At 49.5% G+C, this 142631-nt stretch overlaps 2 protein-coding genes across 10 annotated transcripts; one reads left to right on the top strand and one right to left on the bottom strand.

Moving 5' to 3' along the window:
- Window positions 1-29549: 29549 nt before the first annotated feature.
- LOC134145476 (relaxin receptor 1-like) lies at window positions 29550-47739 on the top strand. The gene is made up of 18 exons (XM_062585023.1): window positions 29550-29598; window positions 38355-38501; window positions 39239-39328; window positions 39440-39545; window positions 40051-40122; window positions 40499-40570; window positions 40974-41045; window positions 41788-41859; window positions 42519-42593; window positions 42706-42777; window positions 43107-43178; window positions 43299-43370; window positions 43519-43590; window positions 43713-43784; window positions 45131-45360; window positions 45880-46290; window positions 46967-47182; window positions 47552-47739. Exons 1-18 carry the CDS (start codon window positions 29550-29552, stop codon window positions 47737-47739), a joined length of 2160 nt encoding a protein of 719 aa, XP_062441007.1.
- Window positions 47740-48801: 1062 nt separating this feature from the next.
- On the bottom strand, window positions 48802-139450 carry STARD8 (StAR related lipid transfer domain containing 8). 9 transcript variants are annotated; one of them, XM_062585078.1, is made up of 15 exons: window positions 139305-139450; window positions 131388-131421; window positions 72097-72168; window positions 68267-68348; window positions 62571-62634; window positions 58070-59442; window positions 56513-56686; window positions 55843-56002; window positions 54657-54855; window positions 54143-54353; window positions 53753-53867; window positions 52978-53193; window positions 52264-52481; window positions 51733-51909; window positions 48802-51040 (listed from the first exon to the last, which is right to left on the bottom strand). In XM_062585078.1, the coding sequence occupies exons 1-15, from the start codon at window positions 139347-139349 to the stop codon at window positions 50923-50925; spliced, it is 3258 nt and encodes a 1085-aa protein (XP_062441062.1). In that variant the 5' UTR covers window positions 139350-139450; the 3' UTR covers window positions 48802-50922. The 9 variants fall into 9 exon arrangements, with proteins under 9 accessions (XP_062441062.1, XP_062441068.1, XP_062441067.1 ...); XM_062585084.1 differs by lacking the exons at window positions 131388-131421; window positions 139305-139450 and adding an exon at window positions 123653-123675; XM_062585083.1 differs by lacking the exons at window positions 131388-131421; window positions 139305-139450 and adding an exon at window positions 111462-111576.
- Between the last annotated feature and the right edge of the window lie 3181 nt (window positions 139451-142631).

Below are 142631 nucleotides of genomic sequence, written 5' to 3'. Positions count from 1 at the left end.
AGAACTCGTTAGGCAATTTTGATACTTTGAAATCAGCTCGTTTTAATGAAATTCACCCTCAGGTGTGGAAGCAGTTTCAGTATTCTTGGTAGTTCTCCTTGAGGGCCTGCCGGAGATGAGGCGAGATTAAAGAGGGCTGTAGAAAGGCAAAATCTCGCAGGTGGGGAATGAGGAGTCAGGCGAGTGTGCGCCAGCCAGCTTAACTCTGATTGCTGGAAAAACGCTGGAACAAATTCTCCAAACAGCTTGTAAGCAGTTAGGAGATAAGGCGATGAAAGCGGTCAACGTGGATTTTGCAAGAACAAGTCAAACCAATCTAATGTTTCTTTCTATGACAGAGCAACACCCTTGTGGATGGAGAGAAGCGGGAGCTGTGCTACATTTTGTTTTCAGTCCTTTTTGATGTTGTCTGTCACAGCTCAGTCATGAGCAAGTGAGAGAAATTGGGTGCTCCCCACCTGAAACCTGTGCTAATGGAGAGGTTACCACCGTTCGCTGGCAGTGTGCGCAGAGCTGCATTCTGGAGGGGTGGCTCTGGGCTCATGCATTTGTTAATGGTGTGCTCGACAGAATAGAGAGCATGCCTGTTTATTTTGCATATGTGATAGAGCAAGAAGGACACAGGAAAAAGATTAGAAATCGAGATGATCTTGAGAAATAGGAGAAATGGTCTTGGGGAAAAATGAAACGCAGTTCAACAGGAATAGATGCAGAGTTCCACCCTTAGGAATAATCAAATGCACAAAAACGGAATAGGAAATGACTGGCAAGACAGCATATTAGAATTACCGTGGATCTCAGACTGAACTTGAGTTCACAATGCCGTACTGCAAGAGAGAGTCAAATACTGTCTGGGGTGCATAGACAGCCGCAGCATTTCTGAGACACAAGGAGTGCTGGCTCTGTTCCACTTTGCCCTGGAGGGGTGCCAGGTCAAGAGCAGTTTAGGGCATGGCAATTCAAGAAAGATGTGGGAAAAGGCCAGAGAAGAGAATGATCAGAAGGAAAGGCTGAACTAATGAAGGTAATTTATTCAAAAGAGAAGACAGGAGCGGGGACATACCAGTCTGTAAAGACATAAAGTTTGGGGCTCATACCAACCTGACATCAGTCCACCTCTTACTTAACTTAAGCTACTTTGCAGGTGTAAGAGAGATGAGTCCCGTGCACATTGAGAATGGCCGTCTGGAGGCCGCCAGACCTGGCCTTAGCTGAGCCTGGACCTCTGCAGACAGTTACACTCCTTCCCTGCCTCTCACTCCAAGGAGCTTGTGAGCAACAGAGCCCCATTATCATGTGCCGAGTCAAGATGCTGGCACTCTACCAGGATGCCGGCAGCCAAGGGAGAGGTTTGAATGCCGGGATCCCCAGGGGACCCTTGTGCAAGGCTCTCAGCTGGCACAGACAGTGAATGAAGATTAAATAGCCATGTAAAGTTTCTGTGCCTCTTATCAAAGAGCTGTTACTCTTTCCCTCTACTTGCAATGACTCATGCTCTGCTAAAACACTTTCTCCAGCCTCATCTGGGATATATTATTGGCTTGGACCTCACTCCGTTTCCTTACAGATGTGGATCTTCTTGGAATGTCTGCCTCTCCCCCTCTCTTCTAGTTTTGCTCCTTAAGTGTCCCCCCACCACAGTTAACAAAATGCATTTGCCTAAGCAGAGCCCCCTTTACTTGCACCCAGCTCTCAGAAACCTGTTAACACATGTTCTGGAGCTAATGCTGACTCTCCTAATCCTTACTGAGCAGGTTGTGGGTACAGAGTCCTATCAGAGACCCTGAACGTATGGCCCTGGCGTATTTCTATGGGGGAGCTGTGAAACTGTTGGCATGAAGTTGCGCATCACAAGAGACAGCTTTGGAAAAATCATCTGGGCAAACTGGGCCTGCACAGGTGACAGCAATGCCAGGAGCATCTCTCCTGGTCTACACATGTAGAAAGGGATGCTGAGAAACCACGGTCCCATCCAAGCCCTCTGCTGAGCTCCTAGGCCTCTCCTTGATCAGTGTGGTGGCCTAAGTCACCAGGAGGGCTCTTCCCTCCACAGTGCCCTGGCTTGTTCTGCCCTGATAGATGTTAATTGGAAGACCTTGTGGCCAACCTCAGCTGGGGTGCCATGGGCTGGATGGGCCATGCAGAGTATGGAAGGAGATGCTCTAACTGGAACAGTGTATGTGAACAGATGGCCTCATCTCTGCCCTTACAGGTGTGCTGGTACTGGGAGCTCCATCCTGAAATGTTCCTAGAAATCTAGATGAGCACACCAGGCAAACTGGCACCCTGCCATGGGAAAAGGTGGATGGGCAGCAGGATGCACCATGCTGGCAGCCCTTCCAAGGCAAGCAGGAGAGAAGTTGTGACTATAATTAGAAGAGGATGTTCATCCCATGAGCAACAGAGCTAGAGTGGAAAATTCAAACAGTCCTGGCAACAGTGAGAAGCAGCCAGGAAACAGTCTGGGATGTGACAAGCCTCAGTCATCATAAGCACAAAAGGAGAGAGAATTTTTGCCACGAAGTATGACACTGGGATAAATCAGATGAGGGATTATCTTCAGTCCCATCTGGAGGTGGCTTGGTCTGAGGTTTCCCCAGCAGGCAGCTATAAAAGATAGCCCATCCCTGCAGAGAAGTGGTCATCCAATGCAGTAATTTTTGCCTTGACAAAGCGGTCCAACCTTTTGGAAAGAGGATGCTCCCCCAAGCCACCTCCTTTAGATGCCAAAGTCTGGGAATGCAAAGAGGAGCATACATACTTGTATACTGGCCTGCATGTCTGCTTGTGTGGGGCTTGCTGCAGATTCCAGAACCATCATGCTCTCCAGGGGCCAGTTCAATTCTGACCTATATAGGGGAGCAAGAAAGACATTCACAGTCAAGATAGTAAGCAAAGATTCATTAGATCTTCACTATAACCTGCCAGCTGACATTTCAGAGGGGATGATAGTGGTACCCTTCCTTTTGGTAAGGTTTAATTTAAGTGCCTCAGAAGCCTATACATCTTTCAGTGCCTGGGACAGTGGTGACTCTAGGAGGCAGCAGAGCTAAATCAAGTGCCAGACACTGATTCCTCTGCACATCCCCAGGGACTGACAACTAGAGTTACTCTCACCATCTGTCTTCCCACGTGCAGCCCCTGGAGAAGGTGCACTAACTCCAACTAACAGTGAAGACAGCAAAAGGACAAATGCTTTATTTTCCAAGTGCATGGTTTTGTGTTCGGGAATTTCTGGAATGCACTGCATTAGGGGAATGTGTTCCTCCCTGTAACAGGACATAGCTGTTGCACTTTTGTTGTAACAGGTGTTAAGCTATGCCCATGGCTTACTGGATGTCACTGATGGATTGAAAGACTCCTCCACATTCCTTACCGAGGACATCTCTTTGAGGAGGTGTATTTGTGCTTTGAGATCCTCCAAGAAAAATGTTACTGAAGTGCAGAAGATTGTATTTATTGTTCCTTATGGTCTTGCAATTACATCAAGCAAACTTAGAGGCCAAATGGGTTGGACAGAGACCAGGAACATAAGATGAAAGCATTTTGTTTTAGATAGGACACATCTTCATGGAAATGAGTTTGGTATTAAACCATAACCTGTCAGCCAAGTTTATTGTGTTAACTCAAAAGCCAGGAAGTTGTGAATCACCAGGACTCTGAGACTCGAGGGAGTCAGTCCGGGACCCGCTTAGAAAAGTACTAGATTGGACCAAAACATGGAACTCAACCATTTGTTTTAAAGGTTGAAACTATTTAATAGTTGATATTCTTCACATTAGTTTTCCTTTTACACTTCCAAGAAAACAACAGGGAAAACCCCAAGTACCACAGAAACCATCTTAGTCCAGTTGCATAACTGGTCCTTCTGTCTCCTTGAGGAATCTCAGCACAGGCTGAAGAGACCCAGCAGCACAATGGGTTCTAAGTGCTCATGGCCTGATCTGTGTTCCCACAAGCAAAGCGTCCTCCCAGTCCTCAAAAAGCAGCATCGTTGTCCCTGTTCTGAAGTGAACTGGCCCAAATTTTCTGCAACTGGAGTTATTTATGATTCATGCTGCTCTGCCAGAAGTCTTTGGTACTGACTAGGGAAGGTGATTTGTGACCTCTGCTGTCCTGTTGACTTCTTCTGGCCTGATCTTGGAAACGAGAGCGGGGAGGCTGGAGCTGGGGCTGAGGTCAGGCTGTGTCCAGGTGCCATGTGAGTATATATAGGAGCTGGAGGTGAGCTGCCAGGCTATTCCGATGAGGTCAAAGTGGGCTCAGAGCTGCAGCTGGGCCCCAGAAGAAGCAGAATTACAGCAAGGATGGAGAATTTTTTTATGAGGCCTCCAACGAGCATGGTTCTGCTGGCATACATGAGGCCATGTCACATCTAGTGACCCCAATTAATCGGGGTGCTGGAATCCTTTAATGTCCAGTCATCACTTGTTTCTTGCATGCAGATATCTGCAGGTCAGAGCAAAACCAGACAGGTTTTGTGCCCCAGCTGTCAGATGGGATTAATTCACCCTTCCCAGCCATGTTGGTGACATCTTCCTTGCCAGAGCCGCCTGGCTTTCACATCTTGTTGATGCCAGGGTGACATTTGAATCAGAGAGGAATTTACACGGAGAGAGGGAGCTTTGGTGGGAAATCCATTCTCTGTAGCTTTGCATATTCATTTATTATGATTAACAAACTAATCCATTACCCCTCCTTCCCCTCTGACAACCTCAATACTCATCTGCACTTCAAATTATCTTTTTTCCTGCAAAATCTGTCTGTCAAGACCACCCACAGCATTGCCAAAAACTCCTTCCTCCCGCCCTGCTCCTTCTCTCTCCCCAGAGAGCTCTCCTCCCATCCCACATTGACCTGGGGTGCCAAATTTGACTGGAGCTAAATCCCAGCTCCAAGCACTCCTGTGCTTTGGGAGAGCTCGTATCCAAATCCAGACAACTCGGCTTAGCCTTTTCTCTGCTTTTATGGCTTCACACAATTCTGCCCCTCTACACTCTGGATCTAAGCTCATGTTTTTTTCCCACATTCCACCCAAAACTAATTTTCTGGCAGGATGTCCTCATCTTCCTCATTCGATTACTCTGACTTCTCTTCCTCAGCACCCCTCAGATGTGCAAGTCTTTCCATTCACGGCATCTATGTACAACAAGGTGGCACAGTGTTGCTAGCCCTCACAGGAGGAGAATGCCACCTTGCAGAGCTTGTCACATCCGGCTGCAAAACGTTCTTCCCTTCCTCCCTAAAGATGAGTTTCTTTCTTGCAGTGCTGCACTGACATCAAAGTCCTGCTCTTCCCCCATAGCAGAGTGAACTGAGGGTTACTGACCTTCTCCTGAACCGGTTCCCTATGATTCTGCTTGGTCTGCCAGCCTTTCCACAAGCTCTAAAATATGAGCTGCTTGACTCCTTTTAAACAGCAGCTTGACCTCCCCCAGCAGACCTGCATTTATCCACACTGGTACAGACCTGAATAAAGGATCATTTTCCCTCAGCTGGCCACATACATACACACACATACATACCCACTTACTTAGTTGTGAGGTCAAAATTGCAGCCACTAATCACATAGGCAACACCCAAATTCACCAAAAGTACGCAGTCATGAGCATCCCAATGGTTTGGTTTAAAGTTCACACAGAGGTATAGCCTCCTGCTTTGTGTTTGCTTCAGAGATGCTCTCTGGGAGCTGTTAATCGCAGAGCAATGGAAGTTAATCCAGCTTCTTGTGGATGAGCAGTTGAAGAACCAGGAGAAAGAGTATATAAGCTCTTCCAAGTTGTGGAACATAGCAAACCAACTGGATCAATTATTTAAAATGCACCATTCTGACCAACAATGTTTTATTCCAAGCTAATTTGCAAGTCTTTGCATTCAAGAATGATATTGAAATTACTCTAGTTTAAAACAACAGTAAAACCAGAGTTTATGCAGACCTGCACAAAGCTCATCTACTTTCCTGCCAGCTTGACTCCCATGGCATTTCTCAGAAAAACAGAGAACAATTCTGCAACAATGAACTAAAAGGGGCATAGTCTCCCTCCTTTGTTTTCGCTTCCATCAGTTGAAATCTTTTTCTCTAATTCCTGAAAGACTCTCATTGTAATTAACTTTACCAGGAACATGTGAGCAACATGATGCTCTAAGTTCCTCGGCAGTGGAGGCAGCCAAGCAGATAAATTTGCAGGAAGCCAAGATTGTGTTTTAGTACTAATCATCCTCATGGCTCCCATTTGTCTTGTGCATTTCATCACAACAGTGTTTCAGCGCTTTACAGGAGCGTATCTGTGGCAGCAGTGTGCAGAGCCTCTGGAGTCAGCCAATACAGCTGCTCAACAGCACAGAGTGATGTGGCAGGGTGGCGGGAAGGAGCGGAGGCATTGGGTATGGCTGAGGGGACATTGAGGGCAGAACACTCCCCTCAGAGCTGCAGGCTCTGGTGCAAGCTACTTGGATGCCCGTGCCAAATGAGGCGCCGATTCATCCAGTCGATGTTTTTCTGAGTGGTCCACTGAGTGGACACCGAGACCTTTTACTAGGTTGATGTCACCCCTACAGAGCTTGGCCAGGATCTATGACCAAGGTTACCAACATACTGAGCTCTCCAGATTAGAGGGGAGAAGAGCCTCAATTCCCCTTCCAGGCAGAAGGAACAATCCATGGGAGCGTCTGCCAGCAGACCTCAGGCTGGCACTGATTCCCCAACATTGCCTGCCAGCCACTGCCCCAGACCCCCAAACAGGAGCGACAGAGCCCCACAGATCCCAGCCCACCCACCTCCTCCTGGAGGGGCAGCAGGGTAAATCGTCACCATCCCCAGCTGCTGCAGCCGTCCAGCCCGCATGCTAAGAGCGAAGGCACAGCGTGGGGCGCGGGCTGCCTCCATGGCTGGCAGCTCCCCCACCCGCAGAGCCCTGCCCGAACATTTAAGACTCCCAGCAGCCTGGCCACAGCTCGCAGCTGCACCAGGGCTACTGTCGTTCTTCCAGGTCCTCTCTCTCTCTCCCCATCCTCCACGGTATTGTTAATTGCCTGTATATTTTTTATTGGATTTTGTTAAATTAAACATATGATTCTGTATTATCTGACCCAAGGTCTGAAATCTCCCAGGCACAAGTAAGCTCTGCTGTCTCAGCTCTCCATTTATATGTTTATTTACTGCCTTTCAGATCACTGGGTTTGCACTGTGCAGCCTCTGATGAATAAATAACCAGTGCCCTTGTAGGCCAGATTGATTAAATGTATTTAATTAATGAGCCCAGCTTCCCTTGAGGACTTTCCCAACTCAAATACTGAAACCAGCCTTTTCTATATGACACCACAAGGACCCATTGATTTGAAACAATATGAAAGAGGAATAATTTAGTAACTTCATTGATTCCATAACAAGTATATCCCAGAAGGACCAGGAAAAGCTGCAGATGGGCTGGGTCCCAGGCCATTTACACGTGGCTTGCTCCCCCGCACCACTCAGCTATGCATTTCCTGCAAACAAGTTTGTTTCTAGTGAATGGTGGCTCTCATCTTCTCCTTTCACTCTTTCCCACCGTACCTGCACAGATGGAAGGAACAGACACTGGAGCATCACCACTTTCTGCTTGCTCCTAAAGGGCTTCCAGTGGATGCACGTATGTATTGAAAACAATGAGGAGAGAGGAATTGTCCTCGAAAGGAAAAAATAATCTGCTAGAGTTCAGAAACTGTTTATTCTTTCACTTAATCCACAGATCAATAAATGGTGATTCAGAGGAGCAGACAGTAGAGGAATACTTTATAAAAGGTATACAGAGAAATTGCTCCAAGTTGTGGGAGATGTGCTAGAGGAAGACTCACAGTCCATCTAAGGATCATGGGACAAAGTCTAGAGCACTGTGGCCACAGCTGTAGCAGAAAACCCAGACTGGAGATGAGCACTACACAGAGTTGTAATTCAGGCTAAAACAGTAATAGTTTCAAGGACAGTGGGGTTTAAGGACACTGCTTTGTCTGCAGTCTGAGTGATGAAGCAGCCTGCGTGCAGGGCCCACAGGCACAGAGGAGAGGGAGGCTAGCAGCAGGTAGCCGGCAGGATGAGGAAAGGGGTGCAGAGAGGGTTTCTGGCCCTGCTCTTTCTCACTGACAAATGCCTGACCTGCAAAGGCTTGTGAGCAGCCTTTCTAAAAGCAGCCCACAAGAATCTTCTGCCCTAATTCTCCATGAGCAAATGCAATGACAGGCAGATGTTAAGAGCTCCCCTGGGCCACTCCTCACCGTGCAGGTTGCTGAGACATCACGATCCAGGGCTCAAAAGTGGCTCTGAGCAACTCTGAGCACAGACCCGCAGCGATTTATACCCAGGCTCACAGAGTTGTTGCTCCCAAGGGAAGCAGCGCAGAGCTGACTGGAGTTATGGGGCTGTGGTGAGCTGTGGGGCAGGGGCTGGGCTTCGGGGCAGCTCGGGAACTGCCGAAACACTGTGGTGAGGGCAGAGAGGCTTTCTTGGCATGCATGAGGTTACCCTGAGTGGACCTGGGCTCCCCAAGTACCCTTCAGGTTTCCCTGGGGGTGCTCCTCATCAAGGTGAAACCCAGGGCTTTTTAGGATGAGGGAAGCTGTAGAGCAGGACTAAGGAGTCCCCGTAGTGCTGATGTAGAGGAAACTGTACAGGGCCGATCTAAAGCAGCCTTGCTCTGAAGATCACTTAGCTAAAGGCATCTGCTCGCAGACATGCAGTCAAGATGTCAAAGCAAGCTGCCTCCCTACTTCCAGCTTTTGCTGTTCAAAGGAAGGATGATGGCAGATCCTCTCAGTGCCTTCACTGCACTCCCTCACTCAGCCTCAGACCTTGCCCAGACTTAGCAGTGTCCTAGAGAAGTTGCCTCATGGGTTTATTAATTAATTCATTAAATTATTGCTGAAGCTAATTGAGACCCGCATGTTCCTCTTCAGCTCCCTCCCCACTGGCCTGCAGCTCAGGCAGGAAAACACAGCATTACAAAGGATCACTAGCATGCAGCTAATTAGCTGCCGTTCAATGCCCATGGGAGCATCCAACGCCAAACTTGCCGTGTGTCCTCCTTGCCGTCTGACACAGACGTCTGCCAGGCTCATCTCAGTGACGATCATCAGGTTTTAATTAGTCTCAAGCATGCTTCCTGTCACAAACACTCTGCTGGGGGTTGTTTGTTTTAATTTGATCAGGGACGCACAAAGAAAGGGGGAGAAAGAAGATAATTAAATTTGACTAAAAATCTTGGAATACTATTAAAGCTAGTGTCCTGATTTGCATAACCCTCTACCTGCAGCACACAAAACTTCCAGCGTTTTTTAAGTGTGTTCATGTACGTGTGCCTTTGCGTGCGCGGAGCCCAGGAGAGCGGCTTTTCCGCGTGCCCCTAGGTGGCACTGCGGGCCCGGGAAGCGCTGCGCGCCCCTGCGCGCTCCCCGTGCTCCCCATCCGCAGGCGGGTGTCCTCGGCGGTGGCGGGGCTGGAGCTGCCCTCCGGCTTTGCGCGGAGGTCCTGCAGCAGAAGAGGTGAGACCTTGGGGTGGTGACTGGCTCTGCAGAGCTGGAGCTGCAGAAAGAGCCTGTCTGGCCAGTAAGTGCAGGTGGCCCCTGGCTCGGGATATGAAGGGGCGATAGTGCTAGAGGAGGTGGTTCAGTGGTGTAGAGCAAGTGCTTCTCACTGTTTCAAGCTTTTTTGCATAGCTTAATGTGTGGGAACCAAGAAACACTGTTGCCAGCAGCACTCTCAAGCCCTGCAGATGGAAGGGTGCCGCTTAGGCGCAGCAATCCCCTTACAGTAGGAAAAGAAGGAGTTGGGAACTCGAGGGAATACAGTTTCTGGAGGTTCTAGGCAGTGTGTCTCTGCTGATTTTTATACCAGGAAGGAGGAAAAAAAAAAGGGGAGGTCCTTGCTTGCTTTTAGCAAGTTCAGGCTTGTCTTGTGTCATGACTCAGGGCTGTGGTTGAGCTCCGCATAGCCAGAGCTGTGGAAGCAGGACATGCTGCAGTTGGGCCATGTATCAAAAAAAGATCTCCTTTCCCTAATTTCCTAGTCACATCTTTTCTCATGCTGCCCTTTCCTCTGAATGCTGACTCTGTTTTCGAAGCACTGCTGCGTAGACACGTGGTGGAATGCTGCTGTGGGAAGGGCCTGTCATAGCCCCTGTCACTGCAATTTGTAAATGTTTGACTATGTAAGCATTAGACTATGTCTGAATGTCTTTGTAAGCATTAGACTATGTCTGAAAGAGTGACAGAGACCCTGTAGGACCAAATTCATGCAACCATTAAACTAGGAGGAGAGGTTTTTAAAATGCTTTTTTTAAGTCCTTGCCTGCTGAGCATAGGAAGCAACAAGGGTGGTTTGTTTTTAAAGAATGCTCCAGGAGACAAATCAATGTCAAATTATCCCTGGGAACATTGATGATAAGAGGGGTGATATCCCAGGAAAGTCACTTAGGGATGGTTGCAGAGATGTTCTGCCTTAGCCCTGGAACTTGAACAATGAACAAGTATTCACCTCATACTGTGAATTTTTACTGGAGCTAAGTGCACCAGAAATCTCTCAAGTGCTTGCAAAAAGCCTGGCAGAAATGCCAGAGCCCCGGCAAACGGGCATGGGGAGCAGAGTGATGCCAGTTCGTATAGTGGGCAAGACACCAGAACAAGAGTCAAAGAGACAAGCCAGAGTTGTTGGCTGTGAATCCAGATTCCAAACGTCAGGAAAGGCCCAGTCTAGTTAGAGCCGGGATTTTGGTTCCCAAGCAAGTGATAGGTCAGCATGGGATCACACTGGGGGTTTCTACACCCAGCCCTCCTGTAGTGTGGCCGTAAACAAGTCTCTCTGGCTCTTGGTGCTTCTGTTTTCCTGCTGTTGTTTCCCTTTTTAACCTGGAGAAAATACTATTCCTAATTTCTCTGCTGGGCTGTCCATATAGCAATTATCTGCTAATTATTTCTGCTTATTGGCAAGATAGTTCTAATGATATTTGCTAAACATTTGATTATTACTGCAAGCACCACTTTTGAATTTGCAGTCAGAGCCATAATTGCTAAAGAGAGTTTCTGGAAGAGCTAGTCATTACAGACAATTGGGAGGTTTTTGTTTCAGGCGCTTTTTTTTTTTTTTTTTTTTTTTTTTTTTTTTTTTTTGAGATATCACAGTCAGGGCTAGAATTTGTGATGCTTTTAGGTCTTTTGTTTATTTAGGTAAATAATTAGGGTGATATCCTTGATGATTTATGGAATTAATAGAAATCCTGGGCAGTGTGAGGGGAAACATGGGGAGAGAAACAGGAAAAGGGGAAGCATGGTGTTGGAGAAAAGGGAAGGTGGGTTCTTGCCTCTCTATCCCTGCGATACACATTTGCAGCTAAAGAAAATCCTGTGGCAGTTTAGAGAGGAATACCTGCTACTACCCATTCCCCAAAATCCATCAGCCTGAAGCAAAGGAAACTTCTTCAAGTCATATTGAAGGAAGACATTTAATTTAGAAAAAGTGGATTTATTATCCAAATGTTACCTCAAAGCAAGGAACTAAGTGAGTCACAGAAAAGGCAGTGAGCATCAGGCAGATGAATGCAATTTGTCTCCTAGCAAACAACAGGTGAACTTTCTCCTAGCAAACAACAGGTAAAAAAGAAGATTTGTATAGAAATCAAAGCTCTTAAAAGCCACGGTCCATTGAGCAGCATGAAAAGGGCCTCCACTGCAAGCATGAGGCAGGTTTCCTAGGCTGGCAGCACACTCAGCACCCCAGGTGAGAGGAGCCCTAGTTCTGTTCACAGCCAATAAGGGTTACAGACCTGCAAACTGGGCCTGATGCTGGAGAAAACAGCCTCATTTCCAAATCTGCCATTAAAACGGTAGAATGGGAAGTGATGGGAATAGCCTATGGCCCTCCCCTGTTGCAGCTGGGCTGTGCGTAAGTCTCGGTGTGAGATGTCTGCTGAGGATGTGCCTGGACAGTGCCTTTGGAGCGAGCCCTCTGTGAACACCCCCGTGCACTTGGAGGGCTCCTGCTAGCCTAGCCATCTGGAAGTGCCCCCAGCAGCATAAATGCCACCACCGTGGCCTGGAAGGGGAGACTGTCACAGGACATACGAAAGAGCTGGAACTCCAGCTAGCCCAGCCAAGCCACAAGGCCCTCATATTAAACAGCTCAGAATGATCCTTGCTGCCTAAGCCTGCAATTTTGGACATTTCTTGGAACAGATTGATTCACCTCCCAGCACAGAGATCTTTTTTCAAGGCCTGGCTTTGCCTGGAGACCATTGTGCAAAGCTTATGAAATTCTATTAAGGCCTTTCTGGATGATTTTCTGTAATCAGTGACTTACACCAGGAGCCATCAGAAGAGGAGAGGAATCATCCTTAAGCCAACCAGTGCTTTTCCACAGGGGTTTTGCCCATTGCTGATAGCTGTTTAAAGGAACACAAGCTTTTCTCACATTTCTGCCTCTTACTGTATAAGCACTGATGGCAAGAAGAACCCAGGAGACATTGCAGGTTGGGTTAGAGTGCTAAATATCCAGACAGCTGCTGAGAATAACACAGAGAAGACTGAAGATATGCCTCACTCCAGCCTCCAGATGAGCTATAGGGGGAGGAGAAAACATCCACAGACACGTAGCTACCCAAATGGCATTGGCTCTTGCTTGCCTGGAAGATAGAGTCCACCTTAGCACTATTTGGCATTGCACCTTCCCCACAGGCTTACTGGGAGTAAAATTTCAGAATGAAAGAGGGAGGCAAATAGTGCAAAGAGATGGAGTTCTAACCACCTTGGGAAAACCAAGGATTATTAGAATATCCATTTGGGGGCATAGTTAGGCAGAAAAGGCCCTTAGAATACAAAAACACCATGTAAAAAAACAGGACGGTGGTGAGAGACAGAGCGATGTAAAGAAGTTAAACTATTTCAGAGTCACTGGGGAGAGAGAAAGAAAATGATCTGTACAGAATGTAGGAGACTTCTAGCGGTGGACGGCAGTCTGAATGAGTCTGTACTGCCAGCAGAGGTGGTAAAGGGATATGATGCAGGGGCATCATGGTTGCACTTTGCAGGATGTGCAAGAATATAAGAAAGCTAAAACCATGCTCTGAGCTGGTCTCCACCGGCAGCAGACACCTCTGGGTAGAGCACTCAAGGAAGAATAACCCCCTTCAGTGGCACTGTGGAAACAACACGATAAAGCTGCCCGTGCCAGAGATGAAAGACCAGACTCACATCCAGCAATACATTAGGATCTTGTTGTTTGACAGTTCTTAGGACAGCGCATATTACCTTTATGAGGTGATACGGTGGTGGTCCTTTTTTAAAAAAGTAATAGATTGCATTTATCGTGGGCTTCAACAAAAAATAGAATATCATAAGAATAAATTGCATTTGAGAGCTGGGCAACATCTGTCATTGCTATTGATGTGCCTCTGGAACTTTCTTGGAAACAGTGTCAGTGTGGCTTCAGCAGTCACGCGCACTGATTGGGGATCAGCCAAAGGTACTGAGAGGATATGATCCTCTTTTATGCCTCTGCAAAGATATTGTAGAATCTGCAAGGCTTTGTCTTCCTATCTCAGAAAACAAGCAACTAATGACACATTGGCTGTCACTAAGAGAAGAGCTAAAACGTCCTCAGAGCACCTCTGAAATACCTCTCTGCAGCTCGTGTGCTATATCTTGCTTTCTCTACTGCCATATACCTGAAGCATTAAATATTTGTCACATGGCTGGAGAAGCATTTGCATCATCCAAAAGAAGCTGCTGTTGCTATTTCCTCTTTTTCCGCAGTATTCAGCCTCTATTCCGTGTTGTTTAACTTCTTCCTTGCATCTTGCAACCTTCCTTTGATGGTGCAGTTAGAGGGGGCTCCTCAAGTGCATTCCCTGCCCTGCTGCTGTGGGATTTTCCCAGAGCAAGCCACCTAGGCATATGCACCTTCTTAAAGTGCTGTTAAACAGGCATAATGCACACAGGATTGCAGCTCAGTAGTCCATACTCTCCCTGCTTTCAGGTCCTCTCCAGGCCTTCTCCTCCTGCAAATTTCACATTTCATGATCCTTCTTTGCATATTCAAAATCCAAGAGTTTCAGGCTACGCAGAGCAGCCAAGGGGCAGATGTCCAAGGATGCTCTTTAATGGTATTCATCAGAACCAGAGAAATTTAAGAGAAATCCTCATATCACAAGGAAAGTCCAGGTCTGCAAGGGTAAAGCTATCAAGGATAAGGAAGGATATTTTTTTTAATTGCAATAGGGAACAGTCTCTTAAAAGTCATGCATAACACTTAACAAATGGCTGGTTCCCCCCGAGTAAAGCCCAGAACTATCTGAGTTCTGCACATCTGGTGACGTTTGGGGAGCCATTTATTCTCCAGACCTGAAAATCAGGGTGTCCCTGCTGGAATATCTCCCAAAAATCCTCCTACATGGTATTTAGCAAGCTATATCTTTCAAGATGCTTTAAGCAATAGAGGATGTGAACCCTAAAAAGCAGCACAGCTCGGTATTTGTGTCTAGATATCCAACATTAGAATAAGGCATTCTTGTCAAACTTCTTGTCTGCTTTAAGGTTGGCAATTTCACACAATTTCAGCATGACTGCTAAAAAGCGAAGGCCTTGATAGCTCAAATATTTTCATGTGATTTATTCTGCAATGATCTGCAGAAGTAAGAAGCATCAAAGTTTGCAGAATATGGAAGAAACTGCAGAGTGTGCCAATTTAAATAGCTTTAGCAATTCGTTCCACTTCTTCCCAATAGTTGCGTAGCCCGGATCAGTTATAGGCTGTACCAACTCTGCCCTGGTTAGGCACTGGGGAAACAATTCCTGTTTCTCTGACAGAGTTTAAAACACAAATGAGTGGGCTAATTATTTTACTTCAATATTTATGGCTTTAATGCCTGCAACCATATTCCTGTTCAGTTCTCAAAACTGAGGAAGCTATTGCATCTTCCCTTTCTTTTCTGGTCTGAGCACTTGTGCATGGTAACACTGCAGAAGCTCGTGTAAGGTCGGGGTCAGAGCTGCTTTGTTATGTGCATGCTAACTCAGGTCAGGCTTCTCTTTAGCCTTAGTCATGCATTTCCCTTTCAGAATTCTTATGCCTTCCTGGAGTCCAGTTTTTGCAATGTTTTTGTTTCCTCTTTACCAGTTTCCTCTCAGTTTTTGTCCTACTAAGGTAACATTATGCTTTCGTGGGAACTGCCCACATGGCAAAGGCAATCTCTGTGACAGCAAAGATTAACTTCACCAAAGGGCTTGAGTTTCATAACAAAGATCTTGAACTGTATGCCATGTTCACTGGTAGACTCTCTGCTCGGAGCAATCCAGCAGATGAACAGCGGGGAATTTGCTGCATCCTAATCAGGTGTGTGCATGTGTGTAGGCATCCTTGTGTGATATCCAGTATAATAATCAGGCCTGCAGGTACACAGTTGCAGCAGTTGCTGGGGACAGCTTGGGACCTCACAGGAGGTTTCACATCTTTACTTCAACTCCCATGCTAACACAGGCTACCCTGTCTGTAAAATCTGTCTGTTTATTTGTTCCAGGACCCCCAAAACAGAGGAAATGACTGCCCTTGTTTCTGCACGAGGGCTTCTAAAGCCTTGTCTGTCACAGACGGCGCTACCCCTGCTGGTGAGTGAGCCATTTTAGCAGGTGATGAGAACGCAAAGGGGGTGGGATGCAAGCTCCAGGCAGGTCACATAAAGCGGAATCAGTTCCTAGCATGTCGTGGTCATCTAGTACAGTTTGGTTTTCTGAATATTCGTGGCCTGTAAGAGATAACCTTGTAGGTCTGCATTGGAATCAGTTCTTCCTCTTGGTTAACTAGAGTACGTATTTTGATTTTAAACATACTGAATGAGAGAGGTTTTCTCACTGCTCCACAGGCAGTTCCAGTTGTTAATTAGCCTTACTATTGAAAACATTAACTTTATTTCGAGCCTGATGTGGCCTCACTTCCCCTCCAACCACTGTATTTTCTTCTTGCTCGTCTGCCAAATTAATGCAGCTACTTTCCTCCCCACTCACTTTCCTCCTTGCTCACTTTCCCATGGCAGAGCACAGGACTTGGAGTTGCCTAGAACAGAAATGCCCAGAAGGGAGGTGGGAGTAGTGTGGAGGGAGAGTGAATGGAGCAAAGGCATCAACTGCAAATAATTGCAGAAAACATTTGTAATTTTTGCCAGCTGTAGCCTAACAAACTATTGGTATCTGAGACTAGCTTGATAGGTGAGAGCAAGCCAGAAGGGTCCTGTTTCATCCCTGGGCTAAAGGGTGAAACTGTTCCTACTGGCAGATCTGGCTGGAATAGTTTGAATCACTGCTGTGTTGCTCCTGCATTTGTGCATTGCCAGCATGAGAGCAGGCCCTTGCTCTCTGGTTTCAAGAATTAAAGGGTGGCTTTTCTGTCCTGCACCTATCCCCCTGCCCACTCTCCAGCAGCCTCCCAAGTTGCAACTCCAACAAGCGCAGCTGAGCCCCAGGGAAGTCAGACTGTTTCTAACTAATGCCAGTGCAACTGCTGGAAATGGGGTTTGGGAATTTCCATGGAGCTTTTTCTTTCCAGGTTTCAGCAGTGCAGGCAGCAGATGCTGCCCTGGCACAGGGTGCAGGGATGGTGTGTCAGCATTCATTAAAATGAGAGCAATGTGGTAAGAAGCATATTGATTCTTAACGCAGGCCTACCATGCGTTAGCATTTATCATATTTCACAGCGCATACGCAGACAACAGCCTTTGTTCAGCAAGGAAATGTTCTTTGGTCCTAATTTGTAGTGGTAATGGCTAAAATTTCCATCAGAGTCGGGGGGTTTCAGTTTCAAAATGCTTAGCAGTCCACAGAATGAAATTATGAGCAATGAGACAGCCACTTGCAGAGCACAGCACAGCAACCATGCAAGTGAAGGAGCATTTAGCTGTGCCTGCAAAGGAAAATATGCAGGCAGAGCATTTCTCCCGGCTGGAACTGACACCAGAACTAAGCTCCTTACCTCACCAAGGTTGAAGTTTATTAAAGATCACGAATCAGCCAGACTTGAGAGTCTCATTAAACAAGACAGCGCTAACATACCCTTGTTCCCAAAGAATGACTTTGTCTCCTTTTAAATGCCTTTACTTCTTCCAATTCCCTGGTCTTTCCCCTTCAAACAGGGACCTGTCTGACTTCACTTAGCTCTAGTTTTTGGGTGGATTTATGCAATTTCCTTTCCCAGCATGATAAAAAGTGATAATGTGCAGGAGAAGTGCCGAACAATGTAAAATTCCAACGGGATTCACACATGGAGCACGAGGCTACCACTGGCTCTGCCGCGTCGGAGCAGCACGGGGGCTGTTGCTCTGCGGTGGCACTGCGAGAGTGGCAGGGCAGGACAGGGTGTGCCGGGATCTGGCTTGGTGCTGCTTGGGGCACTTTTGTTCAGTGCGGACGATTTCTCTAGAAACGCGGCAGTTTTGGTGTACCCCTCATGGTGTTTGCTAGGGGAAAATGTTTGTCCCTTGCCCATGAAATAGTTTGCTTGGGAGAAGCACTTCTGGTGTGGAAACCCTGGCCCTCGTGCTGTCGGTGAGCTACGCCGAGGCCTCCGTGATGCTCCAGCAGCCAGCAGGCTGCGCCTGGCACCACAAGTGTGCTGGGAAATGGCCGTGGATCTCTGCAGCAACACGACCTCAGAGGGAAAATCCCTGGGGTCCCATGGGAGCCGAAGGCCAGGCTGCAGCAGCAGCAGATTCAGCACTGTGGGTGGTGTGTGGGGAGGAGGCAGCATGTCCAGTGATGGTGGGATCTGGATGGTGGGGACTGAGCACCCAGGGGAGAGATGTCTTGCACCAGCGGCAGCTGTGCAGGCACAGCCGAGCTGGCAGCGTGGGGTGGTAGCACCCAGGCTTGCAGTTTGCCCAGCTCTGTGCTGTGGCAGTGAGATCCCCAATGCCTCCTTCTACGGGATTCAGGCTCCCTGCCTGGTGAATGTGCAATAGTAATTGCTTCTTACCTAGCAGTAGAAGCATGAGGTTTAAATGAGTCTTTGTTACTGCTCTTCAGTCCCCCACTAGAAAGGGCTGCAAATGAGAAACGTATTATTCCAAGTCATCCAGCAGCAAACAAAATTTCAGGGCTCTACATTTATGGAGTGCTCCCTGACAGGGGCTCAATTCTCAGTCACTCTAGCAAGGACGGGCAGAAATTGTCTTCCCATTTATCCGGGGAGAAACCACCACCACCACCACCCAGCATATGCCTACACCTCCCTCAACACTTCCAGTAGAATTATCCGTTATGCATAACATGCTTCATCAAGAAAAGGAGCAGATCTGAATAGGTGCGAGGTGTCCAAACACCCTCAGGAATGTATGCCAGAGGCGTGCAAGCAGCGCGCTCAGAAGAACAGCAGCAGGTGAGAGGCAGCAGTGACCGAGTTCGTTTTTCCTGTAGCTTCCTGAAGCAGCGGTGGGTACAAAAGTGCTGCTGCTCAGTGCAGAGAGGATTTGGCAGAGCTGAGATGCGGCTACTGTGGGAGCCCACACTGGTGGGCTGCATGAGGTCCCCCTTTGCTCCAGGCAGTGCTGGCGAGGCAGGGAAAGATAGCATTACATCTCCATGTATTGCACTGCCACTCCACTCCTGTTTATCATCTGTGCTTTCAAAGAATGTGAAGAAAATTAAAAAAAAAAAAAAAACTAATTAGCACCACAGAAAAAGCTTTCAACTCACTGTGATATTTTTCCTTTTATTACATGTTTTTGAGAACAGGGCAGCATGCAAGCCCGGGGAATAGATTCTAACACCAGCAGTGGCTGGATGGGATAAACCCAGACATCCTGCTAAAGGGCATGCCATGAAACAAAAAGGAAGTTCAGATGTGCTGTGCTGTTTAGAGCTGGAGGGAGTGGGAGTTAGCTACAGGTGAAATGGAGCAACTGCAGATTGCAGTATTTCATCATAGGCTGACTCCAGATGAAATAGCCTAGTCCAACCAGAACAGAGATTGCAAAACCACATGGGAAGCGGGATTGCAGGGCAGGAGTTGGTGGGAACTCGGCTCCGTGGTGCGGTGGCTCCCCAGGGCTGAGGTGCTCCTCTGCTCACAGTTACTCGCGTTGCGCTGCGATGCTCTGCAGAGAAAGCAGTGATGCTTTCCCTCCTCGCCCTGTGCCCCAAAGGGTGTTCAGACTCTGCCTCTCCTTCTTCTTTAGCAGTTTCACATGAACTCATTAATTTCCACTTAACCAACATAAAGTTGTTACTGGGAGCTGTTAACTGGGCCATATTAGAGAAGCAGATAAAGTGATTTGCGTGTAGATGGACTCTCTGGGGGGAAGATACTGTACAAATGTGTGGTTTGTTAATTATTACTATGCTTTTCTTGCAGTTCAGTGGGGAATTGTTTCTCTTGCCCATTCACTTGTAACTTGGCAGCCTCTCAAACCTGTGACCTTTCTCCCTGTCCTCTCCTGCTAGTTAATGAATGAATTTTTTGGAGGAAGGTATTTTCAAGTTCATTGCCTGACTCCTTTTCATTTTTAATACAGCTGATAATGGGACTGAACTTTGCCCAGTTAAAGTTTTCTTCTCCCAGTTGCCCTCTTTTCCATCTCCTTTCTGGTTGGAAGGTTAGATGTGAGGATGGAAGAGGAGCACTGGGGTTTTGCTGGATCAGTGAAGGGTCCAGTTTAGGAAGAAGTATTGAGAAACTACAAGTCTGGGTAGACAGAGGCGGGCAGAGAGCAGGGCTGGTCAGGGGCTGAGATTTCCCTGCACACGTTAAAGCAGGTGCTGGCTTCCTCCATGAAACTGCAAATGTCAGACCACAGCTGAGGTGCAGGAAGTGCTGAATGAGATGTCTCATGGACTCACCTCACCAATGGCAGCTGTGGATGGACCATCTGTGTGTTCAAATGGGCTGCTGGCCCCAGAGCCCTGTGGGGGCGTCTTGCCATCTGGCCTCATAGCAAATGCCTCTTGAGGCTCTGCCCCGTGTGGACTGCACTCACCGTGGATGAGGCAGCTGCACCCAGTGGCACAGGCTTCTCTCAGAGAATTGCAAAGGGGAGTGTGATTTAATCAGAACTGGAATGGATGCTTTTAACATCTTTTCTGGCTGCAAACGTCATCCTGGTCTGGTTTACCTCTTTCATGTCTCATGAGCACTGCCTCATTCCCATACATTTTTTGGTCCATCTAAAATCGAGTGCAAAGAAAGGCTAGCAACACAGCCTTCCCGCCCTTGAGAATTAATCCCCCACCTCCTCTGAAGACAGAAATTGAGTCTGTACCTGTCCTCAGCTGATGAAGCGTTTATAGCAAAGGGAAAGAGGGGGATGCTAGGGAACACCAGAGACTGTAGACCCACATTTATCATTGCTTGAAGTTAATTAACAACACCGCAGTTAGACTGGTGTGCCTGAGACTGCAGAAGGTAAATGGCTTCAGGAACCAGCCTTCTGAAGGGAATCCGGCACTTGCTGAAAAGAGATAAAATGATGTATAAGAATATGACCATTTCTCCTGAACCCTGTAAAAGTCACCTAAGTTAGTCCTGCATGTGGGGATGTCTGCAGGGATATCTGTGCTGAGTCTCAGCTGGGGCTGTCAATGGAGAGCTCAAGTACTGTGAGTGTCTCCCCAGAAAAGGTATGGAACTGACTGTGGAGCCTTTCCCAGGAGATGCTTCAAAGGCTAGTCTGAATTTAGCTCTACCTGGAAGCACCTACACCGAGCTTCTGGCACAGATGCACTCAGGTGAGTGAGGGGGAACATGCCTTCTCGTTTGGTGGGAAGGGGCGAATGATTGGATGGGAGGGACAAGGCTGCTGATATGGGAAGCCAGATCAGCTTAGCATCTGCCTCCCGTGCCTCAGGCCTGCCCTCACCCAGCAGTTTCTCCAGGTGAAGAGCATATTTCTGTATTACAATATTGCACTGTGAGTGCACTGCTGAGCTTGGTATTTAATTTCACAGGCTTAAGAGCATGGCAGCAGCCTGTGTGCCTGTTGCTAGCTGAAGAAACCCAGTAATGACCCAGACTAACCATTACTTCCAAGTGGTCAAGTCCTGCAGGAGCCAGATACTCTGTCTCAACCAAAGCAGGAGCTCCCCGCAACTGTCCATGCTCCCTAACCCCCTGTCCCTATTGCAGGGCGGGCTGACTGGTGATGTTTCAGGAGCAGCATGCTAGGTGCCATGGTGGGACTCCGCTCTCCTGGCAGGGAGCCCTGCGCACTGCGCCCCTCCCCGACACACGTGGGTCCTGGCTCTCCCCAACTATCCAAGCTGGGCACCAGCCTCCTCAGTTAATCATGTTGGTGCTTAAAGCACCCAGAGGCAGTTTAGTACCAAAATGTGTGGAAAGACCTTATAGAAAGGTGCTTTTAAGTACAAATGCTTCCACCGGCATTTTCAAGTGTTGCAGTCAGCAGATTTACTCTGAAACCTGGTTATGTTCCCACTCAGTCACCAAATAAAACGGCAGTTTTTCTGTACGTATATGCACATATATAAACCACGTGCCCTTTCATTGCCTTTGTACTCTAGCTTAATTCATTCCACTAATTAGTTCATCACTGGTGTTCCCTAAGACATAGTACTATAATAAGGCCCCCCTTTCTTCCCCTGGAGTGTAGTATAGCTTTTGCCAGTGCCTAACATGCGAAGAGAAAATCCAATTACAGCAGCCAATTACATGTGGGGAGCGTGGCCAGGCTGGAATTCACAGAAGGTGAATTTCAGAAGATGTAATTTTCCTCTGTAAATTTGAAATAAGATAAAATAACTTGTTGGTGGTTGGCCTGTGGTTTCTCCAGTACTCAGTCTTTCTGTTCTCAGCTGCTTATTCATTCTTTGGGCGAGGAAATTCACCAAGAAAAGTGATTTATGGACTTTCTGCTTGGTAAGGAGAATTCTTCTTCCAGGCCACTGAAGAATTTACCATCAGTCTGAAGGAGAGAGAGGATTTTAAGAGTCTGGTTACAGATAATATGTAAGTGACGGAAGGAAGCAGCAGGGAGGACTAGTCATGGATACGCAACATTTCCTCTGCCAATTAACCTAAATTGCTGACCAGAATTGTGATGGCTGGAAAAATCAGTGAGTGAGTGGGGGAAACCTGTAGGAACATGAGAAAAGACTGAAATCAGCGGAAGAGTTCAAAAGCCAGGGTAGCCTTTCCCCTCACCTCTCTTGCCTTTAAGCCACTCTGCACAAAAGATCTGAAAAGGGGGGACAAAAGCTAGAAGAAGGGAATCTCCACCAAGGGATTAATTGGCAGATAAATTATAAACAGCAAAAGTGACCTTTACCAAGAATTAGCTGCTGTCTGTTTCCCCACACCCCACCTACGTATCTGCTAAGAACAGAGAAATAGGAAGATCAAAACAGAGTTTCAATGTGTCAAGTCTCTGTGTAGCAAGAACTATAGCGTTTGCATGCTGGTCTTCAACTCCACTTTATTATGTCTCATAAAGCTCTATTCCATGAACAATGCCCTATGGAAGCAAAGATACAAGTAATAGTCATTGCAATATTATCATGTGTTGTCCATAGCCCGTAACAGGATGCCGTGTGACACCCAGCAGGTGAGTGGCTGTGGCTGGACTGGTAAAACACTAGCATGAGAGGGCTGCAGCCTCCTGAGCACGAGGGGCAGTGCCAGGCAGCAGAGATGCCAATCCCCCAGCACTACCTCTGCAGGGACTTCCTGGGTCCATGCCAGACATCTTTGGAGACTACCTAAGGCAGAGTAGGAACGTGTTTCTGGGCACTCTAGGGTCATGGACTCAGACCAGTTCCACTTTGAAAGCCTCTGTCCATCGTCTTCTCTGTAACTTATGTTCCCTTATAGAAGAAACTCGTGGAAAGCTGTGGGTTCAGCTCTCCGTATGTTAGTGGATACCTTGCTAAGCTCCTTATAGCAAGAGTAGGATGTAGGTTAGCATTGTCACCTCTTGAATGGCCACCTAAGCAAAGTGTCGTGGTGGAGCTCAGAAGTGTACAGTCCCACTGCTGCTGAAAACTCTCTGCTACTAAGGTTGTCCTAAGGTTCTGCCTTGCCCTTCTGCTGGTGGCCATACCCTCACAAGCAGAGCCGCAGCTTGGCAGAGCAGACTGTAGCTGGTAGCTTAAAGCTAGCTGGAGTCAAGTTGCCAGCGTGGAGCAGCTCCCTGAGAAAAGAGCTGTTAAACACTACACGGGGAGATATAACATGTCATCGTACTTCTCAGTGTTGGAGACAGAGCAAAGGGCCTCCAGCAGAGATGGAAGATGCTGAGGCAGGAAGATGGCGAGTGCTAGCAGAGAGCCAGCCATTCTGAGTCCTGCTATGAACTGATGCTGATGCTGCAGCACCAGGGCTGGAGGGATGAGTAAAGCTCGGGTGGTTGCATAGCAGAGCCTGCAAGTTTTTGCTGTCTTTGCTTCAGGAACTGAGGCCAGGGGCTGCTGCTGAAAGACTGTATCAGGATCACAGGATAGCCACACATTTGCAGCCTACTTTCCAAACCCTTCGCCAAGGTTGCATTAAGCCAAGACCAGTGTTGTTGTCTTTCAACCGCCTCTGAGAGCCACAGTAGGAGAGGCCACTAGCCCCCAGAGCTCACACTTTGCACCAGGTAAAGGCAAGTGTTCTCACTTGTCCTGGCCCACTGCCCCAGGACACACACGGTAATATTTTTATTTTACTCATAAAAAATACAACATACCATATCTTTCCCAAACTTTTTCTTTATCAGAAACATTTTTTTCTTTCTGCTCTGATGCAGTTGGGCAGGGATATGACTTAACTCTATCTTTTTAAGTCTCTCATCTGCTGGTTCATTTGCCACCCCTTTCTGCCTAGGAATATTATCTAGCTATTCTAGTTATTCACCGAATTATCTTACATTCCTTCTAGGGGGAATACATGCCAAGTGGTAATAGGGATGGCTATTAATTGTAATCAAGGATTTAGACTTGACATTTAGTTGAACTTTGATTGCCATTTTCTGTTACTTTAAAACAAACTTTAAATAGGTCAAAATTTGGAACTGAAGTACTCAGATATGTTCCTTTAAGAACATAGGGCCTTCAGGAGCTGATGGAAGTCCCAAAGCAATCTGCAGGACACTCCTCCTGGTCCTTGGCTGCACTTTAAGTGATGTGCTGATCCCACCTTCAACATGAAGTCCACATTTGCATTGCTACAATACAGATTTTGGCAACAAATCAAGCAGTGACTCAGTTACCCAGTAATTTCAAACACATAAACATCTGCTCCAGAGGAGAATAATTAATAACTTTCTGGTTCATCCACCAAGCAGAAAAGTTTGGGCTTGCAGCTCCAAGTGTAGACTTTTTAAACGACTTCCCATCAGAAGTGTTTAGCTTCTTTTAATTACTATGTGATTGACAAGTGTTTTAGCTAGCACAGAAAGCACATAACCGGCTCCGGAAACACTGAGAAAACACAGACAAGAGCACGGAAAGCCACCAAATGTTGTTGCTGGCGTATGTTCTTCAGGAAGCTCAAGGTAGAGCCCTAATCAGCTTCCAAACATGATTACATGAGCATGAAAGAAAGTTACAGTTTGGACAGCACATTGATTATATAATGTTTAAACATTGGTGTCATTATAGCAGCACATGAAGCCTTCATTCAAAAACTTCACTACATTTTTCCTTAGGCAAATTGTCCAATGTATTTTTGACCTGTTGAAAGACTCTATCTCCATTGGGTTCACACTCAGCAGCCCTCAGCCGTAGAGAGAGGCTGACTGGCTAAACATCAGCAGACTAGGCTGTCCAGTTCATGGTGAAGTATTCCAGGATTTCCTAAACTCCAAGACCTCGTGGAATCCATAGGGAAGCTGTTGTCTTGCACCTACTTACTTAAGAGCTAACTATTTGAAGGGAAAATGCCTTACTTCAATGCTCCAAAATCTTCCCAAACTTCATCTTATACTAAAGTTAAGTGGAGAGGGAGGGAGGATATGTTTGCTCAGCTTATCTCAGGAACACCTAAAGATGTCATTCCAGTGATCTCAGCTCCATATCTCACTACTTTCTGTGTAAAAAGCAAGGGTATAAAACTTACACAAGAGAGTTCGGGGAAAAAAAAGAAAAAGTATATTTCTTTTGGATGAAACTTTAAAGTAAGGTCTACTCAACCCATCTCTTGTGACCTAATCACATAGCATTTGTAGAGACCACATCACAACCTCTAAATCTTGTTTTCCCAGACAAGATCACATGTGTGTGGAATGTCTTCCCACTTCATTAATGTTTTGCTACTTGAGAGCACTCTTATATGAGAGGGAGAAATCTGGTGGATTGCTCCACCAAAATCAAGTCATCAATATGGAGATGAACCCAAACAGAATTAGTGGAAATGCAAGATCTTACCTTTTCCTGATTCTGTTGTATGAAGTCACACAATATAACCGAGTTGCTGGAGTATAACCTTTCAATGGAGGCTTACAGCAACGATGTGAAAAGCCAGAGAAACCCTGCAGGATTGCAGGGGTTGCAGGTCCTGATATGAGAACACCAAGTATGCCAGCTGGCTTCTACAGTGATGGGAAGGACACTCAGGGAGTCCTTCCTGAAAGCCCTGTAGCGACACACATGCCATCCATTTGGGTTTTCATCTGCTGCACCTTTTCTTGTTACATCTACCAACCTGCTTATTTTGGAGTACTCAAGATACTGCATCCTATTTGCATTCCGATTCCCTTGTCACCTCTTGGGAAATGCAATGAGGCTGGGGTCTGCCCAAGCATCGCTGAGGGCAGAACTTGGTGCACGGAGTCATTTCACATGCTGTTGATATCAATCATCAACTCAAAGCCCATAGGAGAGGGGAATCAGTCCATGATGTTGTACAGTTCATGACCTCAGAAGTAGACAGAGACTTATCTCAAATGAAGCGGGGGGGGGGGGGGGAGGAGGGAACATGGGAGAAGTCAGAACTGAGCAAGAACTAAGGGATTTAGCATGAGAAATTATCTCAGTGGAAAACAAAGTAAAAGGGAAGAGCTGGCTTGATTTGTTCAAAAGTAACATTATCCAGGGAGATGACAAAGAAAACTCCTAACAGGAAAATCTCTCTTTTGCATGATTGTGCTGGAATGAAGGCCTCCAGGAAAACGACTGTGAAGCTCTGTGAAGAGGTTATGCTTTTAAAATCCTGGATATAAGTTTGTGCCATGCAATTGCACAAGTCCTCTCTTAACCACTTGGGGCTCTGTATCATAATGTATTGCTAGGCTTTACAGCCCAGAGATTTAATGCATATGGTTAAGTGTCCAATGCCCATACATCATTTTGGTAGTTAGTGGGAGGTTCGTCCCCAAGAGTTGGATGAAGATGGCTGCCAAAGGGTATGAGGTGAAATTTTTTGCCCGTTAACAAAGCTTACATTAAGAAATACAAACTTGGTATAAAGATGCTGACAGCCTGGGGGAACACTGGAGAAGAAAGCTGAAAAATATTGCTATAGGAGAAGAGTTCTAGGAAAAAAAGGCAAAAACATGGCATGTAAGAGGCACTGCAGTCTGCAGCTATTCAAGGGTCAGAAAAAAAGAATGGGACTTTGAGTTGCCCGGGAAAGGTGCAAGAACATTAAACTCCGTGGAGTAAAGAACAGTGAAATTTGGGGCACGTAAAAGAGAAGACAGGTGCCCCTTGACTCCTTTTCTGAGGGAAAAAAGCTCAACTTTTTGTGATTTCAAATTACCCTGTTGGGAGCACTAGTGAATGCAAGGCAGGATTTGTTTCTGCACATCTGCACATGGGTGGAACCTAACAAGGTAGGTTCCTCTTCTGTGTTTCCAATTCCATATATCCAGCCAGATCTGGCTTCAGAGTGAAGTCCTGACACTGCATCTTTAAGTTTTTGCAAAATGTTACCATCTAGATCTCCTAGTTTTGCCTGCAACTGAACAAAAAATCCTGTTCCGGACATCTGTGTCATGAAGAGATGCCTGAAGTTAGATTTCTCAGCTGGGGTCCATCATTTCATGTCATGTTGTAGTAACTTTCAGGAAGTTGTTCTTTCTTGATGCATATATACAACTTCATACAGGGACCTGAAAGAGCTACTCCTGAAGAGTCTGCAGAAGAAACTGTTTGCCACAATTTTTCCAAATTATGACTTTTTTTTACCTTTGCCTGATTTCCCTGGCTATTACTTTCTCGAATTCAGAAGATCCCCCTCTGTTTTGATCCCTTCAATACATAGGAGGACAGCCTTCACTCCAACCTATAGTCAGCCAAGCTAAAGCATGGAGGAATTTTGACAGTTCTTGAAACATATTTTAATTTTAAAGCTTTAGTTTTGTTTTGTTTTGTTTTCCTGGCTGCAGGTTTGAAGATTTTGCAATCAGTACCGTCTGTCCTCTCAGCATCCAGGAACAAATGCCAAAGTCCAAGAACTATGGCTGAAAAGTGGGCTTGTCTTATGATACCAAGTTTCCTTCTGTCTTTCAAGACCAAAGTCAATGCTTTAAACTTTAGCAGTGGTATTGCAAAGTCTCTGCAGAGAGTCTAAGATTTGCACACACAAAAACTATTTTCCATCTTATTTCCATCTTTGAAAAAAATGAATTATTTTGCTCCTCTTTGATTCTCTCTTCCCTACCACCCTCACCCTATCTGGCTTTTAGCTTCAAAGTACCCTTAGATCTTGAATAAATTTGATTTAGAACCAAAGATATTTCATGCATTTTCTTTTGAAAGCTGTTCTCTGCTTCGTTGTGCAACTGCCATAGAAACCAGCCAAGTCATAACTGGAAGGAAGATGATGATGAGAGGGAAGGCTGTTTTTCTGGGATCCCATTTCCTTAAAAATCCTTAAAATTGAAGGAAATGTATCTTAGTCACAACAACAATCAACAGTGAGGTGGACTACCTTGGAAAGAGACTGGGATACTGGTATCTCAGCCAGGCCTTTTTTCCTGTAACTAGTGACCTGTAAAGCAGGAAAATATAACCTGTGCTTTGACCACATGGCAGCAGCAGGGAAAAAAAAGTGTCAGAACAATGTAATTTGATAGTTATTTCTCTTTTTGAGCTGATCTTGACTGGAGTAGGCACAATAACTCACAAGGCTACTGCAATACTGTGTATTTTCCTCTTTCTCCTAGTATGGCTGTTTCTTGGAAGTTTGGTACAGCAGGGTCAAAGTAATGTCTTTTACCTATATTTGCCATATATTAGTTTTGATAGGAATATTTGTTGGATCATTTAAAATGTATTAATAGGAACTTTTATAAGTTTATTGATAATTTTAAGATGTGTTAATAGGGATGTTCAAGCAAAAGGGGGAATATGTATATCATTTAATCACACACACTTATGTCGTGAGGTTGAGGAGAGTAGGTCTTGTGTTCTGAGTAAAATTTACTTTCCAGTGGGATCCCAGTAAATTTGTATTGATCTTGTGACTCATAACAAACATTTAAAAATGATGGAGAAAGAAGATGCCCAGAAGACCTTTATTAACAATGCAGATGGTCCAGGAACTTAACTTAGCAATCAAAGCCAGGTGGGAGTTTGCTCTTTAATTGGAACCACCCTATTTCCCTGCAGTTAACCCATCTGGGAAATTCTGAGGACATCCCTCTTAGAAATCTTTGCAAATTTGAGTCTCTTTGTCTCTGTGCAGTGCACTGGGATTCTGAAACAGAGGATTCAAACTTTATTAAATTATAAACTCCATTAATACTAGCTTAGCAATTAGAAATATTAAAATAAAGGTGCTAATTGGTCAAACTGGACTTCTTAAAGCTGCCCCTGCATAGAAGAGCTGCTCAGAGACGCTGTGGGTGCTGGGCCCTGGTCCCAGAGGAGCTCGAGGCAGGCGGTGACACCTCTGCAGCCCGGTGATAAACCCCCCTCAGAGCATCCCTGGTGGGGTGGATGCTTGAGCAGCAGCAGCAGCCGGTGCATTTGCCTGTTGAAAGGCCTCTGCCCGTTGTGCAGTGACCCGAAACGGGCCACGCGGGAGCCAAAGCTGCGCCCCGCACCGCGTGGGCCGTTAAGCGCTCGGGGCCGGGGCTCGGCGCTGCGTGCGGAGCCGCCGCCGCTTCGCTCCGGGCCGAGCAGCTTCACCTGCGCGCTGCCCCGCCCGCTCCAGCGCCGACCGCGCTCGCGCGTTTCGCGCGGGCAATTAGGCGGGCAATTAGCAGCTCGCTGAGCCGCGGGGCCGGGCAGCACCTGGGCTGCAGCCGGCAGCCTGCGGAGGGGCAGAGCGGCGGCGCCCGTCTCCCACCGCCGCGCAGCCCTCGGCGGGCGCGGCCGGGCTCCCTTGCGGCTGGGTGCCGGGGCAGCCGCGGCCGGACCCCGGCGTGATCCTGGGGCTGCCGCTGCCAGGGTTTCTCCCGCCTCGGCTCGGCCCGGCCCGGCCTGGCCGCGGCCCTGCGCTCCCCGGCCCGCCCGGGCGCACCCGCCTCCGGGAGAAGCCGGTGCCTGTTAGCAGCAGCAGATCAGCAGCATCTTCAGATCCCCCTTTCCCTCCTCCCCTCTCTGCTTACAGTAGCCCAGAAAGTTTCTAAACCTTCCTACCCGGGACTGCAGTGACAAAGGCTCCTGACATGAAGCTGCTCCTGAGCCTCCTGCCATCCCTCTTCTATGCTGCTACAAGTAAGTGGGTGTCTGTGCATGCAAAAGGGGAGAAAATCAATCATTTGGTTGTGCTGCTGGGAGTGGGGGGTTTAATTAGGATTTTGGTCAAAATCTTGATCTGTAGGATCTGTAATCCTAGCACATGCCACTAGCGATGCTGGTTGCTTGAAAACAGTCTTGCTGCATCCCAACAAAACTTTATCGTTTAAGGAGAGTTTGTCTGTGTGCCTGTTGACGCTGCTCTCTCTGTACTGTGCTTTTTCTGGGCTTTCACGTTACCTGTAAACTGAGACAGAATTGCAAATTGCAATTCTGTGTTTTATTCATTACTTTATTATGTTAACTGTAAATGGAGGGAGAACTGCAAATTACGATTCTGTAGTTTATTCAAGAGAACAGAAACAGAGCTTGAGAGCAGAGTGTGAGCAGATGCAGAAGCTGTCCTAATGTTATGATCTGAAAGGGAAAGAGGGTTGTGCACAAAAAACAGATAGAAAAGAGAAACTGTTCTGCTGGAGGTTAGAAAAGGCTGCAGGGAGAAGCCAGCAGCTCTGTCCTGTTTCCGTTGCTGTGAGATTTGTCCCGTTTTGCTTTTGTCAACGACAGCTCAAACCCTGTCCCTGCCGCCCTGGGGGAGCGAGGGGCTGTGTGGTGTCGGAGCCTGCCGCGGAATGGGGGGATAAAACTTTCTTTCAAACTGAGTAGGTCTTTATTCAAGTTTCCTTTGAAGTGTTTTGCTTTGGGGACAGCTCGTCACATCTCCCTGGAAGAAACTTAACGGGAGGTTTGTAGGTAGGACGTTGTGCGAAGGGGGTTTGCAGCCCTGGGCCGGGGACACTTTGCTGCGCTGGAAAGCTGGGGTGGGAGGAGCGTCGCCTCCGCGCCGTGGCCTGCAGCTCCAGGGCTTTGCTAGCAGAAAGATGTTTTCTTTGCGAGATCGTGTGGAATTAAGGGATGTTTTGTTAAGCATGCTAGACAATTCATTTTCTGGAAGTGAGCTTATTGAACTGACTTGTAAAATTAGCCTAGTGCACAAGAAAAGCAGATTTCTCTCTTGGTCCCTCAAGAGAGGCCTTTCTAACAGAAAAAAGACGTGCCTCAAAGACGAGGTCTCACCTATGTCATTTTGAGTCTTCCTCACGTTCCTTCTGAAGCCTGGGGAAAACTAGACAGAGGATCCACAGAGCATGATCGCAAATCCAGGACGGCAACGCTTCAGGGTCCGCCAGGCGTGCTTTGCGAGGACGAGCCTTCGGGGCGGCTGCCCGCAGCAGGGCCGGCGGGCTGCTCCGCTCTCCCCACCGCCCCAGGCCGAAGCACTTTCTGCCCATTGGTTTTGGGTTTCGTTGGTGGCCACAGATGTTTTACTGGAGATGTGTGGGTTTCGTTTATAATCTTGGGTGGTCCTCATGAAAAGTCAGCAGATGCTGAACTCTAATTCAGGCTAAACTTGGCCACCTTTTTTTGTTGTTGTTGTTGGCACAAGCCCAGAGCACGGTGTGAGATGCCTTTCTCTCCTTCAGCTCGACGCTGCCAGCCTGCCAGTGCCACTCCAGCCAGCGCAGCTGGCGAGCACCCACAACACCCTCCTGGGAGGGAGCAGAAATGTGCAATTCTGCAAATTAACTGAATCTCCAGAAAACCAGTCTCTGTCTTCAGAGGTCTTAGGGGAGGTCACTTTTTCTAAAAACCTACATAATCCAAAAACCAGCTCTGTTCTGGGCGTTTTGCCTTACCCGAAACATATACTTTCCCTCTAGGTTTTTTATCTCACCTGCTCCTTTAGCATTTCTCCTGCCCTTCTCCAGCCTATTTTAAGAGGTTCCCCATTTGGAAGGTTTGCACTGAGAGTCTCTTATTTGCGCTGTGTCCATGTTCCGACTCCCGTGTTCGCTGCCTGACGTGCCGGGGTCCTGCGGAGCTGTGCCGGGGGGCAGCCCACAGCGATCACAAGTAGCGGCAGCACCGTCACGGGTGTGCTCAGAAACGCATGTGTGTGAAAGCACCTTGAATGAGTGAGTAAATGTGTTTCCTAGCGCCTTGGCTCGATGCCGGGGTGCAGCCCACCGTGCGGGCTGTCACCGGAGGTGCCGGGGAGTCGCTGCGCCCAGCGTGGCTCTCTGCCGCGGGCCCGTGTTGCGCAGGGTGGCCAACGTCGGAGCCGCGCGGCAGCCGTGTTGGAGGCGCCGGCAGAGCTTTAGCTGAGGAAGAGCATCCGGCTGCTCCCAGGTGCTTTGCAATGATATACAGCATAAACTTGGAGTGTTGTGACAGAAGCGTCATTTTATTTAGTTCTTTTTTTGCACACTTCTTACTGTTGGGTGTGATCTGCCAGCATAAAGTATTTTTAAGAAACGTGATAAAACTCTTTTATTGAAATGTTAACACTCAACAGCTCTGCTGGAAACAAACTTATACTTCAGCTTGGCTTAAGTTTTTATTGTATTCACTGCCTCAGAGAAGCAGGTGCTTAGGAAAATCAAAGGAACCGGTTGCACGTTACAACTTTGCATTTGTCTGTCTTGTAACACATTAATTTGTTAAAGCAATTGCTTGCACCTGCCCTATATGAGAGATATATAAACCAGAGCTTTTTGCTGGTTTTTATTTGCTTCTTGAAGGGAAGTCTTGGTTCTGCTGTTGATTCACATCTGTCTCAAGCCCCCAGTGACTGAGTTTTGATCTACTGATGGAAGAAACTTTATTGGTACCAGCCCTGCTCCTTTTAAAGGCTTTTTGTACGCTGCCATGGTGCTGTTGTGAATGTTCAAAGTAAAATCCTGCATGTCGTTCCTCATTCCTCACATCTGTGTGCTCAAGTGCCACTTCCAGCTCGATTACAATGAATAGGTACAAGTGGAAAATGGATTTTCCTTCCCCCCTTCCCCCAAATACTCTTTTGGCAGCAGCCCAGCCTTCCCATAGTATAAAGACTTAAATTCGACCCGCTTGCGCAAGTAGCATCTGCGAATGGGGGAGTGAGTCACGTCACTAACAGAGATGATGCCTCCGTGCAAGGTGTTCTCCCAGGCAAGGTCTCCGTTCTGCATGATCAGCTCAGGCTTATAGCAACGTTTCTGCTGCTTCCCAGCAGGTAGTAAGTTGGCACCTAAAAAAACCTATCGATTTTGCAAGAAGGGAACGGCATTTACAGAAGAGCGTGCCAGTCTGTAGGGAGAACTGCATGCGGCTGAGCTCGGCGCCGCTCCAGGACCCCCGTCCTGCCGGCCGGCCCCTTCCAGGGGCATCACGTGCCCTCTTCATGTCATATATATGTGACTCACCCCATTCCCAATCCGTGTGATCCTGCACACAGCAGTTCTCGCTGCACCCCCACGGAGCTTCAGGTCTAGCAAAACTTGCCCTGTGCTGAGGCGTGGAGCGACTTGTCTGTCCTCGAGCTGGAGATCGGCCCCCAGTCGGTTGTCCCGCTGTGCTGATGCAAATCTGTGGCCTCGTAAAGCAGAACCACATCCAGAAGTATTTGAAACTATTTGCACTAAAGAGAGCGCTTGGACTAAGCCTTATGGTAACAACCTCGTCCCGCTATGAATTCCCCTGCCGTATTTAAAGACAGGAAGCTTCACGAGGAAGCTGAATTTTAAACGTTACCAATTGCTGAATAGAGGAATGAGAGAGGGAGAGACTTCCCAGCTGCCTTTATAACTCACAGGAGAGACATGGCCATGTGGCAGCTTGGATCTTTGCTTCTTTTATATGTATTATATTTTTCATAGTATTTGCAGAGAGGAAAAAAGAGAAAGCCTTTAGCATGTGCAGCACCCCTCACCCACATCTCTGCAGATTTTACCATCGCAGTCTTGCCTTGTGTTTGTTGTATTATCAGAAGAAAGATGTTCTTGCCCCCAGCTAAAGGAGCAAAAGATCATGCATAAATAAAATTTCAATGATAAAATAATGCAACATTTAATAGAAGATTATATTTTTTAAAAAAGGTCCAGGCAAACAGTAATTCAATTTGATATTTGTTATGCATTTTAATGTTCTGTAGCTGAATGTGTAATACCACTGTACATTTAGATATGTATATTACAGAAAAATAGCCACAAGTATTTATAAAATTACTTTCTCCCTCTGCTTTTGACTAGCCCTTTTGCAGATTGAGGCACCTTCAAAGCAGTGATCTGTGGAAGCTCAATGTACTACACAAAAAAGGTGAATGGAGACATTTTGGTGAAAGATGTTGAACTTTGAGAAGTGTTGGGTGACTTCACATATCTGTAACTTTATTTTCCTGTCAGGGAGTTGTAATGGCAATATCTAGCTCTATTTGCAGAGCTCTTCACGTCTTAGCCCCACTGGCAGCTCTGCCCTGTGTAGTGCACAGGAGTCGGACCGCAGCGGCCCAGCGATGGCGAACGTCGCTGCCCTCCCGCGCTCTGCGGCCGCTCGGAAACCAGCGGGGCCGGAGCCGGCCCTGCGCACGCAGGGCGCTGGGGAGAGCGGGTGCAAATGCCTGTCACGTTTCCCAAACTTCTCGCTTCTCCCGGGTCCACTTCCCCATCTTCTGCATCGTTCTCCTCCTTCCTTATTTTGTGCAGCTGATGTTTATGGATGAGTCGCTGAGTGCGGGTGCCGAGCCTGCTTTCAACTCCTACATTGTGCACACGCATTTTTTGCACAAAAAAGGGTTCTGTCCCTCTGAGAAGGAATGTTTTGCAATGTGTAGCCAGGATAGCGCAGCCAGCAATGAAACTGATGTGCAGAAATGGAGAAGGAAAATGGTTTCTTGGTTAATGCTGCGCTGCTGGGAATTGCACTTCCCAGGGCTGCAACCAGCTTCCCCGGCTCCTGTCCAGGAAACTTCCTCAACTTCTCACGTTTGTGCTCCCAGGATGTTTCGGCCAGCTCTGAGAACAGGTAACGCTGGCACCCCGGTGCACGTGGCAGAGACAGCTACGTCCCTGGCACGCCGGGGCTCCCTGCTCCCCCTCGGCTGCGCGCAGGGCCCCGGGGAAATGTCGGCAGAGGAACGGCGCCCGCGCCTCTCGCCTTTTCTGGCACTTAAAGGCCTCGGTTCTTACAGCTTTTGCAGTCTCCCTGCTGGTGGAAAACTTCTGTCTCTCCTCCCCGTGCTGCAGTTCAGGTGCACACACAGCTGCGGAAAGGCGAGCGGGCTTGCAAACTCGGTGTGCTCCTGGCGTGGGAGAGGTCTGGCCGAGCTGGTCCACCAGGATTTCTGGCACCGGCCTTGTGCCTGTCCTTGGAGCGCTGCGCTCCATCAGCCTCGGTCTTGCTGCAGTGCGTTGGTCCTGCCGTTTTGTGGGGAAAATGTGGCTCCCTGTGATAAAAGCTGTGTCTAATTCTGGTGCCTCCTGCCAGGCTGGAGTAGCCGTGACTCTCGAGGAGCCTCTCTTCCTCGGCACTGGCATCAGGCAGGATCGCCCACCTTTCAGGGCCCATGGATACTAGACACTGTCGGTGCTCGCGTGCTGGCTGAGCTCTGGCAGCAGCCGGCCCTGAGGCTCCTGGCTTTGGGCATGAGCCTGTAGGATGTCTTGGAGCTCCCCAGTGCCTGATGGGCCTTTCCTCTGGACTGGAGGAGAACTGGAGTCAAGAGCCCTGAGTATTTGATGAACTAAGCTAGAAGATGTGAGTCTGAGCTAAGAGGCTTCTGGGGGCGCATCTTCAGGCTCATCTTCAGACAGAAGAAGAGCGGAGCATTTAATGGCACAAGCACGTGGGCCCATGACTTCAGGAGCATGTTGATTATAGCCATGAATTAAACAGCTTTTCGGTGGTGGTGTTATTAAGCTCCCTCTGTGCATACAGATTATTAAGCTGACAGCATGTTACGTGGTCTCCTGTGAGGCCCCAGAGTGTTAGGGAGCTTCATCCTCTGTATTTTAAATGTGAAGAAAACCTGGTAGGAAGGATAGAAGTAAGCTGCTTGCAGCTACCTCAGTCTACTGCCAGACTGAGGCCAGAACTCAGATTTTATATCTCGGCATAAGCTGCTGTTGTGAGCGGACAAGGCTCCTGCTTGTGGAGAAGGGGTTTCATGCCATGTGTTGTCCTGTTGCCCTCCAGGTTAGCAAAGTGCCAGCCCAATGCTGGGAGCTGACCAGTTTGGAGACCACGTGCTGGGAGGGAGTGCTCAGCCGTGACACCGTGCTCTGCAAGCTGAAGCTTGCTGGCTGAGGAAGAGGAAACAAGGGCAGAGCCCTGCCATGAGGAACCTCAGCCTTGAGCGGCCCATCATGGAGCAGGGGATAGCTTGGAGAATGGTGTATTTACCCAGGCTGTGGAGTCAAGGAGATGCTCAGGGTTCCAGACAGGCATTTCTTTGCATCTTTTTTAAAATACAGCTATTATTTTGATTTAGGAAAGATCAAAATATCCCTGGAGCCCACCAGTATGTGTCCTCCTCTGGACTCTGGTCAGCCCAAGCAGTTTAGTACTGCTGAACAGAGCCAGAGCAGAGCCTGGAGGTGGCCCCAGCCCAGCTGCCAGCGACACCCTCGCCTTAGCCCCAGCTAATCATCAGGCTCAGCCTTCAAAACGTTGCTCCTGGTTCTCCCTTCCTGCCGGTCACCCCTGGGCTGCAGCGTGCCTGGCATCGCGCTTGGAGGAGCTGCCCGGGGTCCCGGCCACTGTCGCAGATGGTAACTGAAGGCAGGGGAGAGGATGAGTGATGGTGCAGGGCTGTTGAGAACGTCACCTGTGTCTGTTTTATGGCTTAAAGTGGGTGTAGATCTCTTCCAAAGGGGTTTGGGATAGCTCCAGTTTTTAGGAAGAATTCATGGACTCTGCTCCAAATCTTAAACACTTTGAATCATGTTGATTAAATCCAGCCAGTTTTATGTGGATTTAGAGTCCTTATTTCCCCCAGAACAAACACCCCCAGATGCATCCGTAAATCTCTGGGAAGGCTGGTGGGTCTCCAAGGCCCATTCAGAAGACATATGGCCAGGGAATTGGCCAATGTGTGCTGTTTACTTCCAGCTCCAAACAGCCACCTCGGAAAGAGGGGATGTTTCTAGTCTAATGTGGAAAATCACTTCAGATGTGGACATAGCTGTGCAGCAGGGAAACGCTGTTCATGCAGCCATGGCCCCGGGCAGGCGGCGGTGGGGCAGCGAGACCAGCCGGGCACAGGGCACACCTCTGCTCCGGGGCGTCCCGCCTCGGGAATCGCGGCCCTTGGGGCTGCGGCCCGTCCTCAAGCACCAGGTTTGGAGTCAGAGGTGGCTTCTGGCAGCAGCCCAGAGACCAGCGCCCCACGTCCAGGGTAAGGTAGAGTTAACTCGGGTCAAAAATGCGTCGAGCTCCACTGGTTCCTTTGCTTTGTCCTTTGCAAGATTTTCCCTAGAAAAGGCTCTTAAGAGATGCCTTAAATCTCGCAGCAGGACCCTTCTGGTTTGAACTAGCATAGCTGTTCCTCCTCTGCCTTTCTCTAGCCACGGGGGATTTTGGCAAAAACTTTCCTTCTTAAGAGCTCAGTTGCTCCTCCTGCAAGTCGTTGCAGGGCGGTACGAACGAGTAGGAGAGACTCGTGTTTAACAACAGCTCAGAAAAAAGATCCCCTGGGTGTTCCCTGTGGCGTGACGGCGAGGCTGAGGGTACCGTGACTCGGGAGAGGGGAGGACCACGAGAGCCGCCCCATCCCGCATCCAGCTGCGCTCAACAGACTTCCAAGGCCGAAGCGTTTCCACCACGTCCCACCACCTCACTGCTCAAGCTGCCCGGCGAGGAAAGCCTGCGACTTCATCTCTGCTGCCCGAAATCCTTTGCTTCTCGCCGCGGGCCACGACCGCAGCTCTTCGCCCTGTTGCACCTGGGCACGAGGCCGTCTGAAGCATCCGTGTGACGTGGGCCGGCGGGCGGGCGAGTGACCGCAGGGCTCCCGGCCGCGGTCCGAGCTACGTTCGTCCCCCCGTTATGCCGCAGTGTTTCCACGCAGGCTGGTTAACGGTGTGTGTATGTAAGTGAGGCAAAGTGCTCTTAATTGCAACACGCACCATTAGCCCTTAATAGCCTGGCAGTTAAAGGAAATCCTGAGTGACAAGCTGGGCCCTCCGCACAGTCACGTTCCCGCCTCGTGGCTGATTGCCACCGCTGCCAGGGCCGTGACCGCAGGGGGACGTGACAGCGTTTAGCTGGATCTGAAGCGTGTGTTTGCCCTGGAAAATTGCAGGATATAAAAACGAACAGGGCCGGTAGCGGGGTATCTTTGATTGCCCTGACGTAAAGGGCTCGGCAGAAGGGGAGCGGGAGTTACCGAGGCAGTTTTGCACCCTGCGATTGAACCACGGCTCGGGGACGGTGGCAGCTTTGACGGGCTGGGCAGGGCCGTCCCGGCGCTCTGCTGTTTGCCTTGTGCTCTGTGCAAGGAGCTGCCTCTGCCCACGGCTCCCTGGCGGCGCTTTGCCAGCTAAAACTGTTCCCAAGGCGAGGGTTTTGGTTCCCAGCCCAGTCCCCCCTGCCCCCTTGGGGGGCAGGAGCAGGCTGGCTGCTCCCCCGGAGCCACCTCCGTCCCCAGAGCCACCTCCGTCCCTGCAGAGCCACCTCCACCCGGTCACAGAGGAGCCTCCCTCCCCGTCAGGGCTTCAGCTCAGCGGCTAGTTTTAATGAAGCAGCTGATGCCGGGGGCACCGTCCTGGGCACCGTCTTTGGTGTCTCGTTGGAGAACCTCGGTCAGGACTGCTGGAAGCGACCTGGGTGGACGGGGGACCGCGTGCTCGGCGGCAGCCCGGGGCGGGGGCGGGAGCGGGGACGCAGCGACACTGAGCATCTCCCTGTTCCCTCGGCAGAGCCGGCCCCGCTTCGCCCCCGGCCGGACGGGCGCGCGTGTCCCCTGGGACAGTTCCCCTGCGGCAACCTCTCCGCCTGCTTACCCCAGGCCCTGCACTGCAACGGCGTGGAGGACTGCGGCAACGGCGCTGACGAAGAAAACTGCGGTAATTACCCAGCCTCTAGCAAAGATCGGTGCCCTGGGAGCTAATAAGCCTCCCGGACCCAGAGGTGCCGGGATACAGCCCCGGGAAAGCTGCCGCCGCGGCGAGCGGTCCCGGCTCTGGCGCCAGCTGGCCGCGCTTGCCACACTCCTGCTCGCCAGCCGGGCAGGGGCTGCCGAGGGGCGTCCCAGGCTGGGGCGAAGGGAAACCGCCGCGTCCCGGAGCCGGGCTGCGGAGAAAGGCCGCGGCCGTCCCGCACCACCCCTCGGCGCCGGAGGGGGCGGCGGGTGGGAGGGAGCCGTGCGGGTCCCTTTTGCAGAGCGCTGCCGCAGGGGCTTTGCCCGGGGTGCTGCAGCGGCCAGGAGAATAAACGAGCGGGAGAGGGACGGGATGAACTCGTACCGCCGGGGAGCTGCTTAACTCGGCGGTTCGGACACCGCCTCTGTCTCAGGAGATCCTTAAACTGGGCTTAGCGGGACGGTAGAAACAGAGGGACGAAAGTGGCGTACTGGGAGCGCTGGAGAGGTGACGCCGGGCCGGAGGGCGCTCTGCTCCGCCCTGGTGCGGCTGCAGGGCCGGACCCGCGCTCGGGCGGCCGAGGCTCCGGGGCAGCGCGGCCTGTGCCCGGGGCTCTGCTCCTGGGCGCCGAGCAGCGGCAGCTTCCCCGCGGGGGACAAGGGCCGGGGGTGGCGCTGGGCCCCGTCCCGCCGGCGCTCACCTGTGCTCGCCGGGCCGCGCAGTGGACGACAGCGGCTGGCTGCAGATCCTGGGGGACATGCTGGCCGCGAGGAGCAGCAGAGCGACGGCGGACGCGGAGGCGGGCGCCTGCCGTAAGCCTGCGCTCCCGGGGCCGTCGCGTCCCTCCCTGGCCGGCCGCGGCCGAGCACCGCGGCGTTCCCGCGCCGGCCCCTTCCCCAGCACCTCCCCTGGCCTCTCCGCAGGGCTGGAGCTCGTCCCGGAGCGGTGCCGCTGCTGGGGAAGCACGGTGGACTGCACGGCGCGGGACCTCGGCGCCGTCCCACTGGCCTCCTCCAACGTGACGAAGATGTGAGTAGCGACGGGCAAACGCACCCTTCCCCCTGCCCCCCGAAAGGGGCAGCAGCGAGGAGCTGGCCGCGCCGCGCGGACGGCGGTGCCGGGTGCTCCGGCTGCACGAGTCGCCCCTGCACCCCCAGGGCTGAAGAGCCCCGTCGGCGTCGACGGCTCCTCTGCTGAGCCCGGCCGCGGCCCCCCGCAAACAGCCCGGGACTAGGGCCCGGGAGCCTCCCCAGGCCCCCAGCTGGGGGGTGGCAGGGCGGTGGGGCAGGGGCTGCAGCACCCATTCCCGGGGAAGGCAGAGCTGGGAAGGAGGGAGCGCGCGGACGGCTCCGCTGCGGCGCGCTGGGAGAGCGGCTCCTGGTGCCGCGAGCAGCAGCTGACCCGTGGGCCGAGCGGGAAGAGGACGGTTTGGGATTCAAGGTCGTCTTCTGTCGGAGGCCTCCTGAATTTCTTATGCTCTGTGTCCTGCTGTCACTGAGCTTGTGTTTTTTTTCTCCCCCTATCTTCCTGCTAGGGACCTGAAGAAAAATAAAATTTGCTTTCTGCGGGATAACCAGTTTTCCACATACAAGAGCCTGGAGAAACTGTGAGTATCGCCTTCCTCCACGTCGTGCTGCTTTCGGGCTTGCCCACGGCGAACGGGGCATGGGAGCCCCAGCAAGGTCTGAGGTTTGTCCCGGAGCCCGACCCGGCGCTCAGCAGCCGCCGTTTGCAAGCGTTGCTGGTTCTCAACGCGCCGCTGCGGCAGCCCCGGCTCGAAGGGAGCAGCTCGAAGCAGCTCCCTGATCCTCGAGCGTCTGCAGCGAGCGAGGCAGAGGAGGCAGAGCGACCTCCGCGGGGGCTGCAGCTCGGGGGCGGCCTCCCCCCACCGCGGCACCCGCCGCGGGAGGCGCTGCCCGTGCAGGAACCGTCCTGCAGAAACCACCCTCCCTTCTCTGTTTTCTGCTCTGTTTTCTAAACAGCTTTTTGCAGAACAACAAGATCCAGTCAATCTCACCCAAGGCCTTTGCTGGGCTTTTCCATCTTAAAATGCTGTAAGTAGGGGTTTCGGCGTTGCGCGGCCCCGGGGGAGAGCCTGGGGGCGGACGCGGCGCCCCGCTCCTCGGTGCAGGTGGCTCCTGACGCAGCTGCCCCGAGCCCGGTTTTGACGCCGTTCTCCTCCGCTTTTCCTTGCTTCTGCAAGAGCCGGTACCAAATGCCCTAAAAGGGGGGGCAGGCGCGTTTGGGGTGAAACGGGGCAGAGAAGAGACCGTCGCTCTCGCAGACGCGGCTGCTGCTCCCCTTCCCGCGTTTCTCGGCCCGAGCCGGGCTTCGCGCCGGGGCCGTCTCCGGGGGTGGTTCCCTTAGCCGCGAGATCGGGCAGGGGAGAGCAGCTCCTGCGCGGGCGGGGTAACCGGCGCCGCCCGAAGATCGCCGTGCTCCTCTGCCCCGGTTCAGGTTCCTCAGCCACAACAGGATCGCCCAGCTGAAGCCCCGGGTTTTTGAGGACCTCGGTCGCCTCGAGTGGCTGTGAGTTGCTTTGTCTGATCCAAGCAGCCTTAGGAAAGATGCGTCTGGCCCCGGCTCCCTGCTGGGGCCAGGGCTAGCGCGCGCTGGGCACCGGACTGCCCCGGGGTCCCGCTCCGGGTATCGGCTGGAGCCGCCCGCCAGCCCGCGGCGGCCGAGCGCTCGCTCTGCCCTGGTAGCAGCCGCTGGGTGCCCGGTGTCACGGCGCTGCTGGAGAGCAGCATCTCGCACGTGTGCGTGTGCACACTCACGAGTACGCACACACGCGTGTGCCACACGCCGCTGGGCTCAGCTCCAACGGGGGAAACGACAAGGAAGCTGCAGCATCCGTTCTCCCCATCCGCGGGCTGGGGGCGGCACGGGAACCGCAGCGGCCGCTTTACGGGGGGCTTCTCCGCGGGTCGGGAGGAGCGGCGTAGGCACCCGGGGCGGCGTGCCGCCCCTCGGCGTTTCCTCCTTGTTGCTCGCCCCGAGATCCTCTAACGAGCCCCTGAAGTCAACGAGGGCGACGAGCAGCTCGCAGGGGGTCTGCAGCGCAGAGGGGCTGGAGAGCTGCCGTGGAGCCGAGCGCGGCCCCGGGCTCCCCCGGCCCCCGTGGGCATTTGCCGTCGTCGCGTGGCAGCCCGCGAGCCGCGACCCCGCGGAGCCCCAGGGCGGAGGAGCCCGGGGGGGTGCAGCAGGGGTGCCGCGCCGTGCCGCCGGCTCAGCCCTGCTCGGCCCCTTCCCCTTCCCCCTCTCCCTGCAGGATGCTGGACAACAACCGGATCGCCCAGGTGGCCCCAGCCGCCTTCGCGGGGCTGCGATCGCTCTACTTCCTGTGAGTGCGGCGGGGGCCCGGCGGCGGCGCGGGGGCCCGGCGGCGGCGGTGCCATCCATGGGCGCTCGCTGGCTCTGCTCGCGCCCCACGGTCGGGACCGCTTCCGCCGCTCCGGCCACGGGCGAAGACGGGCGGCTCGCGGGGGTCTTGCCCACGCGACGCCCCGGTGCGCTTCCTCCCACGTGCCAGCGCTGAGCAGGGCTCGCGCGTTCCCGAAGCGCTGGCGCTTGTGCCGCAGCGTCTGCTCCGGGTGGGCTCCAGCCAAGGGCACTTTTGGGGTCCGGCCATTTCCGAGGCGGAAGCCTGGGGCAGAGACTTTGCTCCAACCACTGCAAAAACAACTTCACAGTTGCTGTATGATTTTAACAGCTTCTGCACTGTCCAGAACACAGGTGGGAAACTTTGGCAGCAGGCTGGATGCGGAGGAGAAGTTTTGGCCATTAGAGCAGAACAATCATGTGTGCGTGCATGAGGGCACACACACACGTGTGCACACCCATGTGTACCTGCACGCACACCGTCAGTGCCTGCTCAGCGCAGCCCCGGGCGGCTTTGCAGCCAGCGGTGCCTGAGGACCAGCCCGGAGTCACTTGTGTCCCGTGCAAGTGTGCCGTGCCGTGCCATGCCTTGCTCTCACCCGTGTCTTTGCTCCCCACCAGGTACATGCTGAACAACTCGCTGACAAGGATGCCGAGCGCCTCCCTGTGCGCGGAGGTGCCCAAGCTCAGCTGGCTGTGAGTACTGCCGTGCCGTGCCGTGCTGTGCCGCGCCGTGCTGTGCCGAGCCACCTGGGGCTGGCGCTCCAGCGCGGGCAGGAGGCCGCAGCCGTGACCGCCTCGTCCACAGGGAGCTGGAGGGCAACGGGATCCGGGCGGTGCGCAGGGCCGCGTTCCAGGAGTGCCGCCACTTCACGGTGCTGTGAGTACCGGGCGCCGGGCACGGCGGCTCTCGCGCCCGCAGCGCTCCGCCTCTCCGTCCTGGAGCGCCGCACCGGGGCTTGCGCCGGAGCAGTTCTCTCGGCTCCGGTCGTCTTTTGTGCGTCTGATGGGTCCTTCTCTGAGCCGGGGCGTTGCACGGGCCCAGCCTGTCTCGGGCAGCGGGTGCTGGCCCCAGTGGGCAGCACGGGGCCGGGATGGGGTTGCATCCCTCGCACGAGCCGCTGCGGTGCCCACGCCTCCTTCCTGGTGTGGCAGCACCAAGCCCTGCCGGGCCGCTTTCCCACGGCATCTTGCTCTCCTATCCCCCAGGATTCTGCGCAGGAACAAGATCAGGTGGATCCAGGACAGGACGTTCTCTAAGCTGAACAGGCTGGTGGAGCTGTAAGTTTCTGACTGTCATCTCCCCCAGCATGACCCTTGCTGCTGGGGACAGGCAGGATGGGGACCGCACCCAGCCCAGGGTCTCCCAGCCCCCCTCCAGCACCACTTTCCTCCATGCAGAGACCTCTCGGCCAACAGCCTGGGTGAGCTGCCACCATCCTTATTCCAGGGCCTGGTGGGCCTCCAGCAGCTGTGAGTACATGGGCAAAGCTGGCAGCCCTGCTCCAACCCATCCCAGAGCTAAGGCGAGAGCGGGAAGGTCATCCCTCTGCCCCCGCTTTCCACTGCTGTGGCAGCTTCTGGATGGGAAAAAAATACGAAAGCCGCATCTCTTTTTCAGGAATATTTCCTACAACCCCTTGAAACAGATCTTCCCCGGCCAGTTTGAAAGCCTGCCCCAGCTGCGGTCCCTGTGCGTGCCACCACGTCCGTCCCTCGCCCTAGGCTCTGCCCCGGCCGAGCTGCCTGCCGCATCCTCCTGCTCCGGGGCCTCCGGCGCGGTTCAGTCTCCAGCACGCTGGTCTCATTCTGCAGGAGCTTGGAAGGGCTGGAGATCCCCAACATCCACAACGTGACCTTGCAGAAGCTCACCAACCTCTCCCACATGTGAGTGCTGGCCCGGGTGCTGGCCGCTCTCCTGGGCGCTTCCTCCATGCCGGGCAATGTGGAGGGCAAGGGAGGGACATGGGCTCTGTCCATTCATACGTCTGTCCGTGATGCTTAAATCATTCCCTGGGAAAAGGTCCTTACTCAGCTAGGACTTGTTTAGAGCAATAAGAAACATTTAACCTATGCTAAGAGAAAAGTTTGCAGAGCCATAAACACTCCATCCAGATGCGTTTGTGCAGTAAAGAACGACCTGTGTTTTTGAACAGGGATGTTACATAGGTGATTTGGAAAAGGTAGATTGTTGCAGGCAAAGGCCTGCATAGGCACTAAGTGGAGTGCTGAAAGCCACGGTTAAGTAATCCCGTTAGAAGTCCTTTTGCTTGTGCTCGGAGACAACGACCTAAGAGCACTAGTGATGTGTAGAGAGACAGGCTGGACAGGCGTCACCGGCACGACGAAAATGCAGCCAGGGAGCCAGCTGCAAGTGCTTCGGCTTTTCTTTGCAATGGAGAAAAAAAATCACTAATTTTCTCCAGATGCACGTTTTAGAGTACCTGTAATGGAAGATGACTGTACATCTTCCCCTCTGTAATTGGTCTGTTTGGATTATAAATATGGTACATTTTCTACATGACTTGCTAATAAGTAATCATTTTCTCCCCTTTTATCTATAATTAAGCAGAAATGAGCCTTGCAATGCAGTTTTTTAGTCATTTTCTAATGTAGAGTTTTGCTAAGCTTATATGGGATTGCTTTTATGAGGCTTGAAAAGATTAATCTAAAGCAATGTGCAGGGAAAAAAATGTGAGTTCCTGCTAATGGAACTTGAAAGGTTTGAAAAAATGGATTGATTTTGAAATGTTTTTTGTGGTAATCACAGGTCAGAGGGAAACACCCTTGCATTTATTAGTTGAGAGCGCTGAACAGCGGCAGATCTAAGTGCATTGCTGTGCTGTACTTGACTGAAGAAAGCAGGCGTTGGGGTGCCTCCTGCCTGCTTTGCAATTGCTTCAGGGTGTTGCTGAATTGGTGTCTGAAACCAGTCGCTGTGTCCGGTGCAAAGCCCCCCCCGTCCTCGGGGACGTTACTGCAGACGGGGCTCGAGGGGCACGGGGCTGGGCTCTCCCCCGCGTCCTCCGCGCCCCGCGGGGTTCTCTGCGTTCCTGCTCCCTTTAACCTTCACGTCACCCCCAGGCTTTGCAAGGCACCAGGCTTTTGGCTAGTTCAGCTGGCCCTTCCCCACAGAGCTGTGGCGGCCCGGGGCTGTACCTGGGCCCAGCCACAGCCCTGGGTGCCCTCTCCTGGCTGCAGCCCTGCAGCAGTGAAACCTTCCTCCCTGGCAGCTACTTCAAGAAGTTCCAGTACTGCAGCTATGTGCCCCACGTGCGCAGCTGCAAGCCCAACACAGACGGCATCTCCTCGTTCGAGAACCTCCTCGCCAACATCATCCTGCGGGTCTTCGTCTGGGTCATCGCCTGCATAACTTGCTTCGGGAACCTCTTTGTCATCTGCATGCGGTCCTTCGTCATCACAGAGAACAGCCAGCACACCATGGCCATCAAGTCCCTGTGCTGTGAGTTGGGAGCTGGCGGGATGGGAACTGGCCAGAGGGACACACGCAGGAATGGGTGAAGATGTGCTGTCCAGCACACACCAGCCTGCCCCACTAGGCCACCCTTTTCCCAGGACAAGGACTGACATGGCTGGCTAGCTCATATCATTCCCTCCAAATCCATCTAGGGCCCCTTTGCTGTTTTTTTTTTTTTTCTTTTTTTGCTAAGGTCACGTGTGTTTATTGCTATTTGTATGTGCATGTGGGCGCCTGCCTTCAGGGCCATGCTTACAGATACCAGTGGCATCCGCAGCCAACGCTTTATAGATACATACATATGTATATATATATATATGTATGTATATATGTATATATATGTGTGTGTGTATGTATGTATATGTAAAGACAAAGGTTATCCATCTTCTCCCAACAGCTCTATGATGGCTTTATGGCCATGGCACTAACACAAAAGGTTGAATTTGGACACTGGTGCTTTTTCTTTTTTTTTTTTTTTCTTATTGTACCTTGCCTCCATCCCAGGTGCAGACTGCCTCATGGGCGTCTATCTTTTCGTCATTGGAGCCTTTGACCTCAAGTACTCGGGCGAATACAACAAGCACGCCCAGGTGTGGATGGCCAGCCTCCAGTGCCAGCTTGTGGGCAGCCTGGCCATGCTGTCCTCTGAGGTGTCAGTCTTGCTGCTGGCATATGTGACCCTGGAGAAATACTTCTCCATTGTTTTCCCGTTCAGCCACTACAGAGCTGGCAAGAAACAGACCATCTCTATGCTGGTAATGATCTGGCTCCTGGGCTTCTCCCTCAGCATCATCCCCTTGTGGTGCAAGGACTCCTTTGGAAACTACTATGGGAGGAATGGCGTGTGTTTCCCGCTGCAGTCTGACGCGAGCGAGAGGCCCAGCGCCAGGGGCTACTCCACCGGGATCTACCTGGGTAAGGCTGCCTCTGGACCTGGGACTCGGCAACTGGGGACAGTGACACTGTAGGGCAGAATGGGCTTCCCTGGTGGGAGCGGGGTTTCTCAGTCCTGCCAGTACCACCCCAGACAGTCTCACCATCCCCTTCCCTTCCAGCAACAAGAGTCAGTTTGTGTTACTGACTTTGAAGGTTCCTGCAGTCCTGCTGGGACCCCAGCACAGTCACGTGTCTGGGCCTCTGTCCTGCCGGCTCCCCTCTGCAGACTGAGGGTGCCAGCTCTGCCCTGCTTCCCAGGCCACGCTGATGGTGCCAACACAACAGGGCTCAGGCACCACTGTAGTGTGCGATGCACCGGGGCAGGAGATGGAGACACAGGGTGAGGAGGAGACACGCAAGACAACAGCCAGACATACTCCTTGTGCAAGGGGTGGCAGGCCAGTGAGGCTCCTCATGCCAGCCCAGGTGCTGTGTGTTGTCCCTCAGCCACCTGCCTGGCCACAGCACATGAGCATTGCTGCGTTGGGGCAGTACTGTGCCTGATTTCAGACCAGCTGCAGTAGCTGAGCTGTCTCTGCCCCCCTCTAGTGACAGAAAGTGGGAATAGCCCTGGATACTCCCAGGAACATAGCTGGTAAGAGCGTGCATGCTTTACACTTCAGACGTGCTCAGAACACGGCTTTTTCCTCGCCAGGTTTGAATCTCGTGGCATTCATCACCATAGTCTTTGCCTACACCAGCATGTTTTACTCCATCCACATCACTGCATCCAAAACTGCAGAAAGAAGTGTCTGCTCCCGGGAAGTTGCCATTGCAAAACGGTTCTTCTTCATTGTATTCACTGATGCTCTCTGCTGGATACCCATCTTTCTCCTCAAGCTGCTTTCCCTGCTGCAGGTGGAAATACCAGGTGACCCCCACACCAGGGAAGGCCTTGAAGTAGAGCCCAGTGCTTGGCTGGCTGCTGCCTGCCACAAGTCCCTGGGTTGGGAGCCAGGCCACTTGACATAAGTGCTACTGAATTTGGACCTCTACTCACACGTGGGCTCTGAGGGGTGACAGCGAGCGTTATCGGTTCCCTACGCCAAGCCCTGGGGCCCTGGCTCTCTCCATATAGCGGCGTTTGTGACTTCCCTTGAGTGGCCAGCCTCTGAGGCTGCAAGCCTCAGGAGAGCAGCCCCACTTCACTGCATCGGCTGTAAAGCAGCTGGGAGAGTTATTCCTGAGCAGGAGGCAGCCACCCACCGCGCTTCCTAACATCGCTTTCTTGTTGGAACAGGCACCATCACCTCTTGGGTGGTCATTTTCATCCTGCCCATCAACAGTGCCCTGAATCCCATCCTCTACACCATCACTACCACCTCCTTCCAGGAAAAGATAAAGGGACGTTTGCAGACAAAGCAGTTGGTGCTGCAGGAGTCCCGGAAGAGTTTTACCCTGGTGATGACACAGGCCAGCAGTGCCTGACCACCAGCAGCAAGCCAGCAACACAAGGATGTACAGGGCTCTCCAGACCACAACTGTCCCACCCCAGGGGCACGCTGACTGGCTTTACTTACCACCACTACTTTGGAAAGCAACAGCGTCTCTCCTTCAGCATCTCATCTTCATCTCAAACAGTCCTTTTCCAGGTGGGAGGCATCGAGCCGAGGTACAGCAGCAATGACTCATGAGGTAGTTACTGAAGAAGGTGTGCAGATAAGGGCTGTATTCCTTTCCCTCTTGCGTGGTTTCTGCAGCTCTTGGTGTCTTTAACCTAGCAACCTGGTGCATGGACAGCTGCTGCAATGGGCCTGGGAAGAACTGTGCGTCCCTTCAAGGGGAAGAGTTGTTGCAAGGGGTTGAGAGCCTCAGGAGAAAGTCCCTATTACCAGCAAGTATGGCAATTGGGAATATACTGAAGATATTTTTTCCCCCTCTCTTTGCTGAGGAGGAGGCAAAAACCTGAAGCAGGTTAGCTGTTGTCTGCCTCCTGCCTCCCTGCTTGCAGAGGACATTTGCAGTGTTGTAAAGCCACATGGAGCCACAGGTAAGGCCATGCTTGAGCTTCTTGTTAAGTCCCTCTGCTTGGTGGCTTCTGTTGTGCATACTGCTGAGCTGGGCAGTAAGTAAGAAAGAGAAGAGCCCAGTCCTGCCTCCATCCTGCATATGACTGGTGGAATAACGTGTGTGGGCAGACCTTCCGTACCCACAGGAGTCCCTGCTGGCTCCAGGGATGGCGGAAGATGTGTATTCCTACTGCTGGGCAGCACCAGGCAAGTGTCCCACCCACTTTCCAAGTCTGCTGCTGCTTGGATCCTTCTGGAAGGCACATCTCCTGTTTTGCATTATGCTTTATAGTTGCTGTCAAATTGCTTCCTTGGGCTTATTCTGCAACACTAAAGAAAGACATGTGGCCAGATGGCTTTAGCTAACCACCCTACAGCACCACAAAAAAGTACATTTACTCTATTCTGCAATGTTTCTGGGTTGGAAGGAATCAGACAGCAGCAGTCACTAACCATGAAGGTTGCCTCATCAGCCAGCAGATATCGTTAGTACTTTATTAATTACATGGATGGGAAGAGCAGCCCCATTCCAAGTCAATCTGTTGCAATTGCATATGATACAAAACAAGAAAGAAGACCCTTAAATACAAAATACATGTTTTTTTAAGTGAACATCATCTGGCGCTGAGTTCTGCAGCCTGAGTTATATATTAATATTCCAACTGTACAAGTATTTATAGATAGAAAAAAAAGAATTATTTAAAAAATATTAGGAGAAAAAATCACTCCCCTACAAATTAGTTATATTTTTATATATATATAAAATATATATATATAAAAAAAACAAGAGAGGCTGTTGTTTTTTTTACCGTAAAAAGAGAGATGATTTGTTACAGCAAAACTGCCATTGTGAATTGCTCCTGCGCATGGGTCATGTTGCCTTCCACTTGGAACAATGTCTAGTAAGTTGGGTCCCTGCCTAGAAGGAGAAACCAGGTCAGTTCCCGGATGCTATTAGTTAAGTCAGACCGGTTCTTAGCTTGGAGGAAAAGAAGGGATGGGAAGGGAGGGAACTGAACTCTCTGCAGAGAGCTGTGGGGCTATGGGATAAAGTTAGGGAGACAGGTTTGCAGCAGGAGGGGTAGGAGCTCTGCTCTCTAGCATTGCCCAAAGAGGGGAGAATCTAGGGCAAATTTCACATCCATGACAGATCATCTCACTGCAGTGAGCATGAACTGGATTAAACTTGTCACCACCCTCTGGCAGGTACTCAGCCCAGCTTCGGTTATCATGCTTTGCTGGCTTAATCAAAGTTAGGTGGGACAAGAACAAATCTTCTGTGTGCTCACTGTCTTGGCCAAGCTTGAGTCCTCCTGCAACACAGCAGGGCACTTCCCTGTGGTGCAACTCACACCCACAACTGAGCTGCTGCAGCAATTGGTCTCAGTACTCTCCCCTGCAATGTGCTCCTCCTCGTTGCTTTAGGTAGGTCACTACCCTCTTTGTCAGCTTACAGGCAGCTTTAAGAGCAATTGTTCTAGATTTCTAGCCTAGTCCTGGCCACCTCTTCAAAAGACTGATAGGCTGGTTTCAAGGAATGGGACTTGGCCCCCATGTAGCCATGTCTTAGAACATCATCCATTCAGCCCACCACTAAAACCTAGGGCACAAGGGAGGCCTTTAGTTGAATAAGAACAAGGCACTGGATCGGAGAGCTGCTTCTTCTCCTATGAAATTCAGCACCAAACAGCAGTAGGTTCCTTCTGCCACTCAACAATGGCTGTCACTAAATGGATATATAGATATTTGCATATAGCCCCTCTCCTCCAATAACAGCATCCTATAGCAAGTAAGTTCTCAGTCTAAGTGATTTCCTGCACGTCCCACCACCAGGGTGACACTCCCAGCATGCACACAATGCACATGCACACACTGCACCCCCTCTCTGCCCACCCTTCACTTCCTGACACAGTGCTGCAACATACAGACATGGCACTGTGCTTCCCTCACTCGCTTCACCTCCGCTTCATCCTGGTTCACTTCAAGCACCTTCATCTTTGCAGCTGCTTCCAAGCTGGGTGAGCTCCTGGTAATAGCTGGAGGAGTGAGGAATGCAGCTAAACTTGATCTAGCTGCTTCACAGCTCAGCCTGCAGACTGCTGTCCCTGTGGGGTTTCACTCCCAAACCCCCTCTCTTTCCCATTGGCAAGCAAACTGCTGCTTGCAAGGTCCCTCCTGCGGAGACCAAGCTGCGTACAGCTTTGCCTCTGCAGAGAACCTGCTCTTCAGAGGGCTTGAGGAAGAGACAGCTTAAGCAGCAACAGGCATTATGGGAATGGGAATGATGACTGGGGATGGCTTCTCCTGCCCCCTTGAAGGGGACTAATCCGAGGGATTACAGTATAGAGCCCTGGAGTGGGAGAAGAAAGGGACTCTGCATAGCTAGAGACACCCAGTGGCTCCTTCAGAAGCGGGGGGGGGGGGGGCAGGCCTAGGTAAAAAGGAAGCTTATAAATATGTGCCAGAGAGCACACCATCCTCTGTCTCCCCCTCCACAACTGGATACCAACAGGTCGCCAACTCCTCGCTTCCCTCTGAATGGTCCAGCCTAAATCAACTGGAAAGTCCATGATCAAACAGGACAGTCCATCTTCCAGGCTCCTCAGATCTTTGTCTCGGGGCCATTCGGACTCAGCGCTGGGAAAGAATCTCGGATCCTTGCCAGCTCCATGGCACAAAGATGTCCAAAGACCTTGTTGTACCACTCTGGAGACCTTCCCCTGGACAACAGAAAAACACAAGAGGAGGGATGAGCAGGCAGAAGAAATTACTGGCAAGTACCAAAGATCAGCACATCATTTCTGGCTCTGGGACAGTCAGCTTCTTAATGGGCTGGACTACAAAATGATGAACATGGGATGTATGATAGGAAAGGGACCACGCTTTCCTCACTCCTAACAACCAGGCTTACTCAGTGATGAATGGATCATCCCTTGCATCAGCCTGCCCCTTACACTGTTAAACTGCAGCACAGTTCGACACAGAAAAGAAAGAGCTAATGTCATGTTTCAGATCTGTGGAGGACCTCAGGTTTTCTAGAGAAACATTAAAGGACTTACTGCCACACACAGAGCGTTCTGCCTGACATAGAGAACTGCCAGCAGTACAACATGGGCTAAAACTGAGCTGGTGGATCCCTTCCAAGTAACCAGCTGACAGCCCTAAAAAATGGCCTCAGAGCAGCAACTTTTTCAATATGGACAACCAGGTTGAAATGCCAGAGGGCAGAGCAGGCAGGGTGTCTCCACAAGCTGTAATACCTGCCTGTCCTGACAGGGTAAGCACATAGAGGAACAAGCATCTTCTGCATTTCCCCCATCACTACTTGGTACACCAGCAAACTCACAGGTTGCTGATGCTGAATCAACAAGTGTGTGGAGGAACTTCAGATGAGCAAAGGGTTTCCCATTACCTGAGATCAGCTCTGCAAATGTGTGTCACTTTGGAGCGTCCCATACCACTTGGCTCAATGAGATACTGAGATGTCAACACAATGGCTTTGACGCCTCCCTCCACTTGCAGCTTATCATGTTCCACCGACATGGAGATGAGCAGGCAAGCTCCTCGGGGCAGGTCCGTGCACCAGCGTCTGCACAAGAGAAAAAGCTAGCCTCAGCTCCCAGTCCCAATGGAGAGAGACCAAACATGCACACTCTTAGACAAGTCATGCTGGTGCCTCGAAGTCTGTACAACATGGAGTACACTGGGAATGTGGAGGTGGAGAGACCAAGAGCCTGTACAAAGCACTGAAATGAGACCAAGTGGCTACAGAAACCCTTTACACAGAAGTATTGCCCACTGATGTAGAATAAGACATCTTCTCTGTCCTCATACTTGTTACCAGGGCTGCTGGCCACGCAGTGTCTTTCTCCACCAGTAACAACTATAATATAGGGATAAATGAGACTACGGTCCTCCAGATCTGATCTTACTCTGCCCTCACCTGAGCACGACACAGTCCCTGCGTGGGTGGGGTGCCATGCTGTCTGTGATGTAGTGATAAACTTCCATGTTCTTATCCAGGGCTTCCACCACTTTGCTCTGCAGTAGGTCCTCATCCCAGAGGTGACGTTCCCGAAGCACCCGGTGCAGCACTGCGGAGGGAGGGGCCTCAGCATCCGTGGAGACCTTCCATAAACGCAAAGGGTGCCCATCCCCAACCTGCCGGGGCAACAGGGAGGGTCAGTCAGGCTGCCCAGCTAGGAACCCCATAACACTAAGCCTTTAGTGACCTTACTGATGGTTCCCACTGCCATGGAGCAGCACCATGATATCTGCAGGTTAGTGAACAGCACTTTCTAGGCAGGCTAGGGATGGGATGGGAGCACTATCTGTGCAGGGGGGCTTGGAGAGCTGCTCTGGCTCACTAGAGAAAGAGCTGAGTGCAGGACACCAGCTCACCTTGTAATGACAACACAGGGGTGTTTCTCTGCTGAGACTGCTGGGCACAGAGCACCCTCCAATCCTCATTGCTATCAAGTTTTCAGTTCCCCTCTCCATTTCGGGAACAGGTTGCTGACGTTCACATCTCATTCAAAGGAACAAATACCAGGATGCTTAGCAGATAAGCAAGTGCCTGCAACATCTATGGCTCACTGTAGTCACAATATATATCTTCTCACGTGACCTCAAACACTCTCTCCACAGTGGCATTTACCTTTTTGCAAGAGAGCTCTGTGTTCAGGGGTCCTGGAGTGCTCAGCCAGCCCTTGAATTTCTCTGATGACTCTTTGAGCAGATTCTGGACACACTGCTCAAAATAGGAGTGTAGATCCTTGCCATCCCCTTGACGCATGACTTCAGTCAGGGGATGTGGGTAAGCATCTGCTGCCATATAGGAGCTGCTCAGCTGGAGCAAGATGTCATGGGAAACCTACAAAACAAACAAATATAGGACTTCAAAAACCCAGGCAGATCTGCTACCTAATCCAGAGCTGCAGATCTGAACTCCAAAGCCACAGGCAGCAAAAAGCAGTGGTTCTGCTGTGAGGGTGTAAGTCTACCTTTAAGTGAGCAAGTTTTAAACAGAAATACACCTAAGAACACATCAGTGCTTCTCTGCCCAGTTATGCATTTTCCTGATGCTGGGCATCATTGGGTATCTTCACTAAGATGAACTTTATCACCAGTCCTGCATAGCTAGAATACTACAACTCCTCATCTGGCCAAGGAGGGCAGTGAGGAATGGACACAGCCTTTCCAAACATATGTCCTGTAGTTTGTGACCTGCATCACCACAAAACACTGTGAAGCTGGGTTTCACTAACCCCTCATTGCTCCTGGGGATGACTGACCTGTGGTAGATGCCTGCCTGACGATGGGGTGCCCTTAGGTCACTCCACACTGACCCCACAAGACCAGCAATCTCACAGAGAGAGCACATCTCCTGCTGGCAGCACCTGCAGGGAGCAATGTGAGGTGCAGCCACCCACCTGGAAGAGCTTCTTGCAATCTGTGATCATGTGGGAGAGCCCCTGTGTAGCAGCCATGTTCTCATTCAGGTCTTTCTGGTCAGGCTTCCCCACAGTGCCTCTCTTGTGTATCACCCTGTGAAAGACAGAGTACATTGCTAGGAGCAAGCAACAGGGTGTTAAATTCTGACACGCTCACGCCCTGCACCTTCCCTCACTCCCCGGCCTCTTGCTTTGCTAAACAGAGGAAGAGGGTTATGTTGAGAACTTGCATATTCCCCCCATGCCTTAACTCCTGGTATGGATGGCCTGCTGTTCCCAGGAGAGGGAAGAGACAATGGAGAGAGCTTCAACAGCAGGAGAGGGGGAACGTAGGAAGGCCATGAAGGCCAGAGTTAGTCTAACCATTACCTTGGCGAGGTGCTTTCTTTCTTGGATACGTTGAGGTGGAAGATGGATGGGGCCAGACACACTGCAAGGTTTCCAGCAGTCATCTGGTTCTCCTCTGCGGAAGCAATATCACTGAGGAAGTACAGTAGTGTCTGCAGCACCTCCCGGTTCTCATCAGGCATGAGGATAATGGCAGCCTGCACAGCCTGCAGCCGCTGCTCCTTGGACACAACTGATGGCACAGAGGAAAAACATGTGGTCAATCAGCTCTCTCCCAGTGGGGAATCATCTGGTATTAACTAATAAATTAGCCTGTGCCCTATATCCTCTGTCTGAATGTAGCAGGGAGCCAAGAACGGAGATTTCTCTTCCCTGGGAGATCCCAGCCTCCCCAAGCCTGGTGGCCCCGTGGCTGACCTGCCCTACATCAGCATCTGCTGCCTTAAAACAGCTTTCTTGACACTGAGCCCTCTTGTGAGCACCAAGAGAACTGTGTCACTCTGCCCTGGGAGGATGTTCTATGGGAAGCACTTACACTGGTAGATTTGCAAGAAGGTGTCTGTGAGCTTGCTGGTGAAGATGGGCTCTGGCAGGTCACGGAAATACTGTTTCAGCAGGTCAGCCACATCATAGGCAGACTGCCCATCATAGTTGACGTTGTCAGGACTGGTTTCATTCATGTGCCTGAGTGCCTGAATTCGGGACTTCACCCCCGACTTCCGGAAAATGCCAACCTGCCCAAGGAAGAATAGGTCATCGTTCAAAAGCAAAGTGGACACTGGACCACTGGCAAAAGGCCACAATACTCAGATGTCTGGGCTGACTCTCCTAGGATATATGAAGAAGCCACTTCCCCAGAAAGCCTCAGTTCTCAGCAACCCTGGAAGGAGAGCCTGGCCGAGAAAATACTGGTAGGATGTGGAGCTCCCCGTGAAAATCTCGCCCTCCCCTTTCACCACAAATGAGCACTGTTGTACCTTCCTCAAACACTTCATACACCATCACCATCTTGCCAGCTTTGCTAGTACCTCCAAATCGGCTGGATGCCCTCTCTGCTCTGGGACACAACAGGAGCAGAAAGAGTCAAAGTCCAGCATGGAAGGAGGAAAGGGGCTCCCTATCCAAGGGGCTGCATGGGCAGGAAGCTATGCTGGAGGTGATGACAGGGACAACGGACAGAGGCAAAGAAGACTCCCCAGTTTGAGCACTGCAGGGTCTCCAGTGGCAAATAACCTCCCCCCCCACACACACCGCCCTGTGGCAGGTAGGAGCTGCACAGCATGAAGAATTTGCAGCCCAAACATTAAACCTGCATAAAAGAGGCAAGTGGGGGGATTTCCTTCCCCCCAGCATCCACAGGAAGCCAGCATTACCATCACCAGGGCAGCAGTACCTGCCATGGCCTGGCAGCACCAAGGGTGCATTACACTGTTCTGGGGACAAATCAGTTCCCCTCCTCTTCCTCTCAGCCTTGGTGCTGAGCCAGTGCAGTCCAGGCTAAATACAACACAGCAGAAAACAGTCACTTTAGTCGTATGGCTTACAGCACATGGCTGAACAGATACACATACACAAGGTGAACAAAAAGCACTTTTTAAAGCTAGCTTGGTTCCAAAAATCACAGTGCTATCTCCTAGCAGCTTCCTGAGAGCATCCCAATGCCAGGGAGAAGGGTCAGCCAAGGCTATGTGCACCCCTGTATTGCAGATGTGGCCCCTCACCTGGTCCAGGCACTGGCTGCGGATGTAGCGCATCGCTTGCTGGATGCTCTGGGGCAGAGGCTGCCCTGTCCTCTGCACATTGATGATTGGCGGCACCCCAAAGACCATTTTGTCCCTGTAGTCGGGGACTTTACTCCGCTTCATAAACTTGGGCACCGTCCTGTGAGGGTGAGACAGACAGACCATCAGTATAATGAACGACTCCCTCTGCATCACTGCACAGAAGCGAGAAGGACATCAAGCAAAACGTGCATGCACAAACTCACTGAGACACCTCTGCCTTGTTTTGAATACGAGAAAAGCAACATTTCAGCAGCAAGTGCTACATCTTCTTTTAAGCCATACTTAGCTACAACAGGAAACCACTGCCCTGCTCTCTTACATTGTTGCACCATTTTTAATGCTCTCCAGATACCTGCATCCAATCCTCCTGGATGCAGCCAATGCTGCAAGCACAGGCTGCAGCCCCCAGCTGGCACTTGTGAGGACACTCATAGCCATGCAGTGCAAGGAGCCTCTGTTCAGCTATTTCCTCTCCCTCTCCATCATCTCCATACATGCAGCTTGCTTCTGTGCTGGATACAGCTTCATGCACGTTGCAGGCAGAGTCAGAGCCTGATGCTTGCCCCTCACACACATCGTCTAGGCTTCGCCCTCCCCATTAGCTCACCACGTCCAGGCTTGCTTGTGGGGCACAGAGTACTTCTCCATGATGGCAGTGAGGCGAAGCAGGGAGCATTTCTGTAGTAGGTTGAGCTGAGCCGACGACTGGCGGTTGATCTCCAGCGAGGCAGAGTTCAGGCTGGGCCTGTGGGAGTTCTGGAAGCTGTGCCAGCGGAGCTTCCTGTGGGGCGACACGGCATGCTGGTGGCAGAGTTGTGGCCCAGGAAGAGCTTTTCCCTCCTCCTTGGCCACTGTCTATCCCAGAGCAGGCCCAGGGCCTCAGGGGAAGGTGTGGGTACTCCAGCAGCCAGGTTAAACCGAGCCTGAAGGGAGCAACTCCAGCACAAACCCGAGTGCTATGTGTACTCTCTTCTAATCCTGGTACTACCTACTCCTACTACACTTCCAGGAGTGTTGGAAGGTGCAGGTGAGGAGCACAGAGAGACACAAGTTGACTGACATTTTCTTTTGCCTTAAAAGACAGCTCCCTCCACACTGGTGCCCTTGAAGTAGCCACCATCCCCTCTATTTGCCCCCCTGGGCTGCACAGACTCACCACACGCTACACCAAAAGGCAAAGATTAGCCCAGCACATCCCAGAGCTGGGGAGAATTTGTATGCTCAGAGAGACAAGAGCCTGCAGGACCAGCACACAGACCAATGCCAAAGCCAAAGGGACATGCCCAACTCAAAACCTACTTTCTGAAGAACAAATGACACCTCAGTGAGGCAGTGCTCTCTCAGAAGCCTGCTATAAATCCTCCCCAAATCCAAGCTGCTTTGAGGGGGTTCCTGCCCAGCTGCTCCTGTATGTTCCCAAACCCAGAAAGGCACAACGACATTCCCACCTAAAGAACAACCACCCACCACATCCCTCCACACCCCGTCGGCAGGCACACTACCCTCCACTGTGTGCCTAGCAGGGGCTACAAAATTCATAAAATTCATCAATGGCTGGAGTTTTTAAAGGAAGTAAAAGGGAGAACGAGCATAGTGAAAGCATCTTCTTCATTTCAGACCTGTTCTTAATAAATGATCCAGGTGAAAAAGCATTTATTTATGGGTACGTATGGGCCGGCAGATTCCGCGTTGTAGCTAACGGAGCCAGCAGCAGGGAGAACGAGTGTCCCCCTGTGAGTGCCAGCACTGGCTGCCTCTGGCCACCAGAGCGCACCAACAACCCGGGCTGAGCTCTCCTTGCTGCCCGGAAGGCACCCTGGGGGCTTTCTTTTAATCAGCAGCTTCATTAGCTCCAGATCTTTTCAGTCACAAGGGAGAGGGTGACATAAGCAGGCTGCCGAGCCAGTGTTTGCACCAAGGAAAGGCTACAGTGCTGTTGCCCCTAAATCAAGGACCCTGAATCCTAAGGGCAGCAAATCCATAGGAAAGACTTGCAATGCCCGAGACCAGCTGCATGCTCCATCAGCTCCTGGAGTGACCTCTACAAAACACTGCCTTTAAAGGAAGGAGCTCTTCCCACCCACCAGCTCCTCCTGAGACACTTTCACCAGGCACAGAGATGCTGCAGGAGTGACGCAACCCGGAGCCCCGCAGCCCCGCTTACCTACACGGCCTGGTGAGCGACGCTCCCACACCGGAGTCCCGGCGTTCCCGCATCTCGATCTCCTCAGCCTCATTCAAAGAGTTGCCTGTGCTGTCAAAATCACTGGCAGATGTGCCAACATCAGACATGGACTGCTCTTCAAAGTGCAGGTTTGAAGGGAAAGTAGGTTCCCCTCCTGAGTCTGTCTCTTCCTCCTCCTCATCCTCCTCACCCCCTTCCTCCCCAACCAGGTCTGGAGAAACGGCTTTATACCAAAGCTCCACTTTTTGCTGCAGGCCCCACATATGTTGCAATATGTCATCAAGGTTCTCGTAGGTCACTTCTCCATCAACCTTGGAAAAATCCTCGCTGCTGTCAAACTCTGGCACGTTGTCATACACGCTCACCCGGCTGCCCAAGGAGCTGCATGAACCCCTCCGCTGCCGGTACTCAAAGCCCCGCGGGGAGGATGAGTCCTCCATGCTGCTGCTGCTGCCACCCCCTCCACCTCCCACCAGCCCAATGGATTTGTTCCCAGATTTCCAGTTGGTCAAGGAGCTGCCACCCAAAGGACACAAGCTCTCAATGGAGAGGGATTTGGGGAAAGTGCCCGGCTTGTGGTCCCTGGGAATGTAGACCAAGCAATCCCCTTTGCACACCTGCCGGTGCGGGTATTCTCCAACAGCCCAGTTGTTGCTGTTTTTCATGGCTGTTTCGAAGTCCTCTAGGTAAACACCACTACGTTTTGGGTCAGAGCTCTCCTTGCTCCCTCGTGAGCCTAACAAGCGGTTAGTCCTATATGATACTGAAAAGAAGTGTTTTTTGCCATGGAAAGAAGCAGATATTCCTCTTTTAGGGCAGTTGGCCTTGGTGGTTGTAAGGTCTCCATTACACTTCACAGAGTCCCATCCTGGTTTGGTCGTGACACTGTTCTCTGGGGCATCCTTCTCTTCCGAGCTGGCTTTCTCTTTGTCCTTCCTTCGGAGGGACTCAATCCTCTTTAAGAAGCTGCGAGACCTTCGCTTCCTAGGTTTCTCCTTATAGCCCTCGCTCTGGTTTGAGGGCTGGTCTGTCCAGGAATGGTCACTTAAACTTTGGCTGGATTTGGCAATGGTGGCAGTGTCCCGTATAGGGGATGGGTCAGGTGGTGTGACCACGATGCCGACTGTGCTGCCTGTGCTGGCATTGCTGTGGAGGGACACAGCCTCCAGGTTGGTGCTCAGGTCTGTGAGGACACTCTCGTGACTGGATGTCTGCCTCATGGTGGAATTCAGGACTTCTGAGCCTTGGGAAAGGATATCAACAGACCCCACTCTGGACCACCTCTTACTTTCCCTCTGAAAAGCCCACCGGTCACTGATGGCACACAGATCTTCCTCCTCTGAGTCTTCATTCTGAGGTGACCAAAAATAGGGAAGAATTAGACCAATGGAGTCAGTCAACACATCCTCCCTCCCCATTTGTCAGGGAGATATACTCAACCTGAAGGCACAGCCCTCAGCACAGCTTTGGATAGAGAAAGTGAGTTGTGTGCACGACCCTTTAAACAACTCAACAATCCCACTCTGATTGCTTTCCGTAATGGAGAGGTTAAGTAGCCAAGTATACTGCCCACACTTCAAGGGCTACATTATACTAGGGAAGGGAAGATGCTATTTCCATGCTAATTCTAAATGTCTCATAGGGATGGAGAAGCAGTAGCGCCATGTACTTATAATGGCATGACATGTCTTGCTGTTGTACCAGGACAGATGGCACGCTGACCATATGAGCCAGCAGAAGCATTTGAGGGCCATGAGCCAGCCCAGTCATCTCTGTGCAGCCAGGCTCCAGGGCTGCCCAGAGCAAAAGGTGGCGTCTAGAGGAACAGACCTAACTAGGAGATGGCAGGCAGACAGTGAAGCTTTTGCTTCTAATATATCTGTTCATATCAAAAGTGTTCCTGAATTATGATTCAAGCCTATGGCTTCCAAGACCCAAGAGAGAACTACCAGGTCCAGCCAAGAGGTCCTTCTGGAGAGTGAGACTGACTCACTTTTGCATTCACTACTATGTCCTAGCAGTGGTAAGGAAGGAGTGAACAGAGTTAAGCAGACCAACTAGGTCTTTCCTGAGATCATGCTTTCTGTGGAGAGAGAAGAAACAACAGATATGGGAAAGCTGGGATACTCTCTGCATTCATCTAACAGTGATGCTCCTCCTGACACCTAGCAATGACACATTAAACATACGCTGTGGTTAACTATTTCTCTTCTGATCCCTTCCTCAGAAACATCCAGCTATGAACTGAAGGAGAGTAAGGGATCTGGGCATTCAATACAGCATGATTTCCCAAACCAAAATAACGGCAGTTGGAACAAGTAGGAATACGCCCACATAATGATTTCCATACGCTTAATACCAAACTGATGTACATTTTACATATATTATTCATTAAAGGAAATATGAAAAGTTTGTTATTAATATGCCAATAGATTTTTTATGCCAAAACAGAGTCCATCAGCTTCCCATTAAAATGTCTCCATAGAACAGTTTGTTTTTTCAAGAAAGTAGTATGGTCATGAGAAAGTATTCAAAATATCAGGCTACTTGCTTCAGTCAGTCTAAATGTCACAGTCACTTATCTAATGTTTCCCTGGACTTTGGATGGTAAAACATGCTAGAACATGAAAATGATTGGATAGAAAAGGAGTTGATCCAAACTGGAAGGACAGATTGAAAGCAGAGGAGGATGAAGATACTAAAATTTCAGAACACAAATGCTCTTTCCCTCTACAGTTTTCAGTCTTCCTGAAAACAGTGATGAATAAACATGGAGAAAAAGACAAGTAGAACAGTGACCAAGTAGCTTTACCTGTGGTGAAAGACACTGGCTGGTGCTAAAAGCTTCAGTGCCTTCCAAAGAAGAAATTAAAAGCAATAAACTGCTGCTAAAATCTATGTCTTTGAGTTTTAAGCTCATTCTGCCCCACATCCACAGGAAAGTGCCACACTTTCAGCTACTGACTGAGATCTGATAACTTGCAGAGCATTCTGCCTGACTCACGACATCAGTTAGATCTGCCCCAGACAACCGTCCTAGCAACTATCTCCTCTATCTGTGACATTTCTATTTTAAACCTCACTACCTTGGAGCTGTCGCAATTGCTGAAGCATAAACAACTTTACATTCAGCCAGCCAGCGCACCATGGTCCCCTTCCCCCCTTGCTTGTTTGTGCGCTGGCGAAGAGGATTCAGACACAGGAACAATATCCCCACACGGCAACCTTCCTCCAATTTTGCTGGACAGGTGGGAGCCCTTGGCTTGGAGGTCGTGGTCCTCCAGCTGCCACGGCACACAGGTGGGACGCAGAGCGCACAAAGCCCACAGTAAACAAGACTGAGACTTGTGCTTTATTGTTCGCGACACATGGGCTGGTTTTATTTCTCCCTGTGGAAGAGCCCTCTTTGGAGTTAGGTTTCCTCATTAATCCATCCTGCCAGAGATCTGCTTAAGGAAATCCCCTTGCAGCTCATGTTTAGCTGTGTGGCACTGTACTGCAGCAGCTGCAGACTCCATCTCAGCAGCACAAGAGCTCTACAATGCATGTTACAGGGAAGGGAGCTCACCTGGGATCACAGGCCAAGGACAGCCCCACTGAGCTCGTGCTGAAGCATCCCTTTACCCCTACGGTACTCACCAACTCATACGGCTTTCACAACATTGAGTTCAAACACGACAAATTGAACCTAAGATAAGGCACTTTCTACCAGGGATGCACAGCGCTAAGTAAAAGACTGAAGGGAAAGAACTAAACACAACAGAAGGTACTTCACACCCAAGGAAACTTCCCATTGACACTGCGAATGCGATGGTGAAGGAGAAGCAAGAAAGAGCCACCAGGGCTTCACATTCCTGGAGACCTGCTGGACCAGGGCTCTCAACAACTTTGACTCAACAGAGACCTATAGCTTAAGGGTTTGACCATCCAGGAGCCTCCAGGACAGCTCCCACCCACCTGACACTTCCAGTTGTTCCTCCCAGGAGACAGTTCTCGTCCCCAGTACTGCAGAGCCAGTGGCAGAGGCAGCCCTTGTGGCTGCTGAGTTTTTCCTCTCCAATACCCTGCCTACCTCATCTTGCACACTGTTCATCATCCCACTGCCTCATGGAGACTATCACGACTGCTTTAGCCACAGCAAGCCAGCTAGCTCATTTAACTGCTGCTTGCCAGACAGCACCCACAGGTACAGTGCCATGGGGCACCACTGTACAGGGTAGGAGAACATGAGCGCCTGATTCAACCAGGCAGTCCCTGGGTAATGTCCTTCCTAGGAGATGATGAAAAAAGAATAAACCAACAACAGTGCCTGAGGCAGAGAGAACTGGGTGTTGTTATGTGCACCAGTACAGGGTCAGCCCTAGAATACTACTGATGTTATTAATGAAAACAGGTTTGCTGCTCCACCAGTTTGCACACATCCCCCTCCCCCCGCCATACCCCTCAGTCCCTGCTCTGCTCTTGAAAGCCCAGGACTTACCTGTTTACGCTGAAAGTGGACTTCCAGCTTCATGGAGGCACATGTGTTCAGGGTCATCAGCCTCCTGCAAAAAAAAACAAGAAAAGCTTTACTCTGCTTCTGGCTTCCCACTCTAGCTGTAGGGTTTTTTTTCTGTCCAAGAGCTCTTGTTGCACATTGTCACCTGCCACCAAACAGCTGGGGATCAAGGGATCAAATGGACATGTGGAGCCTGGGGCAGCTCCAAGTTTATTCCCAGCGGAGCACACAGTCCCAGGACAGATTCACAAAGCTGCACCCTCTGGCTGGAGAAAAGGTCCGATGGACACCTTACATCTCCTTTACCCAAGCACGAGAACGTAATCATATGAGCCTTTGGCATTGCGACCACGGAGTTTAAACAGCTCTAGCACGCTGGTGGCACACGCGTTTGATTGCATGCCAGAGCGGATTTTGCAAGTGTATAAATCAGAAAGACACTCCACTCCTTCAGTACAGGTACTGGGACATTCTGGCCAAATCTACATACTTGCAGCTACTCCAGCAATCTATGTTTACTCTCCTACTACAGTGGCCACAGCATCAAAGGACGCCCGTCTCCTGCCTCTTGCTGCACCCCTGCACACTGCTGCGATCCGCCTGGATGTCGGTGACTTTCAAGTCTCATTTGCCATGCGTTCCAGAGGGCACTTCCTCTGCTTTTTGAAGTTTTTGTCCTTGGCTGTAAGTTATCCCCATTCATGGTGCTGGAAGGCAGCTGTGACCTCTGCAGCTGCCTCTGCAGAGGAGCAGCTTGGGCCAAGCTCTTCCGGCCATGCTGGGGCGTGCTGTTAACCCTCTCTGTACTCACAGGGTTCTTCAGCTTAAATACAAGTGATTCTCTTTTCTCCTTGAGCTAAAACAAGCTCAGCCTTTTATTCTCAAGAGCCTCGCGCCAAAGTCACCATCAAACACTAAGATCATTCTGATTTCAGATTATAAATGCCAGGCAATAAGAACACTACAAATATCTTCAGATGATCAGATCAAAGGCAGTATGACTTAGTGACTCGGTGGGTCTAATGTCAGGGCTGTTTTTGGCTCCAGAGGCCTGACTACAAACAGTTGTCACTTCACATATGAGTACGGGCTCAGCCCAGCTTATGATGCCTCTGCTCTGGCAAGATGCAGCTCTGGCAAAGCACGGGTAGCTTGCTGGGGAGGTGGAGAGCAGGGACAGAGTGTGCAATGCAGTAATGAAGGCTCAAAGTCCAGCTATGGTCAGGTACAAAACTAGTCCCAGCAAACCAAAGCAAGGGGCTGGGAAAGGAGATGGCCCAGTTCAGGCATGTATGCAGAGGGCAGGAACCCACCACTGTGCCAGGGTCCTAGAGGGCTCAGCAGGAGGGAGAGAAGCAAGAGCAGCCTCTCTCCCAGCCCCAGGCTGTAGAAAAGCTCCTACCATGACAGTGGAGATCTGGTAGAGCTGAAAAGAAGCCAGGAACATCATCTTGGGATTCCCTCGGGATTACCTAGCTAGTTTCTGTCATTTCCAAGACTCTGGGGCAAATCCTGTAAGTCTCTCAAAAACAGCAACCTGCCAGCATCAGCGAATGCCTGGGAGCTGGTTTGCCTGCTCACCCTGGGGTGAAAGCACGTGGCTTTGGAGATGGTCAGGAACGTCCTGTCCCTCTGTCCCCACGCGTGTTAGCTCCGGGTCTGTGTGCAGGTGCAGGGGGGAGCAGAGGGGTGCAGGAGTACGTGCTGCTTTCTGGAGCAGTCCTCACGAAAACACGGTGCCCAGGCTCTTGAAGAGGCCCCGCGCCGCAGAGGCCACAGGGCATCTCCCGCTGGCCTGAGGCTCCTGCGCTGGGCTGCGGAGGCTCACCACCACCAGCCCTACCGCCACCGCCCTGCAGCGCCGCGGGGCTGGCTCGGCTTTAGCTGATGGAGAGCACAAGGGAAAATACAAACTGTGTTTCACAAAGACACGAGAAGAAAAGCAAGCAGCAGGCGGTGAGAAGAAAAAGGAGGGAGCCGCTTTATGCTGCGTGCTTTAACGAAACGCTCTGAGGTGGGGAGGGAAGACGCAAGCCCCGGACACGAGGCACCCACCTCCCTGCCTGTCCTTAAGCCACTCCAGGAAGCCAGCTAAACTGTGCTGACACTTCGCTGACGGCAGATTAAGTCTTGCTTGCTTTATCCATTGTCCAATTTCTGATCCATTTAGTAACAGTTTCCACATGGACGCTGGCTATATAATGCCAGTGAACACGCAGGGAGGTACAGAGAGATCCCACCAGGCAAGATGGCAAATCCCCAGCATGAATTTAATTAAATCTCCAGTGCGCTTAGAGAAACGCATCCCCTCCGCACTTGCCCAGAGCCCGGTGGAAGGCAAACAGCTCCTACGCGCAGACGGGGAAGGTTTCCAGAGCTCTCCTGAGGAAATGGGCGGGCAGCAGAGGGCACAGCAAGGACAGCCCCGCGGACACCCCTGATCCGTTCCCACAAAGCTGACGTGCGCACACCGGGTTACCTGCCTGACTTCGGGCTCTGCACATGTCAGCAAGACGCGTGGAAGAAAACCCACAACGAAAGCATTCTGAATACGCAGTATTATGTGGAAATTCTGCAGGAAGCCAAGAGAGACCGCCCCGAAAGCATGACCACAAAAAGGGGAAGGTTACTCAGCCAAAGCCAGGGGGATGCGAGTCCATCGTGTCCACGCAGAGCATGAGGGCCAGAGCTAGAAAGAGACCTTGGGAACTGGTGGTTGCTGGCCCTTCTCTGAACCTGTTAGACTTGCTCCTTCAAGTTCTATAAACTAGAGTTTAAGGTCCTTTATTATTATTATTTACAGAAGTGAATGAATCTCCAATTGATTTAATTAGCAGCTTCATAAATGCTACTACAAGTACAAGACAAGTTTTGTTTCAGCATGCAAATATCAAGTCTGCACAGTCAAAAAAAAAAAAAGTCAGGTACATTTTACCAAAAATTTGACTAATGCCCCTTTTGCAACCCTACTGAAAACTCCCGAGAGCGCCATGGTTTACCAGTGTGTATTCTGAACCAGAGAGGCAATGTCAACCAGACAGGCACAGAAGCCTAACACTGATTACACGCATCTACTTCATTGCTAAAATCCACAGTGCCCAGCTGCTGTGGGATGCTGCTAAAGAAGAGCTGCTTTAAGTTAGTTTTAGTGTGGGAGGAAAAAAAATTACTCTGAAGTAATGAAAACTATGAGCCAAAACTTGGTGACTGACAGTCAGAATCAAGCTGGTGTTTACCTGAAGTGAGTTGAAGTGAGTAAGCCTGGAACAAAGGTCACTTAGGTTTACCTGAAGATCACCTGAGAAAGGTCTGGCATTTATGTAAGCATCATGGCTTTGGAGAGAAAATTCATCTGAATAACAAGAGCAGAGAGACTGAGTTGGAAGCAAAGAATTGACTTTATCCAGTCCAAGCAACTGCAGTATCAAACATGTGCCCTGCCCGTCACCCATCTGGAGCTCAGCCAAGCAGCCTCCCACTCTGCTCCTTGCTGGCTGGAGAAGTTCAACAGCAAAGGGATTAAATTCATGAACTTTTGGCAGAGGGATCGAGATGGAAACACATCTATGCCAGTGGGGAAGAATATATGTAAAAGAGATTTCATTTTCTTGGAAGAGCAACATGTTTAATTCCCCTTTTTGGCCTTTTTGTTAGCCAAATGCTGCCCGTGGCCACCTCGAGGACCCTCGAGACTGTACAACAGCTTTGGAAAGTGGCTCCAGACTTCTTTTCCAAGAACCTTGGTGCTTCGTGTCCTGCCCAGAGCACACTCTTCCCAGAGACACTGGCTCTAGCACAGACTGCTCAAAGTGATCATACCAGCAGGTAGAGATGACCCATTCCAAGTTATTGGAGCAAAACAATCTCAGAAACTCCTCCAGCCAGACAGACAAAGACAAAAGCGCATCAAAGCTCAGACAGGAATGGACTGTTATCCCAGCACTCCAGAAACTACTCCTCAGCTTCCCCACCCCGCTAAGACTGCAGTAAGGGGGGGAAAACAAAAATCATCAAGAACTTGCAATGCACTCAGAGGAACTAAAATAGGGGATCCCCTCCCTGCCCACTAGAGCAGCCTCTGTACTGGAAAAGTCAAAGAATAACAGATAAAGTTCAAATCTCCTGTCCTTTCTGTTGCACAAAAGTGTGTGTGGGAAGGAAAGCAAGGAGCAGTAGTCATGCTGAGCACCACTTGGTTTCTCATCATGGAGTCAGTGTGGGGTCGCAGACAATGATGTCTTCCAGAAAACAAAAGTAAGAACCTGAGTCATTCACACCGCCAGACTGATGCACAGCCTAACTGGACAGTCAGAGATCGTGGAGGATACCAAGTCTCCCCTCTTTTAGATATTTTTGCTTGGTGATGACAGTAGCATTTACAGAGTTCATCTCTGAAATACCATAATACATTCTCTGCCAAAAAAATAAACAGTGGCATCTCTTGAAGCTATTTTCAACCCTGTTGTTGCAAAGAGCAGCGTGTCTTTGTGGAAAACTTACCACGTAGTTTTTGTTGCCAGGCACTCGGGATGACTAATGTTACTCACACAAACTAAGCTAAGGCCTCTAGCCACGCACTTCATTAAAAGAGAAATCCTTAGTCAGAACAACCAACAAAATGTTTATTCCAGGAAAAGAGAATGAATCTACCAAAATAAACTTCAGACATACAAAGTAATTGAACAGTCCAGAATTGACAGTGGAGACACTCTTGAACAAGCCTACCACCACTGAACAAGCACAACCCAGCTCCTAAAACCTGCTCAAAGGGCTAATTAATAGCGTGTAATGTTCACGTAGCACCTCTCATTGCACAAAAACTCAGCAAATCCCTTACTGCATATTTTCTTTTATTTGCACGTGGCAAGCGCCATACGACCAAGTGAAATTCTGTCCATAGACAGAATTTCAGCCACAGGCACCTTGACCTGAATTTGGCTTATACAAACAACTGAGCAAAATCCCTTCACTGTTTCCCAGAGATGTGGTTTCCAAAGACTGTTTTGCCTTCTCAGAGGCATTATTAAGCATCCTTGCAAAATAAAGCTATACAAAACAGATTTGGGGGGAACATGCCTCGTTCCCCTTAGGATCATGTGTATATGAGGCATATATGACCCTGGGCAGCTAGCTTGAAAGAACAGAGCATGGGTAAGTGGTACAGTAAAAATGTGTCTCTCTTTGCGCTTTCGCTCAGTTTTAGAGTTTACCTCTGACTAATTCATTTCCAAATAGAGCTCTACCAGCTGAAGTTACCCACACATAAGATTAAACTACAGCCTGAAAGTTACACAAAGAGAAGAATTCCTGGTAAATGCTCCTTTCTTTAGGGGCTTTGTATGTTCAAAACACTGCAGCTTCTCTAGCACCATACTTCATCCAGCAAGTTAGCAACTTTTCCAGATCTTAAAGAATAAATATCCAAAATGCCCACTGCATAGATGTAGCCCCTTTCAGATGTCATTTCTCCAAACCACAACACATCTGTCAGGCTAGGTAGGAGGCAATTGACCTTGCCATGCCCACTGCGTTGGTGATGCCCCACAGGGAATTTCAGGGCTGGCCCAGCGCTGGCCCAACAGAGCGACAAAGCAGCTGTGTCGAGTCTTTGCCTGAGACAAGTCTTTGTTTTTCTTCAATTTTCTGCAGACATTAATCTAGCTCAAGGGAAGCTATACCTGCACAGAGATTTGAGTGAGTCCTGGTCCAGGAAACTGTGGTCTTTCTTCACAGCGATGATGTCAAGTGGGAACAACGAGTCTGAGGAGAAGAGCAAGATTAAAATTAATCACTGTTTCTGAGCTAGTCTTTCCACCAGGTGCAACAACAAAATGCATGTGTGGGAGAAGGGAGATATTGAAAGGAATAAGAGGATGGACAGCAAAGGAGGAAAACAGGAGAGCAGTAAGGAGGAAAGGCATAGCAGGTTTTTGGACTGTAAGAGTCAAAAGAAGTCAGTCAGGCTTGGGTATCTTGGGTATCGTATTGCCACTGAGAGCAGCTATCCATGACAGCTGTCGCAGTGGGAGTGGCAGCAATGTCATCCTTACAGGGCAACCTATAAACAGGGGATAACCTCATTCAGCTTGCTGAGAGGCAGCTCTTCAGAGGTAGGACTCAACCTGTCAACTCCAAACGTGCAAGGAGGTGGTCTACCAGCAACATTTCCTCCTGAAGGGACATTTTTTGCCTCCCATACTGAGCCCCAGAAGGCAGCTAGCAAAGAATAAAAGACATAAATAAGGGGATGGAGAGAAGTGAACCGGTGATGCTCTGGTACTGCGGTGAGGAGATCAAGTGAAACGCAGAGGTCAGAGTGACGAGTCTGACAAAGAGGGAGAGGGGTAGAAATGAACTCCCCAGACTGGGAGCAGACGGGCTTGTAACACAAGCCACAAAACTAAGAAGGGAACATCCCTTATGCAGCAGAGAACTGTCTCATCTACTCATTTTCAGGCAATTTTCCCCTTGTAGGACACCTAGTCTCAGGTTACTGTGCCCAGTGACCCTGGCATACCTGGAACAAGTACACCTCATGGAAAAAGGCTTTTCTGGGACAGAGATCCTAGCCCAGTTTTAGTGCTCTTAGAGATTAGCTGATCTACAGATAAAACCCAGCCCTTCACAGTGTTTTCACACACCCATACAGGTACCAGTGAGCAGCACATCTCTGAACACATCTGGAGCCCAGGCTGTGTCCTATTTCAGGGAGTCCTATGCTGCAAGCTGTGCAGCAAGGATAAATACAGAGGCTGAATTTCCTCTTGGCACCTGGATGAAAGGACGAGAGCGGAGGAGAGGAGGCGTGGATTACTGCGCTATCTTCTCCCCTCCAAACAGTAGAGGCTTCTTGCTTATGCCCACATGTCTCTGAAGGCACTAGTTTACACTAGGAGCTTTTAATTAGCAGGTTCATGGTATGTGTAGAAGTGGAGGAACTGACCATCTCCCACATGCTGTTCAAAGAACAGCCTCCAGACAATAAGCCATTCCAGATCAGCAGGGATCATTTTGTTTCTGAAGTTAGCTGCCACCACCCCTCTAGGCTCTCCTCCCTGCCATGCAGGGATCAGACCTTGCTTTACCGAAGGTATGACCACAATAATTTATTGCCCAAAGTCCCACAGCACATCTAGTAGGAGCGGACACAAAATCTGGATCCTGTGCCCAGTTGCCCAAAGCACAAGAGGGAAAACCTGAAGGAAGACATTGCTGATGTCAGGTGTGGAGAAAAACTGTGGTCTCAACTCATGGTGTTTTTTGGAGAGTGGCTGCCCCCCAAATATTGCCCAAGAGATATCTTAGTGCCCCACAAACAATACCTTATATATACACTGAGCTCTCTTGAACTGTCTACAGCTCCACTCATTCATCCCCAAGGGTCAGGAAAGCCACATAGGATATGGCAGTATGCCAGTTCCACCACCTCATTCAGGCCTGTCCCTTGCCTCATAGACTGTAGGTTGGGTCTCCAAGGCAGATATCCTTGCTGCCCTTAGGACAGTGGTTAGAGGACCAGGCAAAAGCAGTACATGCCCAGAGTCTTTGGGAAATGAATCCACCTTGAGGTTTCTCAGTTACTGCTGTGGTGATAAAGGTGAAGCATTTTTCAGGTAAGTTAGAGCACAGTGAAAAAGCACCGTAGGGCCTCCATCAAATTCCCTACTCATGTCTTTCTCCTCGGATAAAGCACTGCTGGGACCAGCTACACAGGACTTTGACAATCAACCACAAGCGTCTAAGTCTGATTGTTAATGAAGCTACTGAGTGCAATTATCAAGGGAAAACTGAGCCCTGCCAGCTGTGGAGAAAAACAGAATGAAACAGTCATAGGATGTGGAAATTTTTGTTCAGTGAGACTGGAAAAACGGTTGGTTTATTCATAGACTCCAGCATTTAGCACCCAATTTTTGTTTGCCTGAATTAAAAGCATTATTCAGGGCAAACACCTGGAGCTGAGGGCTCACCTACAGGAATCTGGGTAGTCCTTGCACATGGCTATGCTAGGAGGTTGCCCCCTAAAATAGAAACCAGAAACAAACAGGCAGCTTGTAAAGAATCATCACGGAGGCAAGAGCAGGTTTTTTGTGCATGTGCTAAGGGAAGGGAGGGGGTGCAGTGGAAGTGTCCAAGTGAACAATAGCTGGCTCCGCACCGTGTCTGGAGGCCAGGCTTCCAGCTATTGTTCTAGCCAGCCTCCGCTGAGCTGGAGCTGTGTTCTTCAGCACTGGTCCTCCCCCAACAAGGACCAGCAGTCTTCACCATGCACTTGAAGTAAACACAGCTGAGCCAGAGAAGAGATCCACCAGAAGAGGTCAATCTGTAAACTGTGTGCGTGTACCTAGCAGAAAACATGTGACAAAGTCTATTGGATGTACCTGCTCATCACTTCCAAATATCATCTTCCCTTTGGGAACCTTACAGTATGGAGATCCAGTCTGCTCCAGGCAAGGTTTTGCTTCATGTTCAGAAAGCACAGACTTTCCTGCCAAATAATATATTGAGGCAGGGCACTAGTATCCAGGACATGTAAGTAGGGAGGGAGGAAGGAAATGTTCATTCTCTGCATTACCTACATTGGCTGCCCATGCATTAACACCCACTGCAAACACTTATCAAACTACGTAGAGACATGATTAGCTTTCCAAAACCTGTCTTCCCTTGGCCTGACCAGGCGTCCTGGGAACTTTCTAGCAGCCCTGCCTGAAGGGGAGAAGTTCAAGAATGCAGAAAAGCTAATAGTACGGCTAGTTTTCCAGACCACAATCAACTATGAAGGCTAAAAGTTTTAACATACAATCATATAACTAGTAAACAATCCTCTCCATCCTCTCTACTCCCCAGTGCTCTGTAACCTCTCTCTGCAGTCACCCTTGGTATTTAGTTAAGATATACAATATAGGACCATGTACAGGCCCGGAACTTCTTGGCCATCCACACTGGGAGTAATAGGGAAGCCTTGAAATGAAGGGCATCGTGAGGAATATCAAAAGACCTCCCCATGCCAACTCCAGCCACCAGAAGCCTGTATATAGCTGATTAGAGTGTGCCCATGATCCGAGCACCACTGCCAGAGGCACAAGAGCAGAGCCACCTTTGTTCCACCTGGTGTTTGAAACTTGTATGCATGCATCCCTGAGCATCGTGGTCTTACTGACAGGACTCATGCCAGTGAGAAGCTGGAGGCTCTACTGAATTTGTTTTATTTTTTTCTCTATGCAGTTGTTCAGGGGCAATGGGTTTTGAAGGCTTCCTGCTGGAGGTCAGGAGTGCTGCCTTGTGCACAAGGCTCTTTTCTTCTTCCCAGGAGCTAAGCCCTTTCCACACCTCAGCTCCCCAGGCCGCGGGGGTGGGATTGGGATCAGGAACCATGGACTGGCAGCACAGCAGTGGAGCATTGCCTGCTCTTCCCACACAGCGGCACATTCAGCTTTCAAAGACATGCTACTGTGGAGAAAAATGCATCTAACCCTTTCCCCATATAGAGAACTGAAGAGGTAGTCCTCACCTTCATAAAGCTGGGCATACTGAGGAAATCCCGCTGCTCGCAGCCAGTCACAGGCTTTCTTGGCTTCGATTTCTGAAACAAAGCAAACAAATAGCGTGAGCGTCCCATGTGGCAAGAGTGATGCTCCAAAGGACAGCAGCAGGCACTGGAGCTTGGTCCACTCTCTCTGCTCCCCAGTATCAGACCCACTTCAGCATGGCCAGAGCTGCTGTTTTACACAAACCAGTGGCAACGACTGATTGCAACAAAGACAGTACAGAAACCCAGTGTAGGCGCCTGCTGGTGGCATTAATGCCTTCTGCACAGAAGCAGCTCTTTGCTAAAGATAGGACTTCACAGCCAAAAGTGTTTGGCTTCAGAGCCTCTATTAACACAAAAAGGAGGAGGTAAACTAGAAGTGTTATGTCCACAAGAAATAATTTTAATGTCCTGATGAAACATTTTGTTTCTAAGACCACCAAACCAAATAAAGTGTTTTGCCAGGCAAGAGAGGAACATTGTTATTTTTAATAATTACTTTAAAGCTCATCAAAATTTAGGGCTGATCACTTCACAGGCCTTTTGCAAACATCCTCTACAAAAGTCTGCCAAAGAAACATTTTCCACCCTACTTCCCAACATCTCGGACAACCCCGTCCTTTTTTTTCGAGCTTGCTTTCATCCTGACACATAGTACACCCTATCTAAACAGTCGTCTTCTCAACAGATGGGAACTACAATGCAATGCCAGGTATGAACAAATGGCTGCGGAAGATTATGGGCATCCATCCATAACACATCTCTTCCTCCTTATTCACTACTAATCTATCGAGCTTATGGATGACAGAAACGGGTCTAAAATATAATGACCTTAATAATGATACGTAATATAATGACACAAAACCCTGACAGCGAAGGTTTGTATACAAACCCACCATCTGGGCTATTCCTATTTCCTTATACATTGTTCAACTATTCTCTGGATGAGCCCATCCAACAGCCAACACTATTTTCTGGGAAATTTCTCAAATTTACAGGACTTGAGGAAAAACAGCCCAAAGCTAAAGCAGCCAAAGAAAGCTGCTGTCTGGTGTCAGCAGTTTGCTGCCTACTAAGATTTATATTTCTAATTGTGACAAACATTTGTCCTAAAATGTAGAAAACATGACTGAAATTTCAGATTCTTTCTCATCACTCTCACAGCAGCTCCACTTAATAAAGACGAGACTCCGGGCTCGTTCCCCAAAAGCACATGAAACACTCCTGGTTCATCATGGTCACCAACAGCTTCTCGTTGCATTCACAGTTATAAAGCTACAGCAGAAATTTCAAAAAGCACAAAATAAGAAGTTCAACTGAGGACAGGAAAAAAGGAAAAACCCTGGACCCAAACACTTCAGAATTTTGAGGAGGAGAGTTTGGAATAAGAATGAGAATCTGGGTCCAGACCTGGCAGCTGTCCCTAACTTGCTCTCGAGCCCAACCCAAGCCCTCTGCAGGCCTCAAAATCCAGCGGTTCTGAAGAGACCCGGATCCTGGAGCCCGGCCCCGCCGCGGGTTTAGATGGGGGTCACATCGCTTTGGGAAGCGCGTCTGGGGCCCCTCCTCTGCAGCCAGGCGGAGCACGCCGGAGCGGGGCCCCTCCGCCGTCGCCGCCGGCCGTGCTTCCCACCTCCCCAGCGCGCCAACCAGGGTCCGGGCGCGCGGGTTACGCGCTCGTGAAAGGAGGGACGGTGCATCGGCAGCGCGAGGGCGCTCCGCAGACCCAGCGGGGCACACGCACTCGTGCTCCTTTTTAACTGCCTGCTCTCCGGACAGCCGTGGAGAACAAATTCCTCTCTTATCCACGGGACCGGCAGGGCCTGAGCAAGAGCAAGCTTCCCACGTAGCTCCCTGCCACGCACGACTCGCTCTCACCCCGAGGAGCCCTCTGCACCGCTCCGCACCTCCTCCAGGCAGAGCCGAGGAGCCGGCATAGCACACTGCAGCACGGCATGGCACGGCACAGCACAGCACGGCACAGCACAGCACGGCACGGCACGCTGCGGCACGGCACGCTGCAGCACGGCACAGCATGGCACGGCATGCTACAGCATGCTGCAGCACGGCTCAGCGTGGCACGGCATGCTGCAGCACAGCACAGCATGCTGCAGCACGGCACAGCATGGCATGCTACAGCATGCTGCGGCATGGCACGGCATGCTACAGCATGGCACGGCACGGCACAGCATGGCACGGCATGCTACAGCATGCTGCAGCACGGCTCAGCGTGGCACGGCACGCTGCAGCACAGCACAGCATGGCATGCTACAGCATGCTGTGGCATGGCACAGCATGGCACGGCATGCTACAGCATGGCACGGCACGGCCCGCTGCGGCACGGCACGCTGCAGCACGGCACAGCATGGCATGCTGCAGCACAGTACAGCATGGCTTGCTGCAGCACAGTACAGCATGGCTTGCTGCAGCACAGCACACTGTGGCACACTGCACCACGGCACGCTGCAGCACAGCACGGCACGGCACAGCATGGCACAGCACCGCACGGCATGGTATGGCATGGCGCAGCACAGCACAGCACTCTGCAGCACGGCACAGCACAGCGTGGTATGGCATGACGCAGCACAGCACAGCACTCCACAGCACGGCACAGCACAGCACGGCATGGTATGGCATGGCATGGCATGGCGCAACACAGCACAGCACAGCACTCTGCAGCACAGTGCAGCACGGCATGGTACGGCATGGCGCAGCACAGCACAGCACTCCACAGCACGGCACGGCATGGTACGGCATAGCGCAGCACAGCACGGCACACCGCAGCACGGCATGGTACGGCATAGCATGGCATGGCGCAGCACAGCACAGCACTGCACGGCGCAGCACGGCATGGCATGACATGGCGCAGCACAGCACAGCACAGCACTCCGCAGCACGGCATGGCGCAGCACCGCACGGCACGGCATGGCACGGCATGGTGCAGCACAGCACAGCACTCCGCAGCACGGCACAGCACCGCACGGCGTGGTATGGCCCAGCATGGTGCAGCGCAGCACAGCACAGCACTCCGCAGCACGGCACAGCACCGCACGGCATGGTATGGCCCGGCATGGCACGGCGCAGCACAGCACAGCACTCTGCAGCACAGTGCAGCACGGCATGGTACGGCATGGCACGGCATGGCGCAGCACAGCACAGCACTCCTCAGCACGGCACAGCACCGCACGGCATGGTATGGCCCGGCATGGCGCGGCGCAGCACAGCACTCCACAGCACGGCATGGTACGGCATGGCGCAGCACAGCACGGCACACCGCAGCACGGCATGGTACGGCATGGCATGGCGCAGCACAGCACAGCACTGCACGGCGCGGCATGGCATGACATGGTGCAGCACAGCACAGCACTGCATGGCGCAGCACGGCATGGCATGGCATGGCGCAGCACAGCACAGCACAGCACTCCGCAGCACGGCGTGGTATGGCCCGGCATGGCGCGGCGCAGCACAGCACAGCACTCCGCAGCACGGCATGGTACGGCATGGCGCAGCACAGCACAGCACGGCACTCCGCAGCACGGCATGGTACGGCATGGCGCAGCACGGCGTGGTATGGCCTGGCATGGCACAGCACAGCACAGCACTCCGCAGCACGGCATGGTACGGCATGGTGCAGCACCGCACGGCACGGCATGGCGCAGCACGGCGTGGTATGGCCCGGCATGGCGCGGCGCAGCACAGCACAGCACTCCGCAGCACGGCGCAGCCCCGCACGGCTCTGGGCCCCACCAGCCACCAGCTCCAACAAGACCTTCCGACCCTTCCTCGCCGCTGCTGCCAGCAGAGCCCCTCCGCCGCCGCCGTCCCCGGACGCGAGCGGCTCCATCCGCCAGGTTCCCGGGCTCGGCCAGGCGGCGCGGCCGTGCCGAGCCCTCCCCAGCCCAGAGCCCGCCGGCCTCGGCTCGCTCCGCAGCCCTCCCCGCCGGCGCGGGAGCCGTTTCCAAGTGTCTCCGTCCAGGTCAGAGTCGACACTCAGCTTCCTCCTTCCCACCCGCCCTTTCCACAAAAGTACTTTCCCAAGGAAATCCAGGAAACGATCTTTCCGAGCCTTGATAAGAACGGGCAGAAAACATTGATGCTGATCCCACAGGCGGCCCGCGACGTCCCCGCCGGAGAGGAAGGCGCCCGGCGCTGCCCCCGGGCAGAAGGCGAAGGGCAGCAGCGCCAGGAGCTCTGCGCCCAGCGCTCCTGCCACGCTGCCCCCGGCCCCACCGCCTCGCCCAGCACCGGCACCAAAGCTTCACGGGCAAACCCAAATCCTACGTCTCAAAGGAGGCGCTGCCACTGCATTTCCGCAGTGTCTGCTGCGGATCTGCAATATGCTTCAAGATTCCCAGAAGAACACAGACATGCAATGCATGTATTACACAGAACGGTTGAGGTTGGAAGGGACCTCTGGAGATCAGCTAGTCCAACCTCCCCCCCTGCTCAGCAGGGTCACCTGCAGCATGTCAGACAGGGTTGCATCCAGGCGGGCCTTGACTATCTCCGGAGAAGGAGACTCCACAACCTCTCTGGGCAACCTGCTCCAGAAGGACCCTGGAATCCTGCAGGAAAAGCCACCCCCTGCCCCCCCCACTTCTCTCACTTCCCCTCAAAGTTTCATTTTTTTTTAAAGCTCAGAAGAAACGAGTTGATCACTAGGAGCCATAAGCAGCAGAAGTAACGAGGACAGGTTTCCTGTGGATTTGTGGCTTGGCCTGGGCACACCTGTGTGGTTTCTCTGGAGCCTAATAAGGGCTCATCTCATGCTATTCTACTTCCTGCAGCGGGGCCATTAAGAGGGTCTCTCACTCCTCTAATCAGCAAACTATTTTCACAAGCTTGTAGCAACTTACTATCTTCCAGATCTCTGTTTAAACATGACGGAAATGATCACATTGAAGTTGTACTGGGGGGGGGGGGAGCAGACACACAAATAAACACACAGATAAACACACTCAGAGCTCCATTTCCTTCAGAAATGAGTTATAAATCTCCCACAGCCTTCTTCATGCCTCGCAGTGACTCCCAACAGTGGAGGAGCCCCTCTACGTCCCAGGCACTTGGGGACCCCTGGCTGAAGAGCAGGTTTGGAACACTGCAAGCTACGCATGGTGTCCTCTGAGATGCACTGGGCTCATCCCTGGCTTCCTTATGAGTCCTGGGCAAATGACAACTAACAGATAAAGCTGGAATAAAAAGGATGACAGTTTCCCTCCAGGCTTTTGCAGATATTTGGAGGAGAAGAGGGGCTGATTGGTTTCTGTTATTTTTAGTCATTTTGCTTAGATGACTTCTGTAATCCTCCTGTCTGTGTGTTTATATTATTCCAACTGGCAATACCACCGCTAACCGCTGGGCAAGTTCGGCCAGATATGACAGGGGTAAAGATCTCTGCAAATACAAGGTTCCCAGCAAGTCATGACTGCAAAGGGGGCAGGTAGATGAGAAGACCTATTACTGCTCCCACTCCTGAGAAAGTTCTCAGTGTGAGATGACCCCTTAGGAAACATCTAGGCAGCCTCGTGCAAGGAAACCAACATGAACCCACTCACTGCATAAAGCTTCTGCTTGGGCACCATGCCTTACCAGCCACCAGAGAATCCCCACAAGGCAAAGTTTCTCCCCTTCTCTGCGGGCTGCTCAGGCTGGATGCCTTTTCCCATGGGTAAGGCATCCATACCCACGCTCCGCCATCCTGAGCCTCTTGTATCTGAAAATGCGGGAGCCCAAGCTACAGCCAAAGTTTAATCAAGTTAGAACAGAAATGCCCAGCATGAGTTCATTAAGAAAAAGGCTTCATTAGTTTAGCAGCTCAGGGAACTATTCTTTTTCTTGTAAATTGATGCAAAGGACAGAGATTACTTCACTGCTGATTTTTCCCCTAACAAATCAGGAAGTCAGACCCAACAGCATGTCACAGCATGTCAGAGAGAAAATCGGAAAGCAAAAACGACTAAAGAAAGAGAAACAGGTTCTCATTTCGCAAGTGAAAGTGGGGAAAAAAGATGAATAGCTGACGCCCCCACACGCACTTCTCTCCGTACGATCACTGTGACGGCCCCTGACGTGGACCCTTGGACCACGGTGTGACCACGGAGGCATTTTTCTACTGACACAGCCCACCTGCGAGGCAGCATCCGAGGCCTTGTGCCTGGACTGCCGCGGCCCCCAGCGAAGCGGCTCCCGGCTTTGGCTCTGCTGTCGGCTCCAAAGGGAGGGGGGCAAGACGGCGGGGGTCCCACGCCGCCTGCCCCGAGCCCCCGGCCTGGGGGGACCCCCCAGCTCCCGGTCGCTCTCCTCCGTCCGTCGGGGGCTGCTCTCCCTGGCACAGGGATGTGTTCGGGGGCAGAAAGGGATGTTTGGATACTTGGATCTGTCCCTCAAGTGCTTTTAGGGATAACAGATAATCCATCCAGACTTAACTGTTCAGTGAGGTCCTGAAAGAGAGATGGCTAGGAAAAAGCCTGGGAAAGGCAATAAAAACAGAGGTCTAAAACCAGTGAACTGAAACACTGGAGGCAAACTCAGTTACAGTTAGGAAAATCACTTCCCAGAACCCCAGCTCTGCACTTTCCCTTTAAAAAAAAATAGCAGTAACACCCCAGGATCCCAGCTTCTCAGAGCGAGTTTCTAAATTCCCCATAAAAAGTCCCACACAGCCAATTAGTGTGTGAAAAGAAAACCACATCATAAAATTGCCCATACATTACATAATGGAAAGCTATGAGATCAGATGCCAGGCAGATGCGAGTGGGAGTGCAGCCTCCTCCTAACAGACTCCAGCTCAGCTCCAGTATTAGTGTGGGGAACCTTTTTTTTGTGTGTGTGTGTGTGTGTGTTTTCTTTCCATTCTGCTTTAAAATAAACCATTGCCTAAAACATTAAATATGTACAAGTGGAGCTTAGCTTCCCTTCCTAGTCCGTAAACAGAAGTATTTTCCTACTTTTTACGGAAATGACAGAAAGTCCTGACATCTCCTAACCCGGGGAACGCAGCTATCGACCGCTTTAGAAAGGGAGGAGCTGAGATAGCCATTTCCCGAGGGGAACTCACATGGCATTTCCACAAAAGGTATAGGGGCCAGAGGCACGCCGACTGAAAACAAAATTTAAGAGAATTAAAAGTTAACGCAGTTAAACTCTGCCTGCAACGCCTGCTCCTTCTCCCAGCGAGATCAGAGCAGCCCTTCGAACGGGGCCGCCCTCCAACAGCTCCACGGCCACGCTCGGACCACCCGCTACCGCGCAACGCCAGCTCTCCCCACACGCTGGGCAGAGGCACGCGCGCGGGCACGTGCGGAGACCCGGCTCAGAGAGCACTGCAGACCGCAGCGTCAGACCCTTCCGGCGCGACCCGGGTAGGAACTAACACAGGGCCGGCAGGGCCCGTTCTCAGCTGCAGAGGCCGTGCACCGCTCCGGAGACCCCGCTGGCCCTCTCTCTCTCCGGTACAACCTCCTTAACCCCCGTGGTCGGCTCTCCCCGACCCTCCTCCCAGGAAGGGAGAGGGGAAGCAGACCTGCGCGCCCCGGCCGTGCCGAAGAAAGCGCAAAGGAAGCCAAACAAGTGCAGTCATCCTACACGCCCTTTCCCCAAAGACACTTCACCGCGAGGACGGGACTAACGACTTCGGCTTTCAGCACCAGCGTCATCCAGCCACGAACAAGCCCGTTCCCGGGCGGCCTCCCACTCCCCGCCCCGGCTCTGCAAACTCACACGCTGGACTCCTCTCTCGCACCGACCCGTCCTTCTGGAGCTGGAGAGGGCTGCTGAGTTTTACACCGTGAAGCACAGTAACATTCATTCCCTGCCCACGCTCGGTTTGGCTCCTTTGACTGATAAATGCTAATTGATCTGTTTGTAGCCCTGCTAGCTCCCAGGATACTCCACCAAACACACAGACTAACAGCCACCGGCATGGAGAGGGCTTGGAGACAGGAATGAGAGGCTCTGCTGGACCCGGTCCCAGATGCAGCAGGTTTCCATAATTAGCCTTCGCAGATTAAATAGGTATCACAAGTTTGGGGAACTGCTCCTCATTGTACCGCCAACAAGGAATTGTTCACATGCCTCCATCACGCTCCAGACCTGAGATACCCTATCTGCTTTGAACATCACCGACTCGTCGTGACAGAGGATCCGATGGGACCCCAAATGCCACCGCACAGAGCTGCTGCTTCCAAGGTGCGGTGGAGGAAGGGAGCAGGGTCCCAACACAACTGCACACCAACTCAGGCTTCCGGACCAGACCACTTTCCTGTTTATATCCCTGTTTATGTCACCCGCCATATGATGCAAGAAAAACAGAAGGGAAAATTTGGGGACAAAAATGTTCCTGGGGGCAGCTGGGGATAGGAGCAACACAGAAACTGCTGAATATTACAGCGCACTGCGTCCCTGCAAGCGTGCCGAAGCATGGGGAGACGAAAACACGCACCTCTAAGGGAGCATTGCCCTAGCCTTCCAGAGAGACCCTGCTCCACGCCTAACCCCTTCCTGTGCAAGGGCAACCAAGGGGTGTCGTTCCCTTGGGAACTTCACCACTGGTCCTGAGCATGCCCCGAGAGGTGGACTCCTCTGCTCCCTTGGTCGGGAAGCCTCTCTGCCGTCTGTTAAGGCCACGTTCTGAGATACACCGGTCTCTACGTTCCGTATTTCCTCGTCTGTGCCGGAGCCGCACACGGCACAAAGGCGAGCACGATGTGCAATGCTCCTTCCCAGAGCCCCATCAGTCCCCACTGAGGGCTGCTGGCAGCCGCAGCCAGCACTCGGCGAGGAGAGCCAGCCCCCACTACCGTGGTGAGCGGTCTCAGCACCTTGCCTGTCCTGGAGTTTCCACACCCGAGCGCCGGCAGGCACAAACCTTCGCACGCAGCTGTCTGGCCATGTTCTTTACCCAAGGTAGGGAGAAGGACTAATGCAGCTGGGTTTCCTGGCTGCCCTTACGCACCACCTTCAAACGTCACACCAAGTTCTTCCATTCCCATTTACCCTCTAGCCACTGGCCCCGGATCCAGGAGGACCTCCCTTCCTTCCCCACCTTCCCCAGCAGCACTTTTCGGCACGTACTCCATTTCGTTACATGCTCTTTCACCATCCTTCCCAGTTTAGCAAGGGCTCTGCCCAGCAACAGCCAGACCAGAAACTGCAGCAAGACCAGAAATCACAGTGGAGCAATAAGTTCTTCTCAAAAAGACAGAGGAGAGGAATGAAAGCCCCAGAAAGCTAAACAAATTGCTGTTCTATTGTCAAAACAAACTTTTCAGGTAGCAAAACATGCTTTACTGCTCTCGAGTAGACCACTGCCCAGGGTAGTGGTGGTGTCTAAATTTCATGTGCTCAGAGGACTACCCTCAGGGCAGCAGCTGAATAGTAAATTCCAAGACGGCTACGAAGATGATCTGAGGGCTGGAGCACCTGCCCTGTGAGGAACGGCTGCGAGAGCTGGGCCTCTTCAGCCTGGGGAAGGGAAGACTGAGGGGGGATCTGATCAATGTGCACAAGTACCTGAAGGGAGGGTGTCAAGGGGACGGGGACAAACTCTTGAGTTGTCCCACGTGACGGGACAAGAGGCAATGGGCAGAAATTGAAGCACAGGAAGTTCTGCCTGAACGTGAGGGGGAATTTCTTCACTGTGAGAGTGACGGAGCACTGGACCAGGTTGCCCAGAGAGGTTGTGGAGTCTCCTTCTCTGGAGATCTTCAAGGCCTGCCTGGATGCAACCCTGTCTAACATGCTGCAGGTGACCCTGCTGAGCAGGGAGGTTGGACTAGATGATCTCCAGAGGTCCCTTCCAACCTTACTGATTCTGTGATTCCAAGATGACTCCCCACACCACCTGATTTTTGCCCCTTTCATATCGCAAGGTTACCTGTCTCAAACACTGCTGTCCCACATACATCTTCATGGCTCCTCACCGTACTCACTCTCCAATCAAGTACAACACCAGAGTGAATCTGGTAGCCCTGCCTCAACTCCGCGCTGGAGAGAGTCACTCCAAAGGGGTGATCCCGCTTCCCACTTCCCAGCAGGGCTGGGATTATGCAACTGGGAGCACAAAATGCTCAGAGGAAAAAGGTGTTTATGTCATTGCCTGAAGAAATTCAGTTTAGAAATTGAATATTTCATATGCACAGAAATCATATTTCATTCTAAAAAGCTGGAAGTGCTAAACATGCAACTGCAATCATTAACTGAATGTGACAGCTTATATTTCCTTTGCTGTAAATGAGCTTAATACTAGTCTTCATTCTGTCATTTGTTTTAAACAAAGTTAAAATGCAGCTCTTCCCACTCAAAATCTGTATAACCTTATACATTGCATTTTAGAAACAGTACTTAAAGAAAAAAACTAAGAGGTCTAAAAAAACACTGTGAACTCAGCTCTGCACCACACACATCCAGAAAGTAACATCTCCCCTTGCAGGTTTGCAGCTTAGACAGAATGCTGCACTTGATCTTTAACAACATTTGAACAACTGCATGGAGGGAACATAACCACTTTTACAAACTTTACTGACCAATCTGAAATGCTTGCAGCTTTCAGTGTCTTAAATAAAAATTACAAGAAAGCACTGAAATAGCCAGTTTAGCATCAATTCAATAACACTTCATCATACATCTGTGAAATGCAAATATGTTATATTCTTTATTTTAAAAGGGGGGAGAAAATTCCTCTCCTTTCACTATTTACTTCATTGGATAATAAAGCTTAACATTCATCTCCAAGGAAGCCAGTATTAACCTTATGTAGCAGTGAAGAGTCCCTTCTTCTCCTAGAGTGTTACTCTAGACTCAGCACAGCAAGGTGGAAAAAAAATCACATAAGTGCTCAAGAGGCGTGGACCATATGAGTCACTGGAGGAAAGAAATCACTGAACTGCTTGGACAATGAGATCCAATGGATGTGACTGCAGGGCTTGGTGGGCGACAGAGATGGACGAAGCTGGGGTCTACCTGCAACCACCATTCAGTGGTTTTATTTGTACTGCAGCATTGTTCTCTGCTATCTTCAGTTTGTTTCTTGCTAACAAGCTAGATGAAGGAGGACATAGCCAGTCCTCTGGGGTTCATGGCTGCTTCTCTCTGTAGTTTTAGCTTGCAACCAGTATAGTAAACTAGATAAAGACAGGCATCTATGTAAGAGGGATGGAGCACTCACTATGGGCATGGCACTTCCTCTACCCAGGTAACTGTAGATGCATGTTCTCCATAAACATTTCTGCTCTTCGTTGTCTTTTAGCACCTTTAACCACTTATGTGTGGCCTGGAGTCTTCTCAGTAGAGCCCAGCAACAGGACAAGAGGTAACAGGCACAAACTGAAACTCGGGAAGTTCTGTCTGAACATGAGGAAAACCTTCACTGTGAGAGTGACAGAGCACTGGAACAGGGTGCCCAGAGAGGTTGTACAATGTCTCCTTCTCTGGAGCTATTCAAAACCTGCCTGGATGCGACACTGTGCAATGTGCTCCAAGTGGCCCTGCTTAAGCAGGAGGGTTGGACTATGGACTAGATCTTCACAGGTCCCTTCCAGCCTCAACCATTCTGTGATTCTGCCCCTATCCACACAAATGCACATGTATCTACACAGAGAGAGAAAAGCTTTCCAGTAAAAAGAAGAATTAAAAAACATGCTTGCATGGCATCCAGCAGGAACACAAATGATGCTCGTAAAAGTGACTGCACTGCAACAGAACTATCTGCTTTGAGTCCATTACCCTTTAACAAGCTAAGAACACCAACACACTCCAGTATAATTCAATTCAGAGATTTTAAAGAACAATAGGGCACTCAACTGGCTAGAATAAAAAAGGAGCAGCTTTTCAGGCCTACCTAAATTTCGCACTCTCACACACATGTGCTGACACCATTCTCACCTGCAGGCAGTGAGCAAGCCGTCACAGGTACAAATGGCAGCGTGCTGGTGCCCACATGCATATTACTGTGTTCACAAAGAGTTGCTTAAACAGCCTTCCCAAAGAGGGGGAAATATATCGCATACGGTAGTTCCTACTCAAAAAGGTGCCTAGGCACATACCCTTTCTCTAGGGCAGCAAGAGCATCATCCGAGAAGAGAGCAGACTTGTACCGCCACCTAATTAAGGTTCCTGATGATCCAACCATTAGTTTATGAAACATGGGATGTCTTAATTACATACATTTCTGCTGTTCAAGGGGCTGTGGTGGCTGAGTGCTTTAATTTATGATACTGAAAACCCAGACAAGAAAAAAGATGAAAACAGCTACTCAGATTAACAAAATTAACACTCTTTGCCCATCCTGTAACCCACTTTCTAAAATTTCATCACTGTTTTCCTGCTGATCATCCCAGTGATCTCAAAAGCTCGTTGTTTGGCCTAAGGGACACCATCCCTCTAAACACACCAGCTGTGTGCCAGACCTCCCCACCTGACGGCTTCGATAACACACTGAGGTGCTGCAGGTGCTGACCACACCGCGTGCCCCCAGCGAGGGGGGGCTGTTTAACACACTCCTTGAGAAAAATGAGCCTCCATTTTTCCTCTGCTTGGAAAAGCATCAGACCCAGCACTGGGAAAAAGATGCAATTCCGGCCTACTCCTGTCTCCAAGATGCTTAAAATCCAGAGAGCTGCACCACAGCACACTACAGGTGCTGCTTTTACCGCAGCACATGCACCGTGTTCACCACGAAACGGGACACAAGCCATCACACACAGCTACCTGTCAAGGCAGAGGAAAACGGCAATAGTTTTGCAAAAAGACAGCGTATGCGGCAGCTCACCTCTTTGCAGAGGGCTCTCAGCTCCATAACAAGGTGTCACCAGCTGATGCAGATTCACATCTCTAATCAGTGCTACCTACTGAGGTTTCTCTCCTGTACTACATGCTTAGGAGCTATTCCCAGCTCCTCCGTCTTTTAAATCTAGATATTAAAAAAAAAAATGCTTAACAAAAGAGGGAAATTCACCCTACTTTTATGTACTCTTTTAAAAGAAACTCTGGTGTTTGCTACCACAGGAACTCCACAGAAAAGCACTATACCATGGTTCTTCTGCACCTCCATATACTTGTTTCAAGAAAACTACAAATCAAGCCATAAAACCAGAAAAAAAAAAAAAAAAGAGAAAGAAAAATGAATCGCAGCTCATTTTGAAAAGGAGCCAAATAACATTTTTCATGCTGATGCAGGTCTGCATATTCTGGGGCAGGACTTTCAGCATACCCATAGGATCTATTCTGTTTTGAGTAATAAGAATTTAATAACAAGCTACAGATCCCCTTTTGCCAGCACAGAAATAGCCAGAACCAAGTATTCCTCCAGCTCTCTGCAATAATTTGCTTTCTTTTTCTCCCTCACCAGTTGCTGAACTTCAGATGCTGAAATGTGATTCCAAAGTCATCTCTGCTCCCGTCTACTTGCACAGTGCTATCAACTAGCAACCCACTGGCCATTCCCTTCAGTCAAACTCTGTTTACCTACTAGTGCCTGCACCTTCGTACTGTATGGGGCACATACAGAGCTGTGGGAGCAACGGAGGTCTGCAATGTCGCACAGACACCTGCACGTGCTCCTTGTTAAACTCGTGAACAATCCCACCAAATGCAAGATAGATCTCTGCAAAATTAAGGTTTTTAACAATACAAAATCCTGCACGTGCAGATGAATATAACACTGTAGCTTAGGCTGCAAACTGCACACTTCAGGAGTTTCATTTTCAAAATACTGCATCAACTTTATCTTCTACTGTAATGCCCCCCGCAGCATGTTGTGCCTTTCCCTCTCAGCAATCTCGCCTGTGCCATTTGAGCAGGAGCAGCTCTAGGAAGCCTTGGCCTGTCGGAAGGTGGGGTTGTCACATCTGGGACACTGCTCAGCTCCTCTGCACTACCAGCTGGTGTGTTTTAAAGATGCTCTAAAAGAGATTCCCTGTCTAAAACTGCACAATTCAGCCCTTGGGACATGGACAGCAAAGCGTGCTATGAGCTCCCACCATGCTTCTGATCTGTATTTCAGTGCCTTGGGGCTAACCTCTCAGAAATAGAGATCTCCCTATAGTTGGTTGGGAGACAACTATAAATCAAGCCATAAAACCAGGAAGGAAAAAAAGGGGGGGGGGAATAGCAGCTCATTTTATAAAGGAGCCAAATAACATTTCTCATGCAGATGCATATGCTGGGGCAGGACTTTCAGCATACCCATAGGATCTATTCCATCTTGAGTATTAAGGATTTAATAACAAGCTACAGATCTCCTTTTGCTATCCAAAAAACACAACCTCTCCGCTGAGACACTAGCAGCATTGCTATTGCATTGGTCACTAACACAGCTGCACAGTAATTCCTGGAGAGGAATTTCCATTTGCTATGAACATGCACCAGTCCCTTTCCCACCCCAGAATTCACCCTTCGTAACCGTGAAGCTCCTTCCCTCTCCTCCCCATCGTTTCTGTCCTCCTTTCCTCAATTTAAAAACTGCATTTATGTAAATAAAGGTTCACAGGCTTTGAAATTTAACTTTGGCACGGCTGGCATTTCAGTGCTTCTGCAGGCGCCCTGCCAAGCGCAGCTCTCGTCCCCAGCCGCGCTCCGGGCCTGGCAGGAGCGGGGGGTCAGCGTGCAGAAAGGCATCTTGGCAGGGGCACAGGAAACGATAAAAGGTTAGTGCGAGCTGGCACGCAGCAGGCAGAGCGCTTCTACCAGCTTGGCTGGCGCTGTGAGAAATAAGCCCAAATATCAAACAGGCTACAGCTCCATTACGTCTACCGACTTGTAAGCAGGGAGCAGAGGGGTTGAAGTAAAAGCCACCCACAGCTGAGCCACCCCGTAACCAAAACCAGTCTATACTTTGTCGCATCCCCTTCCCCCTCCTTCCTATGCACCCACAACTGCACCCTCAGGCTCAGCACCTTCATCTTCTCAGGGCTCTCATCTGCCGGAGCAACAAAAGTCTCACTGCGGCCCCTCTCCCAGCACCATGGGAAAGCTCTTTTCAACGCAGAAGCTGCAGATTGTTTCGAGAAAAAAGAATAGAGGCAAAAGAAAAACTAGTCTGTTTTCCAGGAAAAAGAACTGCAACAACAGAAAAGAATTGCATCTCCTACCTCTTCCCTCACCCTGCAGTGTAACAGCCAAAGCAAACTAACTAGATGCAAAGGAAACACTGTTTTCAAGTAATCTCTAACCGAAAACTGTCGTTTTACAAACTGTTTCCACCTCCCCCTTGAAAGCATGTTCGCTGGCTGAAACCTTCTGCAGGGTGAAAATACAAATACAATACAAAGAGACACGAGCAGACTCACCATGACAGAAGCAGCTAATCCTGGCTTTGTTCATTGGAAATCATGGATTAAATACAGGAGGAAAAAAAAAATACCAGCATGACCACTGGCCTCCTTCATCCTCCGACCTCAGCTACCCTGAGCCCTATCCACTGGAGACAGGAGGATTTCCAGCCCAGAGACCTTCCTGCAGGATGTGAACTGGAGATCTCGGATCCTTTCCATGCAGGCCCACTGTACCGAGCTAATCAAATCTGCCCTTCCTGACCCCACAGGTACAGAAAGACTCTAATTTCTCTTTAGAAACAAACAGGACGTCATGGCCGTGCAGTCAATGGGCTGAAGGGTTTAAATAGCAGAGGTGGGAGTAGGAGGGGGAGAGAGCGCAAGAAAGCAAGAGCGACAGTGCACATGCACACACGCTGCTTAACTATTTCAAGCTCTTCTTGAACTCCGCCTCGTTGGGCAGATTCACTTCCCTCTCCCGCAGCCGCTTGCTCACTGAGGACAACCCAGGCTCACTGGCCCAGAGGTGTTGCTGTCCCGCCCCAAAAGTGGGCATGGAATATCTAGGAGCTAAAAGAGCAAGGTCTACTTGTGCACCGCACTCTGGGGCAGGCACTAGATGCCATTCCAACCAGTACGGGCACTGCAGTCAATTACCAGCAGAAAAATTAGGTGCTTTTGATCATACTGAAATGTCCAAACGTGAAACCTTCTGAAGTGCTGACTTCTGCAGTGTTGGTACTCCCGCCCGTCACCGATGCAGCGCTCTGGAAGTGGGACTGACGGGGCGCAGAACGATGTAGTGCCACTTCTCCCATCCGATCAGATGCTGACTAGTCACATCATTGACCTTAAATCTCAAGTGAGTGGCTTTTCATAGTCAATTATTTGTACTAAAACACAGACATCTGCAACCATCCTTATGGTGAGTGACGGCAGTGTGTGTGTGAACTGAGCCTTTTGATCATGCAGAATAAAGGCAAAGGCTGGCAAAACGTAATGTAATGACAGCTGCCATCACAAATTTCCCGATCCCTCAAGAGCCTTAAGAGCACCTGAAGGTATGGAAAAAGACGGTGCAGCAGCAAGAACTGGAGAACCTGCTGTTGAAGATACATAGACCTGAATTCTCTCATTTGCTACAGACTTTGTGGTCTGCTTAGCCCATCTGTGCTTTGCTTTTCCCAAGGGTACGTCTTCTCTTCACACAGGAAGGACTCGCATCTCCCTTCCAGACAGACCAAAGCTGAGGGGAACAACACAGTCCAAATAGCAGCTTTGGCTGATATAGTCTGTCTAATTAAAAGCACATTCTCCATAACTTTCCTGATTTGGTGTTTTGGGCATAAATAATTTACAGAATGAGTTGTGAGATCCCCTAGTTTGAACAGGACCTGGCAGGGGAGATTTTAGGTCCAAAGTGCAGAAGAGGACAGTTTAGAGAGTAACAGCCTGGTAAATACATCTGTGAAAAAAACCTTGGAAAGGAGAAGGACGAACCCACCCAGCACACGTGACAGCAGAGTGCATCCAGCTGACAGCACTGAATTGCCTTGCAGATGTGAAGGCGTCTGAGTGGCCATCCAACGACCATGTGTAGAATTTCCACCAACACAGGAGGAGTCAAAAGTTGTTTCCAAATGTGATCTCATGTACTAGCGATGTAAGAAAGTACCGAGCCTCAGAGACAGCAGTGCTGCCCCCCTTCAGTTTGTCTTAAGAGAGATGCCATGGCTGCTCCCTGGTCCAGCTCACAGGACCTGTGAGAGGATCTGTTTAAAGATCCTACAAAACTATTCTGACATAGCAGCTTATTTAAATGCACAAACTGAACATTCTTGATCCTTTGGGGGCTGAAGGCAAGTATTCTCCTTGCAAAAGTACTGCTAAAAACAAGCCAACACCAGAAGTTAGGCAACTGATAATAAATAACCATATTTACAGTAAAATAGGCTTTTCTATATATATATATATCACAGCAAAGACACCAAACCTAGCTGACACTGCAGGCACAAGGTACAAGTGGGAGACAAAGAATGGTTTTAACCCAAGCAGACTCCCTCCAGGGCACACAAGCCAACAACGGTCCCAGCCGCATTTGGGGTCGGCTCTCACCAGCACCCACGGGGACGCCAGCGGGGAGGGCAGGCGTGTGGGGCAACGGCAAGTGCCAGCACGCTTGTCCTGCCCTCCCCACTCCAAGGGCATTTTGGTCCAATTCTCCTTGGGAAAAGCTTTGTCCATGATTAACCCTGGCTGCATCTTCCTGTCATTTATGCTTCCATGGCGCCACAGAAGGAAACCAGACCATAATTTCCAGCTGCAGCAAAAGAACAGCAGCTGCCTCCTGGGTATCCAGGCAGCCAGCATTTTTAGGTGGGAGACAGCGAGGAGAGAGCCTTTGCTGGCTCTGGAAAGGTGGACGAGACAGCCATTCCCTTTACTTGGAGAAAGCTGAAATGCTGCCCAGGAGAGGAGGCAGTGAGGCTCCAGGAAGCCAACAGCTCCTTCTCTAGGTACTGGGAAAGGACTTATGTGCCACCGTCTCCTTCACAAGTGACAAAAAGGGGAAACTGGCACAGCTCATTCAGGGAGAAGAGCAAAGAGGCTCCCTGGATGTCCTGGAGAGCAACTGCCCTGCAAAAACTAGGGAATGGGGCCCCAACATGGAGAAAACAAATTATATCGGGACCTATGGGTTGGCTTTTTAGTTCACACTTTCCCTTCTCAAACCTGTTCTTCTCCTTGTCCCCACAAAGCCCAGCTGCAGGAGGCACAAAGGGCTGAAGTTTTTACCTGATGCATCCTAATGTAGTCAATAATGAGCAAACATTCAAGTCAAACTCTTGTGTCCCGAGCCCACTAGGTCATACAGCTGGCTCTAACACCAAGTTATTTCTCCCCTTGTTTCTGGAGTATACACTGATTCCCAGTGGGAAACATAATAGGTGTCTCAGCCCCAAAGGATATTGCATTGCAAAAGCATCCCAATCCTTTCAGGTAGCTTCCTTACACCCTGGGAGTAGAGACAGAGACCCGACTCAAGGACCACTATGATGGCTTCTGCATTTTCAATCATCACTGTCCAGACAAAATTCTGCTCCAAAAATAGAACCATCCAGACAACATCATGGAGACAGGCTGCAGTGGCAAAGGAAGCACCACTATAGACCTGCAAGGCTCCAAGTCCATCATCATCAGGCAAACGTGGAAATTAGAATGAAACTTTAGAACAAGGGTAGAACCCAGATAACAGGGACCTGGATTTCATAGAGGTGACCTGAGCCAAATACGAACCTTTCTCTCTTTTCCCCCTTCTTTCCCATTGGAAGGAGACAGTGCTGTAGCAGCAGTCCAAGCTCAATACTTCATTTGCATTATGGAGCTAACAGGAGCTGCTGGAGTAAGTGAGCAGGCCAAAAGGCTTTTTGAGAAGTAGTTTGAAAGGATGTCACAGTTTTGAAAGAGACAAAGGAACATTAAAAAAAAAAACACAGAAGTCTCCTTGCCAGGAATGTGGGGAATGTCAAGGAATATTACAAAACAGGATGCAAAAGCTGGCCTCAAGCAATGTTATAGACTCATATGCTGGCCTGACAGTCAAGATGTTAAATCCTGATGGAAGGCTAACCATGCAGCTACCATGGGAATTAAAGACTTGGCTTATCTTGTTTGGTCCCTTCTGTCTGTCTGCCACCAAAGGAGTCAGCAACAGTGACCTCTGCTTGGGTCAGCTCTGCTTCCCTTTCCTCCAGACATGCCTACCCACAACCAGGATACAGTCTAAAATATGGCATTTTCTGTATATTGCAGCATTTTCTGAGGAGCTAAAGCAAACAAAGCTTGTTGGGACACAGCTGAGGACACTGCTAACTTCATTGCAGATGGAGAATTTGAGGATCCAAGGAGAGAACTGGGCTCATCTATAGTTGAAGAGCTAGGTATAAATCACAGCCATTTGCTTTAAGTACTAGGAAATACTTCTCAGAGGTGATTTAAATGTCTCTCTCCAACATTTTTATTGAGGCTCAAGGGAAGTTATGACACTGAATGCATTAAACTCGCTTCTGTGGCTGCAGACGGCAAGGTCAGAAGTAAAGGAAGACCTCTTTAGGGTCAGGCCTATGGAGAAGCTGATGAGTTAGAAGAAAGCAGGAAGCCCTAATTCAGCACAACAACTATTTGCAATAGCTGCATAGAAAACAGAGGCCAGTTACTGGCAAAGTAAGTGTCTTTTGGCGGGAATGAACACGTTTTTTCCAGCTTCCCTTCCATGTGAAAGTCCCTGTTTAAGTCAAAGATTTGTCATACCAAGATCTACTTGGGTTTTTTTGCCTGGCTGAATATTGACCCAGCTGAGCACAATGGTCTTACTTATGCTCACAGCCGGAAGGGCAACAGCCCATAAACAAGAGGGAGAAGGAGCCTGCGTCTGATGGAAGGCAAATTCCTCTGCACATGTGGACTACAGTGACAAAAACTCCAGCCCATGCCTGATGCCTTTCAGGGGGTTTCTTAGGAAAATTTTGCTCTAAAAGCAGTCATAATGGAATCTTCACTTAAAATCACACACAAAGCAATTCTCCAACAAGAACTCTGCCGCTAGTGGCTAAGCGTGCAGCACAGTGGTGCAGCTAGCTACGTTCTGTATCCTTCTGGGACATCTCACTTTCCAGAGGGGGCACCTTCAGGGCTAACTACCTTCAGTTAGGTATAAGAGCAGGAAGACAAAGGAAAGGCTTTTAAGGTGCTCACTCTCCTTGGTTAGTGGGAAACTAGCTAGGAAGAACCTTCTGGCAGGGATCAAATCCGTATTACTGCACATGGCAGAACGAAGGAGCTAAGCAGCAACATCCAACACTCTCACACCTCGGAGAGCAGCTCGCACACCCTGGAGCCTCTCAGAACTGCTTCATTCTCATTTTCAAACAGTTTGCATGGAAGTAGTTTCCATGTGTAAATTTCTACTACGTTCACTTTTCTCATCTTTCAGAACAACGTTTTAAAAAGCTCTTATCTTCTAAAGAAAAGTTTGTTTTTCAGACTCATTCGCTTGCAGTAATTCTCCTGTTGACATTTCTGAGGAAAACCTTTGCCTCAGAAACCCTCTACCTTAGAGCTGCAAGCTAACGTCATTTGCGGTAAATCAATCAGCTCATATCCTTCCAAAACTCATCTGCGCCTATTTTTATGAGTTGCTAATTTTTGACTTGCAAACTAATGCTTTCTGAAGAGACTCAAAGCCCATAGTTAGCACTCAGTTTTCAAAAGCGATCAGAAAATCAAGTGCCGAGCTTCTTTGAAATGCATGGTTATGAAAGCGTCAAACCCAGGGCTGCCTGGCGCTACCGTGCCGTGTAAAGCTGCCCCTGCTGCCTCCAGCAAGTACTCGGCCTTGATGTCTTCGCAGGGTGAGAAGCACTAGCGTATTAACCACAGAGGTTGCTCAGGGAACAGGGCTGCCCGCTATCTGGCACAATCTGAGAGAAGCTGTATCTTGCCTTTATTTGAAGAAACGCAGGTTGCACTGTGGTGCTGACCAAAACACTGGTCAGCCACGTGCACACAAATGCACATGCACAAACACACTAGCCCTTCACTCATACTCACGCGCACATAATATCAAACCATTAACATTACAGTGAAGGACTCTGTTGCTCTTGCCTGCTGGCTGGTTACTGAACGTTTTGTTCCTATTTGCCAATAACCTACTTGCAAAACTAAGCAGAGGGTCACAAGATCTCATCTGGCTAAAACCACTAAGCTCGCATGGAAAAGCTAATTCTCACTTTCCCCTATTTTGCTTTCCAGTGAAAGGCTTGGGATCCTGCATTTCCACCTGCTTCTATTGCAGAACTTACCTTTGTCCAATTCCACTTCAGGTTATGAAGTCCAACACTGGAAATTGGAGTACAGGATTGCTTAGCTTATGATTTCCTTTCCATTTCACATTTGCAATTACTGGGAAGAAGTATGTGACATTTCTCCAGAAGTTGCTGCAACTCTTCACTTTGGGCCTGACAAGGGGGCTAAGCAACTGAAACTGAGCAGAACTCATTTTTGTCATTCATCTTCCTTCACACTACCTATAACTTCTCACCCCATGCTAGTCGCTTCTGCCTCAAGAAAGGTGCTAGTATGTATTGAGTGCTGGTTCAGACTACCTATCCAGACAACCCAGCTGAGAAGTGTGGCAGCTTCAGGCTGTGGTCGCAACTGGAAGTATGGTTGCAATAACCATCTGCCCATGCCCATTAGAGGATACCATCAGAAGGCAAGAATCAGCTTAACCAGATGGTCTCTTGCCCTCTGGCACAGCCTTGACTGTTGATGCACTCCACCAACAACAGCAGCAGCAGCAGAGCTTACCCTTGCTCATTTTTGCTTATTTGCTCATCTACTTTTCAAGCTCTGTCCACTGTTATATTTTCTCCTTCTGGACAAGTAGCTATTACTGGATGAATTACATATGTCCACTTACTGGGACAGAGAGATAAGAAAAGAGTAACCAGCTTTACTGGAGACGTTTGCAGCCCTACAGCATGCAGAAAATTCCCCTCCAGTTCCCAAGGAGCTCTGAGAGGCAGCAGGTCCACCGCACTAACCCTCCATCCTTTGCAGAGCAAAGGGAAGTGGCTGCACAAACCCGCGCAGACAGGATCTAGCTGTCACCCAGGGACCGGCTCCCTCGCCTTGCGGCAGGTCTCAGCCCTTCTCAACGCTACCTCTATGACAAAAGCAAATTTCAAAGCAGCTACAATAAGCCCAGTACATGGTCCTGAGCACTGCGTGCTGGTTCATCTGAGCACATGCCTCTCAGTTACCCACTTCCAAAGCAAAGCTTGTAATGCACAAAAGGGGAATGATTCGATTTAGAAAACTGGAAAAGAAATGACAAAGCCACTATTGTAACATTCAATATCCCAATTGGCTTAGAAGCCTGGCAAAGAAACAAGAGTCCCTCAATAATCCGCAGAACATAGAATTGCACAACATCTAGTTATATTTATCTGTGCCTGTCTTCACATTGCCAAGAGCCATTTACAAACACAGCTCCTGTTCAAGGAGGGACAAGTAAGACTGTAAAGCAGGTAATTTCATCAAAAGAAGTAGTTGAGCAGGTGAGTAACTTTGCCAATGCAGCCAGAGAGATCCTCAAGGAAACCTGTAATCACTACATGTATTCTTAATAAGGAGATTGGGATCACAGAGACTTCAAGTCTCATGAGACAGGACTCCATCCTGACCTAGAGCCAAGTAATCAGGGAGGGCTGTCACTGCCAAGACAGATGTTCTTAATTCACCATGTTTCCTCCCCTCTATGGAGACAAAAGATAAAATTTCAGTGAAGCTTATCAAATACTAATCATTTAAACTTTTGACCTTATTATCCTCTACCTTCTCTGAAGGGTTCTGACAAAAAAAAAATACAGAAGTGAGATACGAACTACTTTCACATGACCCTGAGGGGCTAGAATGATGTCCACCACCTCTAAACGAGACCTGCTACCCCAAAGCACAGCTGCAATAGAGGACAGAAGAAGAGGTAGAGGTATTGGGACACCATCAGTACATGAAAACGGCTAACTCTGGGTTTGCAGTGCTCAAATGAGGGCAGGAAGGAAGAACGTCAAACCACAGAGTTTGCCAAGCGCTTGGTGCTGCTTCCGGAGCAGCAGTTTTGTAGAACTTAATTAATGAATAAACGTTTGCAGCATAGCCTCATGTCTCATAAAGAACATTCACAAAAAACACATTATCATGAAAAAATAATACTTTTTTTTTTTAAGCAAGTGAAAAAGCTTTAGGAAACAAGAGTAAGAGGCTCAACATTACTGCCGCTGGCTGCAGCAAGTGAAGGGGACAGCGTGATCTCCCACTGCTGCTTCCTGCACGGAAGCCAGCTGCTGAAGGAAGACATCTGAGGCACACCCAGCTCCTCTGAAAGTTCTCTGACAGAGAAATACAATCCATTGAAAATTCACCTAATCAGTCAGCTTCAACCAAGTCCCAACCTGCCTTCATCTCTCTGCTGCCCAGGATCCTTCAGCCACTAGCAGCCTGCCTACTCCAGTTATTGGCTACATACCACTCGCTTGTAAGTACAAGGTCACAGCTAACAATATCAATGTACTTTTACTTTGGTAATGGAGCATGAGTCACAAAAAGTCTTCTTTCTTGACCTCATCTTTAATCCCATGTTACATGTTCTACAGACACTGCAGAGATCGCTAGCCTGTATCAGGGGGGTGGATCAGGGAAGACAGCACTGGAATTAAAGTATGGCATCTCAGCCACCTCTTTTAACCAAAGTGCTAGAGCAGAAGTGTTCTTTCCACTGTGCATGAACAAATCCTCATCCCAGTCCTCTAGCTGCAACAGAAACCCCCAGTAAGCATCCAGCATCATCTTATTGTCACAGGGATTTACCAGTGGAGTAGCTATCCTCTGGCCTTGCTCAGAAAATCTTGAATATTCACTGAGGTGAGGTGCCCAGATGAGAACATAAGAAGAGCAAACGGCCATGCAGATCCGTAACCTGTCCCAATGGTGGTCGAGAGCGTGCACTCAGGGAAGAGCACAAGAACTGGACTCATGGATGTTCTTCCCCAAACACGCTCCTGCTGCACTGTGGCCCGGGCACTCCCAGAGCCAGAGAAGGCGCTTTCCTGTCTGATTGTCCTCAGCAAAACAAAATGGTCTGGAAGAGGCAGCTCAGATACCCAGAACTCACATGACCGCCATGCCCAAACCCTGAAATTCTAAAAAAAGGAACGATAAAAAGGCATACTGTCTCACAGCAGATGTTCATACATTTGGGGCCCACGCTTTATATTTTCTGTAAAAAGAAGAACTAAAAGTAAACTAAAAAAATTAAAAAAACAGAAGTTGCAATTGTTACCAACAAGAAGAAATGGGCAACAAGGCTGCACCCATCACAGCACCTTCCCACCTCTGCTCCCACCCACACTCGGCCAGCTCCAAGGACCTGCACCCACACAAAAGCCCTCTGCGGCCACCTCACCGCCCCCCATCAGCAGCCCGCTCCCCAGCGTGGGCCCGCAGAGGCGGCTCTGGGCAGGGAGCACCCAGCCTTCCCAACGGGGAAGAGGGACGCCTCGCTAGCCCACGCGCATCAAACCCACCAGCCTCCACTCTCCTGCCTTCGCTGCATCCTGTTGGGAAGGCAAGCACCTGCGTTAGAGAATATTTGTAATCCTCTCTTCTTCCCCCCCCGCCCAGCAAACCGGGGCTCAAAGTCATCACGCTGAAGGTGACCTTCAGAGGTCAACTATCAAATTCCTGCAGCTTTACCTATATGTGTTGGTTGTTCCCAATTGCCAAGCAAAGTGGAATTTCCCGCTTTTCACAGATTTTGCTCACCATCCACTTTAGCAGGCAATAATGTGAAGAGATAAGACCAGTCTCCTGTATCTCCGATAATCACATTTGTCATTATTTGTGACAGTTAGTCAAGGAGCAGACCACTGTTTTCTTAAGTCACCTTTGCTATTTAACCATCCCACAGGAAAAGTAATTCACACTTTTTTTGCTTTCTGGATCAGATGCTCGAAGTTGGAGAAAATGGACAAATGCTGGCAGATAGTACTTTCCAATTACCTAACAGAGATAACGAGGGTGTGAATGATTGTATGCTTAAAAACTTGAGCACAGTTTACAACTTTTTTAGCCAAAGGAACTTAACAGATGTAAAACAAAAAGGGGGGAAAGAACAGGGCACAAATGCAGCCAAAGAATTTTGACATTGAAATATGGAATTTTTTGGCATTACTCAGGCCATTCCACAGTTTGGTTGCACGAATAGTACATGCTGAGCAAACAAGGTGCAGCATGCACGTCTAAAGTCTTTTCTTCCTCCATGCTCTTTTATGACAGGTAATTCTGATTTAGGGCTCAACAGCTTTACAGTAAGCACATTCTCGGGTCTCCAATTCTGAGAGTGATAAAAAAGCTGTAAGAAACCCTCAACAATTTCCTTCTCCCTTCAAAGACACAGAAGGACTGTACAGGTTACTCTGCTTCTCTCAGCCCTATGCTTTTTCACTGAGGCACTGAGAAAGATGCTGGCTTCAGCTGAAGCAAGATGGTTTTCTCCATGTGTCAAGAAAGGCGTTAGCTCCTACCAGACAAGGCTGAGCTCCCCCAGGAAGCCTCCCCTGCAGGACCGCGCTCTCTGCCCAAAGTGAGGGCTCCTTCCTCAGATGGACTTCGTACCTTGTATAATCAGGGTTTTCAGAAGGTGCCGCAGGAGCCAGTACTCTTTCTGTACAACTAACAGGAAAACTGAGGGGACTACGTTCCCTAGCTTCTAAAATCATGTACCAGCAGCTAGGAATAGCAGCTGTTAGCCCCCTACCCAGCTGGGCAATCTGAGAAAAGAGGATTTACATGTCCTTGGGGATTTCCATGCTGGACCTGTCTTCTCTCTGTGCACTAGGCTGAGAAGGGTCCATGGGACTTCAGAAAGTTGTAGTTGGGAAAAGCTTCACCCCAAGATAGCACTAACTTTAATATAAAACCAACTACGTTCTCAAAAAGGGAGGTAACCACAAAACATCTTTAAACAGAATCAGAATTTGATGATTTAAATGTCGTATTTGGCATAAATACCTTGAACCAGTATAAGAAGCTCCCAAGGCTGCAACTATAAGCACTTCCCTTGCTTGCTCTTTAACAAGTAAGCAGTTCTAGTGGGAAGATACTGACTCACTAATACAGGCCTTCCAATACCTTCAAAATGCTTCTTCAAGCTCTCTTCTGCAGTACAAGAGACTTGGCAATGATGTGATGCCTTTTCTTCTGGGAATAATCCCCATCCCACTGATCAATATCACGTTATCTTATTTACCCTCTCCTCTGGTTTCTTCCTGTTTTACAATTTAAATGTAAACCAAATAGACCAGACACTAACATTTGTACAGGGCCCAGCACAAGATGAGCACAGTTTGCACCCAAGACTTGGAAGAACAGCACTGATAATGCAGTTTTTATGTAGCTGGTCTCTGTGCTGTTTCTTGTCTCCATTTCAACAATAGTATCTTTTGTAGCACTAATGTCTGAATCCCATTCAAACACACAGGATCCCTCAAGCAATATCATATGTGCAAGGCTAAAATGTGAAGCATTTTGACTTGATGTGTATTAAAGGAGAAATGGCACCACCTGAGCCCTCTAGATAGGGTCTTGTTTGAAGAGTGGACAAGCATAGCAAGAAAACTGAAAGCCTCTTGAAGAAGCAGCCAAATCAGAGTTAGCATCCTAGTAGCCACAAATCAGGCACACTGCCTTCTTAATCTATGGAAAGAGACAATCTCCAGTGAGCCTCTAAAATGTTTTCCAAAGATATCTACAAAATACTAGTGTACCCAGTTCAGCCTTTTTAAGCTGTCTTATGGTCGGTGATATTTCATGGCTGAGACCGCCACTCCTCAGGTTGCCAGAGCTCAGCTACGCTACCACTGCCCCTAACAGATAGAGGGCTAGGAGCCAAAGCGAAACAATGAAAACCATTTACAGGGCAGGAAGCTGCATCTGCTGGATGAAACGCTATCTTCAAACAAGACGTGTTTGGATAACTCCAGTTTCATAACTCGCCTCTTCCGATGTTAGGAAATCACAGTAATAAAAAGAAAACAAAATGGGGGAGAACAAACGTGGCATGTGGAACAATGGGAGAATTGCTTGAAACACTGAGTCTCCTTCTGAGATTAACCCAACTCGCTATACCTTACCCAAAGAGGCAGCAAAGACTCCTGCAGTAAGCTCCAAGGATTTTGCACAAAAATGATTGCCTAATTAAGTATCAATGAGAAAAAGAGTTAAACCTGCACTACAAACATCAAGAGCAAAGTAAATTTTGATGGTCTTAAGATTTGCTTACTTGCTTGTTTGTTTTAACAGAAACCAAAATTACCTTGGGAGCGAAAAAAAGTAGAATTAGATAGAGGTGGTCAATGATGAGTCTCAGAATTTTGGGTCTAACAAAACCTACCTTAATCATTTTAAAGGTGGTGGGTGGAAATCTGGTTAGGAAGGTATGACACCCTTTTTTTGTCATCATGCCTTTCCTTGGCACTGACCATTTCTTGAGCAAGGGGACCTAGCTAATTTCTATTGTTAATAGCAGTGAATTATGGTGAAGATAAACTCATGTGCCCCATAAATTCCTAATGCTAACCTAAAAAACATTACAGATACTATAGAGAAAGATGCTTAACAATGACTTAGCAGGTCACTATTTAGCAGGTAGAAATAATGAGAAGACAGACAGAAGCACGTACTATTCTGTACCTCTCAGCACCAGGTGCGTGCTCTCTGTGGCTACCACAACAGGAATTTCCACCAAAGCTACTGCATCAACAATGAGGCTGACTTGAATCTTTATCCTAAATCAAATTCCCTTGCTAAAGTCAGCTTCATTTTCTAAAACACACAATTCCTTTCTGATCTTTCTGCGGGACAAAGGAATAAATAGTCCATGCTAGCAGTTGCTAGTTCTCTGCCATCCGAGTAGGCAGATAGCACAAACAACCAAACAGCTGCAAGGAGATGCAAAGCAACCAGCCAGTGCAGGCAGCCCACTCTGCATTTCAGCCATGCTATGAAAACCAGCAAGTGCAAAAGAACACCCCCAGGTTTATTCATAAGCAGCTAATTCTCCTACACAACAACACTGCTGACAGAGGAACAAAGTGCACATACTCGGCCACATGGTTTGTACAGGTCCTACCACCATGGGTTCTGGTCCATGACTCCTCAATGCGGTGAACAAAGGCAAGTTAACAACATCAAGAACAATGGAGTTTAAAACCAGGGGGAAGTATTACAAAGGCACAGCTTGGTAACGGGATTTTGTTCCTATTTTTAAACAGTGAGGGTTTAATGTAAATCAGGGCTTGCTCTTCCACAGACAGTTTCACTCTGTGTTGTTTGGTCTGATCCATCTGTGCAAATGTGTATTTTGGATCTCTAACATCCCAGTGTGAACTGTTGTGCATTCAAATCCACACCAGATTTCACCAGGCTGGGATAAAGCCTTCCTAAAGAATGCAGGAAAACACGTGGGGGACTTGCAAACCCTACTTCTTCCTTCCAGGAGGTCCCACACAAAGGGCTGATCCCCAAATTAGTGTTCCTGCTGCTGCCACCTCGAATAATTTAGAAAAAGGAGCCAAAAGCTTAGGTCACTCATCTTTGTCCTCCAGGTCCCCCTCCCCACCACCTACCTCCTCTCCCCACCCCTCTCACCAATCCAAATATAAACTTGCTTACAGGAAATGCCTTAAAGAAAAGGCACCTCCCTGAGTCCTGAAGAATGCCCAGAAAATAAACTGTCTCTGGACACGAAGGAAATGGCTTAAAAAAAAAAAAAATCACACTGCAGAGCTGCTTTAACCCCTTCAGTCCCTGCTGCAAACTCAGCAGCCCCCATGTCTGAGGTCCTTAGGGAATTTCTAGACAGCTACACTAAAGGCTCAGGTGGCCAGATAAGAGAATCGTCTTGTCAGAGGTCTCTGTGTCCTTACACAATCACTACTACATCTTCAACAAAAATGGTTCAAAATCCACAACTTGGACCCAAACTCTCCTTTTGATAAGGAAAGCATCAGACCCTCAAGCGAAGCTCATAGCATGGGGGACCCACTTTTAATTTAAGGCTCCATTCCCTAAGTTCCTGGGCAGAGGATAAACCTGCACAGTTGTTCGCATTACTCTAGATGCTTCCCCAGTTGCAATTTGTGGTCATGCAGTAAGGGAGATGGGGGGCTGCACCTGCATCTTCCTCCTGCCAACCCTTCTATTTTGTTTAAATAGTCTACCCCAAAAACACTGCTCCTGCCTCCAGGAACCATTCCCATTCAGAGGCCATCTGCGTTGAAAACAACCTGAGACCAGCTGTGCTCCCCTTTGTCACAGCTGCAGCCACAGTCCCACTACGAGATACAGTCCATAATCTACAACAAACCTCTGTGATGTCCCAGGGGACTGAGACTTCTTAGCTTTACATCCCCAAAGCATATGATGAGCTTTAACCAACTCTTACATCTCCCCTCTGAGGTGTGTTATTCCACATCATGTAAGAGGCTCCTTAAAGAGGTGTGTTATGTCATTTTACAACTACTAATGCTATTCCAGAGATTCCTGCAGACGGCATGGATGGGGTTCCAGCATAAAAACTGAAATAAGAAAGGAATAATAAGAAAGGCAAAAGAGTGTGTGCTAGATCAGACTGCAAGCCCAATCCCAAACCCAATAATTCCTAGTTTGTGTGGACTACATAACGCTGCATTTATTCTATATGGGCTAGGGAGTAAAGCAGCATATGGAGGAAGCATAGATACTGTTTTCATACCAACGTTCCTACAAAAGAATAAAAAAAAAACAAGAAAGAAAGAAAGAAAGGTAAAAGAAATCCAGGAAATCCAGTATATACAGAGGCAGCTGTCTCAAAATAGAAGTTGTTCAAGGTTTCACAGGAGGCTCTGAAGAAAGCAGCTCAGCATGGAGAGAGGAAAGGCCAGCCCTGCTTCCTGGCTTCCTCCCATCAGGGGCCAGGGAGGCGATGCTGGCTAGCCCTGGAGGTGTATCAGCTGGGGCTTCTGACATGCTGCCGGGGCTCACACTGGGAGGATGCAGAAGTGATGAGAGCTCACTCTGATGGCAACACGAGTAACAGCGGCTTGGTCACTGTCACAGGAATCAAGTATTCCCAGGCCTGCAGAAGAGGATTTGTGAATAGGGCAAAAGGACCGATAAAAGCACAATGGTAGAGTTCAGCAGTGCCCCAGGGCACTCACAGGTCAAAGGTACTTACAGAGAAGAGAATTCTCTGTTATCCCCTTTATACAGAGGGGAACACTGAGGCAAAGCCTCTCCTAAGCCATGCAGCAAGTCAGGGGCAAAGTCAGGAATACAACCTAACTCCTTGTATTCACAAAACTGCTTCCCTTGTCACTGGACTGTACCGTCTCCCTAAGTGTGCCCCTTAAAAGTTGTATACTCAGGACTTTAAGTCTCAGATGCACAAGTAGTTTGATACGATTCAGCTGCTGCTGCAAAATGCCTAATCTTTTTTTTTTTTTTTTTTTTTTTTTTTTTTTTTTTTAAAAAAACACACCAGCAGCACTGGAAAAGTCATGTTGTGGAGTCACTGAGTGTGGGAAAGGAAAGGAATGGGGTCAGCTTCAACTTGGCTGGAAAGCAAAGCGTCCTTCCAGGTTATGGACGCAAAGGTTCAGAAGGAGATCAAGCTGGTCTCCCAAGAAGAGAGACAATTTCTGTTCACTGTATACTTTTTTGCCTTGTCTATTAAGATACTCGGAGTAAACAGCCCTGATGCCTGTAGAAGTCATCTGCAGAAGCTGGCAGTTACTTTGGAGAGCAGTAACAAGTGTTACCGAGAGTTCTGTAGGAGAAGGATGCTTTTAAGATGTCCAAGCAGGGTCCAAGAGATCAGAGTTACACCTTTGGTTCTACTGAGACAAACTGCACATGTAAATCAAGCAACCAGGTAGGAAGCTCACTGTCTAAAGCCTCTGGAGATGCCCAGGAAAGAGGAGCAAACCACCCAGCAGATCGAGGAATTGAGCAGACCTCTTCCATCTGGCTAATGCTGTACAGTTTAAAGGATGAAAATCTCTAAGCCAGGACACTACTGCCACAACAGAAAAAGAGAAACTAATGGCACAGAGCTTAATTTCCTATAAATAACCTTCTGACAAGTGCAACAGAAGACTGTCAGGACACAGCATGGGGGGGAGGAGGGGGAGCAACGTAAACTACCTGGAAACCTGTGCTTACAGTACTTGCCTAAAGTATCAGCAAAAGCTCTGTACTGCAAATATTACTATACTATGCTGGACACACATTTTACTGGGACAACAAAAACACCCCTCAAGTAAAACAAGCTTTAAAGTAGAAGCATGGCTTATGTTTGGCACTTCTGCTGGTAGACACATTGCAGTTGGGGATTGCACCTCCCCTCAGCTGTCACAGATGCGGCTCTACCAGAAGAATATGCTTCAGATTGCGATCCCAGCTCGTGTTCCCTGAGCAGACAGCTGTGGGGATTTGAGGCGTCAGCACCCACACACCCACACACACACCCCCCTGCCCCGAGCCTACCCTTCCAGCACCGCATCTCAGACAGTTTACCAGCCCCCACTGCCATGCACCGTCACCCAGCTTCTCCTCCTGAAAAGCCCGCATCTCAGCATAGGGCACCTTCACTGGTGATTTGAGATAACTCAGCAGGACTGTGAACTCAAGAAGTTTGAGGAATCAATGCATGTTCCACCCTGGTGCCTCTTCTGTGGGACAGTAGCTCCTGTAGGACAGACTGGAACATTGCAATGTCCTACAGCAAGATTTCTGAATTACTTATTTGGACTTCAGTTTAATTTCTGCAACCTGTTGTCACACTATCAATTATGTTACAAGATTGCCACAAGATAGAATTCATTAATTTTTGTAACAGAATGAGACCCTCAAAAGATAAAGTGACAGACAGAGCTATTTTTCTCTGCCTTTACAAGACAATCTCTGCCAAGGTAACCTGTAGGCAAGGAAGAAACTAGCAAGACCATACCACTGCCCACTAAGGAATGCTCTCTGCTCCAAATCAGTGATGAAAGATCAGAATCAGGCATACTTATTACTAAAGATAAAAAGCAGAGGTGAACTTAAAGCCAAGCTCAGCTGCTGACAATCGTTACTTTGCCCACTACAGATTCTGACAGATGGACACATCAGGGCTGAGTGAAATAAAAAGCACAGGAGAAGACATCGTTAAGGACACACTGAATTTAATGTGGCCCATAAACTCACTCAGTCTTCCATCTGCCAGGAAAATACTCTCTGCGCCAGAGAAGAAATGGGAGGGAGAAGAGGGGACTGGAGCAGGGTAATGAAAAACTCCAGCACAGTGAAGTTGCTGACCTATTTTCTCATATATACTATCTCAGGCATGCCACGTCCTTTAAACTTTTCTTTAACTGGGGGAAACTACTGCTTCCTAAACTCTTGCTTCTTCTGAGGTGCTGGCATAACCCATAGGACTTTGTTCTAGGAGAAAAGCTACAGATTCCATCGGTAGCTCCAGGCAGTAGGCAGAGGATAGAGGGAACGCTGATCTTCAGAACATAAAGTTCATGTTCAGCCCGCACAAGTAAGCATGACACTGATATGCTCATGCTCTGCAAGGCTCACGTTAGTGGTTCTCACTAATGGACAGTTTTCCACAGGAAAAAAAGACACCTTGCTCCGGGCTGTGAAACCAGAGAAACTAGCCCCTGAAAGACAGATCAGAGAGGAGGCTCTTCTGAGAAAAGGGGTAACACTCCAGAAGGTAAGAGGAGATGGGACATGGCGCTCGTTAGGGAAAGCCTTACAGCGAGATTCTGCGGGGGCAATTAATTGTCTGGGAGAACGAAGCTCAAATGCTGGGTCTGACTACCCACAGGTTCTGCTTTTACCCAATTACACCGATGAAACAAGATCAAGTGAGCTTTGAGTCACCAGTGAGCGTCAGTGTCCTAGCAGTCTTGTGACACATCTGTTTGCGACTGCTCTTGAGCGTTTACAGTTTAGTTGGGGAGCAATAAAGGAAATCCCCTCTCCCAGCGCCCCTTCGCTAATGTCCTCTGAACAAACCTCAGCCTGCACCCCCCAAGCAACTACTTCACCTTCTTCACCCCAGTCTGAATGGCTGTTCCCCCAACTAGATTTTTTTTCCCAAGTTCTGCAGCAAAGTCTCATCCTTTCCAGCTCTTCCATTCTGTTTCGTTTTGTTTTTTCCTTCTCAAATACTCAGTGTCTTGTCTGCAGTACTTTTGCCTCCTTCCCCACCACCCTGACTGAACTGGTACCAGGAGGTATTGCAGGATGCCAGCCACAGGCCTGTGCGAACACCTGATACCTTAGTGGAAGACAAGGGGGATGGGAGGAAGGGGGAGGGCAGAAGTCTTTACAGTCCTGCTTCAGCCTTTTACCATCCGAGCTTGGCAGCTAAGAGGCAGAACCCTCCAGGTCTGCAGATTTACTGGCCTAGCTTCACAAAATAACCAGTTTCCACCTCACACCTTGCAGCAGGTGCCTTTAGTTTGCAAGACAAACTCATCCCTCTAAAACAAGTGGCAGCATACTTATCCGGAGCACTGCTTCCACTTGGGAGGGGCACAGAGGGGATGTTTTGTTGCCATTCCTTTAAGAAACGGGAAGAAAATGTGACTCTCTTGTGTTGCATGAGACCAAAGAACATTCAGAAACAGAATCTGTGCTCTTGACAAGAGTGAAAATATTCTTGTAAAATTCATGTCAGGAAAAAAAAAAAAAAAAGAGAGAGAGAGAAAGAGAGAGAGAGAGAATAGAAATCCCATCATCTACCTTTGCAAATAAATTACACTTGAGAAGTGACAATTTTGCAGGTTAGAAGGATCCTCTACTTCTTCTACCTCATACGCCTGCATTAGCAGCTCTGGAAGTAACAAGCACACAAAGAGGGTGGAACACGCTACTGAGAGCTCAAAGCACTCTTCTTAAGAACTAGCATTAAACAGTTTCGCCCCACCAAGCTTTGAGCATAAGCACTAAAGACCGCTCCAAAAGGGTGCAGCAAAATTACGATTAAATCAGAATGAGCAGGCTCTTTCCAGACCCCATGTGCACATGTTGCAGTCAGATGCTTTTCACTCACGGAGATAAATGGCAGGAAATCCCCAGGCACACCCGAGCTCAAGCATACTTCGGGCCCCTTCAGTTCAGTGGTATGCCATCCTGGGAGGAGCCGCTGAGTTCCTGCTCCCAGTCAAGCAAAGGGAGGCCCAAAATTTTACTATAGGGTACACAGAGATCCAGATGTTCATCTCTGAACTGAGTAAGGAGGCCTTAGATGCTTGGATACCTCAGTACTCTTGATTCTGCTGAGAATTTGGTTTCTTGGGAGGAGTTATCCTGTCTTGGAAGGTCTGGACTTGAGGACCATGACCTCAAGAAAATCCCTGATCATTCCCATTAGATAATCAAACATGGATAGACAGGAGGTAAATAAATGGGAGGACATGAGAGGGAAACACACTGATAACTACCTTCCTGCTACTAACTGTAGGGGTATTATGAGCACTCCTCACAACTCTGGCTCTGCTGAACGTTCACCCCATCCTGTACCAGGGCTTTGACAGTCAGGGGTGAACACTGGGCACCTCTATCCAAGTCCATACAAGCCAGACAGCAGAGCTAGACCAGACCAGGCTTTAGATGAGGCTGAGAAAGACCTCCCCACACTGTACTGCTAAGGAGACTCAGCTTTGACCTGCAGCTCTTCCTACTGCTCCAGGCCTTTTAGGCAAATCATCAGATCCAAAGGTGCAGTTTGATGTCACACCTAATCCAGTTGACTGCCACATGCTCCTGCTGCTTTCTTTGCACTGAATGCAGCAATCATGATTGCACTGATGAATATTTTCCAGTCAAATTACCTTCCAAAACCTATGCAATTTCTAGATCCAGTGCCAAGGGAGAGACCATCTTTTTCCGCAGCAGCTTGAAATTCAGCAGCTGCATCTTACATACATAAGGTGTAATATCAAACCACAGCCCGACTCAGCACTCCCGTGAAGTTTTGCTGGTCCCAAGCTTCCTCTGAACTGGCAGCAACAATCTGTGACCCAAACCTGGTGTTCCAGTTGGATCTGCAAGATGGACACTGAGAAAGCAGGAGAAAAGAACCGCTAAACTTGGCTATATAACAGTGTAAGACGTTAAGATGGCAATGTGCCCTTTTGTAGTGAGATATGAAATAGCCAAGCCCCCTGGGGAACCTTCTCATTAAGAAAGGTCCTCCAAGCTGTTCTGTTTATTAAGGTTCCTTCCCACAGCTAGCCGTTAACACTTACTCAGCCTGCAACTGCCACTGGATGACAAGTGCCCGGTTCTGATAAGGAATCCTTCAAACGACTAGACAAACAGCTCCACTGTTGAACGCTCAGCAAATGTGCAAGGCCCACGTGGCAAGGCTAACATGTCAATTATTAACTGGAATAGGTCAGGCAATGCCTGGAAACGGAAAAGAGAAGAAGAACAGCAGGCAGATGTCTCTTCAGCCTGAGATACATGCAAAACTGAACAGAGTTGGTTAGAAACCCCTGGACTGGCAGCAGGATTCTCCTCTCATTGACCTGGGGTTTGAATTCAGGGTCACTCCATTGACTTCCACAGATTAGCTCAGGCCTTAATTCAGAGCAGCCCTGATTAGAAAACATGGTCAGCCCAGGTGGGAATGATTTGCTGCTGTAAGGAGACAAATGAGTGGCCCCAAGCGGGAAGGCAGAGAAATCACTGTACCAGCCAAGTACACTGGGGACCACTCCTCAAGCAGGAGCAATAACAGACTCATACAAGCAGATGAGAGACAAGAAGCATGAAGCAGGGCAACACTAGCTCTTGGCACACAAGGCCAGCGCAATCCAAGCTGTCTGACAAGCCAATTCACAAAACTGTGTAAATAATACACCAAATCAATCAAAAAGAAAACAGAGAAAATTGAAAAGGAAAGTCATTACTCAGCACTTCTCGCACATGAAAGAAAATATCGCTGAAAATACAGAAAATGACCCTGTCTCTTTAAATTTCTACACACCACTTCTGCAGCCTGGAAAAGTTAATATAATTATCTGGAGGTGACTTTCAGAAAGACTCAGCACAAGGAGGGTTATTGTGGCTCAATCATTAACCGGGGCGGGAGACCCCTGGCTTTACTGGAATGTGGCCGCACTCTGCTGCCGACGTTCCTCACCAGAGATCGTGCTGGAGCTCAGCACAAAGGTTAATGAATGCCTCCTCGGCTCCTGCATTAGCCACTGGTCATCAGACCCTCAGGAAGACCCCTGCCATTTTTCAATGCATCCTGTATTCCACCTCTAAATCCAACCAAACACATCCCTCATGCTTTCTGGTAGGGATGAGAAAGAGAGCTTGCAGAAAGAGAAGTTGAAAAAAGAGAATACTTGGCTTCTAGCTCTGTCCCTTTAAGCTGCAGGTGTCTGCTGCCATAGGTACCTCATCTCACACCTCAGTTTACCTCAATGTAGAAGGAAGATAGCATCAACATTTCCATGTATTTCTACTTGCAGAGTTGATACCCACACTCCAAGTTGCTCTTCTCACATCTACCCGTCTCATATGAGCATGCCACACTTGCAAACAAGACACAGCCAAGTCCAAAGACACCGAGCCTCCATTCAGTGCTCTAGTCCTTCCAGAGAGCACCACAAACCACAACAGAAGAGCAGAGTGCTGCCCATCACCCTTGCCTTGCTGCCCTGCTCTCTTGAGGACCAAGTCAGTCTAGGGCTAAATGGATGCACTGGCCAGTTTCTGGCACTCTGGAGGCTTTCTCCATCTTCAGTCAGTATTTCTTCTCCTATTAGTTTCATCAGAGAAGGGGAATAAATGCTTTGGGCTGAATTTCACGTTCCCCTTTGACTTTGCTCAAAAGATGCAGAACAGTGCCACTACTACTGCAGGACCTACCTGAGGCACAACATAGCACGGACGTTCTGGTAAGAGCTGCAAAGAGCCACACCAGCTGGACTTCTCATGCCTCTGCAATAGTATCTTAGTCTTTGTGGCTCTCATGCTACTACAAGAATGCCTTTTATACCCTCTACAACTAGCTCAGCTTTCATTCCCAAGTGATACATTTTACCAAATCTGATGGGCAGAGCGACGGAACAATGTCTTTATTTATCAGGTTGGGAAGATGAAAGGGAGATACCCTTGTTATCCGATGCACCAATGAATATAGTGAGATAAATCTCTGGAACAACACACACATCCTCTCTTTCATGGAGGAGCCGTTTAAAGTTCTCCACAGAGCATGCATTCAGGCACAGTAACTGATTGCACTAGGAGTCATTTCCTGCCGTAGCAGCCTCACTGCTGACACACTGCCTATATTTGGAGGATTAAACTCCCACATACATCTAAATGCAAAAACCTTCCAAAACTATGCAAACTGCACATGCAGCTCAGCAAACCTCTGCTTATGGTCACACTCTCTCATACTCTTCAAGAAATAAATAGCTTAAGAGACCAACTCTGTTCACCTACCTACTGGGTGATAATTTATTCTGTTCTGATGTCTGAATTCTACTTATTCTGATAATTTTTCTGACACCACATCTGCCTTTCAGCAGCTACTCTGATTTTCACCTAGGCTCCCACCTGGCTTGACTAAGCCAAAAAGAAGTCAAGCGACCTGCCCTTAACATCACCCAGCAACGCCTGCGTGTCTCAGGCCAGACCGACCGGGCGGTTTGTTCTTTCACTGCAAAGCCACGCAGCAATCCCTGCTAGACCCGCTGTTCACCTCTCAGGCAAAAGGCACCTTTTTTTCTCCCTAAGAAGAGCTTTTACGCTCCGTAAATTGATTTTAAAAACCTTCAAATCCTTTGAAATTAGTCCAGAAATCAGGGGAAACACTGAAGAGCCCTTATTGCATAACCATATTTTGTTCTCTCATGGAACTAAATTGCTAGCACTCTGTCCCATATATATGCTAAGTTTGGACATTTGAGGCAACACAGGCAAAGAATGCTTAACAGATACATGATAAGATTTATTCAGTTGTCTTTTATTAGAAAAGCATTTCTCAAAGGAAGTGAAGAAACCTCCCCATAATCGAGACTTTATACCTGCTTTGCATTGAGATTCTATGCTTTGTCACATCAGAAAATTACTGACAAGATTTTGGTATTAGGATCTGATCTGATTCTCCCCCAAAAGGATGGAGAAACACTTGGGGGGGGGGTTGAACTGCCCCCCCATTCCCTGCATAACTCACTGTGCAAAGAACAGCCCCTGATGGCATAGCCACGCAGGGAACAGCGAGGAGCTGCTCAGCCTGCCTCAGCGACACTTCTGATTTCTTAACTACGTTTCAGTTAAAATGCAAACAAAGACAGCACATTCATTGATAAGAATTCAAGTATGCACATGGAGAAGAATGCAAAGTACTGCCAATAACACCATGATATATGCTCTGACCTTTTGTGATTGTATGATGATCTTTTTTTAAAAAAAAAAAAAAAAAAAAAAAAAAAAGAGGCTCCTCGCTCCCTCCTCCCTATGCACCAAACAGGCCCTCTAAAAAACAAATCACAAAATCAAACACGCAAAGAATCAATGTTTAAACTAGCCATGAGCAAATACTCACCGAGGAAAACAGCCACCCACCTTGGTAACGTGCCGTGACGGATCAGTGTTAGCTCACCACCTGACAAACTGCGTGTGTCAAGCTGACAGGCTTCTGCTGAGCGCAAAGATCTCCGAAAGAAAGAATCAGCTGGACACGCGCGCGCAGTTTTGAAAGTCACGACGCAGAGTTTGCTCTTCCCCCTTCACCAAAGCCTAGCAAACCCGATGCATCTTTTTCCCTTAACGCACTGGTCTTTGGATCAGACATCAGACCTGTGCTTTCTCAGCCCCAATTTAATCTTCGCTAATCCCAGTCACGGAGGGCTGAAGAGGAGCCCCGAGAAAACTGAGCGGTCCAGAAACAGTAACGTAAGCAGCACGCTCCCTTCCCTGCGCTAGTCCCGAGACGGGTTTGGTGGGGCGAAAGGCCGACCGCGTAGGGAGCCCGGACCCCCCAGGGCCGGCGCCGCCAGGTCCGGGGCCGGAGCAGGCGCGGGCTGCCGCCCCGCGCAGCCGGGGCAGGGGACGGGCGGCAGCTCGAGCGCGCGGGGAGGCAGCTCGAGCGCGCGGGGAGCGCGTGCCGGCGCGGGGACCCTGCTCCCCTTGGCAGCGGCGGCCGCCAGGCGCACGTACTGCCTATCGCCCGCCTGGACGGAGCTGGGCGCCGAACCGCGGCGAGCCCGTCGGCAGCGCGCCGCTGCGCCCGCCGCAGCTTCGCCCCGCAGCGCCGCGCGGACGCCGGCTCACGACGCCCGGCGCGGTCCCCTCGCCCTTCTCTCTCCTCTTCCTCCTTCACGCGCACGCACACAGCAGCGGGCAGCCAGGGAAACCACAATCTGCTGCCGAAATCTAGACTGGATTTACCTTCAGGCTGTGCTGCGTCGCTGTCAAAACCACACGTCCTGGGGGGAAGAACCGCCGAATATTGGCTGGTAGGACAAAAGCAGGCAAGAAGGAAGGTAGACAGAGAGACTCCTTTAGCTCATCAGTCCTGACCGCTGCTGCAACGGGAAGGTGGCAAAGACGACGCTGGATAAATCCTAGATTTCCACATGGGAGTTGTTGCTAGCTAAGGCACTGCTGCTGCTCAGCTGTTGTCAGTGTAAGTAAGGCTCCCGCGCAGGTGGCCAGGCTCTAAGTGCGGAGCCATCGCCCCTCCGGCCGTCCTCCCACTGCCCCGGCCAATCCCCGAGCAGCAAAACCAGCTGGGGCTTCTGGAAAGCCTCCCAAAAGCCTCCGTCCGCCTCGCTGCCAAGCCAATCGTAAGGCAAGCCCTGCTCGGCCGCACGTGCTTTCAAACCGCACGTGTTAAGGCACAAAAGAGAGAGAAGTCATTTCCAAGAGGTACGCTCCCGCTGCCCCTGGCACCGAGGCAGGATCTGGGCTCTCCGGCGGGGCATTTCCCCCGCCAACCCAAAGGCCAGCTGCAGCAGCCGAAGGGGGAAGTGAACAGCCAGGTGTTCACACTCCACTGGAGATAAAGAACCGACTGCGCAACCACCCCACGCGCTCCGCAAGCACCGGCTACCGGCACAGAGAGCTCTGCCGGCGCCCCTGCACCCTGCCCCGTCCACGCCAGCGCTGGGGCAGGCGTACTAGCCCCCGTGCGCCTCTGCGCTGCCCAGCAGAACCCACAGATCATCTCAGACACTCAAGATCCAAGCCAAACTGAAATGCTGCTCCCTAACTACACACCTGGAAGCTGAAGGTAATGAGGGTAAGCCACACACACATGGCCAAGCCAAAACCTGGAGCCACATCTGCTGTAGCACAGGGAAGGGCCCGCCCACAACTTATGTGAAACACCAGCATCACCCCGGACACTGCCAGCGTCCTGCCCTGCCACTGCAGACTGGCCCTAACTCCCAAGGAAGTCCTTCCCCCATTCAGCCATCCTCCCTTCTCTCCGTCTTGCAACAGACGGCAGCAACTGTCCCAGTCCCTGCTCTGCTTCCAGCATGCGGGACATCAGGGTGGGAATTAGCACGCACAAACACAGAGGCAGCAGGGCTCCCTGGGCTCCAGGAAAATGAGTAGAGACTGAACAGCTGCAACTTTCCAAAATCTCCACCCAGCTGAAACACTAGTGGAGGAGGTCCCTCAATTTTTCCCTCACAAAAATGAGCCCCTGGACACTTTTTGGATGGAAACCAGGCTGTCCCTAACTCTCCCTTCCCATCAAACCAAACAAATGGCAAAGGTAGGAATTCCAGCCTCAGCAAGACATCAAAAGGACCAGAGAGGCTGCACTTGCTCGATTTGTTTCTACCAAGGACGTGCTCATATTGCAGATGGAATTTATTTGCTCAATAATTATTTCCTTTGATAGGACAGGATGAGGTCTGGCAGCAGCGCCGTGGAAGATCCTTTCCGTAAGACACACAGGACTCACAGAATGAATTTTGGATCCTAGTTCCATGACCTGATATAACTGGTCAAAGATTACTTGCAAGGGGATGAAGAAGCAAACGGAGGATAAGGTCTAGGATATGGGGCTAAGATGAAAAAATAAGTAGTTAAGGTGAACTTGAAGGAGGGAGCTTGCTCTGTAGGAAATGGGAGGCAAAAGGGCAGGAGGTCAGAAAGTATAGGCCAGAGAGTGGAAGGAAGCAGAGAGAAGAAAGAAAGGGACATGAGAAAGGGACAAGACAGAGAAGAAAAGCAGTATGTTTACATATGAAAATACATACCACAGATGCAATACAAGGAGGGACAGGCAGTGCAATGATTTGGTGTGGGATGATCAGAACAACAGGAACAAGAATAGGTATGTTCTGAGGAAGCCACAAACCAGCTTTCCTCTCGAAATTACTGAAGGGGCTTGAAGTGCTACCCAAACACCTTAACCACCGAGGATCAGAAAAAAAGAAAAAAGTGTGTGCACTTTCCACTGTTTTCATAGTCTGAGACACTTTCAACACACATCTTTTTTTGTGCCTCCCCCAGCCACAGCCTCATCCCCGAACTCCTGCCAACCATCCCAACTGCCTTTGTGGCCCATTCTCCTCTTCAACCCTGTCCAGGTTGGAAGATGTTGTAGGCACTCACTGTCATTGAAAACAGCTGAACTATTTGCCTCTGCTCTTCCCCACTATGACCAGTCAATGAGAAGCCTATATTCAGACTGACCTTGTCTCTCAGAGGGAAGGGGCTCTTAGCAACGGGTCTTCTGAATGAGCCTGTTGTTGACATGAAAGTCTTATAGCTTTGTGTGATGGAACGTCTTGCCAGCCAAAGACCATGGGAGAGGAAAAAAGAGACTGAGGGCTTCTGTTGGCGGACGCAATTAGTTCCTGGAGAGTAACCAGTTAGTGCTACCTTCTCTGTAAACAATGGCAAAAGAAGTGGCTATCTATCTGTATCGTTGGAAATCAGTGGGTTATAGTAAAACAAGATGTGATGGAGGCTATAAGCACCCCAGTGCAGAGCCACAGCAGACAAAAGAGGGGTCAGAAGATGGTTCTGGACATCAGGAACCTAACTGAGCCTTGATCCCCTCAGCTATACTCCCCTCCCTGCTAAGTTCTCTACCTTATTTTCTCCATCAATGAAACACTGCACCCTGACCTCCCAATGAGAGTCACAAGAAGAGACAATTATCTGCCAAAGACGCAAACTGCTCCAGAGAGATGTTTCTGCCCCAGGCTGGGGCAGGACTGAAGGCGCTACCAGAATAAAATCTCTTGAAAGATACTATGGACGCAAAGCCTTGGGGTGCTGACAGCAAAGCAAGTGCTGCAAGCAGGACGCTGGATAAACAAAGCACCAAAATATGCCCCTATCCCATCATCTGCTTGTTCTTTTGAGGGCCTTGGCAGCTTGATCTGCTTTCTGGAGAGGGGCCACATCAACTCTGCACTGTCAGCCCTAAATGCACTGCAGTGGTAGTCAGAGGTGTAAGGATTAATAGCATGCAGAAGATGAAATATGTGATATATTGTTCAGGTTATTATTAACTTAAGTGGAATGACCCTGGGAGTGAAAAATATGAAAAAGCAGGGCTAAGAATGCAGAGCAGTCCAGCTGGCTCCTTTCCCTTTCTTCCATCCCCCGGGTTCCCAAGCTGAGCACATGAATAGACACAGCCAATCCATATCTGACTCGAAAGCAAGCTGTCTGAATGCAAGGCAACGGAATGACGTGACCTTACGGAGAGCTTCTAGGAACACCTCCTTCCTCTCCAGCACCCCCCACGGAAGTCAGTTAGCTATCTCAGGCCTTGCTGATCCGTGCCTCTATAGATCAGATCCAGTGCCACACTTACTGGCTTCACTGCTGCTAGCAGCAGTGCCCAGTAAAAATTCAGTCATCAGCTAAGGCAGTGGTGCAGCAGCTCTGCCTAAGATCAGGCCATCTCCCTCCCAGCAAACAAGGTTCTTATCTGGCCAAATGCAACAACACATTCTTGCTAATATGTCTCTACAAAGGTGTAACTACAGGCATAAGCATCCAGCTGAGAGTGGCAACTTGCAGCAAGTCCTACTTAAATGACAACAGCCATTTCTGGAGTTGCCAAGAGCCACTGTCACACCACGCAGTGGTATGTGGAGACCATGGATGCCTTCATGCTTCATGTGTTTTTGGAGGACAACTCTAGGGAAAAGCCATTCTCCTTGCCTTCTCCGTTCATCCCCAGCTCAAATCACTGTGAAATGAGAAGATCCTCTTCTCAGAAGGTCTCCACTGGTACCTTCTGGCAGTCCAAAAAATAAATAAAAACAGTACACCTCTTATATCACCTTCCTTGAATCTCTGAGAGAGAAGTGAGAACCTGTAGGAAAAGACTAAGAAGTATCAGTAAAATAAATACCTGTCAATATATGAGTCTGGATGGGCTTTTAGCCTACCTGGGATTTCTATCTGTTCCAGTCATACAAGTGGGGAAGGGGGCAGAGATTACACAGAATCATGATAAGATGCCACACCAATGCTAGTGTGGAGGAAGACAACGGGTTAGGGTAAGAGCTCACCACATATTAATGCCTCTACAGGACTCTGCCGTGTTTCTCCAACCAGCTCCAGGGCCCAGTCTGGAGGAGGTCAGCCTCGTAAGGGCATTCCCACTCAACACACGTCTGGCCTCCTCCTCCACTCTGTCTCACCTCCCACGGCCAGCCCAGGCATTGGAGGACATCGGCAACACAAAGATCCTTCCTTCATGTCCTTTGCATGGGTCCTGCTCCCCTCCTCCTTTACGCCTATGGAAGAGGCTGGGAATCTCTGTCCATATGGCCCCAGCAGCACAGCAGCTCCAGCATCCAGTGGAAAAAAGGCTCAGCTCAGAGGAGGATTTCAGCATTTTCCACTCATTTCCTCACTCAAGGAGAATGAGAAGGAGCAGGGGGGCCAGAGAGGCAGGAAATCTCTCTGAGACACTGAGCTATAAACAGGAGGCAAAGAGGGTAGGATGAAACCAGTCAGATCAACACATGCCCCTGTGCACATCCAGCCCTGCTCTCACTGGAGAGAGCTGGTCAGTGGGGCACTACCAAGGCAAATGCTAGGAGGAGCAAAAAACGTGCGTGCCGCAAGCTCCCCCTGCGACCAGCCCAATGAATGGGCAGTATTCACACTTGGGGGATATTAATAGTTCACGGCACACTGCTGAGGAATGGCAGAAAGCCCAAGGGCTCTCCTTCAGCCAGCACCGCTACTTGCACAAGGAACCCAGTGTGTATGTGTGCATGTGCACATACATGCACGTGTGTGTGCACACATGGGGGCTTCCAGCAAGGAGGTTAACAGTCTGCGGCTAGCACACTGTCCAGAGCAAGGAAGAGCTGTCAAGCACAGAAATGGAAACAGACTGGAAAGAAGAGGATTCGAGTTGGGAATGCCAAGTTGGAATGGGGAGCAAGAAAAGAGAGGAAGAAAGGAAAGCAAAGCTCAGTCTCCAGTTGGTTAAAGCTCACCAGGATTTAACAACCAAGCCCAAAAGACAGCCCGCCGCTAGGTGGGTGTGCGTCAACACTGCCCCTCGTGAGCACATTGCTCTTCCCAGCAGGGGTACAGAGAGGAACCGGGGGCTCCAGCCGGGGCAGCTGGAAGTGTCCTGTCCAGCAGGGTGACTGCCCTGGGACCGCAGGGAGCACCTGCAGCCAGGACACGGGAGAGGGAGCAGGGCATTGAGTAATAAACACTGGAATTCAGGGGGGCTTCACTAGCAAGGAGTGAAGGATTGTTTAGGGTGGTCCAAAGGGTGTCACTGAGAAGGAATAGGAGGAAAAAAAAAAAAAACAAAAGGGCCCTTTTAGACTGGCTGAATACTAGGGAAAAATGTCAGGAATGGTCAATAGCCTTGAGTTGTCTCTCCTCCCAGTAGAGAGGGTGGGAGTCTTGTTGCCTAGGACATTGAAATCTAAATTGGCCAAACTTCTACTAACAGGCTTGAAGAAACAAGCTTTGCCTGGCCCTTACAGGAGACCTTAAATGGGACCTTGAAGAGCTCTTCTTGTTCTTAATGCATTTAATGCTCTGGCAGGTTGAGAACAGGGCTAAGCAGCTGAATGAGCCAAGCTGCCTGAGGTTGTTCAAATACAGTGAAACTCTGGTTAAATCCTGAATCTACCTGCAGACTGCAGCAGGTACATACAGCCCAACCCAAGCCACAAACCTGAGGTCAAGTCATTTTAGGGTATCTAGTTCACACTGCCCACACTGCAGTCTAGCTTCTGCTGCCTGTGCTGCCTCATCTCCTGCCAGTGCTTGAGATGCTTTCCTTCTCTGGGTTAGGTCTAGCAGGAAAATCACAACATATCCAGTGTTTTCAGACTTTGCATTGGTTGTGTCACATCAATAGTATCATGTAGTCTCACATTAAGGACAGATTATACTGACACAAGACAAAAAGATGAGGAATAAAACAGCTGCTTTTCCTTTTTTGACTTAGTAATAAGAACAGAACAATGAAAGTTAGGTCCTCACTCTTGGTTTTCAGTTTTTCTTCTCTGCAAAGTAAGAAGAGACTTACTGAACACCTCCATCACGGTTGTGAGGCTTAAATAATATCTCTAGCATTTTGATGTCCCCTGAAAATGGCTTCAGTAAACTGCCATGGGTCCATTGGATCAGGATTCACACGTCCCCAGATTCAAACATTCCTCCCCACTGCAGAGAGAGGACGTACAGATCTGAATGCCACACCACTGCATATGTCTAATCCCTACCAAAATGGGATGGGCAGGGAGGTGCTCTCCTCTCCGAGGGAATTCTTCAGACTAACAGAATGTCCAGAATAGTTGATAGTAACTTATAAAAGCAAATATAACCTTAGACAACCTTCCATACCATTCTACAATCTCTGATCAAGTCATCTTAGACCTGCAAAGCTTGCCAGGAGTTACACCAGGGAGAAAGCTACAAGCACATACGTTACTGGTAAGCAGCAATCTGCAATAAAGCATTTACGAGGTCTCCATCCTGCAATGTCTCTTGCAATGAAGAAGTGACCCTCCTACGCCCTGGCACCAGCCTAAGCTGTTTGCATTATCAGGCTATTTCCATTCTTCTAGTTGGCTTTTGAAACATCCCCATACAGGATTAGAGAGAGAAACAGATGTTTGGTAAAAATCTACAGAATAATGTTTTCCATAACGCGTCTCAAAGCATTTTCAAATAGTAACAGCATTCAAGGCTTCCACCGCCTCTAGGATTAATACCACTACTATCATCTCCATCGATTGGGAAGGGAAAGTTGTTAACGGAAGCCCAGCACCAAGCCCAAAGGAGAGGAGGAGGAGTACAGACAGGATTTGCAGCTCTCTGGCCTGTGTTCTAAGATCCACACAAATCTTTTGCACAGACCTCTGATGCTGGGTTGCAGCAGCTTTTACAGATGACTACACTCCTCCTTCCAAATCATTTCAGGATCAGTATGCAAGCAGGATCTTTGCTGCATCCTGCATACTTAACCCCATTCTGCATTTTCCTTGTGGCTCCCACCACACAAACAGACCATGAAAGGGCACCCTCTCCTGGCCAAGACACACAATATAAAAACAATTTGAACAAGTCAAAACAAGTAAATCCATTAAAAAAAATGAATCCATGGGAAATGCATCTTCATTCTATTTGACCACCCACCCTGAAAAGAAAACCCACGCATCCACAGTAAACACATCCTGACCAGACCTGAGATAGTCATTATCTGGCTCTCTTTTTTCTACAACCAAAACAAACAGGGAAAATGTTAAAATTCTCATTCGGGTTTATAAATAAAAAATGACTGTATAAATGAACAAACAAGAAGTGGAGGTCCTGGGGTAAATTTATTCATGTGTTAATGCAAGTATTATCTATATTTCATAATTTTCCATCACTGCAGACGGAAAGCAGGAGAACTCTGTGATATTTTTGCAGGCGCTAACTTCAACGGAGTTTAAAACATGCCAGTGTTGCACCCAGGCTGCATTCACTACTCTTTCTCCCTCCCACCTTTAGGCCCCCTACTTATTTCTTAGTCTGGCCATCTGATTGCAGAACATGTCAAGACATTGCTTTATTCACTGCTATAAATGCAGGTCATGGGAACTCCTGAAGCTGGCCTTCGTCTACGCAGAACTTCTAGGTCAACCTCAACCACTGCAGTCTTGCAGACTTCTGCGTGCCCCCAGTAAAACTCCAGCAAAGAGCACGAGACACAGAACATGCCCAGCAGCGGCAACGCGGCGCGTGGCTCCCTGCCCACCTGTTGGGGCCACACTGCTGGGAATTTTGCTATGGCAGGACAGATGTGTTTGGTTTTCTGAAGAACACACAGATAAAGGTAGGTAACTATCTGGAGGTTAATTGGGTGTTATTTATACATAAGAATGTCCAAAAAATCTGATTTGGCATCATGTGTTCTCTCCAAGAGCCTAATAACAGAAGATTGGTCCTTCTGTTGTAAGCTGCCTGCTTCTCTCTGCACACTGCAGGACCTCTCTGCAGCACAGCTAACCAAGGAGCTGCCTCCTCGCCTCCTCCACCATAACCCCAGCCCCATCCTTCACTCCTCTGCATCTTTCTTTCGAGTTCAAACACAGGAGCATCATAGGAGATCAAGTAAAAGGAAAGGGAGGCACTTCCTACCACTGAGGCTTCTTAGATTTTAGAACAGGTTCTCAGGGGAAACAAGGAAGCTCCAACATGTGAGTCACTGCAAACAGAGAGGAAGCAGGAGCCTTAGTGCAAAGTAAGAAAAAGCTAGTTCTAGCTGAGAGAAGGCAGATAGTTTCAATGTCCTTTTTTATGGGAGGAAAAAAATCAGGGTAAAAAGTTAACTGGCACACACAAAATCACAGATGGAGTCGGTATCGCCAGCTGCACTAGTATAGCAGGCAGGGTTTAGTCAACGCTGAATTCCCCAGCTTCCAAGGGAGGACGGCGAAAAAGAGAAAGAGACAGAGAGAAACTGAGAGACACATACACAACAGTATCATTCATAGGAGTTGATTTTATGTAACAAGGGTCCTGTGTCTGGCCCAGAGCTCTAGGCAATTAAAACAGCAGCCACAGATCTCAAAGAAACAGCAGGAATTTATCTGAGGAATCCAGATTATGTGGCCAATGCTACACCAGAGCAAAAAGCCTCCAGCCCTGGAAGGTAAACAAGTGAGTAGAGAAGCAGCAACTGGCTCACATATCCCAACTGGTTCTGCTCCATCCACCCCATGCGTGAACCTCCCCCCACTGAAAACAAGGGGGGATGACAGCTGCATTTAACAGGATCTGGTCCTCATTGTATGCGAGAGCAACATGAATGGAGACGAAGAACTAGGTCCTCACAACCCACACATGATCTCTGTTGTAATAGGCATGCAAAAAGTAGCCTGACAGAGGAAACTGTTAATGTGTTTTGCAATCAGGTGGTCACAAAAGAAGCTAACTACTCAAGGTCTGTTACAGGGAGCGATGCTGCCAGGGAAGAAAGCTGAGAACAGTTTATTGTTCCAGAGATAATGGTGGTGGTTTGCAATTCTGAGACAGCGGTTTTCCATTCTGGTCTAGGGTTAGGAAACAAATACAGGGTTTACCAAGATAAATGAAAAGAAACAGCCACAAAACAGACATGGTGATGATTAATCTCACGGAAATCCTACTGTCACGCCTGGCTCCTGGGAGTCACTGCAGTTTCTCTGAAGCAGACTCTCAAAGAGGATTTCCACACCACGCTCTCAGCTCTTCTGCCGACCATCTCAAAATAATCTTTTGCGCCTCTTTGTTCTTGGCCCCTGCTTGGGTTGACGCTAACTCACCACAGCTCACCTGGAGGTGCCAGCAGAGGCATGGGCAATGCCAGGAGCCAGGCCAGCAGGTACCGGCCCCACACCGGGCTCTGCAGAGCCGTCAGGAGGCTCCCCGAGGGACACGGGGGAAACACTTCCCAGGGCCCTCATGTGCCTCTCCCTCAGAAAACTAAGGTAGTAGAGACTGTTGGGATCGACTGCATTTTTGTCAAAATATACCAGTTCCTTCAGGCCAGCGTCCTGATCACGTGCCAGTGAACTTTCCTTCACAAGAGCTTTACTCTTTGGAAAACCCCATTTTACTCCACCACTATGCACGACAAAGTAAGGTGACCTTCCGGTCTCTGTGAAATAAATTATAGCTGTCTGGCATGCTTTGGACCATGCCTGAAGAAATCCTTTAAAAGCAAAGGAGGTGCATCTCCAACAGAAATCTCCGGGCAGGTATTAGATCTAATTCTTCACTGAGTATTTGAGCTGACTGCAAAGCCAAACGATCGCAGTTCCTCTTTCGCAGAACTCAAATTGCTTTCAAGATCGTTATCTATGCAGTCATCATAATCATCTTCAAAAGCCCTATCAAGATTAATTTCCCCAGTTTTGGTACTGAAGTTACAAATGAAGAACACTTAAAACATTTTTAAGTCTGAATAAAAAGAACTGATAAAAATATCATTTTAAAAAATCCAAAAACAAAATAATACAAATTTCTGTAATAAAAAGGGCAAAGTTCTTTTCCTTAGAGGGATGGTGGAATGGAAGGGATTTTAAAAGCAGTTTTAAATGAAGTTTTATACGTCAAAAAGTCTAAGCTGTTTCACCAAGCATCATGTTACAAACTCTTGATGCCTTTGAGGGTGGGGAGGGAGAAACGTCTCATTTCTTGCCAATGCTGCTGATTGATGCACGCTACCAGGTAACCAGTCTGTCCTACACGAGAGGCCAAGATCGCAGATTTGACGTCATTAGAATGACGTGCACAAAGCACAACTCTGGTCAGATCAAATGCACGCACACCTCCTCGTTCGTACGGAACGACCCAAAGCGCCTCGCACCGGGCTGATGCCAGCCCCGTGCTTGTTTCACAGTGCCTGAGGGAGCGCAGATGCTGACGGCTGATCTCGCATAAAGTTAAATCTGTTCAGGCATAGTGCAGTACATCTGATGACGTAACGTTAACACGTGAACTCGCTCTTGAACAAACCTGAACCACAAGAGTCAGCTCTTACAAGTCAGCACTTTGCACTAGGTGGACACAAGCATTTTGAATCCTGCGTTGGGAGTCTCTGAGCCAGGTTTAGGGTATCAGAGCATCGCAGCTGGTAGGGAAATAATCCTACTTCTCAGCGCCCAAAGGAAGCTTGTAGATTTGACACAAACCAAAGCATTCAGCGAGGAGCAATAGGTACAGAGAAATGGAGACTTGCTTTACGCAGGATGGGGAGCTACTGTCAAATGACTGTGCTTTTAAGAGCTACATACAGATAAAACCCTTACAGGGAGGAGCCCAGCAGGAGGCCACAGTTACTGGACTCAAGCTGCAACATTTCAGCAGTTTTTAACTAACCAGGGCAATTCACAGCCCGCTCTCAGCTACCCTCTCTCTTGACAGCCCCTCAGGCTGTGATGTGTTTTAGGAGTGATAATTGACTCAAGGCACCTTTTGCTTTGGGACCTCCTGGCTCCTCACCCTCCCTGAGATGTGCTCAAAGTCAAGGCACTCGCTCTCTGAGGCTCCCAGCATTTTAAATATCTTCCAGTGTCTTCAGTGACAAAGAGACAGCTGAGGCTGCAGTAACATTTAGACTCCTTATGCTGTTATGTTAGGATCTGAATGCACAGAATAGTCCCTACTATGGAGCCGGCAAGTAGAACGATGTCAGTATTTGTAATATTAAAGTAACAGCACAACCCAAGGCTCTACCCTGCATTTCCCTTACAAGTCATCATAAACACGTTAAATTCCAGCAGCACTACGGTTTTATTGCAGGTATCAGCAGACATGACCTGTCCCTCTTGGTGCACTAGGATCATCCCTCAACCTGGCCCAATTACACCAGCAAGCAGGTACACCAAGCCAGGATGTCACCACATTTGGAATGTTTTAGATAAAAAGGGAAACGATAACCTCAGACGCTGTTCATCACGACTCAAAGCAGGCTGCACCCTATCTTTTATATTTTACCCCATGCTAGCTCTTTTTTTTAACTCCACCTTTTCTCCCTCCTGTGCCTCCCCTGCGCTTCCACACCGCACACCAACCGCTCCTTCTGCGTGCCCCCAACAGCCCTGCGCACCGCGCTCCAGCCCTGTGCGTGGCTGGACCACTCCACGCGCCCCCTCAAGTTCCTGCCGGGCCGCTGGCGCCGGGGAACAGCTCTCCGAGTCCCCGGCGCACGCCTGCCCAGCACCGGGCTCTCCGGCCCCCCGAGGCCCCCGACGACGCTTCGCCAGCCTGCCGGAACCGACGCGTGGAAGGAAACGTCCGCACGTTTGATCGCTTGCCACCAACCACGCAAACTCTGCTCCCAGGCACGTAACTGCAGAGTTGGTTTCTCTCCCGCCTTTCAATTGTTTTTGACAGAAAGCAGGAAAAGAAACAACAGAAGAGTCACAGCAGTGATGGGGCTTTTGCGAGGGAAAGGAAACCGAGCTCCCGAGCGAAGCGAGACGCCCCGGGAGCCGCCGCGGCAGCCGCCGGGACGCTGCCGGGCCGGAGCCGGCGGATTTCCCGCGGCACGTCGCTGCCCCCTCGGCCGGGGCCTGGCCGGGCCGCCCCGGGCCGCGGAGCGCCGCGGAGCGCCGCGGAGCCCCGCGGCCGCCACTCACCTGCTCGCCCGCGGCGCCGCCCGCCGCCGCGCCGGCCCCAGCCGCAGGGCGCAGCGGCCGCGGCTCGGCGGAGCCGCAGCCCCAGGGAGCGCCCGGGGCCGGGGCCGGGGCCGGGGCCGGGGCCGGGGCCGGGGCCGGGGCCGGGCGGCAGCGGCGGCTGCTGCCCAGCGGCCCCGGCGCGGCGGCGGCTGCCCATCGGCTGCGCTCCCGCCGCGGAAAGGGCGAGCGGAGCCGGCTCCTCCCCTGCCGCCGGGGCCGGGGCCGGGGCCGGGCCGGCGCCGCGATGCTCCCCCGGGAGGCAGCGGCCGGGCCGGGCCGGGCCGGGCCGGGCCAGCCCCGCGCTGCCCGCTCCGCTGCCGCCGGCCGCGATACCTGCCGCTTTCCCACTGATTTCGGCTTCCCCGCCCAGCTCCTGCCGCAGAGAAAGCTGTCAAGAGCAGCGCCGCCTGCGCGGCCAAGCCTCGCCCCGGCCCGGCCCGGCCCCCCGGCTTTCCAAGCCCTCCCACCCCACGCGCAGCGGCTTCCCGCCGCGCCCCGCGCAGCCCCGCGCACGGCCGAGGGGCCGCAGCGCGGGGCTGCCCAGGCGCCTGCGGCCGGGGCCGCCCGCTCCGCGCCTCACCGCACCCGCCCGGAACCGCAGCCGGCAGCCGCGCGGTCCGGCGCAGCCGGAGGGAGGCTGGGTCTCCTTCACCGCGGAGCTAACGCGCCCGCCTCAAACCCGCCCCAGCCTCTCCCGCGTGGGAAAGGGCGGCACGAAGCGCGGCACCCGCGGGCGCCCTGCGCGCTCGCGCAGCCCAGCGCCTCCTCCCCTTGCAGCAAAGGTCTCTCCAGAAGCGCAAAGGGACCGCCCCAGACAAAGGAAACATCACCTCCCTTTGCACTTTGAATGCAGGTTACTTCTAAAACCCTTACCAAAGACAGACATTGTACCGCCAAACATTTCTTTCCGTGTTCAATGTATTTTCTCATTTTAATGTCAAGGAAGTAACCACAAGTCAAAACTTCCCTCTCCATCCTTTCGGTCTCATGCGAGCCTCTCAGAGGCCGCACATACAAATGTACTTTCTAGCCTGCAGTTTTTTTCCAGTCTGTCTCAATCACTCCTTTGCTACCATGGAAAAAAGCTCTCAGTGTGCTGAGCACAAGGTGGCCATTCCATTGCAGTCAAAAGGGCCTTTTCCCCACTCATTCTCCGTATTTGCCAAACACTTTACAGTCTGGCCAACACAAGAAAAGAAAAAAAAGTCTATTAGAGACTCTTCCTTTCTGTCCTTCAAAGAAAATCATCCAACTCTTGATAGGATCCTGCTGTTAAGGGGGGGGGGGAGGGAAATGTGCATTTTGTTAGCTACAGGAAACAGAAAATAATTCCAGACCCTGAAATTAAACCCCAGAAGGACTTAGGAGCTGAAATGGGGGGTGGGACTCAGTTTACTGCAGCAGTCATGAGATTTTAGAGTTACAGAAATTTTTATGTGCAAAAAGGGAACAAGGACAAAAATGGCTTCATTTCATAGGCTGGAGGTGCCTCTTGACTCTACAAATAGTTTCCCCATTACCATTTATTGGAAAAACTGAAGTGTGGCCAAGTGGGGTTTGATTTTCTTTTAAAGTAAGTCTTTCTTGGTTCATGTTTTAGGAGGGTTTTTAAAGAGTTAGTCACCGTGGCATGTGAATTTAGCAGACTGCCCTTCAGTCTAGAGAGGGTGGATAAAAAAAAAGGAATGATTTATTCAGTAGTGGACACATTTTTGCCTAAAGAGTAAAAAGGTAAAACGAGAACAAACCAAAAAATGTTTAAAATCACTGTAAGCCAATAGCACAAGTCCTTTGCATGCCTGTATCATTGCCCTGATGGTTACTATTAATTAACCAAGAGCATAATTACACGTACGCCTCCATGAATGGATAAGGGAATTACCTTTCCTGCAACCAACTCTTTACAAGGCTGCAGTTACTGCAGAGAAATAGCAGCATAAAGACAGCCACCGCTGGAAAGCCACCTGGAATTATGGTGGCAGCAAGACAGGAACGGGCAGTGCCTAGAACAACACTGAAAGTTGTATTTTATTAAAACAGTGTATTTTATTAGAATAGTATTTGTTTAAACAAAGTAGATCCACAGCAGACAAGCATGGAACATCAGAGCTCACAAAGCTTGACTGTGCCCAGGAGCCTAACTACAAAGGCTTTGCCACCAACGTACCATCTGGAAATTAAACCAATACGGACAGATGTGTGCAAAAAGGTACAGCAGTTCAAAAATAATCTCAGGAGTCCACTCAGGAGGCCAAAAAGGAAATGCTGAAGATTATCCCTCAAGTCTGAGGAGATACTCTTCTCAGCTCCCACAGAAAAACCCGACAAGAGGAAGCACAAACCATTTATTTGCTTTCAAGCTGTCCTAGCAGGGTGTTTTCCAGCGAATATTTTCTTGTTTAGGAAGCATCTTTTTACTTTCCTGTAGTACTACAACTAATCACAAGACATTTCACACTACCCAGTCACAGGATCAATTCCCAATAACCAGAGAGTGCCCAGGAACAAGGGCATGGAGGCTAAAATGCAAGGAAAATCAGCATACTAAAGAAATAAAGACTTCCCTTCACGAAAAATAACCAAAACAGTTCCCAGAATCTTCATTTCACTGATGAGTCCAGTAACATTCACAGGTCAACACCTTCTTCCAGGAAGGTCTCACAACAGCGTGTACACCAGCTACCTCCCCGAGCGGGTCCTGCTGCAAGGCAGCAGACGTCGGGGTAGGTCTGCAAGTTACTTTCTAATAGAGATCAGTGTTTCAGAATGATTCACCAGCTGAGTCCAAGACCGACCCCACAAGCAGGCAGAGAAGAGGAAGGGGAAATGAAGACTCCCTTTCATCACATGTCACAGCAAAACCACTAATAATCACATTCAGTTCTGTTTTCTGCTTCCCACCACTGCAATTGTAATCCAGACTAATTACCATATTTTCCACCATGTAACAGGCAGCAGTTCCTCAGAGTTCAAAAGTCCATGTGGAAACTGGTCACTGCATCCAAATCAAACACCCCCCTCCTCCTTCAAGCCATGAGTTTACTTTGGTGTCTTCCTTTGCTTTTATGCTGCCGTTAAATTGCTGCTTCAGCTTTGAGGTCAGTGACACTCTTGGAAAGTCAAACGGTCTGTGCACAAACATACACATGGTCCCATCACCGTGTACGTGATCCTAGCTACCGCTCTGCGAGTCTGCCAGTCAGAAAGACAAATTTTTCTCTTCCTATTCAAGCAATGACAGAAGACCAGATCCCAATCTCCTCCTCTCCCCCACGCCAAAATACGACACTACGTATCCTGTTACACGAAGTCAGCTGTTGATGGCAGGGTGATTTGAAGCAAGGAACCTGCAGGAGGGATGTGCAAGTCCTCCTACTTCGCATGACCCACAGCTCTCAGACCAGCAAACCATGCCAAAACAGCGTTGCTAGTTCCCATGTTACAGCAGGTTGTGGGCACTCATCATGTGGAAACTAGAAGGCCTTTCTAGTTTCTAGAAGGCGATAGTAAAAAGCTATGAATCAACAGAATCTACTCAAGATTTAAATTTAAATAACTTTTTAAATAATCTTTAAAAAGATTTAAATGACTCATGTAAAGAAAGAAGAATAATTCATCTGTGACAACATATCTAGGACAAATAAATTTATATGATTACTTTTGGAGAACCAGATGCTGTGTAAATACAACCCTATTATTTTATAAAGGGGCAAAAATTCAGCAGAGTATCCAGTGGCTCCTTTTCCCTATTATTTCACAATGTCCAGTAGAAGTAGTCTATTTTTGAAATATTATAGTATCAGCATCATCTAATGCAGTTTTTAAAGGCATCAACTCAGTAAGTTACACTGGGGCTGCTGCTTAACGACATTTGCAGAGAACACTCCAAAGCCTAACTCTGCAGAGGTCTGATGCTGCTCTTGACAGGAATTTTTTTTAAAGGATGCAGTTCTAGCGTGTGTGGCTTGTGTGCAAGTCTTTCCTTTTTGCTTTGTCCAGAACAATACATGGAAAGTTTAGTTAATGTCAAAAAGGAAGCAGAGGGTTAGGAAATCTATGAAAATGCAGGCTTTGAATGGGATCTGTCCAAAAGGATGGGCCTGGCGCCAAGGAGCGGTCATTGTGTTTTGCAGCAGAGAAACAGCACAGGGTTATCCTGCAGGATGGGAATCTTGCAAAAGAAATGTAAGGCTGGGAGGAGGTGAGATGGGGCAGCAGAAGCAGCAGGCTTAATGGCCAATTATCAGGAGAAGAGAGGGTTCATTTCAAAGTCACTGGAAATTGCCTCTGTCCAGAAAATACACTGAATAAATTGGGCTGATTTGGTCTCAAAAATCAAGGACTTTAAGTGTTTTTCATTTTAAATTGTCTGAGAGATTAACAACTCTGCCCATCTAGACAGAGTAACAGTAAGGAATACTGTAAGAAACGTGCAGCTTCTTCAGTCCCAACAGATTATCACCATAACGCACCATTACCAGTGATTTGTATCGTTTAGCAGTCAGCAGTATGATCTGGGAAGGCTGAATCCCCATTTGTTCCTGTAGAGATACTGCCTCTAAGAAAGCAGATGAAAACACAGCTGTCTTTCATCATTACTGCTGAGGGTTCTGACCACGTCATATCCAGCTATTTTAATGACGATGGAAAGCAACAGCAATTTTTGTACAGCCAGAGTTCAGTAAAGGGGTTACGGTAGCACAGCCTGCTGATCTCAGATCCTGGATGTTCCCAGAGAATGAACCTAGGAATGGTTTTTACTGTGTAGCTGGAAAGGGCTCAAGTAGTTTGCCAGGTGTGATGGAAGGAGAATACTATTGCAGGAGAGATTTAAAGACATTCACCACAGAATGATCAAAAAGTGCATTCCCAACAGTTATCCAGTTACTAGGGATAAACATGGAACAAACTCAACCCTGCCTCATGCAGTTATCCCAAGAGCCAAGGTCCTTTTGGCACCCACCCTAAAGAGATCAAAAAATCCTCAGGGAAGGGAATGATGTCTCTCAAGATCACTATTATAATGTTTCTTTAAGTGACCCAGATTTGCCAGAGCATCTTCCAAGGATGGTCAACTAAAATGACAGCAAGCAACTGCATCAGCATGTTTTCAGAATTTAAAAACCCAAGCTGAGATATGTTAACGAACCGCTTGCTTGTGCCAAGTCCAGAGTAATTCACAGTAAAACAGGGTAGTCTAATCACATTGCATTTTGCTTTTTGTTGCAAGGTACCATACTGCTGAGTATTGCAGTGATACTGAATAGCCCACTGTGGCTCCAGTTAATACACAAAATCATATGCAACAAATACTTTAGTGTAAAACTGAACAGCTGCTCATGCACGTGAGGGCTCCTGTTCCTCCTGCATTCAGACCTGAACAGAAAAGTTGTGCTGTCCTGGACTATCCCTAAAGCAGCCAGCTCCCTGCCCAGCTCATCAGGCTGGAATGTGGAGATACAGCAAGGAAGGTGTGGGCTGGGATTATTATGAAATTCAAGGCAGTATTAACTGAATCTTTACCAGGACAGCCTTGGATTATAAAGGCAGTTTTAATCAAGGAAGGAGAGTTAAAAAAAAAAAAAAAAAAAAGTCTTCTAAACATTCTTCCCCCAAAACTCTTAGTCATGGATGTGATTTTTTAATTCTCCCCTGCCCCTTCCATTACACAGGGTTCTTTAACCCTTTTCAACAAGCTCTTGATATTCATGCTGTTAATCTCTCTTGTGAAAGGGCAAGAGAGACCACCCAGGATTACCTCTGGAGCTCCACTCACAAAGCACCTTTTGTTGCCAAGAGCTTTCCTGTGCTCTTGGGCTCTTGCACCAGCCAGGGCTCAGAGTTAAACCTAACCCTTAAGTGGATGAAAAACAACAGGCAAGGTCATTGCCCTCTAGTTAGGAAAACTACCTTGGAGATCCCCAGGCACATCCCATGAGCTCCATGCAATAACATGTTTCCTGTTTCACTCTGAAGGAGACTCCAATCAGCAGTACAGAGTGCTCTGCTTTACCCTTTCCTTTTCTGCTACTCACTGCTGATAATCATCTAAAGGGACCTGTTTTGACCTCCGCACAAAGGAGGAGACAAGGTGCCTTCAGAATGACCTAGGATTTCTCTATTTCCAGAGCTGCCAAAAGCTAATTCCCATAAGCTGAATATGGGACCAGGCTGAGTTTACTTGCAGGGTTGACTCTGTGCAAAGAACTTCTATTAGATTGGCTAATGAAATTTCAAAATCCAGGACCTTAACCTATCTTGCCCACTTGGCCAGAAGCTAGGCATGCACCTACTCGCATCTCTACTACACAGATCCAGCATTCACCCCCACTGCAGCATACTGCCTCGGATGAAAAGCAGAAGCACTAGTAATGACTCCCAAATCCTGCCTAACTAACAGTTTCTGCCTTTCCTCCCCTTCTTATATGCACAGACAGAATTTCAGCCTCAAGTTTCAGCAAGGTGATTGCAGCCAAACTACCTTATATCATGAAGAGGGAGTATTTTTTTCAACCCTAGGGAGGGAGAGACCATGGTGAGAAACACAAGACAATGCACATCTCTTAGCTGGTTCCTGACAACAAGGCTTTTTGAGGTTGCACACACACAGGGACAGTGTGTGCTCCACAGCATTTCTTCACATCTGATAGAGAAGCAGCAGTTCACACCCAGGCTGGCCCTGTAGTTTCTAGCAGGTTTTGAAGCAGGGTCCTGCATTTTTCTTAAAACAAGCACGTAGCTCTCCCTAGTCCTGAGGAGCAGACCCTGTTCCCCCCCGATCTCCTGTTCCAAGCACCTCAGATCGCACACCACCTTCTCTCACAAAGTGGGTTCCTTAGGCCATCAGCGTCACCAGACACAGAGACAAGAGGGCTCACCCCTCAACCCACTTTCTCCCAGGTGGGACCCCTGAGCTCCCTGCTGTAGGGCGGCTCCTATCCCCAATCTCTTCTCTTGTCTTTGCTGACAAACGATTAGGACAGAAGAAGCCTGCAGACACACACACAATAGCTGCAAATCATGAGGGAAGCTGTTAATGTAATTTTGCCTTGTCTGTTTGTTGCTGGTGAGAACTTTTTAATTGCAAAGCACAGGGGGCTCCAAACCAGAGAGATTGTCCTTCATAAGACACAGTAGCTTTAACATTTAGGAACTTCTAACGAGCTTATCTGTGGAGCAAGAAGCTGCTCATAATAAAGAAAGGAGGAACTGAAAAGAAAATAGAAAGGAGCAGACATGCTGTCAAGGCTGAGCTAGCCTGTTTCAACAGCTCACTGTATCAGTGCAGTTGTTGCAATGCAAATATGAAGGGAAGGGGGACTTAACTCATCTCTGCAGGACTTCACACACACACGGTTTTCACTCCGTTAGGTGATGAATATTGCAACTTTATGGCCAAACCACACTTCTAGCTAAGGTGGAGAATGGAGGGGAGGGGGAAAAGGAGGGGCTGGGCACATCTTGGGGTGAGTGGGAGGAGAGAGGGGGCTGCGGGCAGGTTCCCTAGTGCACTGTCTGGTGGTTGGTGCGTGCCAGCATGGCATTACCTCAAAGCCTTTTCTATTCCCTTAGAAAATAATAGTTTTGAGGAATTAAGAGTGGGGACAGAAGAAACCAGAGATTCAGCAGGATTCCCTTATTTACATAGCCTCTGCCCAAAACAATTCCTGCTCAGAAAAACACTGTCTCAGCTTACCTGCATCTTTTTCGTCTTTTAGCAATGTGAAACACTGTAAAAAGAAAGAAAAAAGAACAGAAATCATTTTGTTATCTTTTTACTTTCACATACAAGGACTCCTAAAATTTGTATTCCTCTTTCATTCAAGCCCAGTTCACACTCCAACCACTTCAGCAACTGGGTCCAGGTCTGATGGGAATTTGGGAGTTGAGAGACAGGGGACACAAGGCCCTAGCACCATCCCAGAGGAAGTGCCATAGGGTTTCCTTATCCGGCTTCTGCTACCCAGGGCAAATGTGCCAAACCGTTAGCGCAGCCAAGACAAAGCAGCGTGTGAAGAGGGGAACAGTCGCAGGGGGCACGTGCCACTCACAGCTCGAGGATGGCCACGGGCAAAGCCACCACAAAGCGAAATTCAAAGACAGAGACAGAGTGCCTTGGAGCCAGAGACCACCTCCCCTCCGCGCTGCGAAGCCTTGAGAAAGACGCTGTACAGTTCTTAAATAGGAAGGCAGGCAGGGACCGTCGGGTCCACGGCAAGGGAGCAAAAGTGAATGTAGGAAGGAAGCGGTTTATTGCTCTGAACTTTAAGACAACCATGATCTGTTCTGTGCCTCGGTGGCCACTGGGTGCCACTTGTGAGCCACCCTGCTCTCAGAGCAAGGGGAAACCTGCTGGGTCATTTTCCTCTCTTCCTCCTCCCCTGCAGTTTTGGTGCCCAGCGGCGGAGTGGGCAGTGCTGAAGGCACGTTCCCTGCAGGCCAGACCCATCTGGCTGTCAGTGGCTATGTCCCACAGTCCTTTCTCTTGTCAGCCGAGGCTGTGGTTCCTCACCAAAGTGCCCATCAGCTGCTCACAGCTGCCTGTTCCACCCTTCAAGAGAGGGCAGGCTGCTCCAGCATCTTTTTCCAGAAGAAAGCCTGGGGGAAGAGCACTCAGCATGATGGGAGGCAAGGAGGGGTAGCACCCAAAAGAAACTATTCCCAGGCTTCTTGTAGCCAGAACACAGCACTGATACCTTCAGTTTTTCATGCACTCCTTGTTCTCCAGACTGCTGCCCCCTCCAGCGTCCACAGCCATTCTCTGCCTTTCCCTGCATGGTGGCCACCTCCCACAGGACCTCTCTGGACACAGCAGCAAGGCCAGCAGAAACACAGCAGAGGAGAGCACAGGCTCTGCTCCACCTCTCACTTCGTCTGCTGGGGCACTACCAAGCTACGCCTCACAAGCTCAGCATCAGTACATTAAGGCACAACTGAAAGGCTTAGCCTCTGTGGAGAGGAGAAAACCAGACGTAATAAAACACCACTCAGGCCAAGATATCTGAGAGACCACGCATGCCACAAAGCAGGGCTTGCAGAACATGCCAGGATCCCCACTGCAGGGAGTGGTATGCCAAGTTGCATATGTACCATAAGCGCTTCAGGTGAAAAATAATCATCATGGTCCACAAAGCACAATTAGTTTTCCAAGACAAAGTTAGGAAGAATGCCAGCCTCGGCTACAATGGCTTGAGTGACCATCTGTTTTAGGAATCAGTTGTTTTAGGTGTTTTCTCCAGAAACAAAATAAAGTGGGAAGGGACTGCCATTCCACATGAGAGGAGTTGCAGTAGTTTCTCTGAAAAAGTGATGTTAATGGCATGAGAAACAGTTGGAGCAGAAGGAAGACAGATCCTAGGATATTTGGACACTGCCTTGGAGTGAACTACTAAAGGAGCCCTTTTCCCTTTAAGTCACCACAAGGGAATTTCAACAGAGATACCTGCAGCCCTGCAACCCCCTAACTCCCATGTCTCCAAGGCTCTGAAAGAACTAGTGGAGTTCCTCCTCCTTTCTCCCATATCTAAGCTCACTACTTTTGCTTCATTTCTTCACTTGCCCTCCTACTTCCGCAATGAAGGAAAGAGGCATTGTAACCTGACGGCTCTCTAACAATCTGAGGGGAAAAAAAGTTTGCTTAGTCTCAGCCTCTGATTATTTGGTCACAGGTATGTGATTATTTGTGCACTCGACTAAAAAAAAAAAAAAAAAATCCAGCTCATTCCCAGTAACCCCTTCCCTCCTTGGGAGGAACGGCAGAATGGACAAGGAATGAACAAACGGTGGAGTCTGAGCTCCACTTTACAGAATGGCTGCGGTTAGAAGGGACATCTGGAGATCATCTAGTTCAACTCCCCCTGCTCAACCTGGGTCACCTAGAGTATGTTAGACAGGATCACCTCCAGGGGGGTTTTGAATATCTCCAGAGAAGGAGACTTCAAAACCTCCTGGGCAATCTGTGCCAGTGCTCTGTCACTCTCACAGTGAAGAAGTTTCCTTATATTCAGGTGGAACTTCCTGAGTTTCAGCTTTTGCCCATTGCCTCTTGTCCTTTTGTTTGGCACCACTGAAGAGAGTCCAGCCCCATCCTCTTGACCTGTTTAGCCCTAAGATATAGTCCTTGAGGTTCAAGACTTAGTGTGCTCTTTCCTCACAAATACTTACTATCTGCTGAGGACAAGCAGAGACATACAACCTCCAGGACTGTCCAACCAAACTCAATGCAGAATAAAGTAGAAAATGACACCCCAACTCTTTCCAAAGCTACGTCACCAACAGAAGATAAGGCCTCTGCAGCACAGCCCAACAGCTGGGAAAACCAAGGAGAGGAAGGAAGGACTTTGCCCACCCTTCTTTTCCACTGCTCTGGCCAGGACTGACAGGAATTAGTCCTTGTTCCCCCCAAGCCTCTGAACCACCTGATGCCTTACCTAGCCTTGAACTCAGTTCAGTACATCCTTACACTCTAGCTTGAGCTGGCTTCAGAAGACATTACAAAAAGTCCTTGGTGCAGACAGATCCTCACTGTCACAGAGGAAATGTTAGGGCTCTAGTTTTCTCCCAGCCCTCTTGTTACCTTTGCAGCTGCACATGTGAGAGTAAAGGAGATGCCCACATTTTAATTGCACTAGCAGGCTCTAGAAGTGGAGAGTACAAGGGCATCTGCAGGCATGGGAAGCCAATGATAAAGATATTAAAGCAGAAAAGCTAAAAGCAGTCTGGCTTCCCTCACTGGGCTCAGCTCAGCACAGGCCCTACTTGCACTTTGTTTCCTCAGCTTCACTCTGAGCCCCACTGCAGCAGCCCCGGGATGAGGAAGGGACCTGAACACTGTGTTCACCCATCCCGGGGAGCTGCGCCAGCACTCCTGGCACTAGCACAGCACACACAGCATCTGCTGATGTCTCAAGCCTGCATTTCTGCAGGAACAAAGACAGCAGATCCCTGATGGCACAGAAGGAAGGACACAATTTGCAGGGAACTGCCAGCGGAGCTGTGCGAGCAGGAGAGGTTCCTGGCACTGCCCCTTCCCCAGGTACCGAGGTGCACAGCAAAGCCCAGTGGATCCTCTTTTAGGACCTCCCATAGGCTCAGACGAACCCCATGCTCCCGTGCAGTAGGAGGCTTAGTCCCAATCAGGGCAGATGTGCTCCCAGGGCCTTGGGGATAATTTCAGGAATGTAGCGTTCTAGTGAGCCTGATTTTCCCACAAGCCAGCCAGGACCCTTCTTCCTGTCAGGGGCACTGGGGCTTGGGGATAACACACAGGAAGACGTGCTTAACCATGTCACTGCTGCTGTGCTCCTCGCAGGAGCTTCTGGCCTTGGAAAGGCACCCAGCGAAAGCCGCTCTGGGACCCCGGGGTTATCGCTGGAATTCCACAGAGCTTGTGTGGTTGTAGGGAGGTTACCAGGGTCCTCAGCCTTGTTTGGCATTTCTAATTCTTTTTTCTCACTGGAGGGAAATGCAAGGAAACTTTGCTGGCTGTTGCTTGCTCACCTCTGTCCAGTCTACAGCCTTCAGGGAAAGCCTGTGCAGAAGCCCGACCATTGCTGTAGCAGCACGTTAGGAACTGGAGAGTATCAGAGCTGAAAATGTTTGGACAGTTAGATTATCACTGGGATCTCCACAATATCCGTTATTGCAAAACTCTTATATCTAGCAAATTAGTTAGATACCCATGGAGATGCAGCAAGGTCTACTATGCAGTGAGGTACTGCTAGTCTAAAAAGCCATAGCAAGAAAGGGATAAGAAAATGCCCTTATCCTAAGATAACTTTTGGAAGCTTCCTCTCCCCTTCCATTTGCATCCTGGCCTTATCATCTTCATCATCTTTTTTCCACAAAGTCTTCCACCCAGGCACAGCTCAATCGCATTTAATCTGGAGAGCTTTAATATCACCATCAGAAGCCTGCACACACCTTTCTGCCCATTCAAGAGCTACTGCTCTTCATAGCAAGTAGCTGAGCAACACAAACAGGGAGTAGAAAAAAAAAGAATGAAAGAAAAAAAAAAAAAAAAAAAAGAGATGCCTCAGCCCCTATCTGAGACCAGTGCTGGTTGACAGAAATAATGAGAGGCGTGATGTCCTCTGTCCCTTCTGCTTCCTGAAAGCTCAGCTGTTCCCAGCACTGTCTACCACTTTTGGCCCTGGAAGCAGCTCTCTGGCTGAGCACAGAGCCAGTGCAGGCTGCTTACCCGGCTGCCACCCCTAGGAAAGCTTGGCTATTCCACCTGGGAGTTGTCTAACACTTCTAGGCCCCAGTCTGTGATCTATCAAGTCTGATTTGTGGTTACTGTGGAAATGATGGAAGTGGAAATATAGGGAACTGTAAGCTTTCGACAGAAGAAGAGAAGAAAAAGAGAAATTAAGACGTCTCCACCAGAATATCTTGTGTTGCTTCAAGTAGAGCAACCGGAAGTTTAAAAACAGCAAAGAAACACACGCAAGGCACCTTCTGTACTTATGAATAAGGCACCTGTAATATATAGCAGGGAGCTCCTAACATCCTTAGTGGAGTTTTGCTACACCAGACTCAACAGAAGTCTTGCAGGCAGATCCAGTAACGAAACACAAAATGCAAAAATATCATTTTTGAGCTGAGTAGCTCAATGTGGTCCTCACATCTGGACATCAAGGACACTCCATTCTAGGCAGAATTCCCTCCCATCTCTTACTGCTGAATCTGCCATTCCAAAGGAATCATTACTTTGTTTACACATATTTAAACAGATTTTTTTTCCCTACAACATGTAAGCTGTGGGGTGTGAGTCTGAACATTGTTCTGCAGGGCTTGTTCTCCGTGGGCAAAGTCCATCCCTTTTTTTCTTTTCTTTTTCTTTTCTTTTTTTTTTTTTTTGGGGGGGGGGGGTGAATCTATTTAATTTCAAACATCATCTGTGATGTTGAAAAGTTGGCCAGCAATGAAACTTTTCAGTGACCAGGAGGAGATGAAGGTAGGGGAAAAAGAATCTTGGAACAATAACACAATTTTACTCCAGATCCTGTGAACGACTTTTGCCCACATTTAGCCTGCAAAGTGCTGTTTGCATGCTGAAAAAGCATTTTTAAAACAAAAGGCTGATACAAATATCTGCTTGATTAGTAAAACCAGGGGTTCACATACGAAAATATTCTTGAGTGGAGGAGGTGCGAGCAGGGAATGTATCCGGGGGTGAGGAGATGCTGAGAGGGTGCTACCGAGCACTCCCTGGGGAGCAGAGCCAGAGGAGCAGCTGCAGCAAAGGCAGGCAGCGGGGCAGTGATGGGGAGATCTGGCCAGGTCACACACTGAGCGGGGCAGAAGCTCCTTAGCTCTCAGGAGCTTCACTGGCACTGAGTCACCCGCTCTGGCAACCTCCTCGAAGACCCAGTCCGCTAGATCTAGACCATTACACCTTTTCTCTTGCTCCCTCACTGCAGCACTAACTTGGCTTAATGCTAACTTGGGGTGTCAACATAAGTTGTAAGCTCATATTTGCACGGGTAGATAGACATGCTGTGGGTACCAGGAAAGCTCTGTCTGCATCCATGCGTGCTAGAAAAAGGTAATCAGAGATTCCCCAAGTTACAAACAGGAGTGACACAGGGTGAACCAGCTGCCCACTGAGTACCACTCAGGTGGCGAACATGCAAAACCACAACTGTGGCAAAGGGTCAGAGTCATCATGTGCCGCCAGTTGTTCAGTGGGATCATTCATCAAGTAAGAAGTAAAGCCAGTTGTCCACTGATTGCTTTCAGTTCTGCTGAGGTCAGCGGGCACTGAGGGAGCCCAGCACAGTGCAGGATGGAGCCCTCCGACATACCGTTGTTAACCAAGCTCTGCAAGAAAGGATGAAGTGCCTCCAGTTCTTATCTTAGTCTCTCCACAAGCAAGATGACAATAATAACACTTAGCTCACAGGGATGAGGAGGGTTAATAAGGACTTGCAAAGCTCCCTGGAGACAGCAGGGACAAGACAGCTATTAATAATATTAATGAATTTCTCAACTGTCATTTTTAGACTCAACTATTTTAAGCTTTGCATTGAAATCCTTAGAGAATAGTGTACATTCCACATTCATTTCACCACAGCAGATCCACATGCTTGATACAATCTGGTGTACAGTATTGATTGGAAAGGGATTTTAGCATTTTTCCAACTTGAAGCTCTTGAAGTCCATACTGACAGTACCTCCAGCATTTATCAGTCACATACCACTACACTGTATCACAAACTGTGATACAACAAATCTAACAACAAACAGGGTCAGGTTTAAAGAGATAGAGTTGCACATTATTAAAAAAGCAGAGAAGGAATTAAACGAAAAAATACCAGATGCCATAAGAACTACCGCTCCAGGAAATTAAAAACTCGGGGCCTCCGGTCTCAATTGTTCCATTGTCATCCTATTTGTAGCCACTCTGTTATTCCAGACTGACACAAATGTAAGCAAAATCAGAACCGGGCCCAAGTGCTCCATCACAAATGACCTAACCCTCTAAACATACTTTACTGCAAACATGCCTGTCTGAGAAAACAAAATTACAGAAAACTGCACCATGTAAACATACTGGCAGAATCCAGACCGCTTTACATTTTCTGCAGTGGATGGCCTTAAGCACATACGGCCTTTTCACCTGTTCTAAGACAACATCTCAGGGCCTGCAGCATTAAAAGGTTCACAGATACCTGTGAATAACACATTTTGTACCATTCAGGTTTATGTGCACGTTTGCATTTGTTCTGTTTGCAAGCTGTGTTCAGCCAACAGCTTATAGAAGGTGTCAGCAACTGCAGCCAATGCAGAAGAGCGAGTAGGAAAAAGAGAAGGGTGTCTGACCAAACGTTCACATTAAGAAGGAAGAGATTTATTCTATTTATCGAAAGTAACTCAGCCATAATTTGCTGTTTATCAAAAAGCAAGGAGGAAACGCATGCCAAGGACAGAGGTGGAGATGGGACCGTTCATCATAGTTACGGCCACTGATTAGAAATAGGCACATCTGTGTGGGGCCAGCAGGGGTGATGAACCCAAGCCTTCTCTCTGCCATATCTCACCCAGACCAGACCTACGACCAGACCTATTCAAGAACCATCTAATTTATGGCAGCAGCACACACGCATGCACATATACACAGAGCTCATCGACAGCTGCATTTCAACTACTAGTTGTGTGTCCATATATAACCTGTGTATCCAGGCACATATGTTCATTTTGGGGCCATGCCCACTGAGCAGTCACATGCAGCCTTAACGCGTCCGTGTGCCAGAGAGGCTGTGAAACGTGTGTCTATCTGCCCACATGCCAGCAGCTTTCTGCAGCGAGCAGCACCCCTCCCTGCTCTCCAAAAGGAGCTGCTGGCTTCAGGACACTTTGGATAACATGACTAATATATATGGGTCCACGCAGTGCACTCAGACATATGTATCTGCGTGTAGGCCATTCAAAATTAACCTCTCCACATGTACATGCGGCACAGGCAGGACATCCCTCCAAATCAGGAACTGAACTACAAACTCAAGCACCTCTTGGGACGCCTCCCCCATCCATCCTGCCTGGCTCCTTTTCCTGGAAAATAACAGGGTGTCAGAAAGCCTGGACACAATTTAAATGGGCAGTTTCTTACCTTGGCTCTTTTGAAGCAAGCCCAGAAAAAATCCAGTAATGGCATGATGGACAGAGTAGCCGGGAGAACACGTGGACCAACCGTCCGGCACGCCAGCGGCTAGACCATAGTGCTGCCCTCAGCCCCGGGCAGAGGCCACCCCACCAAATCCACAAGTTTCTCCTTGCAGCACACAGCAGCTGGGCGAGACCTAGGGAGGACGGAGCTGCTGCGGCAGGGAGAGGGAGGGAGGGACAAGAGGAGGGCGCACTGCCTGGGGAGGCGGGCCAAAGGATTCAAACCCTGCACCGTTATTCAGTTGGTTACGGACAGGCTTGGATTGCAATCGAAATTCTCTGAAGATTGCGAGTTTTAAAAAGAGACAGGCTTTCCTTCCTGACTCTTTAAAGCACCATGCGGCATTGCTGTCCCCAGGCAGCTGGAAAGAGCAAAGGAAAAGAAGGAACCACATAGCAAAAGAAATGGGAGTTTCACTGTCAAAGACACATGTAGGACATTGGAAATCCAAACCCCAGATGGTTTAGATTTTCACTCTAACCCCTGCTCCAGCTCATCAGCACCAGTCTCAAATGCACTTTCACAGAGCTCTCAGTATTTTCCTCTAAGGGATAAACAGTACCCTGCGTTGTTAACATTTCCGTCCCCGGACGCCCCCGCCGCAGCCCGCAAACCCTTTACGCTCAGGTGTAGCCAGTTTCACTGCAGCCGCAATGGGAAGTGAATTCTTCTGCAGGGCAATTGGCAGCGGCTCTGCAAGCCTGCAATTGTGGCTATAGCTGGGAGAAAACTGTAGGGGGAAAAAAAATACAATAATCAAATATGACCCAGCCATTCATTTTGACTCTATTCACAGCTCCTTATCTTCCTTCTGCAAACATTTGTGCAAGCTTAGCATTTGTTCACAAGAAAGACCATAATAAAAGGAAGTGCCACAAACTTTTGTGCAAGTAATCAAGAATACGGGCCTTCAAGTTAGAAGTCTTCTTGTAGACACGTAAGAAAAATACCACCAATTTCTGATTTAAGAGATCTATTTGAAAAACTACAGCAAGCTGATCAGCAGTCACATCAGGGATACACCATATTTCTGGAGAGCAGTTAGTAAACGACGAGTCGCTCTACAATACAACTCCTGCTCACTCCTTACCCCCGGTTGCCATGAGGCTCCTCCACACACACCAAGTAACGACCACAGAGGCCAACCCTGGATCCACACAAAATACACAGCAGGACTAGAACATGTGCTGTTATTTACGAGCTCTCTATCCGAGCATTACGTCTTTATGTTTTAATACTCCAGCAGATGTTGCATGCAGCAGCTGAGCCCTCTGCCAAATGTCAGCGAACACTGTTGATCACAGACGGACCAGGATATAGCACCAGAGCCCACCTGAAACAGTAAGAGGGTCCCAGCAGACTGCTCCTGCCCACCCTGGTGCTGGAAGAGTTGGTGGGGAAAAGCCACTGCATTTCCCTCTCCTTCACCGGTTCTCTTCAGACTGTCCTGCCATACCTGCATGAGGGCCAGGAGCCTGCTTCCACCCGGGCACCACAGCAGCCCAAAACCACTGCACTGACCGATGAGGAGAGCCAGAGCCACCAGAAGAAGGCAGCAGTGGAGGGAACGGGACCTACCCTCCCGCACTGTGCTCATCAGCTCTGGCTGGCGGGAGCGGCAGAGCCCGGGCAGACCGGCTGGGTGGCAGGGCACGCACAGGGACATCCCGAGGTGCGCAGCATTCGTGCAGCGCTTGGCACCACCTCCTCCGAGGGGAAGAGGCCTCGTCGGATCCCAAGGCCCTGTTACAGTGGGAACGGAGCACAGGCTGTTCCCGAAAGCGAACGCTTCAAGCCTTTGCATCGTGGCTATCAGGGAAAAGAGGAGAAAATATTCCAAGACCAACTTGATCTCTTTTACAAGTTTCACAACAGCCTCGCCAGATGATGCTGGCTTAGGTGGCGGGAACACAGCCAGCCCTGCCGATCTGCCTCAGGGCCGCACACAGCCCCGCCAAGACCCGATGCAGCAGCAACTGCCTACGAGTGAACTCGCTCCAGAGGATCTCAGACTCCATGGGCTTCACAACATGGAGCTGGGGGTCAGGGGACTCATCTCCAAAACCTGTGCCTTGCTACCGAGGACACCTGCAGCAACGGCCCGCGTGTCCTTTAATGCTGAGCACCCTCCAGCCTCACTGACACTCTCATCTGCAAAGCGGAGACAGTGGTCACACCACATCAGGAAAGAAGAGGGGGGACAGAACAGTGACAGCAGGGGACACACAAGATACTGCCCGAGGCCCTTCTCCATCTCTTGCTTTTTTTTTTTTTTTTTTTTTTTTTTTAATTAAAATAAGTACTGAACAAAGTACAAGCAAGGCAAGTAGTCAAAGTCATGGAAGGTGACCGGAGACCACAAAGGAGGAGCAGGGCTGGTGAAGTTGCACCCACCTGTGAGAAGATTGCCCTCTCAAGCATGACAGCTACCTCCATAACATCCCACAGACCCTTCCAGGACTCCCTGGGCCTGCACAGCTACTGCTGAGGGATGGGAGCCCAGGGACTCCTGAGCACGCAGCAGGCAAGGGTCCCATTGGACAGGACACCCTTCGGGCCGTTGCCCAGCGGCATTAACATTCCTTCCATGGCAGGCACTTGGACTATGTCATTCTCAGGCATCAGTTCCAGTTGCCTCCCTCCATCTCTCCCTTGCTCATTCCTCAGCTCACATTTTGGCACCAGTCCCAGACTTGGCACCGACCACAGCTGCTTTATGGTCTTTCCTGGTTTACTGGGCCCAGCTCAGCCAGGGCTGGATAGATACAAAGGCATAGCACAGAATAAGCTTTGAGTGTTGTCCTCCTTTCTTCTTTAGACAGTCAGAGCTGAGATCATTTGGGGACACCTCAATCCTGGTCATCTTTCTTAGCAACCATTTTACCTGCAAAAGCATACACATGAGTTACATCCAAACACTGTCTGAAAGTCACCTGTACCCCCTAAGTTACTGATCCCTGCCTCCAAGGCTACTTTCTTTTTCCTGGAGATTTGCAAATACTTTCCTGTGGTGGAGGAAGGCAGCTGGACAGAATGCCTATTTCCAAACAACCCCCATCAGTTCACTCAGAACATGTGCACTAGAGTTTTTTTTAAAAGACTTACAGGTGAATCCCATCATGACAGAGCTGCTGAAAGGCATTACTACTGCTTGCTGTGTGATCCTGCAAAAGGCAATCACCAGCTCTTATTCACTCCAGACTGTCTAGAGTAACTTCTCAACGTTTCTTGTAGTCACTGCCTCAGCAGCAGCAGATCCTGCAGTGCAGA

Source organism: Rhea pennata, chromosome 11, assembly GCF_028389875.1.
Source record: "Rhea pennata isolate bPtePen1 chromosome 11, bPtePen1.pri, whole genome shotgun sequence".
NCBI lineage: Eukaryota > Metazoa > Chordata > Aves > Rheiformes > Rheidae > Rhea > Rhea pennata.
Note: the sequence above shows the minus strand (reverse complement) of the source record. Positions and strands in the feature narration are given on the sequence as shown.

What these genes read in the sequence shown, in the direction of transcription:
- LOC134145476 (XM_062585023.1), top strand. Translation starts at nt 29,550, where the DNA reads ATGAAGCTGCTCCTGAGCCTCCTGCCATCCCTCTTCTATGCTGCTACA. An exon ending in CTTTTCCATCTTAAAATGCT is followed by an intron (nt 40,571 to 40,973) that starts GTAAGTAGGGGT and finishes GCCCCGGTTCAG; the next exon opens with GTTCCTCAGCCACAACAGGA. An exon ending in GCTGCAGGTGGAAATACCAG is followed by an intron (nt 47,183 to 47,551) that starts GTGACCCCCACA and finishes TTGTTGGAACAG; the next exon opens with GCACCATCACCTCTTGGGTG.
- STARD8 (XM_062585077.1), bottom strand. Translation starts at nt 75,958, where the DNA reads ATGGAGCCGCTCGCGTCCGGGGACGGCGGCGGCGGAGGGGCTCTGCTG. An exon ending in GCAGCCAGTGCCTGGACCAG is followed by an intron (nt 54,856 to 55,842) that starts GTGAGGGGCCAC and finishes TTCCTTGGGCAG; the next exon opens with GTTGGCATTTTCCGGAAGTC. An exon ending in CTTCTTGCAAATCTACCAGT is followed by an intron (nt 54,354 to 54,656) that starts GTAAGTGCTTCC and finishes CTGTGCCATCAG; the next exon opens with TTGTGTCCAAGGAGCAGCGG.